Genomic DNA, 144,179 nt, shown 5'->3' with positions numbered 1-144,179 from the left:
GATGATATGATAGTGTACATAAGCGACCCCAAAAACTCCACCAAAGAACTCCTACAGCTGATAAACTCCTTTAGTATTGTGGCCGGATACAAGATCAACTCCAAGAAATCAGTTGCCCTCCTATATACAAAGGATAAGGAAGCAGAGAAAGAAATCAGAGAAGCGTCGCCTTTCACGATAGCCACAAATAGCATAAAATATCTTGGGGTAACTCTAACCAAGGAAGTGAAAGATCTATTTGACAAGAACTTTAAGTCTTTGAAGAAAGAAATTGAAGAGGATACCAGAAAATGGAAAGATCTCTCTTGCTCTTGGATTGGGAGGATCAACATAGTAAAAATGGCAATTCTACCAAATGCAATCTATAGATTCAATGCAATCCCAATCAAGGTCCCATCAAAATATTTCAAAGATCTTGAGAGGACAATAATCAACTTTCTATGGAAGAATAAGAAACTCAGGATAGCCAAAACAATCTTATACAATAAAGGAACTTCTGGAGGCATTACCATCCCTGACTTCAAACTCTATTACAGAGTTACAGTATTGAAAACAGCTTGGTATTGGCATAAAAACAGAGAAGTCGACCAATGGAATCGTATAGAAGACCCAGATCTTAACCCACAAACCTATGAACACCTGATTTTCGATAAAGGAGACAAAAGTACACAATGGAAGAAAGAAAGCATCTTCAACAAATGGTGCTGGCATAACTGGATGTCAACCTGTAGAAGAATGAAAGTAGATCCATATCTATCACCATGCACAAAACTCAAGTCCAAATGGATTAAAGACCTCAATATCAATCTGAACACACTGAACCTGTTAGAGGAGAAAGTGGGAAGTACTCTACAACATTTGGGCACAGGAGACCGCTTCCTACGTATAACCCCAGCTGCACAGACATTAAGGGCAACATTGAATAAATGGGACCTCCTGAAGCTGAGCAGCTTCTGTAAAGCAAAGGACATTGTCACTAAGACACAAAGGCAGCCTACTGACTGGGAAAAGATCTTCACCAACCCCGCAACAGACAAAGGTCTGATCTCCAAAATATAGAAGAAACTCAAGAGGCTAGACTTTAAAATGCTAATTAACCCATTTAAAAAATGGGGCGCTGAACTGAACAGAGAATTCTCAACAGAAGAAGTTCGAATGGCCAAAAGACACTTAAGGGCATGCTCAACCTTCTTAGCAATCAGGGAAATGCAAATCAAAACAACGTTGAGATATCATCTTACACCTGTCAGATTGGCTAAAATCAAACACACCAATGATAGCCTTTGCTGGAGAAGTTGTGGAGTAAGGGGTACACTCATCCATTGCTGGTGGGAATGCAAACTTGTGCAACTGCTTTGGAAAGCAGTGTGGAAGTTTCTCAGGAAATTGGGGATCAACCTACCCCAGGACCCAGTAATTCCACTCTTGGGAATTTACCCAAGAGATGCCCAATCATACTACAAAAACATTTGTTCAACTTTGTTTATAGCAGCATTATTTGTAACAGCCAGAACCTGGTAAACAACCTAGATGCCCTTCAGTGGAAGAATGGATGAAGAAAGTGTGGAATATATACATATTAGAGTACTACTCAGCGGTAAAAAAACAATGACATCTTGAATTTTGTATGCAAATGGATGGAAATAGAAAACACCATCCTGAGTGAGGTAATCCCGGCCCAAAAAGATGAACATGGGATGTACTCATTCATAATTGGTTTCTAGCCATAAATAAAGGACATCAAGCCTATAATTCGTGATCCTAGAGAAGATAATAAGAAGGTGAACCCAAAGAAACAACATATAGTTATCCTCCTGGATATTGGAAGTAGACAAGACTGCCGGGAAAAAATTGCGAACTTGGGGGTGGGGTGGGATAGGGAGATGGGGGGGATGAGGAGAGAAAAGTGTGAAGTGGAGGATTGGGAGAGCTTGGGGAATAGGATGGTTAGGATATAGGAAGGGTGGATGTGGGAACAGGGAATTATATATCTTAATTAAGGGAGCCATTCTAGGGTTGGCAGAGACTTGACTCTAGAGGGGTTCCCAGGTGTCCAGGAAGATGCCCCCAGCTAGTTCCTTGGGCAGCTGAAAGAGAGGGAGCCAGAAATGTCCAGATCCTATTGCCATATTCATGAATGCCTTGCATATCACCATAGAACCTTCACCTGGCAATGGATGGAGAAAATGACAGAGCCCCACATTGGAGCACCAGACTGAGCCCCCAAGGCCCTGATGAGGAGCAAAAGGAGGGAGATCATGAGCAAGGAAGTCAGGACCATGAGGGGTGCGTTCACACATTGAGATGGTGGGACAGAGCTAACGGGAGACCACCAAGTTCAGTTGGAATGGGACTGATGGAACAGGCGACCAAACCGGATTCTCTGAATGTGGCTGACGGTGGAGGAGGACTGAGAAACCAAGGACAACGGCGATGGGCTTGGACTCTACAGCATGGACGGGCTCACTGTGAGCCTTGTCAGTTTGGTTGCTCACCTTCCTGGACTTAAGGGGAGTTGGGAGGACCTTGGACTTAACATAGTGAAAGGAACCCTGATGGCTCTTTGGCCTGGAGAGGGAGGGAGTGGGGGTATGGGTGGAAGGGAAGGGAGGGAAGGGGGAGGAGGAGGGGTGGAGATGGAAATATTTAATAAAAAAGTGAGGAAAAAAATATAATTCACTAAACCTATTAAAACTGAAATATAACAGGAAAAAAAGAAAGGCACATGAAACCTTATTATGTAGAGTGTGGCAAAGGGAATAGAAGAGTTACAGAAATATGGGGGCTCACCAAAAGGAAAATCCTACTTGCTCAGAGTCAGCAAGAAGGGCTTCAAGGCAGTCTACATCTGAGAAGGCTTTGTAGGATAGATATATATTGGGCACCTGGAAAGAATAGAGGCCAAGTAGGTAGAGGATGGGGGGGGGGGTAATAAAACATCTGATGATCGTAAATCCCTGATACCTGTGCAAGCAGACTGTAGAACCTGTTTGCTATGAGACTGTAGTGCGAGACAGCTCCCCACACTGGGCACGGGACAGGCACTCCATTCTGGTGAAAAGTAAAGTTTCAAGATCTGAGGGTGTGACTCTGTAGTGGAGCACTTGGCCAGAAGACTGTGGGTTCCACTGCCAGTGTGGTGTCAATTTTGAAACCCACTGGCTTTTGTTGGGTTGCTTACATGCGCATGAGTGGAGGGCTATCTACAGGAGCATGAGCAATTAAACAGTGCCCATTACTGTGGCATGCCCATTACTGCTGGGTTTTCTACCCCGCACCACGATTCAGTAGCATTTCATGTGCAACCTAGACTTACATGTCTTGACAGATACAGAAGCCATAAGTACCTTTTCCAAGTGTGCTCCTCGTTTCTCATCATGTCTGAGGCAACCTTTTTCTGAGTAGAAACCCAAGTTTGCTCGTATGGATGATGCTGTGCGTCTGACTTAAACATTCATTTATCATAATTATGCCCTAACATTCCTCTCCATCTTCCTTGATACACTGTGCAGACTTACCTTTTATATCTAGGATTTTCATATACCTGGATCTCGCTTGGAATCCAAATAAAATCTTCACACAAAACACTCTGGTATATGAACTACAATCCAGGTCCAGAGCTGGCCTCATGACCAGCAGTAGTTGGTAAACATGAAGCAAAATCCATTTGTGTGTGTGTGTATGTATGTGTTTGTGTGCACTTTTTTAAGCATTTTTAATCTTATTTGTTTTTATTCGTTTGTATATTTTTATTTCTGTTTTGGGGTTTTGATGTTTTTCCTGGGTTGTTGTTGTTTGAGAAGGAATGAGAGCATGAGGTTGTTGGGTAGGGAGATGGAAAAGATCTGGTGGGAAAGACTATGATAAAAATATTTTGTATAAAAAGTGCGTGGGCGCGTGTGGGCACGTGCGCGTGCACACAAACACACAAGCGCGCGCTCGTACATACGACCCTTTCATAAAGATTACTGAGTAGGGCTTGCTCTGATTCTCTCTCTTTTATTTTCTATTCCGATACTAATTCCAAACTCTTTATAACATTGTTTCAAAATTTGAGAGGGCACGTTCCTCACATTCACACTTCAACTTCAAAATGATAGATTTGGTGTCTGCCATGCTCTGGGATTATAAACTCAGTCTCTCACCTTCCGGCCAGACCTGCATTCTCTTTGTCCGGTAGGGCTGGGACTCTGCAAAGCTAACGTTTCTTTTTAGAATGCGAGTTAGACTCTGGCACTAGGGGGCGCTAAAGAATGGGTGAAAGGACGAGAAGAAGGGTCATGCTCCAGACTGCTTACTGTCCCTGTTAGCAGTGGCCACAAACTTCCCCACCTAAGAACCACAGCTGGACTCGGTGGCACAGATGATGCCAGTTTGCACTGTTGCCCGCTCACTAAAATCAGCGGCATTACACTCCTTCACACATGCCTGGACCAACAGGGAGATCCACCATCAGAGCCCTGGGACACCTTTCACAACAGGGGTGACCCAGCACCACACTTCCCCCAAACTTCAAGTTCCTCTTTTTTCCCCAGAATCGTATGGTTTTCAGTTTGCTTGTAGCAGGCTAGGAAATATATGTTCTTTATAATTCTGTATTAAAATGCTGGTATGCTTCTTAAAATTTCTGACTAAATCCCCATTAATAGTGATCAGAATCTATGTAAAGTCAAAAAGAGAAATTCTGTGGTATTTGTAGTGCAAGCACTTTAAAGGTACAGGTTAATTTGAAAATAACTCATTTTAGAGCAATACTAAGTTGACCGTTTATTAGAACTGGGTAGCTGTAGCTGTACGGTCTCATTGCAGAGTCCTTTATTCCAGGGCTCCTTAAACTTTTGCCACTCGTGGCCCCTTTTCACCTGAGAAATTTTGTACAGTCCTGGGAATACAGATAAAATAGGTATGCAAATCAATCATATTTGGGGAACTCTGGGCTGGTGAGCTGATTGACAAGTAGGGAACCTCACTAAATTCACCGGGTTAATTTTCAAGTTTGGATGAACCTGGAAAGCTGTCTATTATTTTTTTTAGACTTTCCAAATTTAAAAGGAGCTTGGATATTTTAAGTATTTCATTAAAAGAGTCTGAATTTTTTTTGGTATGGGCTATGAGATTTCCCCATTCACTTGTGACTGCCTTAGTTTGAGCTGTCCCTTTCTTTTGGTTAGTTGAGCCAAGGGTCTGTCAATTTTATCTCGTCAGAGAACCAGCTCTTTGGTTCATTGATTTTTGTGTTGTTTCCTTTGGTTCCATTTCATTAACTTCTGCTTTGATTTTTTTTTATTAATACTTCTTGCCTTCTACTGGGTTTGAGTTTGGTTTGTTTGTCTTCCCCAAACTCTCAAGTTGCATCAGTATGTCATTTATTTGTCATTTTCTGATCTTTTTCAATGTCGTCACTTGAGACTATAAACATCCTTCTTAGCACTGCTTTTAATGTGTCTCAGGAGGTTTGTTGTGTTGTTTTCATTTTCATTTATTTCCAGGAAATTTTTTTATTTCTTATTTGACCCATTTCATAATTTAATAATGAATTACTTAATAGCCATGAAGTCTTGTACTTACTAGAGATTTGTTTGCTGTTGCTTTGTTTTATTGTGTTATAGTCAGAAAGAAAACACAGAACTATTTCAATTTTTCTGTATTTTTTGAGATTTGCTTTGTGTTCCAGGATATAGTCCTTCCAAGGGCTGCTGAACAGAACATATATTAACTGGTGTTCGGGTAGAATATTCTGTAGGAATCTCTTTGTTGCATTAAACATATGACATCATTTGATTCTATTGTTCTTTGTCCGTATAAGCTGTATATTGGAGAAAGTGGAGTACTGAACCCTCAAATTACTGTGGTCCTACCACAGTCAGGGTGTGTATTAATGTCTGTGGCCCAGGGTGACAGCAAAGGCCACAATGAATGCCCAGGGTCTAGGCCACAACCTGTGGCCATGTTGGTACCTGAGGCACCATGCCACCACTGTGGCCATACTGTCCTGGCTAGCCACCTGTCCACACAGGGCCATGGTGTTGTTGAAGCCAAGGCTGCTGCCTAGGGCCGTATCTGGGTCTCCAAGGCCATGCAACAGCCAGGGTCTGGGTTGGTGTCTGTGGCTCCTGTTGCCATCAAGGACTGTGCAGATGCTGAGATCTCAACAGCCACCTGAGACCATGTTGGTGTCTGTGGTGGTTTGACAGAAAATGACCCCCAAAGGGAGTGGCACTACTAGGAGGTGTGGCCTTGTTGGAGGAAGTGTGTCACCGTGGGGGCCGGCTTTGAGGTCTCTTTTGCTCAAGTTTCTTTCAATGCGACAGTCAAGACCCTGTTACCGTTCCAGCACCATGTCCGCCTGAATACTGCCATGTTCCCTGCCATGATGATAATGGACTAAACCTCTGAAACTATAAGTGAGCCAACCCAATTAAGTGCTTTTTATAATAATTGCCTTGGTCATGGTGTCTCTTCACAATAAAACCCTAACTAAGACAGTGTCCAAGGCAGTATTACTGCCATCCAGCCATACTGCTCTGGATGGCATTTGCTGCCAGTTGGGCTATGGTGACATTGGAGCCCAAGCTGCTGCTAAGGGCCATGTCTGGGCCTGTGGTCCTGCTGCAGCTGGGGCCTGTGATTATATCCATGGCCCGTGTTACCACAGGGGGCCATAGAAACCATGCATGTTGGAATCCGTGAGCCGTACTGACCAGCCCTGCCCCTTACTGTCTGCGATGGCTGGCTCTGCCCATCTTTGGACACTGCAGCAGGAGAGCTGGCACCCATGAGGGAACTGGACCCACATTCAGGAGAGATGGTGCCACCCCATCCCACAGGCACGGGAGAGCTGGCCACTATGACATGACCTAGGAAAGCTGGCACCACACCTTGCCTGAGGGTGGTGGTTCCAGTGTCCCAGACCAACCAGCTCAGCTACCACCCAGAACCACATCCTGGTCTTCAGTTGGTCCATGCTAACATCTACCACATCTATAACCTGTTGGGGGTGTGTGACGGGACTGGTCCTGCTGAAAGATAATGACAGGATCTCCATGACTCGTGGCAACAGCAAGATATCCGAGAGGCATTTCAGTGAGGGTCCAGTGATGATGGTGTGCCAGAGGCCTTGAACCAGAATAATGACTCATGGGTGGAACTGGTTGGACAAAGGTTACACAGCATGACACACTGCAGTAAGCAATGCCACTGGATGAATGAAAAGGTTCTGGAAATATGTAGGAGCAAGGTGGATTGGTGTGTGTGTGTATGTGTGTGTGTGTGTGTGTCTGTGTGTGTGTGTGTGTGTGTGTGTGTGTGTGTGTCTGTGTGTGTGTGTGATTTGAGGAATTCTTTGGAGGATCCTGCAGGGGTAAGAGGAGGATATGGAGGGACTAAGAGGTGAGTGGGATTGGGGTGCATGATGTGAAATTCCCAAACAATAAAGAATTATGTCTTTAATAAAAGAAATAAAAAGAAGAAATCACAAAATACTATCAGGTTGTTATTAATCTGTGTCTTTAATTCCAGTGGCACACTTTTAAAGAACTTGGTGCACCAGAGTTTAATGTATATATGTTGAGAATTGTAATGTCTTCTCTTTTTTCCTTCATTGAAAATAGTTTTTTTATACAATATATTCTGATCATTGTGCCCTCTGCAGCTCCTCCTCCCCGTTCCTCCCCATGTACCCGCCATATGGATTCAAACCCATTCTGTCTCTCCTTAGAAAACAAAAAATGTAAAATGAATAATAACAAAGCAAAATCAGGTAGAACAAAAACAAACAAGTTAGAGTGAGATGAAACACCAGCAGAAGAAAAAGAGCCAAAGAAAATGCCCAAGAAATGCATATGGATGAGGAGACACCCATGTGCACACACGGGAATCCCTTAAAACACAAGTCCAGAAACCATAATATGTATGCAGACAGCCTGCAAGGCTTTAAAAAACAACAATACCCTGCCTTAATATTATCATTTTGAGACAACGAAACCCCCAAAGATGCCATACAGCTCATTTCCCATTGGCCATTCTGTTAAGCATGGGGCCTAAACTTAATAGTGCTTTGCTTCCCCAGTGAGACTTCCTCTGAGGAAACTAATTTTTCAATTCCAAGGAGCGATCAATTGGAGATAACTTCTGGGTTAGCGATGGGGGCATGTGTCCACTTCTCCTTTCTGCTCTGGGACCCTAAATGGTACAGACCTGTACAGGCCGTATGCGTACTGCCACAGTCTGTTAGTTTATACAAGCATCCATCATGCTGAGTCTACAAGGCCTTGTTTCCCAGGTGTCTTACACCCCTGTGGCTCTTATAATCTTTCTGTTTACCCTGTTACAGAATTTCCTAAATCCTGAGGGGAGAAATTTGATGGAAAAATTGCATTTAGGGCTGGGTGGTCCAAGGTCTTTCTCTCTACTGTCAGTTTGCTGAAGAGTAGCCTAAAGCCTCGGCAGTAGTCAGGCTTGTTCGGGGTTTCCCATGGTACCCTATTGGTCAACAACTTGATCAGGTGAATACTGATACTGGAAGATTCACTTGGTGACAAGAGATGTCCAGTTGGGCTTCTCTCCCATGTTATTTGGCAATTTCATTTAGACACACTTCATATATGTAAATATTTTAAGAAACTTCTATTGTATTGGGTTTCCCCACTCTCCCTCAAATGGCCCTTAATTTTAGCTGTCTTTCCCCATATTCCCTCCCTCATCCCCCATCCACTCCTCTTCCCCACTTGATTCTCCTTTTCCAGGCTCTCACCATCCATAGCTCTCTGTTCTATTTCCCTCTCCTACACATTCTATCTCTTCTCCCTAGTCCCTGACTCTGTTCCAGAAATCTGTAGTTCTAAGATTATAGCTTGATGATCATTGATTTAACAGCTAATATCCACATGTAAGCAAATGCATTCAATGCTTCTCTGGGTCTGGGATACTTCACTCAGAATTATCGTTTGCTAATTCCATCCATTTATCTGAAAATTTCAAGATTTCAATTTTTTAATGGTTGAGCAATAATTATACAACATTTTCTTTAGCCATTATGATTTACATAGTGGCTGTACAAGTTTGCACACCTAGCAGCAATGGATGAGCTTTCCCTTTAGTCCACATCCTTGCCAATATGAAGGGTCACTTGTTTTGTTGGTTTTAGCCATTTTGACAGGAGTAAGATAATATCTCAAATAGTTTTGCAGTGGTATAATTTTTACTCTTTTTGCTCTTTGATTTTTTTGGTGGGCCCACCACCCAGCTCCCAAATAAATCACATGGAGGCTTATTCTTTCTTATGAAAGCCCCACCTCAGCTTGGCTCAATTCTTGCCAGCTTTTCCTAATTTCGATTACTCCCATCTATGAAAATAGTTGAAAAAGTGTCCTAGGTATGATTGCACATCCTTTGGGTATATGCCTAAGAATGGTATGGGGGTCTTGAAATGAATTGATTCCCAATATTCTGAGAAACTGCCTTACTGGGTTCCAAAGTGGCTGCACACGTTTGCTCTCCCATCAGTAGAGCAGTGTTCTCCTTACTCCGCATCCTCTCCAGCATAAGCTGTCATCAGTGTTTTTGATCTTAACCATTCTAACAGGTGTATGATGGTATCTCAGAGTCATTTTGATTCGCATTTCCCTGATGGCTAAAGATGTTGAACAATTCCTTAATTGCCCTTTGGCCATCTGAAATTCTTCTGTTTGAGAATTCTCTATTTGGATCTGTACCCATCTTTTAATTGGATTATTTGGTATTTTTGGTGTCTAGTTTCTTGAGTTCTTTGTATATTTTGGAAATCAGTCCTCTGTCAGATGTGGAACTGGTGAAGATCTTTTCCCATTCGGTCATTTTACCTTATTTACCATGACCTTTGCCTTGCAGAAGCTTTTCAGTTTTGGGGATCCTATTCATTGATTGTTGCTCTCAGTGTCTCTGCTATTGGTGTTATAGTTAGGAAGTGGCCTCCTGTGCTAATGTGTTCAAGGCTACTTCTCACATTCTCTTCTTTCAGGCTCAGTGTAACTGGATTTATGTTAGCATCTCTTATTCACTTGTACTTGAGATTTGTGCATGGTGATAGATATGGATCCATTTTCATTCTTCTACATGTTGATATCAAGTTATGCCAGCACCATTTGTTGAAGATGCTTTCTTTTTTCCATTGTACAGTTTAGGCTTCTTTGTCAAAAATCAAGTGTGCATATGTGTGTGGATTAATGTCACAGTCTTCAATTTGATTTTATCAGTCCACCTGTTTGTTTTTATGCCAATACCAAGCTATTTTAATTACTATAGCTCTATAGTACAGCTTGAAGTCGGGGGTGGTAATACCTCCAGAAGTTTCTTTATTGTACAGAATTGTTTTAGCTATCATGGGGTTTTGGTTTTTCCAGATGAAGTTGAGTATTGTTCTTTTGAGGTCCGTAAAGAATTGTATTGGCATTTTTGATGATGATTGGATTGAATCTGTAGATTGCTTTTAGTAAGATTGTTATTTTTATTATGTTGATCCTCCCTAACCAAGAGCATGGGAGATCTTTCTATTTTCTGATAATTTTTTCTTCAAAGACTTAAAGTTCTCCACAGCAGCACTATTCGCAATATCCATAACCTGAAAACAACCTAGATGCCTTTCAACCAAAGAACAGATAAAGAAAATGTGGTGCATTTACACAATAGAGTATTACTCAACTGTAAAAATCAATGGCATCGTGAAATTTGCAGGCAAGTGGATGAAACTAAAAAAAAAAAAAAAATCATCCTGAGTGAAGTGATCCAGACTCAGAAAGACAAACACAGTGTGCACTCACTCATAAGTGGATATTAGATGTAAAGTAAAGGATAACCAGGCTACAATCCACTGTTCCAGACAAGCTAGGTTGCAAGGAGGACCCTAAGAGGGACACAGGGATTGCCCTGGGAAGGGGGGAAAGATGACACTATGTTTTAGCATCCAATTTTGTTTGTTCTTTTTTTAAGCCCCCTTTCCCACTGATCCCATCTCAAATCATTGTTACCACCATTCCAACAGGTGGAGAACAGTCCTCTGCCTTCTTTCTTTATTTTTAACTTTTATGCATCAGTATTAATGTTTTGCATATGTTGCATTCTTATTTTTAAAAATGCAAACTTTCTTTGTCCAAACTATGGACATGCCCATACATGAAGGAGGTAGATGGCTCAAAAAGAAATATCAAGTGAAGTGACGGGGGCCAATATAAGAAACTGAAGCAGTGCACAACATTGCCCAGAAATATACCACTTGGAATATATAAAGCTTAGGGTTTTTGTTTGCTTTGTTGTGTTTTTTTTTAAAAGAAAAGCATTGCAATGTATTTTGTGAGGCAAGTTTATAACACTACAAGTTTTGAATAAGAAGAAAATAGAAAATAAATAAATAAAAACACCAATACCCAAATTTTAAAAAAAGATCATAGTCTCAGGAGTTCATCTAAGCCATAGGAACCTCTCACTTATCTCATGTTAGCTGTGCCAGTCAGTGATTACAGAGAATTACAAGTTGTAGAGGCTTTATTGTTTATTGCTGGTTATGATTTTAATAAACTATAATTATATATTACCAACAGGGTGTTTTTAACTGTGACTATTGTATAAAAACTAATTTTAGTATCCTTCAGAAGCACATGAAGTTTTTAACTCTCTGCTCTGCCTATTTTTGTAAAACTTCAGTCATATTGGACCTTTTAAACACAAATTGTAAACTCAGCCAAGCTGTGATAAGTGGAATGGTTACTGTTTATACTGTGGTGAGCTTTTCGATACAGCAGTGGAATGGTTACTGTTTATACTGTGGTGAGCTTCTCTTTACAGCAGACAATGCTTTCTTTTCCAGAGAATGAAAGAAAACAGATCTTCAGACTCAGTGGTCTTCTGTAGCATCTCATATATGTGTTTTGTAAATACTGGAGATGCTTTGACTAATTTGTCTTAGAGCTGGGATGTAACTTTGCTTACAAACATTGCTAATTCAACTCCTGCTTAAGGTGTTCTAATTTTCTGTGAGAACACTAAAAGCAAAAAAATAAATGTTAATAAAATGTTTAAAAGATTATTCCATCTATCTTTTTGCCTCTGGGCTTTTACCTTTCTCTATTTCTACACATCTTTCTTTACTTCTTACTCTGTAGCTTGCTGTATAGCAGGGTGCCTGGCTCCTGATGTTCTCCTCTCCTTGTTCTTTCTCCCTTGCTCCTTACCCCTCTTTTCTCCTTCTATTTATTCTCTCTTCCTGCCAGCCCCACCTATCATTTTTCCTGCCTTGCTTTTGGCCATTCAGCTCTTCATTAGACCAATCAGGTGTTTTAGACAGGCAAAGTAACACAGCTTCACAGAGTTAAACAAATGCAACATTAAAGAATGCAACACATCTTTGCATCATTAAACAAATGTTCCACATCATAAACAAATGCAATGTATATTTTGTTGCTTCTGTATATGTGTTGCTTTTATTGGTTAATGAATAAAGCTGCTTTCAGCCAATGGCTTAATGGAGTAAAGCCAGAGGAAATCCAAACAGAGATGGAGACAGAGAGACAGAGACAGACAGACAGAGAGAGAGAGAGAGAGAGAGAGAGAGAGTAGGCAGAATCAGGGGGATGCCATGTAGCCGGCACCAACGCTGGACACTTGACAGAATCTTGCCAGTAGGCCACAATCACATGGCGATACACAGATTAATAGAAATTGGTTAATTTAAGATGTAAGAGCTAGCTAGAAATATGTACAAGCTAATAGGCCAAGCAGTGATTTAACTAATACAGTTTCTATGTGAATATTTTGGGTCTGAGCAGCCAGGAAACGAAAGAGCAGTCTCCCTCTACAGTACATCTTTTTTTTTTAAATCTACAATTATTTATTTGAAAACAGAGAAGGTAGGACTTTCCTTTAAAAAAAGAAAGGCAGCACATCAGGGGTAGAATAGAGTCTCTTCAGGCGCTGGCCAGCACCGGGCACTGCCGGGCAGGCTGGGGGCCTTCAGGTGGCAGATCTCTTTAGCCCAGACCACACTGAGCGCTTCATTCCCTGCATGGCCTTTACTTCTTGCCAGTACAGTTTGGTGTCAGGGACCTCAGGCTCGAGCTCGGGCTCCTTACTCAAGGCCCTCTGTGGGGAGGCCACCAACAATAGGCAGAGGGCCACATTCCTCCCGGAACTCCACCAAGTGGAGACCCTTCTTATCAGCCAGATGTTGGGTTTCCCGGCGAGCAAGTCCATGGAAGAGGCCCCGGGTGAGGTTGAGCATGTTATTAGACCCCGTAACCCTCGCATACATGTCCTTGATGCCAATGAGACAGCAGATGGTGATAACGGCTCTGTGGCAGCGGAGGCCATAACCTCTGGGTTGTTTCTTCATCCTGATCTGCGTCCTTTTAAATCTTAGTGAAATATCATGGAATATAGTATGGCCTTCATACAGTTCTATGTAATGCAAATAATGAATTGCTCTGTTCTTTGCCTTTCTGAAAGCATCTGCCCGGTCAGCGGCCCCATTTCCATTCCCCACAGCAACCAGCACACGACTGACTTCTTTCTTCTCTCTTTTGCTGTCATATTGAAAACATTTCTTACCTCTAGAACCCTGGTGTCAAAGTCTTCGTATGTTTCTCCATTGGGTCCCGGGTCTGGAGGGCCAATACTGACACCTCCCCATGTGTTTCCATTACATCAGCGCTCCCGTTTAACTTTGACCTTCCTCCTCCGTTCCCACTCTTCTCTCTGCTGGATCATGTCGGCTTCCACCTTTTCCTGCTCTTCTCTGCTTCTTTGGCCAATGGTCTGAACTACTCCACTCTTCATAAGAGGGACATTCAGAACAGGCCACAGGAAACCAGAGTGTCCTTCCCCGATGATCTGGCCCCTGTTCAAATCCTTTCTCTTCTTCCTCTTGGTTCTTTTGCCTCTGCCTTTTCTTGCTCCGGCGCCAGTCTCTGCTAAGGCACCCTTCCAGAGTTCATCTGCGGTCAGTTTGGTGAAGAAGCTGTAGGGCCTGCTCTGCTGGCCCGTCCAGGTGATGGGAGAGGAAACACAGCACTGTGTCTGCAGCGCATGGCTCAAGCTGGCCAGACAGTGGTTGGTTTCTGTTCCCCTGGGTGACAAGGTGCCGTGACTGAGAGCTGTCTTCACTGTCAGAACGGAAGCTGCTGCTGGGAAGGTGTTTAGAGACAGCTGCCTAGACAGGAAGTGACCGTGATCTGCCGGTATGCTACACAGTGCAGGGAAACAGCCAGCAATTCGTACGGCCGCCGCCATGCTGGAGCCGGAGCAGCGACCTACAGTACATCTTAAAATAAAATTCTGCAACAGTTTTGATTTGCATTTCCCTGATGCCTAAAAACATGAACATTCTTTTAAGTGTTTCTTAGCCATTTGAGTATCTTCTTTCGAGAATTCTCTATTTAGCTCTGTATCCCATTTCTCTTTCACTAAGAATTCTAGATCTGATTAAATTGTTTATCTGATCTTGGTTTAACTTTGGTATGTGGTATATATTGATAAAATTATCCATTTCTTTTAGTTTTTACAATTTGATGGACTGCAGGTTTTTACAGTATGTCCTTATGATTCTCTGGATTTCCTTGGTGCCTATTCTTATGTCCCCTTTTCATTTCTGATTTTGTTCATTTGAATCTTCTCTCTCTGCCTTTTAGTTGATTTGGATAAATGTGTGTCCTTATCAACTCTTATTGATAGTTGCTGTGGGAGCACATTCCACTCCTTGAGCCAATAGCCTTTGAGATACCAGCCCACTTGGGCGTGGTCTCTGATACTCTAAAAGCAGTTGTAAAGCATGCACCTGCTCTCTTGCTTCCTGCTCCTGCTTCCGGCTGCTAGACTTTGTTCTTCTTTGTGAAGAGTACTGTTATCAAGGACAGTGATCTGTAAATTTCTTTTAAATAAATAACCCTTTTATTATTCATAATTCTGAACTGGTATGGGATTATTTTGTGACTTCCATCATTAGATAGTCATAATGAATCAGCTCTTCTTAGTTTCATTGATTCTTTGCATTATTTTGTCCTATTTTTTTTCATCCCTGAGTAAGTATTTCCTGGTTTTGGGTGTGATTTCTTCTGTTTTCTCTAGAGCCTCTTAAAACCATTTTCAATGTGTCTTGTAAGTTTGGGTATGTTGTGCATTTGTTTTCATTTAATTTAAGAAAGTTCCTTCTCTATTTCGTTCTTGACCCATTTTTCATTCAGTAGTGAGTTGTACAGTTTCCATGAGTTTCTATGCTTTCTGTTTTTGTTGTTTCAATCCATCTTTAATCCATAATCTGATAGCATGCAGGTGACTTGCTTTGTGTCTAAGTATGTGGTTAGTTCTGGAGATAGTTCCATGAGGTACTAAGAAGATGGGAAGATGGTACATTGTTTTGTGTTTGGGTGAAATATTCTGTAAATATGTTATGTCCATTTGTTTTATGACATCAGATAGCTCCAGGATTTCTGCTTAGTTTTTGTCTGGACAATCTGCCTACTGGTGAGAGTAGGGTATTAAAGTCATTCACTATCACTGTGTGAGGGTCAATGTCTGATTTCAGCTTTAATACTGTTTCCTTTATGAACTAGTTTGGTGCATGTATTTTAACAACTGCAATATCCTCTTGGTGGATTCTCCCTTTGATGAATATGTAGTGTCATTCCCTATCTCTTTTGGTTAGTTCTGTTTTGAACTCTACTTTGTCGGGCCTTAAAATGGCTACATTAGCTTGCTTCTTAGGTCCATTTGCTTCAAATATCTTTTTCTGACCTTTTCCCCTGGATATCACTAATGGTAAAGTCTGCTTCTTGGATTTGACAGGAGATTTTGCATCCATTCCGTTAGTCTGTATCTTTTTATTCAGGAGTTGACACCACTGATGTTGGGAGATATCAATGAACTGTGTTTGTTAATTCCTGTTATTTTATTCTTGTGGTGGGGTTTCTCCCCTCTTTTGGTTTGCTGGCCTGGAATTATCTATTCCTTGTGATTGGGGGTGTTCTTGACCTCTTCAGTTACAGTTTTCCTCCTAGAAACTTCTATAGGGCTGGATTTGTAGACAGATACTATTTGAAAATGGTTTTTTTAAATCATGAATTGTCTTTCTCCATCTATTGTGAAGGAGAGTTTATATGAGTATTGTGGTCTGTGCTGGCATCTGTGGTCTCTTAGAGTTTGTAGAACATCCTTCAAGTCCTTCTGGATTTTAAAGTCTCTATTGAGAAGTCACATATAATTCTAATAGATCTACCTTTATATGTTATTTGGTCTTTTTCCCTTGAAACTTTTAGTATTCTTTCTTTATTACTGTTTTTACTTTTATGTGCTGAGGGAATTTGTTTTTGGTGTTCTGCATGCTTCTCCTACCTTGGTAGGCACCTTTCTTTTTAGGTTAGAGAATTTTTCTTCTGATTTTGTTGAAAATGTTTTCTGTGCCTTTGACATAAGTTTCTTCTCTTTCCTTTATTCCTATTATTCTTATATTTGGTCATTTCATAGTGTCCCAGATTTCCTGGATGTTTTATGCCAGGATTTTTTAGACTTAAAATTTCTTTGACCAATAAATACCCATGTCTTCTCTTATACCTCAGTGCCTTAGATTCTCACTTTCATTTTTTTGTATTTGGTTGGTGAGGTTCCTATTTGAGGTCCTAAATTTTTCATTTCCACCTTTCCCTCAGCTTCGGTTTTCTTTATTGATTCTATTTCAACATTCTTGTCTTGAACTGTTTTCTTCCTTTCATTCTGTCGTTTATGTTTTCTTTATAGATTTCATTAATGGATTCATTATACTCTCTTTAAGGATCACTAATATATTTTTAAAAGACTGCTTTGAAATCCTTGTCTTGTGCTTCAGCTGTATTGGCGTTCTCAAGGCCTACGGTAGTAAGGTTGCTGGACTCTTGTATAGACACATTATCTTGGATGTTTTGGTTCTTTTTAAGCTGGCTCCTAGGCAACTGGGTTTGGGGAAATTACAATTCTAGGAGCTGATATCTGGTCTTGTCTTCATTGGGCAGGTTTCTATTCATTGATTTCTGTTGCTTTCTCACTCTTAGAAGAGTATGGTAGCTGTGGGTTGCCTGGTAGGGATTACTTGTGAGATCCTGCCAGGTGTGGTACTGGAGGGTTCTGTGTAGAAAATGTTTCTAGGTACTGGGGGCTGAAGCTGAGAAATGAGGCTGTTGTACAAGGGAGCGTGTCTGAAGGGGTCCACGGGAAAAAGGAAAACAGGCTGTGACACCAGCATCTGCAGAATCTCCTGGAAATGAGGATAGAGAAGGACAGATATCCACAGCTGGGAGTCTGCTACAGAACTGAAGATGAGGCTGGGGAATTGGATTTGGAGGGGAGGAGGAAGCGTGAAGATTGCCTAGCTACTTCCCAGGTCAGCATGGCATGTGGGTTTCCAGGGAATTGTAATGTCATCTTGGCTGACGCTTTCCTTGATCAGAATTCCATGCCCTTCTTTATTACTTCTTATTAGTTTTAGTTTGATATCAGTTTTGCCACATATTAGAATGGCAATTCCTGCTTGCTTCCTGATCCCATTTACTCAGAATATTTTCCATGCTTTCACTTTAATTCCTACCTTTAAAGCTAATATGAGATTATATAACAGCAAGGTGGTGTTTTCTTCCTTAATCCATTCATTCAGCTTGTGTTCTTTGATTGAAAAGTTGCGGCCATTGCTACTCAAGTACTGTTTAAGTTATTATTGAAAGGTCTGTGTAAAGAAAGACATTTGGTGATTTTGGTTTATTTGGGATTTAGTTTTCTCTTTTGGTTGTTTTGTTATTACTGCTGCTGTTTTTGCTTCTTCTATTCATATCTTCAGTCATAATTTGTGTTCAGTAATAATAATTTCATTTGTTTTTCTTCCACATTATCATAAGTACATTTATTGCTCTGACTGACTTGGTGAACATAAATTCTTTTCTTCCTAATGTTTTTAATTTAAATACAATTATAAAACTTTCCTTCTTCCTTTCCTCACTGTAGTTTCTCCCAATTACCCATTCTCAGTGCCCTCCCATGCCCCTTCAAGTTGATATCTCTTTATTTTTTATTATATGTGTCTATAGATAAATTTATAAAAAATAGAACATACTGAGTCTATTTTTGTTTGTGGTGTGTATATGGTTTCAAGGCTGACCACTTTGCTTTGGACAACTAGTAAGGAGGCTCAGTCTTGCAGAGGCTAATTGTCCTTTTTCCAGCATCCATTGGTTGCCTGTAGTTCAGTCTGGGGGTGAGTCCCTGTCACAATACCCCTGCCATGTAAACATGCCCACTGATATTTCTATGGTCTTGTTTATGCTGCCGTTTCTAGCAGAGACTGTTTTTATAACAGACTTCCTGGCATTCTGGCTCTTACAATCTTTCCGTCTCCTTTTCAGGAATGTTGCCTGGGCCATAGACACAGATTAGAATGAAACCAACTTGTCCATGGTAGGTGACCTTAGTGTTTTTTAATTCAGTTTAAAAGCATTTTGTTGAGAACTGTATTGGGGTTCATCAGGGATGCTGGCCTATGTTTTCTGTCGCTGTTGTGTTCTTACCCAGCTTTGTAATTAGAATAATGCTGGCTTCATAAAGTCAGCTTCAGAGGACCCTCTCTTTTCTTCAGTATAATAAGTTGGGAAGAATTGGTTGTTAGTTTATCTTGCCATATCTGATAGAATTCAGCAGTATGTCCACCTGGTCCTAGCTTTTTATCTAGACCTGCTTGTGAGGCTAGAGTAGGTCAGGAGATGGAGCCAGGTGTCAGCAGGGCGGATAGATTATTATTACTTCAATCTCATTGCTTATTGTCAGTCTATTTAAATTGTTTAAATCTTCTTAGCTTTTATTTTTGGTATGTCATACATATCTAAACATTTACCATTTCTTCTAAATTTGCCAATTTATTGAATCACGGGTTTTTAAAGTATTCCTTAAAGCTTCTCCAAATGTCATTATTATCTGTTATTATATCCCACTTTTCATCTCTAATTTTCTTATCTTCTCTTTCATTTAGAAGGTTTGTGTTGGGGTTTGTCAGTCTTGTCTTTTCAAATAGCCAACTCTTAGCTTCATTGATTCTTGTGTTGTTGTTCAGTTTGCATTTCATTAATTCCTGCCCTGATTTTTATTATTTATCCATCTACTAATCTGGAGTTTGTTTGTTTATTCTTAGACTTTAAGAACACTATTAGGTTGCTCATTTGAGGTTTCCATGATTTTTTTAAGAAGGCACTATGAATTTCCCTCTTAAAATTGCTGTATCCCAAATGTTATATTAAATTGTGACTTTATTTTCATTTGTTTCTAAGGTTTTTTTTAACTTCTTTGCTGGTTTCTTCAATGACCCATTGGTCATTGAAGACTGTGTTGTTTGGTCTCCATGTGTTTAGATAGTTCCTGTTCTTTATTTTATTATTGGTTTCTAGTTTGTGATTTGTCTGGGAAATTGTTTTGATTTTTTGTGTTTATTAAGACTTGACTTAAAGATCAGAATGTAGTCTACTGTGTAGAAAGGTCTATGGGCTGAAGTGAATTTGTAGTTAGCAGCTTGTTGGGTGGAATGCTTTCTCAATATCAACTCCATATTACCTACTGTGCAAATTAAGGCTGAGGTTGCTTTATTGACTGTTTTGCTGGGTGATCTATAGTTATTTTGTTTAGATCCATATCTGTTAGTTTATGTCTAAAATTAACTTTTTGTTTGCTTTGTGAAATCAACTTTCATATATATAACAGTGTGTGTGTGTGTGTGTGTGTGTGTGTTATATCTTCTTGTTGGACCTACTCTTTATTGCTGTGCAGTGATCTTGAGCATATGTATTCTTTAACTTCGGTTGGAAGTCAACTTCATCACACATGTGAAGGGCTGGGCACATCTACTTGTTTCCTGCTTCTATCAGCTTGGTATACAGTATTCCACCCTTTGATATTCAGACAACCAATTCTGAGTTTTGATCAAATCAGTTGATGTGCATTCTAACTGAATAGTTAAACCCATTAACAACTGGAATTATTATTGAGAGACACTTGCTGATTCCTACCATTTTAAAATTTGTTTTCCTGGCTGGCTAACATAAATTGTTTATCCTTTATTAATATGAAAGGCTTGCGTGTTTCCAGAATTGTGCTCGTTATTCTTCCCTAGTTTTCCCCGTCAGTCTATTACTCTCAGAAGATTCCGTTTTGACTCTGCCTGTGTCATGACTGTCTTTCTCTCTCCTGTCTATAGAATTCTTTAAGTGTCCTGTGATCAATCCTACATTAGTGGTTATGAATTGCTGTGGGTTATACTTATCCTGGAAGGTTATCTTTCTTCATTTATTTAAAAAGATATCTTAGATGAATATAGTCATCTTGTTGGGCAGTTATTTACTTTCAGGGTATGAAATCTGTCTCTCCGTGTTGTCTTGGCTTTCAGAGTTTCTCCTGAGAGCTTTGGTGTGATTCTGAAGACATCCCTTTGGAAGAATTGGGCTTCCTTCTTCTCTTGGTGCCCCTTTATAGTGCCTTTGTTCTGTGTTTCGTTAGCTGTTGAACCATGTGGCTGGGGAAATTCTCTTCTGGACTTGTCTCTCTAGGGTTCTAAAAGCTTCTGGCATGTCCAGATCTTTCCTTGTAGTTTGAGAAACTCAATGCTATAATTGCAATGAGTACTTTTTCTATACCTTTAGGCTTTTTTCTTCTTAGATACTTAATGTTTTCCATCTATTGTTTGAAAGTGTATGCATGTATGTAATGTGTTTTGACTTTGTTCTCCCCATACCACCTCCCTCCAACGCTACCAAAAATGCAAGAAAAAGGAATTAAGTACTTCAGTTATATCCTAAATAACTCAGAAACAATGGAATTAGGATACAATTAAATATACTTTAAGATTATTAAAGGAAAAATTATTTGTTTTTAAAGGTATATTATCTTCTTCCTCGCATGTGCATTCGTGTGTGTGTGTGTGTGTGTGTGTGTGTGTGTGTGTGTGTAATGTGCATAAAGGCGTCCCTGAATGCCAGGGCATCAGATCTCCTGGAGCTAGAGTTACAGAAATTGTGGGCTGCCTTACATGGGTGCTGGGACGTGAACTCAGGTCCTCTGGAAAAGCAGCCAGTGCTCTTAACTGCTAAGCTATTTCTCCACCCCCCCCCAAAAAAAAATTATTCTAAGGAAATAAAGCAGAAGAGGGAATCAAGAAAGAGGAAGGGGAAAAGTGCCACAGAAATAAGAGGGAAGTGAGTTGAAGACAGGAGGAAAAATGAAATCAAAATAGGAGTAGAAAATGCAGAGCAATCATAAAAACCTAGCAGCAAAAAATACAAACCAAAACAAAACAACTAGGAAGTAACAATGTAAAAGAGAAAACATGTAACAAGATTTTTGGAAATATGAAATCGGCCTGTATTTCTCTCTTGTGGGATGCGTTTGGAGTCTCTTAGTCCCTGGATTGTTCTTAGGAGTTGCCCCTGCCGGTGGAAGTTCTGGCTTGTTAGACGGCAAGTCTGCCTGTGTACAACCTGCAGTCTGTCTGTCTCCCCTCACAGGCTGGATTCCTGCACAAGTGTCCACCCTCCCACGGGAGTGTCCCCATGCCCTTCATAAATTGCCAGTACAGGACAACAGCTACACTGCTAGTTACTGTCTTCCGCGTGTGCTGAGGGGTCATACTGTCTACACATGGCTTTCCGGGTCTGAGGCTCTGACAGGGCGGCACGTGTATTCGTGCTTACCTTGGGAGCTGGATGCTCCTTCAAGGCTCAGGCACTTTGTAGCTGTGCCGGAGTGCGCTTGTATCCATTGAGTTTATTTTTAGGCCAGCTCTACTGGAGTGTTCAAGCGGTTCACAGGGTACTTGCCCTCTTCGTCCAAGTAATGGGGTGCCTTGGGGAATTGAATACAGAGTAGCGCCAAGCTTCCTACACTCTTCCGGACAAAGCGGTTGAATTGCAGCTTCTCTTAGGACCAACTCCGCGCTTGTCCTGGTGTAACAGGCAGAATGCCATGGCTGGTACCAAATCCCTTCTCTTCTGCCTGCTTTACACAGCTTGGGATTATATCTAAAACAGTTTTTGTTTTTACTTTTTTATTGAAAAAATTTTTATGCAATCTATTCTGATCATGGTTTCACCTCTCCCATCTCCTTCCAGACCCTCCCCACTTCCTCACCCACCCATCTCCGTGCCTTTCTTTTATCTCTCAACAGAAAGCAGACAGGAAAAGAAACTCGGTTTTTGTTGTGTTTTCTTCTGGAAACTCCTTTTCTCTTTCATCTGTGGAACAGGGTCGGGAGATAAGGGGTCTTTTCTTCTCAAACCCTATGTTCAGTGCTCCTAGGCGGGATCTGAGGTTCCCACACAGATCTAATGTTCCCTGCTCTGAGGCAGGATGTGTGGTTCCTACACAGATCTAACGTTCCGTGCTCCGAGGCAGGGTCTGAGGTCCCCACACAGATCTAATATTCTGTGCTCCAAGGTGGGATCTGTGGTTCCCACACAGATTTAGTGTTCAGGGTTTCTTATCTGATATTTGGCTGGCTGTTGCTTACCAGGGGCCTAGCTTTCCTTTCACGCCTCTCACCGGTTTCTGACATCACAGGTCAAAGGTGACCTTGCAGCTTTCTGGGAAAAGAAGAGTGCCCTTAGTCCTGTAGTCTTGGCCTTGGAGGCAGCAGTGTCCTGGCCTCATAAATCCTTTTGTCGTGTGAGTTACTTTTGCCTTGAGAGTGTATAGTTAGCACAGGAGTACTCAGCTCTTTTTATGGGGAACATATATTTCTATTTTTAGTTACTATACATTCTTTTGGTTCAGATATTGTTTTATAAACTAATAATTTTATTTAAACTTCAGAGAATCTGTCTTCTCATTGATGTTTTAAACATTTTCCCATGTCCGTTATATTATTGTCTTATTAACTTTAATTTCTGTCTCCTTACTTCTACTTACCATTCCTGTGTTTTGTTACATTTTATTTTCTTTTCCCTGCCATCTACTGAGTGGAAAAACTTTTCTTCTATTTGAAACTAAAGGATCAGCTTAAGTTTCTCGATAGTTTGTTTTTCTTGGACTTTCTTCGTAAGAAGAAACTCTTGGTTATTTACCCCATGTCCTCTGTGTTCTGAGAGGAAAGGGGACAGTTCCAAGAAGAAATTTCAGGAAAAGAGTAGGTGTGGCATCCATTAAAATCCTAGTGTGGGAAGGGAGCTGAGGGCGAGGTGAAGCCAAGGCAGGGACCAAAAGCTCAAGGCTATTTCATCACAAGGAAATGACAATCTGGCCCAGGCCTGGGGATGAAGATATGATGTAGATAAACTGACAGTTGTCAATAGATTTTCCTGCTGAAATGGACTTCACATGAGAAACTCATGGTTAGACAGATTTTCCTTTTGGTATTTGAAAACTTTTGATAGGTCAAATATGAAGTAGCAACTGTCTTGTTAGAATGGAATTAAATCCTGAGAGAAAGGATTTAACAAGGATATTACCTGTACTGAGCTGGCACTGTTGCCACTGGACTTCCGGGAAACCAAGTTATTGAGGTACAGTGTGCTGGGGTGAAATACAAATACCAGCAAGAGACATTGACATTCAGTGTTATGGAAACCAATGCCTCAAGCCTGAGGAAATATATTTATAATAAATTCTATCCACATTCAGTCTCATTTCATAGATGCTACACCAGTGATTAAATTTTGCCTGTTTTCCTTGCTGGTGGTGCAGGGCCAGCAGCTAGAATGAAGAAAAAGTAAAATCACAGAAACCAAAGGAATGGAAAAATGAATCATAAATCAAATATCATTTACCCCCAGGAAAACAATGTAATAAAATAAATCCCATTTCTGTAGTTTACAGAGTAACTGTTCTAACCACCTAGAAAGTTTTGGAGACTACCTCAGGATACGAAATATTAGGTAATAAATGTTTAACTCATTATTCCTGTGTTACCATTGTTATGGACTTTTCCTTCCTTCCACATTAATTCAATATGATATGCTGACAGAAGTTAGGAGTTTAGGAAAGAGCATAAAAGCATGTTCCATAGTGACAGTGTCAAGTCCAAACTGAAGCCCCACCGCTTCCTCTTCTCGGACTGCATAGAAGTCCATTGAGATTCACAGGCTTCGGGTCTGGTTAATTTCAGTGTGTGATACTCTTCTCTTGCAAGTTATTTATAATAAACTTTTAATGTTTAAAAAACTTAAATGATTTTAAGTTTGCTGTGGCTCCATAATTGCTGTCTTCAAAGTCAGTATTGAAGTTTTTAATTCAGCTGGCATTGCTGATCTCCACCATGGCCAGCATTACACTGGCTGATGGATTTAAAAGAATATGTCTGGGTTCCTACCCTCAAGGTTGTTGTGAGCTGACTATAGGAAATACGTTGGGATAGAAATATATGTGTACATTTTTCAAGGAAGTACGGAGTACTCAAATTGTAGAGGGATGAACTCTACTGCACATCTACCCAATGGCAGATGGAACCCTTGCTCTCTGTAGCATTGCCCTATGGAAAATGTCGGGACTTTTGACAAACATCACAGAGCTAATGTCAGAAACAGAACAACAATTCAAATTGGATCCACCTGTGAGCAAAGCAAAACCCAGTTCATTAACTCTCCAACTCCAAACCTCAGATTTCCCTGGCTCTCTCCTAGGAGGGAGAAGGGAGTGAGGGAAGGAGAGAGAACTTAAGTCAGACACACCTACCCAGCTCCTCATTCTTCTATATTAATAAGCAACCAGAAATCACCAGGAATACAGGAAAAGGCAGCCGTGTGAGAGACGTCTAAGGTACTTATCTTGCACATCAGGTGAGGACAAAAACAAGGAAATAAAGTAGTCAGCCCCTAAAGAAGCCAGAGAAATGTCACAAGACTTCTCATCCATAAAGTAAGAGCAAGATGTTAAGAAAGGGAACTAGTTAAGAGGGTGGAAAAAATATAAAAAGTTTAAGGAATTGTTCCAATAGAAAAATCAAGTACAAATGATTGAGGATGGGGAAGAAGTGAAAATAACTGGGTTCTGACAGCTGTTGGTATGATGGTAATAACCCTCCTGAAGCAGACTTCAGTGAGACAGCTCAACTTTGTTCCAGAATATAGGAAATATATAGGGTTGGGAAGCCAGGGGACAAACGCTAATTTGTATTAAGTGGCATGCTCCTATCCTGTTGCTGGATTTGTAGAAGCACAGCCCTATCAAAATGACTAGAGCATTAACCTAATTATCATATAGATAACAGAGCAAGATCATTTACAGGGAACTTTGTCAAGGGTTTATCTTGAGATAAAACAGTCATCCAGGCCTAAAGACATCCTCCAGATAAGGGTAGGTAGGGAGCAGGAAGCTCCTCTGGGTGGGGAAGGAGTTCACCATGTTGCCAAGCTTGGAGAGAGCTGCCATGTCTGAGATTAAATACGCAACACACTAGACCAAACTTTAGGCCCTTGTTATACTACTGTATGGTTTGTTTTTCTTCTCATATTTTTTATTAAATAGTGGGCTATGAATGAGAGCTCCTGAAAAGAATTTGGGTCTTCCGAGGCAGATTGACTGATTAGAACTGCCCTACTGTCTCATGTGCCCTGGTCCAAGATGCCACATGAGGCCCCTGGAAGGTCGGCTTCTATCTGATGCCAGTGCTGAAGACTACTGTTGAATCCCAAGATCGGGAATTGTGGGCAGGGCAACTAAAGGAGAAAAGTCAGTCCCTTATCCGGTCGGATGTGGAGAACAAGAATTTGGGCAATAGTTGGTTCCAACTGGAGTCCAACAAGGAAGGACCCAGTGGTTTGGAAAATGTTGGTACATCTGTGACTTCCTCAAATTAGTTGAACTTTTGAGTTTGAAATTACTATCACATATCCCACTACCACTCCAGACATTGCAGCCCCTGGACTAGACGGGAAGACAGCAAAGATGTACAGGGGTGGCAAAATAGGTCTGACCAATCATTTGAAAACTGTGTGGGCCAGGAATGCGGCCGAGTTCAGATTTAACTCATCCCCTGGCCCTGGGGCTGGGTATGTGCCTGGCTGTGGAAGGCCCTGATATGATTGCGAAGAGTGTGAGCACAAAGAGGAAATCGAACAATGAAGGTTCAAGCCAACAAGGAGGACAGAGGGACTTTGGATAAGCTGTGTTCCTGCTTTCTTGTGACTCATGATTCCTTCAGAGGTCACATCTGATTGGTACAAAGTAGCTATAGCTGGAAGCTGAACACTCAACAATAGAGTAAGGTCACAAAGTTTCTAAATTAGTCTGTACAGGGAGGTGAAAAACCTGGGTCTTGAAATAGGCAGTTTGTATCCCTTAAAGCCCTGGCGCATCTCCCAAGGCACAGGGCATAACTGACATCACATTGCTTTTCTGATTTCTGAAGACAACCTGTCAATAAAAGCTGCTTCCAATGAGGGGGGAGGACAGGGAGGGAGGGAGGGAGGGAGGGAGGGAGGGAGGGAAGTTAACTCATTTTTTTTTATTTCAAGTTTGGGCACTTTTGTTGGTTTTCAATCCAGAGGCCTCCTCAGGTCAAGTGGGTATCCATTTGGAATGATACTCCATCCCATAACAAAGAGCCTTACAGTCAGGAGATGATCTCATCCTTATACTAAAGTCATCCTGAAACACAAGTGACTGGCTCTCCTAAAATACACTTTCAACTTTTCTTCTTGGATGTACTCTTTGATTAGTCTGAGAGCCTCAAAATAGTCTTTGCTCATTTCAAAAATTCACACCTCTACACTCCGGTCTTGAAAGTCAACTGTGTCTCAGATGTTTCTGGACTGTCAGCCTGCAAATAATGACATGAAGACTTATTATTAATTATGAAATCTTTGTCACTCTTATAACTTAATTAACTTATACTTTTTAATCTACATTCTGCCACATGGCTTGATTACCTCTCCTCTGTACCATATGTCCAAGTTGGTCCATGTCTCCCTGGCATCTTTCTGTTACCCTTCTTCCCAGAGTTCTCTCTTTCCCTGGAAATCCTGCTATTCTCTCTAGGCAGCCTATTATTGGTTATTCAGCTCTTTATTAAGCTAATCACAATAACACATCTTCATAGAGTATAAAAAAATCTGCAAAATTTCCTCCCTTTTGTCTAAATCAAAAGGAAAGGGTTTAACTCTAACACAGTAAAACTATTTATAATAAGAACAATTATCATGTAAGAATTATGTCCAGTCCATTTGTATTTGGCAATCCTATCTTAATGAGTCCAAAGTTTTATACCTAAACTATTCTCTATCAGAACATGTCTTACCAACCCAAAACTATCCTTTTAGACCTCAAAACAATTTCTTAGATTAACAACTTAAGCTTTTATGACTCTCAATCTTATTTATTCTACATCTTTTTTGTGAAGTTTTTAACAAGGAAAACTGTACTATCTAATCTTCAGCTACCATCAAAGACCCAAGAAGGATATAATATTACCTGAGTAAACAGGAAGTGCAGCACAAGCAACTGCCAAACTATAGAAATGACAAAGACAGTTGGCTGCCTGGGCAGTCATCCAAGGTTCTCTGCAATGTTGGGTCATCCATTTTTAACTTAAAGACCTAGAATATCTGAGAGACTTTTCTGTGAAGCAGGAATTTTGAAGGACTGTCCAACCTTATTTTGGCAAAGTTCAAGAGTCACCTTCTTTGGTGTCCTTTTTGTCCAATTTGGACAGCATACTGTCAACAGTTGAGGCAAGGATAGTTTCTTGCCCAAATGACGAGTTTTGCCACGTCAAAAGCAAACTTCATATGGATGTTCTTTGCTGCCACCCAACTGCCTTTTTTGAAGTAGATTGGTGATACCAGTAGTAGATGTATCTCGCGTCATGAAAAGCCTTATGTTATTAAAACATCTTAAATACCACATTCTGTAGGTCTCTGAAGTCTTTGAAGACTACCTACCTACTTAAAATATATGTTTAATCTTGAAAACATATCTAACATAACTGTAAATTTTATTTTTATAGATGACTATAACCTGCATTTCTTTTTTATATTATTAGTTTATTAATACTAGGAATCAAAATTTCCATTTCCTCCCCTCTTCCCACTTCCCTCCCACTCCCCCACTCACCCTCTCCCCTCCCCTCCAGTCCTAAGAGAGGGCAGGGTACCTTGCCTTGTGGGAAGTCCAAGGCCCTCCCTCCTCCATCTAGGCTTAGGAAGGTATGCATCCAAATAGACTAGGATCACACAAAGCCAGTACACACAGTAGAGACAAAGCCCAGTGCCATTATCATTGACTTCTCAGTCTGCCCCAATTGTCAGCCACATTCAGAGGGTCCAGTTTGATCTCATGTTCATTCATTCTTATTCCAGCTGGCTTTGGTGAGCTCCCATTAGTTCAGGCACACTGTCTCAGTGGGTGGATCAAACCCTCGTGCTCCTGAATTCCTTGGTCATATTCTCCCTCCTTCTGCTCTTCAACTGGACCTTGGGAGCTCAGTCTAGTACTCCCATTTGGGTCTCTGCCTCTACCTCCATCTATCACCAGATAAAAGTTCTATGGTGATATTCAAGATCAGTCTGACTACAGGACAAGGCCAGTTCAGGCACCCTCTCTTCCACTGCCCAGAGTACTAGCTGGGGACATCCCTGTGGACATCAGGGACTCCCTCTAGAGTCAGGCCTCTTGCCAACCCCACAATGGCTCCCTTAATTAAGATATCTTCTTCCCTGCTCCCATATCTGTCCTTCCTCCATCTCAACCATCCCACTTCCCCAAGCTCTCCCCAACCCTCCCATTCTTCCTTCTCTCTCCCCCTCTCCCCTTCCCCTACCACACTCCACCCTACCCCCATGCTTCCAACTTTTGCCTGGTGATCTTGTCTGCTTCCAATTTCCAGGAGGAGCTATATATGTTTTTGTTTGGTTCAATTTATTACTTAGCTTCTCTACGATCATGAACTATAGACTCAATGCCCTTTATGTATTCACTAATGAGTGAGTAGATACCATCTTCATATTTTGGGGTCTGGGTTTTCTCACTCAGGACAGTGTTTTCTATTTCCATCCATTTGCATGCAAAATTCAAGATGTCATTGTTTTTTACCACTGAGTAGTACTCTAATGTGTAGATGTGCCACACTTTCTTTATCCATTCTTCCATTGAGGGGCATCTAAGTTGTTTCCAGGTTCTGGCTATTACAAATAATGCTGCTATGAACATAGTTGAACAAATGCTTTTGTAATATGATTGGGCATCTCTTGTGTAAAATTATGCAATGAAAGAAAGAAAGCATGTAATGATGAGGTGAGCAGGCCTGCTTCTTGTCCCACCCGGCTCCTGCATCGCGAGCCTTACACCCAAAATAACAACACATAAACTGTATTCATTTAAACACTGCCTGGCCCATTAGTTTCAGCCTCATATTATCTAATTCTCACATCTTGCTTAACCCATTTCTAATAATCTGTGTAGGACCACAAGTGGTGTCTTACCGGGAAAGATTCAGCATGTCTGACTTGGCGGCTGGCTCCATCATGTCTGACCCAGAGAGGAGAGGCATGGCAATTGCCTGAGGCATCTGCCTTACTGCCAGCATTCTGTTCTGTCTACTCCACCCACCTAAGGGTTGGCCTATCAAATGTGCCAAGGCAGTTTCTTTATTAACCAATGAAATCAACACAAATAGAAGACTCTCCCACATCAAAAGCATCTTTAACAAATGGTGCTGGCATAACTGGATGTCAACCTGTAGAAGAATGAAAATAGATCCATATCTATCACTATGCACAAAACTGAATTCCAAATGGATTAAAGACCTCAATATAAATCCAACCACACTGAACCTGATAGAAGAGAAATTGGGAAGTAGCCTGCAATACATGGGCATAGGAGACCGCTTCCTACGCATAACCCCAGTAGCACAGACAGTAAGAGCAACAATGAATAAATTCCTGAAACTGAGAAGCTTTTGTAAAGCAAAGGACACAGTCATTAAGACAAAAAGGCATCCTACTGAGGGGAGAAGATCTTCACCAACCCCACATCAGACAAAGGCCTGATCTCCAAAATATATAAAGAACTCAAAACACTAGACATTAAAATTCTAAATAACCCAATTTAAAAAAAATGGGGTACCGAACTGAACAGAGAATTCTCAACAGAAGAATTTCAAATGGCCAAAAGATACTTAAGGACATGTTCAACTTCCTTAGCTATCAGGGAAACGCAAATCAAAGCAAGTTTGAGATACCATCTTACACCTGTCAGAATGGCTAAAATCAAAACACCAATGATAACCTATGCTAGAGAGGATGTGGCATAAGGGGAACACTCATCTATTACTGGTGGGAATGCAAACTTGTACAACCACTTTGGAAATCAGTGTGGCAGTTTCTCAGAAAACTGGGAATCAACCTACCTCAGGATCCAGCAATACCTCTCTTGGTAATATAACCTGCATTTCTTAATTATCCTAAACAGTTTGTAATAATAGCTTTCAAAGACTAGAACTTTACATTATGTTTTTAAGTGAACTGCATAGGTACAACACTTTAAATAAGAGTAGAAACATATATACTGTATGTATGACAAAAATGAGTTTAATTTTCTATCAATATACAAAAATCCATATCAATGTAAAATATTTGAGGCTAGTAATTGTTTTTTTAGTTTAAAAGTAGATTTAATAATCTACCCATTTATCCTATAATTTCTATATCCCTTTTTTCTTTTTTTTCAGAAAGAGATTCCTGAATCTAACCTTCCTTAGTTTTTTTATGACCATGACTAGTAACAACTTGCAATCAACACCCCCTAAACAATGACAAACATTTGTAATCTACTGAATAATCAAAAAAACCCACCCACTCCATCTCTTGGGAATGTGGGTGTCATATTCTCTAGAATGCTTCCTGTTGTCTGTGGGTGAGGCATTTTGGGGGGACCCTGAGAAAATTGAGATAATGGTCAAGTCCTGAGAGAGCTAGTTGTATTATTATTTAACTCTTTGTGTGATGGGAAAGTGTAGAGATTATCTGACGTCCTGACTGGAGTAGTCTATGAGGCTGGACAATTTTACCTGGCAGCATTGAAGTTGTTCTGAATCCAGAATTTTGAGGAAAGTGCAACAGAGGCATTTTAGAGGTTGGATCACCTGGGAAACTTTTCTTCATTTGTGTCTGATTTTTTTTTCCTGAAAACACACAAACTTTTAAAGGTAGCATATATATCTGCATTAACACAAATATGGGATATGTGGTATACACAAGTCAGATGAAGATAATTTTCTGTTGTCTCTTTGACCAAGTAAAAGCCATATGTTAACTTTATTAGTTTGTTTGGACTGTATAACAAAACCTTTATCCGTGAAATATAAAAGGAAGGCATGTAATAATAAATCATGCCAACAAAATTTATCATGTCTCATTCAGTCTCAGAACTATTCCCATGTAGAGAGATCATTATATACATCACCTGCCTTGTAGTTTTTGTTTTTGGGTTATTTTTACATCTGTAGCCAAGATTTTTTAGGAGGTTCCCCCTATCAAATCTTATTTTTCTTAATTTTGAAGAAATACACAGCTTTCTTTCCCTGTGGAAACAAAAGCATAACCTCTCCCCCAATACAACACATTATAAAGTTAAAACATTCTTAAAATACACAGGTTAATTTAATTTAGCAGTTTTTCTACAATCCAATGCCTCTTATCAGTGTTTGTCCTTTGCCCATCAGCATTCAAAAAATAAAGTCAACAAAGCAACATACAGGGTCCAGGTGCACTGTGTTATGGTATTTCCCATCCTTTTGTAACTTATTCCTTTTATATTACTTTATTCTATTTTTTAAATCTCCATGTTATTATTTTTAAACTATTTTTTCTATGACTGTCTATCCCCATTTTCTTTCCTTTTTTCAGCACCTAAGCACCTTTTTAAACATTTTATATCTGTTCAGAGGTTTTCTCAATCTGTACCTGACTTCCTGCATCCCTGCAGCATTCTGTGACTGTGTGAGTCAAAATTTAAACTGCTGAGTGGAGGCTAGGCATCATGCTGGTGGGTACTGTGGGAGCTATGTTTGCAGCCCCAGCTCTGGGAAGTTTCTGAGTCCACTTTCTGGAGTCGCTGTGAGCAGCTGCCTACTGCTGTGAGTGCCACAGGGGAGGCGCAGGCAGTGACTGCTACAGCACCAGCTGGTGTGACCTCTTTAGTGTGGTTGTGCCACTCACTGAAGTAGCATAACTGCTCTGTGCCATTCAACTCCTTTGACGTCTGGGGAAAGACTACCTGCCTTTTGAAACCTTCTCATGCTACCCTCTCCAACCTTTTTTTGTAACTTCCTGCTTTACTTCTCTGATTACAACCACTGCTTCCCCTTGGTGACATACAATACTCTAATCTTCATTATACTTACTGGTTTGCAAGCTCCACAAACTACCCTACTAAACACTTAACTGTTTAAATGAAACTATCCTGCTTATAGCTACTATGTCTGCCGCTCAAATTAAGACTGCCTTACAATTAAAAAAATGATACCAAGGCAACAGGAAGATCATGAATTCATTTCATTTAATTGCAGCCTCAGAATCAATTTTTTAGTGACATAAGTTGTTTGAAACCCTATAGTAGGCCATCACCTTTGATCTAATTCAAACTGCTCCTTCCTGGGTGGTTCTTTGCAGTACAGCCCATATGGTCTTCATTTCAGTAAACTCTAAAGCAAGGTAGCCAACAGCTTCAGACCATGAAAACAACCTAGCAGTCAAGGCCAGACCCTTGTTGAGAGATTCTGTGCAGCACGTGGGACCTTTAAAGTAGCCACTCTGCTGTCAGAGGCCTGATACCATGACCCCTGGCCACTGTTCTTCTCCATGCCTCAGTCTTTCCTCCCAAGCCAATTGAGCTCCCAGCCACATCAGCACCTATCAGCACCCCCAGCCTCTCACAGACTTGTAAGTACTTCTGTTGGTGCATTTTGGTTCCATATCCTTATTGTGAGTACGAAAGCCCTAGTTTCCCACACCAGGTCTCTCTTTGCAAGAGACTAACATCTTGAAAGAAACTAACATCTAGTCTTCTGAACTTTTCAGCTAGTAGTATTTTCCTGGCTAAATTATTATGACAGCTCTCTGAAGCCATGGTACAAAGTATTACAAGAGAACAAAATGACTATGTACCAATTAGATAGACGTGAATAAGGACATTTAGAAAGCAGTAAGAACTCAGAAGGGCAGCCTTTCCTGAAGTCATTTAGGAACACAACTGAGGAAGAAATTATAGTTCCCCTAAAGTCTAACAATTCCAACCAAATACAACCCGGCAGGGGGCATGAATCCTGGACAGGGGTAGAAAGTGGTATCAAAGGTTCCCCAGGAGAGACATTTGGAAAGGGAGGGTGTAGTAATGAGGGGTGGTGGGCTGCGTTCCCACCCGGCTCCCGGCCGCCTGGCTAGCTTATGCCCAAAAATAACAACACACAAATTGTATTCTTTTAAACACTGCTTGGCCCATTAGCTCTAGCCTCTTACTGATTATATTTCACTTCTTGATTAACCCATTTCTAATAATCTGTGTAAAACCACAAGGGGTGGCTTACCGGGAAGATTCTAGCCTGCATCCATCTCGGAGAGGAGAGTCATGGCAACTGCTTGAGGCAGTTGCCTCACTTCCCTTCTTCCCAGCATTCTGTTCTGTCTACTCCACCCACCTATGTTCTACCTATCAGGCCAAGCAGTTTCTTTATTAATTAACCAATAAAATCATCAGATAGATAGAAGACACACCTACATCAGGAGGGACCATAGGCAACTGATGAAATGTGTGAGAAGCAAGCCCATGTATTTAATTGGTACCCAAACTATAGTTTATCAATTATAAGGCACATTAAATGTCTTAGTCTACTTTTGAGCATCATGTAGTAGCCAGTAATCCACAGTTCCTCTCCTAATACATATGTATATATTTATATAGCCACTTATTTATATATTTACTTCCCAAAGAATGCTGGGTAACATTGTAGTTTCTAATAGATACAGTGGCATCTGGTCCTTGTAGTAATCCAGCTACATGCAGTTGTGACATAAAAATAAGTCTTCCCTTAACCTTGGCTCACCTATGCTCATTTATACTGTGTTTTTGGCTGCCAACTTGACTATATCTGGAATTGACTCAAACCCACCAATCTGGGCATAGCTGCAAGGGATTTTTTTCTTAATTAAATCATCTGAAGTGAAAAGACCCACATCTGGTCTAGATCTTTTAAAGGAAGGAGATCCACCTTAATCTGGACCAACCTTCTACTGACAGCCTATATAAAGGCCATGGAAGAAAAAAGATTGCTCTCTTTGCCTGCTTATTCTCACTTGCAAGTCCACTCATTTATGGCATCAGAGACTACTTCTTCAGGATTCTGGTGTATATTGAAGACCAGCTGAGCTATCCAGCCTCATGGACTGGACAACTACTGATTCTTGGGCTTTCCATTGGTAGACAGCCATTATTGGACTAGCTGGACCACAACCTGTAAGCCAGTCTATATAGTCTAATATATAAGTTCTGTTCCTTTAGAGAACTCTAATACATATGCATGTAAGTTTTTATATCTCTGTTCTAATTAAAAATAGACCACACGTGTTCCACAATTTTTTTGCATGTAATGCATATGGACCAGTGTTCTAAGTCCCTTGATCACATATCTAAATCATGTATACCAAATGCTACGGTTTGACTATGGTGTGTCTCCCTGAAAGTGTATATGCTGGGCTTGGGTTCTAATGCAGCAGGAGTTTGAAGTGGAGTCTGGTGGGGGTTGTTTGGGTCATAGAAACAAAGCCCTCAGGAATGGATGGATGCCTCTGTTAGAGGAACCAAGTTTTCCTACCAGAGGACCAGATTCATTTCCCCAAGAAGTCCAAGGAAGCTGTGGTGGTTTGAATAGAAAGGCCCCCAGAGGACCATAGGGGGTGGCACTATTAGGAAATGTGACCTTGATGGAGCAGGTGTGGCCTGGCTGGAGGAAGTGAGTCACTAGGGGTGGGCCTTGAGGTCTCAGATGCTCAAGCCACACCCAGTGTGGCAGTCTCTTCCTGCTGCCTGTGGATCATAATGTAGAAATTGTAGCTCCTTGTCCACACCATGTCTGCCTGCACACTGCCATACTTCCCACCATGATGATAATGGACTAAACCTAAGACAGCCCTGATTAAATGTTTTCATTTTTAAGAGTTATCATGGCCATGGTATCTCTCCACAGCAATAGAAACCTTAACTAAGACAGAAGCCTTCTGAGACTGCTAACTATCTTACCTCTTCTTGCTGCCCGGCAACATGGTTGTTCCCAGAAAATATTAATATAATTACATAAGAAGTAAGAACATGGTTTGGTTTTTTTTTTGAGATTTTCAATTTATAATCGTAGAATAATTGGTCTCTCTTACAGTTCTATCATTGGCTCTTGATTCTTGCTAAGACAGTACATGATAGTTAAGGTGAAAAGCTTAGCTATAGATTTCTTTGACACAACTCCTGGTTGCAGCAGTTAGCAACTGTGTACCTTTGGTCAAGCTATTTAATCTTCATAAACTGTAATCCTCAATTTAGAGACCATATATATAATTACCCCTGTCTGGCTCATCTGAGGAATAAATGGTCTAATGCATTTGTGTTTAACACAACCTGCCACCTAGAAACCTCCTAATCAGTAGTAGCTGTTGTTGTTGCTATTATTAATTTTGCCCCTAACATCAGGCTCAGTTTTCTCATCTTAACATGTTAGTGGGTGGGAATGACTTAATTGCTGTCTCCTTGAAAATGTGTACAGGTAGATGCTCTCAGTCAGCCTTCCCGGCTCAGGCTTATCAACAGCTATTTTAAATATTAAGAACACGCAGTTCTTGTTTCCTGACTTGGCTTTAGCTTCACCCCAGTATCCGCCACCAGCAGTGGCCAAGGCTTCAATTCACTAATTGCTATAACGCACAGGACAGAACACTCTCCTTAACTCTGCCTGTGGCAGGTCTCTGCTGCACCTTTCAGGGAAGGGCCTGCATGGTTCTACTTTAAAACAAAATGGGGCCAGACCTAGCTCTGATCATTTGAGTCCTGTATTGTGGTAACTTTGGCAGTAGACACCACCCTCAACGCCTGAGAGGCAATCCAGGCCTATACTGATAGTCTATATTGTTTGGACTATCCTAAACAACCATTCAAAAGGAGGGTTTCTTGTGCCTGATACTGGGGGTTTTGTTATTCTATGGTTCTAATAGGTAAAATTGTCAGTCCAAATGGCTTAACTTCCTTTAAGATATAGACAGACGGACAGATAGATAGATAGATAGATAGATAGATAGATAGATAGATAGATAGATAGATAGGTAGGTAGGTAGATAGATAGATAGATAGATAGATAGATAGATAGATAGATAGATAGTATATGTTTATAATTCTACACAAATATAAAGTAGCATTATTCCTTGAGGTTTTATCAAACAAACTTGCTGTTATTTGTTCTTTATCCCCCTTCTTCTTCTGTATTAGCCTTCTCTGCAAATGGAGGTCCATGCATCCATTCCCCTCTTCAAATCACTTGTATCTTTCTAGTCTTCTCCTAAACTCCCCATCACCACTCATGTTCCCTTTATACTTTCCTAGCTTCTGTGGTTACTCCATGCTATAGATTCACATCTGAAGATTTGGAGCTAGGAACTGTTGATAATAGAGAACATGCAATGCTTTGTTTTTCCAGGTCTGGATTACCTCACTCAATATAATCATTTATAGATTCATCTATTTACCTGCAAATTTCATGATTTCATTTTTCTTTACACTGAGTAGTACCACATTGTGTATATGTTCCACATTTTTATTACCCATTATCTGTAGAAGAATGCTTAAGTTCTTTCTGCTTCCTACCAATTGCAAATAGGGAGGTTTTGAACATTGCTGAGCTAGTCTATGTGGAGTAGGATGCCAAGTCCTTAATAAGAATTAAAACTGAGCTCAGGTGGGGTGGAGGAGTGCATACCTTTAAATAATCCAGCACTCATGAGGCAGAGGCTCCTGATATCTATGAGTTCAAGTCCAGTCTGGTCAAGTTATGAGTTCCAAGACAGCCAGGGTTAAAAGAAATAAAATAAAACAAAAATGTCTTCTAAAAGTGAAAATAAAACTGAGTTCTGAATTTATATAAATGCCAAATCAGAATAGAAAAAAGTTGATGGTTTTTCATGAGATGAGTGAAAATTGTATTTAATTATTAACAAGATATGAATAAGAAACATTTTTAATGCTAAGAGAAAACAGAAGGCACATAAGTCTAAATATGTTCTGCAACAATTAGAAAGGTAGAACTATGAAGTATGTCAATGCAATTTGTATTAACATTACATTTCTTTTAAAACAATGTTCAGGGATAGAAATATGGCTCAGTGGTAGAGTGTTGGCAAGTTTACCTTAGATGCATGAGGATGCCCAGGATTTCCCTAGCATGGCTTTAGGGAAAAAAATGGCATATGAGTATGGCTAATCCAGAAGCTCAGACACTATAAGAAGTCATGTCTAATGAACCTATTTACTGCAAAGAATCCATATAAATGTTTCCACAACAAAGAAGGAGCACATTCCTTATAGGCCCCAAGGAGTAAAAGGCAGAAGGATGGGCCATAGTGTCAGGGCAGCTCTGAAATCTGACTTTGTAACTTGGGGCATTTTTATTTCTCCTATGACACCAGCTTCTGTAAAATATCAATTTCTGTAAAAATTTTAAGGACAGCCACCTTAAAATATTGTTACCGCAACTGGAGCTAATGCCCATGAAGTCTGACTTCAGTAGTTATTATTGCCACTGAGGAATTTCTTCATTGAAAAGGCTTCATTTAGACTTTTATTGGGATGTCTATAAAGAACCAACCCTTGCTTTCTCAGCTCCTAAGAGGTAGTCTTCAATTTAGAAATGTCTGACCTTTTTCTGTTGTTTTATTTTTTGAACTTGGGGCATGCTACCATAACAGATAATCTAAGAATGTGATTAAATACAGGCTGTAAATCACACCACATCAGCCTTTCCCTTCTGAGCCACTGGAGAGAGATGGCCAACTGTTTCCATGTGACTGAGCCCTGATGTAAATTTTAGATCCTGGACTTAGGTAAGCATCTGTCCAATCAGGTCTGAAGCATGTCAGAATTCACCACAGTACCTGACTCCACTGGAGACACAGGTGAAGTCCTGTGCTGGGATTCCCTGTCCTTACCCATGCCCTTTCCTCCCTTGGCTGATTTCCATTTGCGTTGTTTTGCTTTGATGACAGTTTTGAGAAAAACAGACCACAGTGCATTCTACAATCGTCTTCAGTGAACTACAAATCTTAGGATGGTCTTGGTAAACTCTGAACTTGCTATTGAGGTTAGAACCCTGGAACCCTGCAGTGGATGATAGAGATAAGGGATTTTGTGAACTGTCCCCCAACCTTCCAGTCTGCATTGAAACTTTTCTATAACATAAAGTTAACCCAATAAAAATTTTACTTGAAAATAAAACATAAGTCAAACCAATCCACTACTCTCCATCAGGGTAAAAGTTGAAAGAGGCTCAATATATTAATAAGGAAAAGATTGTCCAAACAACATATACCAGAGAAAAATCCAGGTATAGTGTGTCAAATAAACCGCTCCCTCCTCAAATTGATTGTATCATGTATTTGACCACAGCAATGAGGAAAGAAACTAATAGTAGCCTAATTACTTCCTCCAGTTTATCAATCCCCCATCAAAATGGCTTGAAGACCTGGTAAGATGCCCACATGAGTAGAGCTACTTGCCACCAAGCTATATTACCTGAGTTAGATCCCAAGAAACTTTCTTTAGCTTCACATGTCCACATATCCCCCACACACACTCATAAGTGTACACACATATGAATACAGTTAAGATTTTTAAAATTACTGTTTGAGAAAATCAGTACAGGCTCCAGGCTGTATAGAATGGGTGAGCTAGAGAACTCTGCTTTCAACTATTGGAAGAAAGAGAGACATGCATAGTTTTCAGTCAAAAAGCAATCAGAGGAAATGCTGTTGACCAAGTAACTACCACATTGTACTTTGTATATTGGAAATAGCCCCCACTTTGGGTTAGGACCACAGCTGAGTGTAGGCACACAGCCTACATTCTTGACCCACAGTGCACAGGGTCAGTCAGCACCCTAAGTGCTGTCCCTTCCACAGCATCTGCCTCTGGTCTATTAACATTTGTGTCATTGTGCCCACAATCAATCTGTCACCTCCTTAGTCTTCCCTAGCATCTTATCATATATCCAGCTGCGCAGACCCTCAACTCTTACCCCACTCCCCAGCCAGCTTAGATCTGTGTTTGCCATTCCCTTCTTTACAAGGTTTATCAGTCTCTTTCCTACCTGCTCTCTTTAACATGCTTCTTAAATTAGAAGGTTGTAACACATCTCCCCAACTTTGCACTTTTTAAGACAAATCCCAGCATTTAGAGCATCCTGCTGGGTACCAGGCAGTTCTGATATCCATGAGAATTTCATTGCTGTCGTCACTCCACAACCTTTACTTTCTATTTCTGTCTTGACCCTGCAGTGATATTTTGTTTGTACTTTAACAAATAAAGGTTGCCTGAAGATCAGAGTGCAGAGCTAGGAGGCCAGGAAGTGGTGGTACACATCTTTAATCACAGCACTCAGGAGACAGAGACAAACAGATCTCTGTGAGTTCAAGGCCACCCTGGGCAACACCAAACAAGACTCATTTGGATCAGTCTAAAAAGAAACAGAGCCAAGCAGTGGTGGCTCACACTTTTAATTCCAGCACTAGGGAGGTAGAGACAGGAAATGAAATGGCTGGGCAGAGAGAGGAATATAAGGTGAGAAGAGAGAGAAACAGAGGATTCAGTCGAGAATTCATAGAGATAGCATTTAGTCTGAGGATTAATAGGGACAGGATTGCCCCATTGGTCTGAGGGATCTGAGGATTCAGTAGAGCTAAGAACTAGTGGCTGGCTGCTCTGCTTCTCTGATCTTTTAGCATTAACCCCTGTGTCTGACTCCAGATTTTTATTATTAAAGCCAATTAGAATTCACACTACAGACCCTGTTGGTTTGGTTACTTTTTTAGCTCTCACCAGCCAAAAATATAGAATGTCTATCTTTGTAACTTGCTTTCTTTCTAGAATCATGAAAGATGGGGTGATTTCTTTTTACAAAACATTGATGTATTGAGTGGAATTGTTTTGTTCTTAAAAAATAAGATCATCATTCAATTTAATTTCCCCTATCATGTTTTCATATTTGCAAAGGAAAAACATTTCTTTTTAACAAAATAAAAGAACATCATGTGGATGGTGTACTTCATGATTGCAAGTTTTACCTGTTTTAGGTTGACCATTTGTCACAACAAGCTTTACCTGTTATAGACCAACCAGGTGACATAACATGATGCTGCACATTTTTTTCTTTCTTTCTTTTTTATTTATTTTAAAATTAAAAATTTCCATCTCCTCCCCTCCTCCCATTTCCCTCCCTTCCCCTCCACCCACACCCCCACACCTCCCTCTCCAGGCCAAAGAGAAGTCAGGGTTCCCTACACTATGGGAAGTCCAAGGTCCTCCCAATTCCCCGCAAGTCCAGGAAGGTGAGCATCCAAACTGACAAGGCTCCCACAGAGCCTGTCCATGCAGTAGAATCAAAGCCCAGCTCCATTACCCTTGGCTTCTCAGTCAGCCTTTACCGTCAGCCACATACAAAGAGTCCGGTTTGATCACATGTTCCATCAGTCCCATTCCAGCTGGTCTTGGCGATCTCCCATTAGATCTGTCCCACCGTCTCAGTGGGTGAACACACCCCTCGTGGTCCTGACTTCCTTGCTCATGTTCTCCCTCCTTCTGCTCCTCATTAGGACCTGGGGAGCTCAGTCCAGTGCTCCAATGTGGGTCTCTGTCTCTATCTCCATCGATCACCAGATGAAGGTTCGATGGTGATATGCAAGATAATCATCATTGTGGCTATAGGACAAGGCCAGTTCAGGCACCCTTTCCTCTGCTGCCCAAGGAACAAGCTGGGGACATCTCCTTGGACACTTGGGAACCCCTCTAGAGTCAAGTCTCTTGCCAACCCTAAAATGGCTCCCATAATTAAGATATACACTTCCCTGCTCCCATATCCCCCCTCCTCCATCCTAACCATCCCATTCCCTCAAGCTCTCCCCATCCTCTCTTTCTCCCTTGTCTCCCCCCTTCTCCCCTTATCTCCACCTCACCCCCACCCCCGTGCTCCTAACCCCTGCCCGGCAATTTTGTCAATTTCCAATATCCAGGAAGATAACAATATGTTTTTCTTTGGGATCACCTTCTTATTTAGTTTCTCTAGGATCACAAATTATAGGCTTGATGTCCTTTATTTATGTGAGTACATACCATATTCCTCTTTTTGGGTCTGGGTTACCTCACTCAGGATGGTGTTTTCTATTTCCATCCATTTGCATGCAAAATTCAAGATGTCATTGTTTTTTTACCGCTGAGTAGTACTCTAAAGTGTATATGTGCCACACCTTCTTTATCCATTCTTCTATTGAGGCGCACCTAGATTGTTTCCAGGTTCTGGCTATTACAAATAGTGCTGCTATAAACATAGTTGAACAAATAATTTTGTAGTATGATTGGGCATCTCTTGGGTATATTCCCAAGAGTGGAATTGCTGGGTCCTGTGGTAGGTTGACTCCCAGTTTCCTGAGAAACTACCACACTGATTTCCAAAGTGGTTGCATAAGTTTGCATTCCCACCAACAATGAATGAGTATTCCCCTTACTCCACATCCTCTCCAGCATAGGCTATCATTGCTTAGCAATTAGAGAAATGCAAATCAAAACAACTCTAAGATACCATCTTACACCTGTCAGAATGGCTAAAATCAAAAGTGACCTTTCTTTACTGAGTCCAAGAAATCAGTATTTCTCTAGAAACATATCTACAAGAAAACATTTGGAGACTTTAAAACATTTTCAAAAATATGGCTACATTGTTCAATATTAAACATACTCCTTATCAAGGATCCTATTTAAGGGAAAACAAAAAATTCTCAGCTTGAAATCACCTATGTTCCAGTTGCTAGTGGTGTCCTCAGTGTTTGCCCAAAGACACAGCTACAACCCCCTGGAAGTTCACAAGTGCTTGGCCTGGTAGATGGTTCTAGAAGAGGTGGGCAGTGGTTAAGAGCACTTGCTGCTTTTGGCGAAGATCTGTGTTTGGTTCCCAGCACTCACAGGGCAGCTCACAACTGTCTGTAACTCCAGTTCTAAATGATCACAGCTCCAGATCACACACTGTGCAAGACACAAATACCTACGGGAAAAACACTGAGGCCGAAACACAGAAAATGAAAATAAATGAGTCTTTAGAAGAATAAGGACGAGCATATCCAGGATTTAGTTCACCTTTCAATCCCAAAGAGAATCCCAAAGAGCTTCCCACATGAACATGGGGCCTTAGGGGAAATATTCTTTTGATGAAGAAAACATAAAGACTCCATCTGAGTCCTGTTTCTAGAGGACATTTGTTCACAGCCAACAGTTGGGCTCCACCCTAGAAAACTGTCTTGTTTTCAGAGGTCTAGGAAAATGCCATACTCTACTGCTTAAGATGTGAAATCTCCAGACTCCATTCATTTCTCTGTGTATTCTCTTTAAGCAGAATTTCATCAAAAAAATATTTCCCTTTCCTCCTCCAAATGAAAAATTAGTATTCATTCCACCAATATTTTGGTTTTGGGTTTTATTGTTTTTTAGGTTTTTGAAACAGGGTTTCTTTGTGTAGCCCTGGCTTCCCTGGAACTCACTCTGTAGACCAGGCTGGCCGCAAACTCAGATATCCGCCTGCCTCTGCCTCCTGAGTGCTGGAATTAAAGGCATGCACCACCACTGCCTGGTCAGTATTTTGTGTTTAAGGAAGACAGTTCACTATTTCTTAGCAGTGTGCCTTAACCACACAGTGTTCTGAGAAAGTCCACACGGCTAAGGTCATCTAATTCCTCCTTCATGCTCTAAGACTGCAGAAGACATTGGGGCTATGATGGCAATTCCTCTTTACCCAACATTGGCACCTACCACTGTTTCATCTGTTACTACCATTGTTGGGCCCATCAGGTGTGTTGACACGGTGTATAGGACCCTCATAGCTTCTACCCTGAGCCAGGCTGTCTAGGGCATGTCTTCTGCAGTGAAGCCAACACACACCCTTCTCTCATCTTAGGCCTTTCAATATCCCATTGTCTCTTTCAGCACAACCCCTTGCTGTCCTCACAAATTCATTAATTAACCTGCTTTCACCCTTGGTACTGACGAAAACTATTAGAAGGCAAGCTGCCAGCTTATATTAAAGAATATATTATTATATATTTATGTAATATATTAAATAAACAATAACGACTGTTTCTAAACCTAACATCTGAATCAGACATTGATAAAGACTACATGATAGTTCCTTTCACTGGCAAGTTTAAAGCCTTATGTTCAATGAATTTTGTTTCATTTAAATATTGGAAAGAATCCTCTAGATGAGAGGGGTCTTTACACTGCTTGATGGATGTACTTCTTCCTTTATCCATCCCTTTTCCTTAATAGTTCACTTCTGGCTGCTATTCATTAAATCCACCTCGGAGTTTCTACTTCCAAATCAGAATTCACCTGTATGATAGAGACAGTGAGTGCCCACTGTGCGGTTTTACCTCCAGTCAATATGTCAAAGTTTTAACTCCCAGTATGTTACAATGAGAACTTATTGAGAGGAGGATCACTGCAGATGGGATGGATGACAATGAGGTCCAAAGTAGGGTAAGACTTAACCAAATATGAACAGAATCTTTATATGAAGGAGAAGGTTTATACAGGGGTGTTGGGTGAAGACTGAAATAGATGCGGAATTTTATTTCCACAAGACAAAGAGCACTTGGTTCTTGTTGAAGCTGAAATAAACACGGATGGGTTTTCTCCTTGAGCAGCATTTCTCAACCTTCCTAATACTGTGACCCTTTAATACAGTTACTTACATTGCAGTGATCCTCAATCTTAAAATTATTTTATTGATACTTCATAGCTGTAATTTTGTTACTGTTATGAATTGCAATGTAAATATTTTTGGAAATAGAGGCCTGGCCAAGGGGTCTTGACCTACAGATTGAGAACCACTGCCCTAGGAGATTTTGAAGGATTGTGGTCTGTTAACACCTTAATTTCAGACATCTTGCTTCAGAACTATTTTAGAAGAAAGAAGAAGAAGAAGAAGAAGAAGAAGAAGAAGAAGAAGAAGAAGAAGAAGAAGAAGAAGAAGAAGAAGAAGAAGAAGAAGAAGAAGAAGAATCTGTTTCTTGAGCCACTCTCTTTGCGGCACTCAGTTACAGCTGCCCTAGAAAATAGCACATCAACCAAGTGATAGCTTTGCCAGCGACCCTCTAATCTCTTTATTCAACAACGACTGACTAGGTGTCCACTGCTGACTCTCAAAGTTTATCTGCACAGAGATGAGTGACATGGTCCATTGTTCCCATTAAACTCTAATCACAGGAAAGGGCTGGGCACTAGGCATGCACACCAACAGCCAGTCTGAACTGGAGAGATAAAAGCTCCAAACAAACACATGCATGGTGCATAAAGGAACTGCGGAAAGTATCATAGAGGTGACATTTGACCTGGGTATAGGGACAAGTTAGAACTGGGTAGAAATATAAGGAAGGGGATAATTTGAGACAAAAGGAATAGCATTCAGGCAAAAAAAAAAAAATCACCTTAACATTTTGCTAGCATAGCCAAAGGGATCACTGGCCACGTCTAGATCCATGTGCATGGCATCCTAGAGAAGCACTGAGAAACAAAGAGTGTAACCTCTGCCTTCTGATATGACAGGCCCTTCAAGTAGCCTGTCGCTTGCTCAGGAAAGATATGCCAAGCTGCAGCGACCGAGTCCTTCAAAGACTTCATCATGAAGTCTGGGTCAAAGAAGGTTCAATTCTACTCCCTCAGCTTCTCACCTTAAAGAACTATTTTAGCATTAAATGTCTTCTATAAATACCAGGACCCAGAAGAGACAGCCATGTCAGGAATCGGGCTCTGCCGCTGAGGCACAGGGGCACTGCTGCTAAGAGGACGAGAAGAGGACCCCTCTGTTTCTTCTGTCAGGCGAAGCGGCTCTCTCACTGGCAACAGCTTTTGGGCTGAGAGTTAAATGAGTTCATTCATGCAGTGTCGATCTGTACAAGATTGGCTCGTTTGCTTTTTATGCAGAGCTCAGAGAGAACAATGCCAATTACTTCCACAAATAGCAAGGAGCAATCCTGTTGAGGAGTGCCTTTAATATAGCTATTCCTTCCAGAATAAAGCCTTTCTACCTTCCCTTCTCCCTCCTCCTTCCTTCCTCTCTGCCATCCTGTCCTTCCTTCTGCCCTCTCTCTTAGGAAAAACTATTCTAGGAATTAAGAAGTTACAACTCAAATAGGGAAGTTCCACTCTCCCTAGGCTTTTGCCTCCACCACCAGCATGGTTAACAAGAATAATTTTTAACATTTGCTGACAGCTTTTTTTTAAATGACAAGTCATACTTTATGAGACAGATATTCTCTTCTGTTGTGCAGCAAATGGGGAAACTGAGACCAGATGATGTTAGGTAATTTACAGCAGCGCAGGCCCATCTCACTTCATCACCACATTTTCCATAGTGCTCCTTGGATTGGTCTTAGCCTGGTTAAGATCCAACTACAGAGGTCTGTTTCTCACAGGCACCAGGAGGTGCCGTCTGTGGCCTTCTTCAGAGCTGAAATGCCATGCTATTCCCTGGCACACTGTCTGCTCTTTCAAAGGGATGGGTATCCCAGTTCTCTAGAAGATGAAAATCTAAATACATGGTCAGCTCACCTGCCTGATTTCTTTGATTCTGAATCAATCAAGAAAAACTAATTTTCCTCTAGAATTTTAACATACTGTTTTTATTGTACAAGAAAGGAACTGAGCACTGTTCTCCAGATGAGTGTTTGCTGTTGCTTTGGTATGCTAATAAAATGCTTTGTTGATATTTTTATTATCTGATGTTTAATAGGAAAACCTGAGACATATATTTAGTACATCTACATATCTGCTTATTTACTCAAAAGCACTATAAATACTTCTATAGGGGCATGGTCGATCGGCAATTATTAACCAGACTAGCTTTAAAATATAATATTCAGCTTTAATAAAGGAAAGAAAAGAGAACTTACAAAAGCAAAGGTTCCAGAGAGGAGCCCAGGAAAACAAAGAGGGCAAAACAAACAAACACGGATCTTTTAAAGGTATTTTGTGCCCCAGAGGGGTCACGCCCCTCAGACAAGGGATTGGTCAGCTTCCCCATCATACTTCATCTGAAATTAAAATTTAAGCAAGTGTCTTCTTTTTCTGCTTTGTTGTGTTTTGCAGTTTTCCTGAATCTGTCAAGTCTCCCCACACTATTCTCCTTGTGTTCAAACACCACCCCAGAGTCTGTTTTTCACCCCAGCTGCAGGTCCTATCACTTCCTGACATGCTGGTACGGGCTGGTCTCCATTCCCTTCTGTGTCCCTGCCCAAACAGCAGACATCAGGATGCTCTGCCCTCAGGAAGGAAGTAGCAAAAGAGTGTTCTTTTCAAGACTCTTGCCTTGCTAGGTGTGGTGGCACACGCCTTTAATCCAAGCACACGGGGTGCAAAAGCAGGCTAATTTCTGTTAGTTCAAGTCCAGCCTGGTCTACAAAGAGAGTTCCAGGATACCCAGTGCTGTGCTGTTATGCAGAGAACCTAAACACAACAACCTTGCCTGGAAAAAAAAAAAAAAGAATCTTTACTTGACACTCCGCCCTTCCAGGTATGAGTTCAAGATTTGAGTTTGAATATTAAAGTCTTTTCTCATTGATATGTATTTTGCTACTGAGTGTTCAGTTTGCCCATCCTGAAACCCCCCTTCAGATTGTCTTTGCTTCAGGAGTAGCAGGATCATTTTTGTGATGAAACAATTTTTGAGCCAAGATCATAAAATACAAAATATTTGCTTCATGAAGTCATCACAGTTGGGTCTTTGAATTTTCTTTTCAAAGAAGAAAATGACTAGACATGTGGCTCTCAGGAAGGCTTGGGTTGTTTTCATGTCACTCTGGTCACCAAGTGAAGGGACTTATTTTGTCATCATTTTCCCGGAAGTTGGTAAGGTTTCACATGGCTTCTCTGAGCCCTGGCTTTTCTGGCTTCCCCACATCTTCCCCATCCCACAACAGCAGAGGTTCTCAGATGCTTTCAGGTAGAAGTATTGATTGATTTCTTGTACGGTAGCCTTGCCACAGAAGGAAGTCAAAGAGCAAAACCCTGCATGCCACTTTAAGATCTTTACCAGGTAATTGAGTTCAGAACTGAGGTCAGAGGGCACAGAGAACAGAGAAGATGGGAACTTACACACAAAACTTTACGCTCACCCTTAGCAACGGCATTGCTTCAGCAGAGTCGGGTTTCAGCTGCACAGGAAGTCAGCCCCCTTACCGCTGGCATTTCCTATAAGATGCTCTGTGCTCTCTCACATTAATCCTCTGCTTTACTTGTCAGACTTGACTGTTTTCCTAAATTAAACCTACCTCACCCACAAGTAGAAGGCTCGGAGGTGCAGACTAAACCGTGTCTGATAAATATTCAAAAGAATTGGTTGAGTGTGTTCATTCCTATCTCCTCTGAATTATCAGTGTTCTCTGAACTACATGCCTCGACACAATTAGCTTCCAATCCACGGAAGTTGTTAAACTATGCTTTGGGTGGATGGATTTTTAGTAACAATTACAGTGAAGTGAGTCTTATTTGTCAGAGAGAGGCAAAAGAGTTTCCCCAATTTAACTAACACATCTTTCTCTGTTATATAACAATTATGTCCCTTCCTATGCCTTTCTGAAGTTTGTCATTCTGAAGACATAATCAAACAAGCACCTGGCCTTTCCTATAGCAAAACCTAAAGAACCTGTGAGGAAAGCAAAGCCAGATGAAAGATCGAACAGTAGAAAATAAAGAGCACATGTGTTCACCTCAATGTTAGTTTGTGTGCGGCATTTTGTGTGTACCAGAGGTCCTGCAGGGGTTTTCAGCTACAAGTAATAACGCGGCCGTTCTTTGCAGTGTGTCTTCAGAGCACACTGGCTTAATGCTCTGGAGTGAATCCTCTTGACATCTTCAATCACTCCTCTACTTGGGACTTTCTACATTATTACATTTTCTCTGATTCCTTACCAAGTTACTATTTTTATACATTACTTTATTAAACATATTTACGGATGGGGTCAGAGCAGAAAACAACATCCTCCCCCGTACGGAATGTGCAGTGTCTATGGGAATCAGACTGAGCAGCAGCTGAATGATGCAGGGATATCTTTGGCTCTAAAAGACACCGGCTAAGGTTGGAGGTCGAACACCCACCTTTCCTGCTCTAAAGAAGGTTGTTTTCGTTTGCTTAGTTGTGGTTGTTTTTTGTTGTTTTGCATGTGTTTTGTGTATGTATTCTGGGAGAAAGAATGAAGTTGGGGAGGTGGGTAAGAGCTGAGAGGAGTGGGAGGAAGGAGAAAACATGATCAAAATGAACTGAATGAAATTTTTAATTAATAAAATAAATATTATTAATAAAAATAAATAAATAAATAATGTTATAAAGTATCAACCAATCTAAATGAAATTCATTTAGATGTTTTTTAAGACATGTTTAAATCAAATGGCTTTCGAGTGAGCTCGTCTTACATGTTCATTATGACATACATTTTACATGTAAAATCATAAGTTCTTACAGCTCCAGTTTTGATTTTCCAATGTGAGTGTCTGTCTGAACTGACTATGCATTACTATGCCCTTCATTATTTTCTTCTAGTTGCTTGGCAACAATTATTCAACATTCGCCACCTTTCAGTTTTTAGGCTAAGACAATTTGCAACCCTTAAAGGGTATGCAATTTGAAGTGTCTGATATTCGACACTATTTTATTCTTTCTAAACCAATACATTAATCTTATAATTTGTTCAACAATGGCATATTTTTTTACAGGCTCTTAATTGTTTCTAACAGGCTTCAGAGATTTCCAAATCAGAAAGGAGGCTGGATAAGTGGATTTTGTTTTGAATTCACCAAGGCTGAGAGTCACGATGCATTATTTGAACAAATGGCACTCTGTAAATGAAGGAATGGGAAGCATGGTGAAAGATTCCACTTTATCTTTCTCACATAGACAACTCCGGAACTAACTGAAGCCAATTCCTCTAGAAAGCCTGTCACGGTTTCTTCTATCAAGTCTCCCAACGAGAATAAATAGTGACTAGGAGTCATAACATATCTTGTTTATGGTTTCCCTACCTCTGCTACTCCAAGATCCTCTCTACCTCCCCTCCCATCCAGATTCACCTTCTTTCTGTCTCTCATTAGAAAACAAGTTTCTAAGGGATAATAATATAATATAATAATATAAAGAAAAAAGCTAACACATTAGAATTAGACAAGACAAACAGAAGGGAAAGAGCCTAAGGCACAAAAGAGACACACAGGATCATGCATTCAGGAACCACATAAAAACACTAAACTGGAAGCTATGGTATATGTGCAACCAGGTACAGACCCCATTGCAGGCCTTGCGCATACTGTCACAGTCTCTGTGAGTTCATACGTGTTTGATGAAGTTATTTAGGGCCTTGTTTCTTAGTGCATCCCCTCTGGCTCTTACACTCTTTCTGCCTCCTCTTCCATGAGGTTCCCTGAGGCCTGAGCAGAGGGTTTGAAGGAGCCATCCCACTTTGGGCTGTGTGTTTCAAGGTCTCTCACTTTCTGTATAATGTCTGGCTGTGGGTCTCTGTGCTTGTTCTCATTTGCTGCAGGAGGGAGCATCTCTTGTGATGGCTGAGCAAGGAACTGATCTATGAGTAGAGCAGAAAGTCTGTAAGAGTATTTTATTGCTAGTTTTTGTTCGTTTGTTTTTGGTTTTAGAACAGTATTATTTGGTTTTACCCTAAGTCCCTGGGCTATCTAGTCTCAAGTTCTTGGTCACCAGAGCAGAGTCAAATTTAATTTGGCCTTAAGTCAAATTAAATATGGATTGCTTACTCCCACAAGTTTGTGCCACCATTGCCCTGGCATCTCTCACAGGCAGGGCCCCCCTGTAGATCAAAGGCTTTGTGACTGTGTGCCTGTTAATGGTTCTCTTTTGGTAGCATGCAGAGTACCTTTCTGTACCAAAGAGGGAAGCATGTAGGGGTGAAGACTCTATACAGGTACCAGTCTGTATAGGCACATAGACTCTATGTTGACTTCTCCACGCTTAATGGATGCTGTAGGTGTTGTCTTCAGCAATGTGGCCTTGTCTTCAGCTTGTGGAAATCAACTTATGATCTGGGCAACAGACTGAGTTGTTTGGGAATGCCCATGGGACTCCTTTGGACAACAAGAAAATTGAAATAGCACTCTGCATGATATGTGCGTAGCACAGATTAAAGCTGTATATCAACAGCTTATAAACTCATGGAAACAGAACAACTCAGGAGAGAAATTAAAAATAAATTTAAAACTTTTTAGAATTGAATGGCAATGAAAACACAATACAATCAGACCTAGGGAACACAGTGAAGGTAGTACTGAGGCAAGATTATAGCTCTATGTGCCTATGTAAAAAAAATTGGAGAGATAGCATACTAATAACAACATCACACCTGAAAGCTCTAGAATAAAAAGAAAAGAAGTCAGACCCCAAAGGAGTAGATGGCAAGAAATAATCAAACTCAGGGCTAAAGAAACAGACAATAGCAACATGAAAAATCAATGAAACAAAATGTTGGTTCCTTAGGAAAATCAAAAAGATTGTCAAACCTTTCACAAATTACAACATCAAAGACTAAGAGAGCATGCACAGGGCCTGCATGTGTCTGCCCCAGATAAGGGCCTAGAGCTAAAAAGAGAATTGGATACATGCCTCATGGCTAACCTGGAAGTCATCTCAAATTGATCTCATTGGGAACAAACCACTCTCAAGGATATGTCCTTTGCCAACAAAAAACTAACTCAAAGGCATATTTGGAGGCTCTTTGTCTCATAATGGCATCTCGGGGCATCTTTTTAACCTTCCTTTCATATTACAGTCTCCAGTTTTGTTTTTTTGTGGGATTCTTATGTGTCTCTGCATCTGTATGTGTTTCTTATGATTTCTCTTTGGCACCTTTTCTTCTGTTATTTATTTGGTCCTATTCTAGTTTGTTTGGTTTCATTTTATCTGATTTTATTATTATTCCTTAAGATGCCTGTTTGTTTTCTAAGGGGAGGAGGCTATGGATTCAGATGGAAGGGGAGTTGAAGAGAAACTGGGAGGAGTTAGGGAAGAGGAAGCCATAATTAGAATACATTTTACAAAAAAATATCTATTTTCAATAAAAAATCTTATTTTAAAAAAAATGACTTTGATATTCCTTGTACTTTACAGTTCTATACAATATTTAAAGAGAACAACAGTTAAAAATGAAAAATTGCAATTTTTAATTAATGTTTTGAAAGTATACAACATTTGCAGATAAATTAATATGCTTGTAATTTTCAGTCTTTTAATCTTGAAAACAAAGTACCTCAAAGTCTTCAGGTCTTTAAAGAAACTTATACAATTTCCTCCACAAAGATTTATATATCTTTTAGTAAATTGGTTTCTAAGTATTTACTATTTGTTGACAAAAATTCTTTTCCATATTTGCTGGATTTAGAGCGATGCAGTTGATTTTTGTACAGAAATTTTTGCATCTAGCAAACATTAGAACCTTATTCATTCTAATAATTTGTAACTTGAATTTTCTACATTAAATCTCATGTTATCAGACATTGCCAATTTTGACTTGAAAGGAAGTAATGACTGACCTTTCCCCGAATCTCAAAATGGTGACTGACAATGATTCCTATTTGCTAGACATCCTCTAATTGGACTGAAGTGCCCTTCAGACCCAATTTAAGCGCATTTTTTTACATTTAGCAAATGCTTTTTCTGTATCTCTCAGCTGATCATAATTAATTCACCTTTATTTTGATTATGTAGAAATGTGATTGCAATTTATTTTCTAATGTGGAAACAGCTTTGGATTCTTGGCACAAACCTGACCAGGTTGTGAGTTGTCATTTGCTGGGTTTGTCTTGATAATACTTAATTAGGATTTTTGCATCCATATTCCTAAGTGAAATTGGCTGCTAGTTTTCCCTCCTCATTCTTCACTGGATGTGTGATGAAGTCGATCAGGGAGTCCTCTTTTCTTTCTGCTCAGTGAAGAAATTTCAGTGTAGAACTGTTTCTTGATACTTGGCAACACTCTTCCCAAAATTACTTAATTGTTCGTTTTTCTCTCTGGAATCACTGTAAACTTGTGACTAAATAGTTCTGATTGCTGTAAGAACTTTTGTGTTTTTGTCTTTGTGTGTGCTTATCTATTTTGGTAAGCTTAATTTTTAGAAAGTTTGTCAATTTTTTTCTGGGTGCAATAAATGTATTACTTTTAAGTTGTTTGTAATATCTTATCAGCAGAAATAGTTGGATCCTTCTTTGCTCCTGTATAGTTACTTTTTCCTTCTATTAACATTTCTAGGATTTTTCATAGGATATGATCCATTATAAATTGTTTTTAATTTTTTAAATTTAAACTTTTTGGTTTAATCTTTATTACCTTTGATTTTGTTTTTCTAAATTACTAAGCTAGGTATTTCCTTTTAGTTTTTTGAGATAGGGTCTCTCAGGTAGTGAAGGCTGGCCTCAAGCTTACCTTTTATCTAAGGATGACCTGGAACACTTGGTCTTCTTGCCTCCACCTCTTCCCAAGCACTGGAATTATAGGTGTCTGCCACCCTGCCTGGCTAAGATACATACTTCTCGTATACGACCTTTCTTTGTGCCTGGTAGGCACATTGAAGTGGATCAATTTACTCCAAGTGCTGTTTTAGTTGCAGTCCATATGTTTTATTGGACATTTTCACTGTTGGAGAGTTTCAGTTACACTCCTGGTTTCTTCTTTGACATATGAGTTATTTGGAATTGTTAGCTTTCTGAAGTATGGGGCTGCTTAATCATTCTCTTACCATGTAAATGAAACTTTGAATTATCTTCCTAGTAAACTTCTAGCAATGTTCTTGCCATAACTTTTGCCACGCACACACACACACACATATATTTATCCAGATGAGTATGCATGTTTGTATTTGTACATATAATTTCATCTTTCTTTTGGTTTGTATGATGTTCAATCCTTATATTATGCTTCAAATACAATTTCTCATAACAGCATAAGTCGCTTCATTTTTTAACCACTTAAAAACTGCCTTTAGTCAGATAACGTTTCTTTACCTTTAGCAAACACAATGACATCTTGAGTTGTCTCAGTCACTGCAGTCCTCTGTTATCAATGTGGTTACTTTTAGAGATTTACTTCAGTTCACAGTCCTGGTTGCAGGTGCAGGGGCCATAGCTGGTAATGATTGGCCTTACTAACAGAATCCTGAGGCAGCTGAGTTATCTCGTGGAGAAGGAGAATGCCTTGTATGCTGCCTCTGTCTCTTCTTATAAAGTCACTAATACTCAGTCATGGGAGCTCCATCCTGCTGCTTCTGTATAACCCTTGAAGCCCTCCCTAAGGCACACTTCTGGTTCTTTCTTCCTCCCAGCAACTCCTGAGGATCAGCCTCCAGCACGAGTTTTAATGGAGACACCATTATCAAATCAGAGCATCTATATACTCTTATTTTTCTATTGATCCTGGCCCTTCACTGTTTTCCTCATTTCATTTTCTCTTTTACTAGCTACAGACTTATATACTAGTTTCCGAATGGCCGTTTAAATGGTTGTGCCACAAATCACACTCATATTAAAGCTAACCAGCATTACTGCTTTTCCTTCAGAGTACCCAATTTTACATGGGCTGCACTGTTGCCCTTGTACTAGTCTCCGTCTCTGTTTAAAACCCTGAAGTGCGCCAGGCTTCAGGGTCTAAAACATGCTTTGTTCTTTTGAGCAAATCAAGTTTCAAGGCCAGCTCAGGTGAATGCAGAAGGAGCCACAAAGTTTCTTACAGATAGAAATGGTTAAAAAGGATGGAAGAGACTTAGAGCTACCTGGCAATCTACCACATGGCGCTTCAGAATTCCTAATAAGCAAGCCTCAAGGGAAATGTAAAATCTAAGGTGAATAAGATTAGCTGGTACATTAGGTTTATGTTAATATCATTCAGATATCGAGAAGGGAAGAAAAATAAAATTTTAATATGATTGGAAATATCACATACAATTTGAAAAACAGACTTGAATTTTAGAAATAAGGTTTAGTTCTGTGTAGGAGGCACAGTGGTCCTTGTGCTCACAGATAAGCTAGGAGAACCTGGAAGGTTAAACACACTGGGTTGTTCCCTCAAAGGAAGAGATGCACAACCTGTTGTCAGCCTGGAAGGCTGGGATCAGATATGGTTAACAGCCTGGTGACCTAGACCACACCGCAGCTCCCCCAGACCCTTTGTCTATAGAACCTTTCTTACAGGTGTCACGTAGTCAATCTATAGAACCTACCTTACTGAAGGTGTCACGTAGTCAGTCTATAGAACCTACCTTACAGAAGGTGTCACATGTAGTCAATCTATAAAACCTGTCTTACGGAAGGTGTGACATGTAGACAATCTACAGAAGGCTCTTCCTCTATTGATCTCCACTTTTTGGAAGTAGGTCTCACTGATCCCGGAACCCACCGGCTGGCTAGTGAGCCACAGGGATGTGCATGTCTCTGCATCCTCATCCCTAGGTTCACAGCATGCAGCCCCATGCCTGCTCTTCATGTAGGTACTACAGATCTGCACTTGAGTCTGTGCTTTCCCAGAAAACTTTTTACCAATGGAAACAGCTACCTGATCCAACTTCTATTGCTCCAGTATCCAATCAGTTGCCCAGCTTATATTCAGGTCTTGATAGGTATTTTATTTTTAAATGTATAAGTCAACATTTAAATATATATAAATTTTCATCACCCCAACCTTTAGGCAATAACTGAAATTCTCAAAAAATGAATCTTAAAGCTCTTCTTAAAACTTGCATTCTAAGTGACTCAAAGAGGGCATTCTGAGTGGTAGCCAGCAGTGCTCTATTAAAGGAGACATGGTGGGACTTTCAGAATGACAATGCATCTAATGATAAACTTACTGAAATTCACATCTACCAGTATCATGATATATTTATTTAACTGATGAAACCAGAAACAAGCCACGAGCTAATGCTTGATGGGAATAGAATTTAAAACATTCCTATACAAAAAAGAAATTTTCAGTACAATTCCAAAGTGTGTTCTTCTTTATACTTTTTAGTCCAAAAAATTAAATTCCACAAAATTACATTCCATACAGCAAATACATTATTCCACTGACAGCACAATGTAGCCTTTGTGATCTTGATCAATGAATCATTCAGAATGTCCAAAAATAAGATACTATTCCACTAAAGCTGCAGGGATATGTCTTAAAGAGCCAATGAGAGACGAGGTATAAGGTTATAAATTTAACATGCTTCGTTAAGATTATGTATCAAAATTTAGGTTTCGTTGACTCAGTGATACTAAACTGCCGATTGGGTTTAGTAGCCTCCTGCATCAGCTCTTGCAACTGTCCAATTTGCTCATCACGAAAGTCATTGAGTTTTTCTTCCGGGAGAGAGGTGCCAAAACAAGCTATTCCTGTTGAACTTTGTCTGCTGTCCTTAGCTTGTTGCTGTAACACTGCTGCATAGGCCTAGTAAAGAGACAGAAAAAGAAGCAGTTAGAGACAGGAAACACTATGGCTCACAGGGTCGTGGAGTACTGAAATTTCCAGTTCCCAAGTGACCAGTTGGGCTCCAGCACTACATTTACTGCAATTGATTAAAAAAAATACAAAGCCATGGTTTTAGTCTTCAGACATAATTTCAAATATATCTTATTTTCAGCATTCTAAAGGTTTTTGCACACATTTAGAGAGTCCTTAATCTGCAAACTAATAGCAGAAGTCTGCTGTAGAAACATTCAGTGCCACCTGGTGGTGCACACCTTTAATCCCAGCACTTGGGTGGCAGAGGCAGGTGGATCTCTATGAGTTTGAGGCCAGCCTGGTCTACAGAGCAAGTTCCAGGACATCCAGAACTACAAGCACAGTCCATGCAAGATTCTAGGGCCAATTCTAGATCTAAGATGAATCCCAGTGCTGACAGGAGAAATAGACATAGCTCCTATCCCTCACCCAGAAGCTGTCTCCACCTGACGATCACTCACAAAGGGAAAATTAGTTTCTTCAACAGAGTTTCACTGGGTATACACATCATCGTTAGGGGAAGGCCTCGTGTCCAGAAGTAGGTGGGCACCACAAAAGGAACTCAATGGTATTTTTAGTCTCATGATGCTTGTTTAGGCATAAATTTTTTAACCTTACTGGCCTTTGCTTATATACTATGGTTTGTGTTTTTTATGGGTTTAGTGTATGTGTTCCTCATGCTTTTTGTTTGTTTTGTTTTAATCCGATTTGTTTTGTTATTGCCTGTTTTCTAAAGAGAGAAAAAGAAGCCACGGAGTAGAAAGAATGGAGAGGTTGGAAGGATCTGGGAGGAAATGAGAGAGGAAAAACGGTGATCAGAATATATTATATGAAAAAAATGTTCAACAAAAAGTAAATTGAAAAATGGGCTAGGGGTCTAAACAAGTTCCCAATAGAAAACGTAAAACTGGCCAAGAAATACCTCAAAAAGAGTTTGTGATCTTTACCAATTAGGCAAAAGCACCTAAAAGAACCTTGCGATTCCATCTCACGCGCTATCAGAATCTAACATCAACAAACCAACTGAGAATAAACGCTGGTGAGGTTGTGGGTAAAGGGAACCCTCATTCACTGTTGCTGGGAATGAACCCTGTACGGTCCCTCTGGAAATGAGTATGGAGAAGAGAGGAAACTTACAGATGACCCAGCTATACCACTCCTGGCAAATGCCCGGAGAACTTGACGCCCTACTCTACAGCCATGTGCTCGGCAATGTCTACTGTCACCCTTTGACAACAGCTAGGAAACTTAAGGATAATGAAAATGCGCTTCATGTACACTAAAGAATAATATTTACCTGTAAAAATTGAATCATGAACTTTGCAGGTAAACAGATGGAACTAGAAAGGATCACATTGGGTGAGGTAATGGAGATCCAGAATGACAAATGACTCTCTCTGTTCCCCCTAGGCTCAATCCCCCAGTCTCACCCCAGTTCTGCAGCAGAGCACCTGTGGCAGCCTTCACTGCACCCCATCTCATCTCCTGTGGATCCCACAGATCTTCCCTTCTACTCTCATACCCCTACTTCTTGTTTTGGCCCAGTCCCCAACTGCAGTAGGCACCACCTGCTAACACAACCAAGGTCTGCTCTTGCCAGGAAAAAAGTAGGTCCAGGGTGGATACACACCTCTCCTCCTGCTTCTCTGGATCCAATACCCCAGGCTCACCCCAACTCTGTAGCAGAAAACCTGCTCCAGTCGTCCTTTCCTCCCTGATCCCAGCCCCACCAGAATCAATTAAGAAAACACAAACAGGGAATAATGGAAATGAAAGGTTTGAGAATTTAAACAAGAACTACAGAAGTAGGCTTTACCAACAGAATACAAGAGATGGAAGAAAAAAATCTCAGACACAGAAGATACAATAGAAGAAATAAATACATTGGTCAAAAATTGTTAAGTCTAAAAAGTTCCTGAAACAAAACATCCAGAAAATCTGGGACACTATGAAAAGACCAAACCTTAAAATAATGAAACTAGAAGAAGAATCCCAGTCAAAGACCCAGAAAATATTTTTAATAAAATCATAAAAGATTGCTACATTCCACAGAACTATACAGTGAAAGTACAGCTGGCGAAATCTCTAGGCTCACCTACAGGAATCATGAGGATTCCAGTGGAGGAAACCCGACTTCCAGAGCTTTGGAGACACCTTCCTTTTAAAAAGTCGCTGTCATTTCTGTAAAACCCTTGTGAAGCCAAGGTTGTCCAGTCTCTTCGTACCTATTCAATATAGTACTTGAAGTCTTAGCTGAAGCAATAAGGGAATTGAAGGACATCAAGGGGATACAAATGGGAAAGGAAGAAGTCACAGTATCTTTACTTGCAGATGATATGATAGTAAACGTAAGTGATAAAAAAAACTACTGGGAAACCCTACAGCTGATAAACACCTTCAGCAAAGTAGATGGATACAAAATTAACACACAAAAATTAGTATTCCTCCTATATTCAAATGACAAATGGGCTGAGAAAGAAATCAGGGAAACAACACCTTTCATGACAGCCTCAAATAATATAAAATATCTTGTGATAACTCTAATCAAGCAAGTGAAAGATTTGTATCATAAAAAACTATTGAAGAAAGAAATTGAAGATATCAGGAAATGGAAAACTCTCCCATACACATGCATCAGTAACATTAATATAGTAAAAATGGCCATTCTGCCAAAAGCAATCTACAGATTCAGTGCAATCCCCAACAAACTTCCAACACAATTCTTTAAGATCTTAAAAAGGTAATTTTCAGCTTCAGATGAAAACACAAATGACCCAAGATAGCTAAAACAATCCTGAATAACAAAAGAAGAGTGGGAAGTAACACTATCCTCGATTTCAATTTGTACTACAGAGCTATAGAAATAAAAACAGCATGACATCAGCACAAAAACAGACATATTGATCAATGGTCAATATGAATATCTAGACAGAAACTCACACACCAATGGACACTGGTTTTTTATAAAGATGACAGAAATATGCACTGGAAAAAATAAAGCATCTTCAACAAATGGTACTGGTCAAATTGGCTATCAGTAGTTAGAAGAATGCAAAAAGATCCATATCTATCAGCATGCACAAAACTCAACTCCAAATGGATCAAAGCCCTCAACATAAAACCAGATATACTGAACCTAACAGAAGACAAAGTGGGGGAATAGCCTTGAATGCAGTGAAACAAGAAAAGACACTATTAATGCAGGCAACAAGACCAACAATTAATAAAAAGGAACTCATAAAACTAAAAAGTTTCTGTAAGGCTAAGGAAACGATTACTCAAAGTGGCACCCTATAGAATGGGAAAAAATTTTTGCCAACTCCACATCCAATAGAGGACGAATATCCAAATTATATAAAAAAAAGTTTAGGAGACTAGGTATCAAAAAATATAATCAAAAAATGGGATAGAGTTCTAAACAGAGAATTCTCAATAGACGAAACTCAAATGGCTAACACTTAAATGTTCATCATCTGATGATGGAAGTTACAAAATAATCCCACACTAATTCAGAATTATGTAAAGTGCTATTTATTTAGGGGCGACTCAGAGATCACTGTCCTAGATCACAGTTCTCTTCAAGAATGGGGAACAGGAACTGAATCTAACAGCTGGAAGCAAGAACCAGAAGCAAGACAGTGAGTGCGTGCTTTACAGCTGCACTTATAGCATAAAAGACTATGCCCAAGTGGGCTTGTATCTTAAAGGCTATTGGCTGAAGGAGCTCCCACAGCACCTCCCCCTTTTATTTAAATAAGAAAGTTGCAAACCCAATACAAAATTATGTACACTAGGAACAGATATCAAGTATAAAGTTAGAATTACAACCAGTATAAACAATATTAAGCAAGGAACATATCCTTTCTTTTTTGTTGTTGTTGTCTTTTGGGTGTTTTTTTTTTTTTTTTTTGTTCTTGCTTTTGTGTGTGTGTGTGTGTGTGTGTGTGTGTGTGTGTGTGTGTGTGTTTGAGACAGGGTTTTTCTGTAGCTTTGGAGCCTGTCCTGGAACTAGTTCTTGTAGACCAGGCTGACGTCAAACTAATAGAGATCTGCCTGCCTCTGCCTCCTGAGTGCTGGGATTAAAGGTGTGCGCCACCACCACCTGGCTATATCCTAATGTTTTAATAAATATTCTATCCTAAGGAGTCTAAGTCTTATATTGGAAATGGCTTGGCTAGATCTAAGAAGACAGTAACTAATTAGATTAGTCTTCAACCCCATCAAAGGCCTGAGAAGGGATATGATATTACTTGACTAGGCAGGAGGTGCAATCAAGCAGCTTTCCAAAATGTGCAGTAGATGACAGAGACAACTGACTGCCTGAGCAATCACCCAAAGTCTCATTTGTAATGTTGAAGCAATCACCTTTGGCTAAGGCCCAGTATAATTGACAGACCATTTTCAGAGGCAGGAAAATTTTCAGAACCATCTTACCCTAACTTGGCAAGATCTGGCAGTCTTTTTTCTTGTATCCTGCTTGTCCAGTCCTGACATCGTGCACTTTGTCAGTGATCAAGGCATGGGCAGTTCCTTGCCCAAAAGCCAGTTGTACCAAGAAAAAAAGAAAACCCCAAGTGGAGTGTCTTTGATGCTCAACATTCTCTCAGGAATAGATGAGTACTGCCAGAATCAATAGTGTTTTGCATCAACAGAACCCTAAGTTATTTAAATGCCATATTCTACAGATCTTTGAAGTGGCTGAAGGTTACCTATCTATGCAGAATACAATTTCTATATATCTAAAGAGTCTAATTAGTCTGACTAAAAGTATTACAAACATGAATTGACTTTTAATACTTAATACCTAAATAACTTATAGATTAAAACTTCATATCAGAATATTAAACAATGTTTAAACAACTGTGCAGTAAAGGAGGACAATGACTTCAAAATGTAAACAATGTATAAATATCTTGATCAGAGGTAGAAATATATAATGCAATATGATAATACCCTAAAATTGCATCAATATACAAAATGTCTTAACTAGAGGTAGAAGCATGCATGCATACAATATGATAAAATACATAGGTGTGCAAATATTGTAAACAGAAATAGGAACATATTCAATATAACAAATATAATTTGAACTTGTATCAATATACAAAGATCTATACCAATGTAAATTATCCATAAATAATAGCTCTCCACAAACTAACAGCAAGGCCCCAATTGAGGACAGCACCCACACAACTGACTGGAGAAGTTGAACTAATGCCTACATAGTGCCTTCAGCCCCATGTTCTACTGTCTTTGACAAGGAAAGGTACTCTGCAGGCTACCTAAAGAGAAACTTAAACACAAATTCAGCCACGAAATTTTGATCTATAATCTGTCCTGCCTGTAAAATATATTAAGACAATGGTGGTACAAACCTTTTGGAAGGGGCCAAGCAATGTCTGATTTGATTTAAGGCCCACTCCATGAGATGGAACCCATAACTGACACTCCTTGGGTGACCAAGAACCAGACACTAGATAGCTCAGAGATCCGGGGTAAGTGCAAATACTACTAGTCCAAAACAAAACAAAAGAATAAAATGACTGCTACTGATATTCTGCTACCCTCAGGACAGTGACTTACTCAGCCATTTAGCCATTGTCGGAGAGGACTCCTCCTCCCACAGATACAAAGACCTCCAGCCAGACAGCACACAAAGATTCCCTCAGAATGCACACCTCAAACGGAAATGTCTCTACCAAATCCTTCCTCTCAGAGCTCAGGGTGCCTGTGGAAGAGGAGGCAGGAGAGGGGACAGAGGACACCAGGTGAACAAGGCCCTCTAAAACAACTGAGCGAAGCTCACATGAACTCACAGAGACTGAAACAGCAATCATACAGTCTACACAGGTCCACACCAGGTCCTCTGTAGACATACTGTAGCTTTCAGCTTAGTGCTTTCATGGGACTCCTGAACATGTAAACGGTGGACCTCTGATCCATGTGCCTTCTCTTGGAGCTCTTTTATTGTTCTCATTGCTTGGTTTGTCTAACATCAAAATGATGGTTTTTGTTTTATCTTATTATACTTTATTTTATTTTGCTATCTCTTAGAAGCTTTTTCATGAGAGACAGAAAAGAGTGGTGTAGGAGGTCCTTTGGGCCTGGTGATAGAGCAGAACTTAGGTAGGTGGGGAGACAGAACTAAATTCTGGGAGAAAGAAAGCAAAGTGAGAGAACCGCCATGGAGCCGCCAGAATCAGACATGCTGAATCTTTCCCAGTAAGCCACGACCTCATGGTAATATATAGATTAATAAAAATGGGTTAAATTAAGATGTAAGAATTAGCCAATAAGAAACTAGAGCTAATGGGTCAAGCAGTGTTTTAATGAATACAATTTCTGTGTGGTTATTTTGGGTGTAAGCTAGCCAGTCAGCACAGACGAAAAGGAGGCCCTCTCCATCAACAGATCTGGACGGGCGAGGAGGTGTGGAGGAACTGGGAGGAGTGGAGAGGGGAAACTGTATTCAGATTATGTTATATGAGAAAAGAATCTATGTTCAATAAAATTGGGAGGGAGATAAAGACCAATGTCATATGTGATGTCAGGGTGATGGGTTGAGGAGCAATACAAAGGAAAACAGCAGAGTAACAGTGATCTAATTGGGGAAATGGGAAAAGTGCATGTTGTGTTAGGGTCACTACATCCATGATGAAACACCAGGACCAAAGAAACTTGGGGAGGAAAGGGTTTATAGGGTTTATGCTTCCATATCACTGTTCATCAGTGAAGGAAGTCAGGCCAGAAATACCAGCAAAGCTGGATCACGGAAGGCTGCTGCTTACTAGCCATGCTCCCCATGGCTTGCTCAGCCTGTTTTCTTACAGAACCCAGGACCACAAGCCCAGGGATGACACCACCCACAATGGGCTAAGACCTCCCCCATCAATCACTAATTGAAAAGACTCCCTACAGGCTTGCCTGCAGCTCTATCTTGTGGAGGCATTTTTTAAACTGAGGTTCTTGCCTCTCAGATGACTTGAGCCTGTGTCGAGTTGACATAAAACTATCCTGCACAGGGGAAATATAGAAAAGGAGGGAAGAGGGTAAAATAACAGTGAGGATGTCTGAAAAAGTCATAAGGACTTTTTCAAGAAGTCCTACTGATTTACTTTTTTAAAAATCCTATAATATACATAGGCTGTGTATAAATAACACATATATGAAATTCTTTCATCTGGGCTAAGATTCCATCCAAGAGTAAAAACCCATCCAATAAAAACCTCAACACCAGGCATGAGAAGTACTCTTTTGAGTTGTCAGAATTATCCAAAAGATTCCCAATACACTATAGGCTATTGCTACTGCCCTTGGTTGTCCCCCTATTTGCTGAAGGCATCATGAACTGCAGATGTAGGGGTGCAGAGGCCTTTGAGCCGGACAGTTCCTGAAAGGCTCCTAAGTACTTACAGTTCCCAATAGGGAAACAGCTAACAGTCCTACTGAGCTATGATGCCTATGAAGTACAACAAGCATTATCTGACACAATAACCCTATGGGGGCAGTGGTGGCATGCTTATGTTGGTGGTAACCAGCAGCTCTCTCATTGGACTTCAGACCCACTCAACAAGAAGGATATTGTGCCTGGTACTAGAGACCTAGGCAACTATCCAGGGTTAGTAAGGTCATGGACCTTGGAAGAGAACCTACAATCACCACTTTACTAAGCCAACATAATCCCTAACTACAGTCTAAGTAATTGTCATTATACCCACAGATAAGTGTAGTTCTCACCCCTCTGCAAAAGATGGAGACCGCTACAGAAAACCACAGCTAATCAAGATGCAAGGCTGTGGTGCCACTACTATGAAATAACTCCTACAACTAAGGCTCAAGGAATGTTCCAGGGTGGAATGATGGTAAAAGCCAGAGAAGATTAGAGAGCTTGCTGTGGGATTGTATCTCCTAGCAATGTCAGAAGTCTCATCAACACAGCTGCTTAGCATGAGCTCAAGGACAAAACAGCCATGCTAAACTGGATCGGGGAAAACCCAAGAGGCCTCAACCCTACATAAAGAACCAGGGACAACTTAGAAATGCTGAGAGCAGGAGAAATAGTTTTTCTCAGGAAGAGCATACTAATTGGTTATCCAATACCAAATGGTCATCCCTGAATACATACACACAAATAATATTATACAGACTTAGCAGATTGTATTTATATATTTAGGAACATATGTTTATACGCATATGTAATTAATGAAAAAAGTTATGAATTTGAAAGTGAGTAAAGAGGGGCATGGAGGAGGTTTTGAAGGTAGGAAAGAGAAGGTGGGATGATGTAATTATAATCTCAATAATTTTTTAAATCTAATTTTGTTCTAAAGCAAAAACTGCTTATTGTTTATGAAAGTATAAAATTAAAAGTACATAAGAAAATTGTAATCTTTAGAAGAAGATTCATAGAATATAAATATAAATTTTAAGTATGCACAAGATACTACAAATGTGGTGAAGAGTTGAAGGGAATTATTTCCAAGTTTTTAAACACTGAGCATTGATATAAAAACATTGGTGAAAAACTGAAGTCTGGCTTATGTTCAACGTTTCTCAGGGGCATCCATGAGTTAATGTTACTTTGTGTACTCATCTTTCAAGTCCTTCAATTATGCCTCCTCTTAAATGAGTGATAGTAAATGATTTCACACTAACGTGTGATCATATTTACTCAAGTGTCTTAAACCTTTTGATATTTGATAACTTCTAACAACAGCTACGGCCAGTCCTTTTTGGCCTCAAACTTTAAGAGTTTCTAGATTGGCCCTGGAATATTTCAAAAGAATCAATTTCTTCTTATAAACAGCAGTTATATGAAATTCCTAGACATCTGATAGTACCAGGATAAGGCTATCAATAAGGTTATCAATAATAGTTCTGGGTATAACCTTAAAATACTGTGTCACAGAAAATACATTCAAGTTCAAACAAATACAGCTAATCAAAATATGGGAGATATATGTGTGTGTGTGTGTGTGTGTGTGTGTGTGTGCGCGCGCGTGCGCACACACACACACACACACAGTTTCCTGATGAGTCCATGTAGTGTTGCTTGTATGTATGTGATTTCAGGATTGTAGTAGTTTGAATATTATCAAACCCAGGTTGCTGGTTAGTTTTAGTTTTGCTTTGTTTGGGGTAATATATTTAGGTGATATAAAGTGCTTAAAGGGAGGTAGGACTCCTCACAACAGAACCTGAAGCTAGACGAGTGGCACAAACCTGTATTCCTAGCATTTGGAAAGTAGGGGCAGGAAGAACAAGGATTCAGTGTCAACCTTTGATACAAACAAGTTTAAGAACATTCAGGACTATGGGAAATCAAAAACCAAAGAATCCAATTCCTTGGCTGAGTGTGTGGTAGCACATGCCTGTAGTACCTGCACTTGGGAGATGGAGGCAGGATGAAAGTTTGAGGTTAATCTGCACTACATCAGACGCAGTTCCAAAAAACAAAAGGATGGTTAGAGAGACGGCTGAGCAGGCTGAGCAGTTACGGTCCTGGCTGCTGTTTAAAACACGCACTACTCTGTTGAACTGGGCCTTTGGATTTGGCTACAAAAGTACTCTTACGTGCTAGGCTACAGGACGTAGGTTTTTTTTTTTTTATTGTGTGTGTGCAGTACATGAGACCCAAACACTTATTGTAACCTATAGTTTTAACTATAGGCACAATGAGCCACAGATCTCCAGCACGTAGCCACATTGTTTCGCCTTACCCCCATCCCAACAACTGCCACTCTAGGCTCCAGTTTTAGGAATCTGACTATTTTAGACACCTGTGTAAAGGCTCGGGCAGTGCACCACCCGTGCCTAGTCTTTCTCATGTAGCACACTTCCTCCAGGGTCATCTATGTTGCTACTGATAGCAATCCTTCTTTGGGAGGCTAAATACTGTGAGTCTAAGCATCTTCTTACCTCTTCATCGGAAGAATTCTACCACACCTCAGGCATTCTGAATAGTCTGCAGTGGACACAGAAGTGCCAATATCTTCAAGACTTTACTAGCAACTCTGAACAAATGTCCATAACTGAGATTTCTGGATAGTACAGTATTTTGCTATTAGTTTGGGGCACCACTACACGGTTTGTCACAGTGGCTATACTTTGCCTTCGGAATATTTCATGTGCAAATAAATATTCTAATTGCTTCACATCCTCACCACTATTTTCTGTGTCTTGCTAATAAATCCCATCCTTACAGGTGTGCCATGAGATTTCACTGTGCTGGGCTCACATGTCCTTAGGGTCCTGATGTTGAGCCTCTTTTCTCTCCCTGGTTCTGTACATCTTCCCTACAGAAATGTCTACTCAAGAGTCTGCTCTATTTTTTAAATTGGGTTATTTGGCTTTCAGTTACTGATTTGTAGGGCTTCCTTACACACTTTGAACATAAATCCTTCATGAGAGGAATGGTTTCCTTGTTTTCTTCAATTCCTTAGGCAGTCTTACCATTTTATGACTATTTTCTTTGCTGTTCAGAAGGAAGCTTTTGGTTTTATATTGTCCCACTTGCCCAGTTTCAGATTTATAGTCTGTATTTTTAGTGTTGTAGCTAAACGTTCTCACTACCTCTACTTCCAGAAGTCTTACACTAACTACCCGGTCTACTGCAGTGCCTGGTCTAGCTGACAAGCCTTTAACCAATTCTGAGTTGATAATTTTTGGATGGTGTAAGATTCCCAGTTTCATTCTTTCCTCTGTAGATCTCCGGCTTGTCAACACCCGCTGCTGAAGACTGCCCTCTCTCCACTGGGCATTCTTACTGCCTCTGACAGACACACGGGGGTTTCCTTCTGGACTCTGCTCTGTTCTGCTGCTCTGTCTTTATGCAGTATCAACAATTTTGATTATTGTATCTTTATAATGTAATTTGAAATCTGAAACTGTTTTGTGTCTGGCTTTGCTCACTCTCAGAATTGGTTTTGACTACTCAGGACATATGAGTTTTATGATTATGTTTCTTTGTCTTTAAAAAAAGTCATTTATACTTCTCACACCTTTTAGATTTATTTATATAGAAATACTTTGCCTGTATGTGTACTTCATGTATGCCTAGCACTGTCAGAGGTCAGAAGAAAGTATATCAGACCCCTTAAAACTAGAGTTACAAATGGTTGTGAGCCACTATTCAGCACTTGGAACTGAGCCTGGGTCCTCTACAAGAGCACACAGTGCTCCTAACCACTTAGCCACATCTCCAGCCCCATCACTGGAGTTTTTAGAGGAATTAGTGTGTAGCTTTGGGTATTAAGATATTTTTAACTATATTAATTTTTCTAGTCTATGAACCTTTCTATTTATTTTTGCTTTTAATTTTTTCAGCTTGCTTTTTTCATATTCTTAGTTTATAAAGTATTTTCACTGTTTGCTGCTGCTGTAAATGGGTTCAATTTCAAATACCTATTAGTGCACAGAAATGTCTGATTTTTATATGTTCATTCTGTATTCTATGACTTTGCTAAATTTGTTGATTAGCTCTAATAGTTATCTGGTAGGTGTTGAAGGTTTTTTTTACAGTCAAAGAACTTTATAGTTAGAACCGCACAATATATACTTTCATTTGTAAAGTTTATTTTACTAAGCAAAATAATTTTATTTCATCCATATTGTTGTATGCATCAATAGTTATTTTTATTATCAAGTAGTGTATGAAGGTATGTTATTATACTCACAAATTGGCAGCTTAATGTTTAACTTGTCTCAAGCTATTACCAATAGTCACTGTAAATTTTTTTTAAAAAAATCATGTAATCCATAAATCAAAATAATGTTCCTTCTTCCATTCTGATTTGATTGTACTTTTCTCTCTCAATTGTTCTGTCCAGGTCTCTCAGTTTTTAAATAAAGCAGTGAGAATGTGATCCTGTTCTGAGGGGAAGTGCTCGGTTTTGGCATTGAGATGTACTCCTTGTCTAACACATGGCCTAACTGATTAAAGCAGACCGCAGCTTTAAACAACTGAGATGAGAACCACAGTCTCACACTGATTCCTCCAATAACAACGCAAGGACGGGAACAGGCTGGACTGCACACCAGGAACAGCGCCATCAGGACTCACAAGCTCACGCCCTTCCTACTCCTCACTTTCAAGGTCCTGAAGAGACAAGAGCAGGCGAGAAGAGAGTGCTAGAGAACACAGGGTCCATAAGAAGTTCCTCTACTTCACGTAGTCTAATCTGCAGTGTTTATACCATTAGTCATAATAGCATAAGAATAGTTTAAGTACTACAGAATATACTTCATTAGTAGTCATACAAATTATTAACATTCTCTAAAGCAACATGCTAGGAAACATGCTTCCCACATCTTCCCTCGCGATGAGTAGTCTACACTGTCCTCCTTTACAATTAGAAAGAAAGTTCTTTCTGTAAAATATAAAATTCTCTTAGGGAGCAATTAAACTACTTTGATCATATGTTTCTTTTCAAATCAATTATGGACAGATATTTAAAAGAATAATAATTTACACATCACAAGATAAAATATTTTCAAATTGCCAAGAGGTTTACATCTTAAAATACATTTTTGAAAATGTATTTTAAAATACAGTGGGATTTTTCAGGCTTCCAAACACTGAAAGCCTCTCTCTAGTATGGGAATTAGCATCATACTTGGAAGTTTAGATAGATTCCACCTTACTGCCTGTCCTTCGAATGTCTGCAGACCTGAACACAGTGTCACATAGGAAAGATGTGGTGGTCAAAGGGGAAAGAGAAGAGAGGAAAAGTGTCAGAGAGGGGATAAGATCAGCTTATTCTAAGGCTTAAGATTTAGCAAATCTCTCCGCCTTCAATAAGGGAAAATAAAAGCCATATTGAACATAAGCCCTACCCTTAGTGACGGTTCACTTAGGTGATTTCAATGTTGTGCAAAGACCACAGATATATTCACACACACTAAGGGATCAACATCACTAAGTAACATAATCTTATTGGGCCACTGTCACGTGTATAGTTCTCAATTAAAATGTCATCATGCAGTACATAATTATACTCAATTTTTTTCATTTTATTACACATATACATATCCATTTGCATCCTATATTATATATGAAAATATTTGTTCAAATCCTTTTTTTTTAGACAGGGTCTCACTATGTATCTCACTATATAGACAAGGGTAGCCTAGAACTCACAGAGATCTCCTTGCCTCTGCCTCCTGAGTGCTTGAATTAAAGGCCACAATGCCTGGCCTCTCATATACTTAGCACAATTAATAGTTCCCTAATAAAACCTAAGCAAAAGAAATTTACTGTTTTAAATATTCCTTCTTCTGAGTTAGACCAAATGTGAGGTGAAGTCTCACATACTAAACATTTGGATCTTTTCCTCAGGAAACAAATTCTGGTGAGGGTACAGATCACCTAGAATGTACCAGGCCCAGGGAGAGAGCAAAGAAAGGAGAAAAGGATAAAAAAGAAGGGAGGAGGGAGAAAGAAAGGGAAAGATGGGAGGGAGGGAGGGAGGGAGGGAGGGAGGGAGGGAGGGAGGGAGGGAGGGAGGGAACATGAACTAAAATCCCAGAAAGCAGCAGCACAGTGCTTTGTCAAAGGCAGGTTGAAGAGCACACTGGTGACAGGAGGCAAGCTGGAAGGCAGCAGATCCAAAGCCATGTGATCTTGGCCCACTAACAGTCACTGAGTGTCTGCCCCAACGCCATTACAACCGGAGTATATTAAGATGATGTCAGCAGCTGACCACAGCAGAAAATTCTCCACTGTGCTGCAGCCCCGCTGTCTGACCTGTCAATGTTTTTCCAGTCTTTTGACGTCTTATTTTCTTTTTTCTGTGTTCTAGGTTGCTTTTCTGTGTGATAAAACACTGACCAGACTCAGAATGTCCATATCTAAAAGGAACAAAGACAACACCCCCCTTCCTCTAAAGTAGTGGTTCTCAACCATCCTAAAGCAGTGACTCTTTAATACAGTTCCTCATGTTGTGGTGACCCCACCCACAAAATTATTTTCATTGCTATTTCCTAACTATAACTTTGCTACTGTGATGAATTGTAATGTAAATATCTGTGATTTCCCACGGTGTTCAGCACCCCTATGAAAGGGTCATTTGGCCCCCGGTTGAGAACTTCTCTAAAGGCTCAGAACCCACTGCAGAATAGGAGGTAGATAGAGTGTAAGAGCCAATGAGGTGACTGACTACATGGAAATGTTGTCTTCAGGGCACAGCTGGGCAGCTGCACCTACTAACTCAGAGCGGCTGTGAGGCTGACACAGATGTGTGCAAGCCTAACCAGATGAAAGCCCAGCACGGAGAGGGGAGTGGAAACCGAGTTCTATGTTAGCGGGGGGGGGGGGGGGGGGAAGTGGGGGGGACTACTGACAATTCTTAACTGCTGCAAGAAACGGGGTCAGCATTCTCTGAAAATTTGCCCAGAAGTGGATCGTGCTCCACACATCCAAGAAGATTTGAGCAGCATAAACTTTACTGGACTTGGAGAGGGAGGACACAAAGTTGGGTAGGAAGGAAAGTGGGGATGAATCCAGGAAGATTTGGGGAGGGAGAGTGAATATGATCAAAACGTACAAAATTTCCAAGAATAAAAAACCAGTCTGAGCAAAAGCAGCTTAGGGAAGGAAAGGGTTTCTTTCATCTTACCGCCCAAGTCATAATGCACCATCAAAGAAGTCAGGGCAGGAACAAAAGTAGAAGCATGGAGTCATGTGGCTCGTGGTTTAATCCCTGGCTCACGATCAGCCAAGGCCCACCTGTATGCTGCTGGCTGAAAGGGACTGGGCCTTCCCACGCCATCACTAAGACCACCAGTTCACAGGCAAGGCCACAGGCCAGTCCCTCAAATGAGCTCTTCTCTTCCCAGGTGACTCTAATTTGTATAAAGCTGACAATAAAGCCAGAACATTCTTTTACTATAAAAACTTCATGAAATTAATATGCTAGAAATTTGGGGTGACCTAAACTTCTGTCCTTGGACCATGGCCAACTCATATTTGACTTCAGAAAAGTCTATCTATCTCTTAGTCTCTTTGAGGCAAGAGCTGTGGGGTTTTTGTTTTAGTCTATCATTTGTTTGAGGGTTTTTTGCTTTGGGGATTTTTGTTTGTTTGTTTTGCTTCTTTTATTTGTTTGTTTGAGACAGGGTCTCTCTGTACAGCCCTGGCTTAAACTCAGATCTGCCTGTCTCTGCTTCCTGAGTGCCACCAAAACTAGCTTTTTGTGTTTTTACAGCATCAAAAGAGGAGGAAAGGAGGGAGGGAGATGAAAGGAAACAAAAAGGAAGGCTTACAGCAGCAGAAACTAATGTGTTAATCTACAGCAAATTACACTTTTCTGCTTTAAAAAAGTCCTATTTAGGCAGGAAAAGAGGGCAGAAAATGAGATAGAGGGTCTGCTATAAACTCTTACAAAATTAGTATATAAGAAAATCCAGTTGGTGAAAAGCAACCATCTCCCCACCTTATAGGTGGCTAGAACAGGCTGGAGGCACTGCACAGAGGCACTCCAGAGTCTAAATATGCCCGTGACTCATTATATAATAACACAAAATACACATCCCTGCATGAGTGAGGATTTAAGATGCTTATTGGTTATAGGAAACATAAAGCTGCACGCAGAACTGCATATAACAGATATATACATGCAAAATAAAGCCCGCACTATACAAATGAGCCCAAAAGCCCGAGCTATGATATATAAGCCTAATCCTGTGTAGAGTGGGGTTGTCTGAGCCGCTATTTCTTCTCTGGCCTGCTGCCTTCTTTAGAAATGTATTTCCTCTTACCCTGTCCCTGCTCAGTTCCTTGTTCTGAGATGCACACACCTGGACAGCCCACTGGAGGTACCCTGACACCGGCAGATGCTGCTACTTCACAAATTTCTTAATATCTTGATTGTTCTTGTTTTCCAACACTCAGCTCACCCCACCCCTTCATTATCTGCTCCAGGATGCCACCTACAAATTCAAAGTCTAGTTTCAGAGCCAGAAGGCTCTCTTTCTCTCTAATATCATATTTACAATTACTTACCATGACTCTCTGCTGGATGCTTTTCCGTTAGCCAATGTTTAGCACATCATCAAGATAGAACTACGTTCATACAAAACCTTGGTACATCAGCAAAAATGGCAGAGTGGAGAATTTCAGTGGGCTCTCTCCATAGAGCAAGAAGCAAATGGCTATAAACTGTGAATACACTTTCCTAAAATTCCAGAAACCAATGGAAAGCTTAGCAATCACGTGTCTAGTCAAGCGGAAACATTAGAATCTTGCTTGAGGTTTGAGATCCTCTAAGTCTCATTCCATCCCATGTTCTCCAGAGAAGCAGAAAACTTCAAAGACCTTGGCCCAAGATCCAGACACAGGTACAAAGTACCAGGAAAAATACAACAGACCTTATTCTCACAAACTGGACTTGTCTGTTCTGACCAATTTGGTGACTGCATGCAGGGCAGCATAAAAAGACTGCCTTTCTCTTCCTCTCCTGGAACTTTCCCAATGCTGAGGGGAGCCAAAGAGCAGTTCTGTGAGAAACATGTCAAGCATGTAGATGTCCCTGCTCCCTGGGGCAAGGGATAAACCGCCAGGAGCCACCACCAGGCTGACGAAAATTAATGACACAAAGGCGCAGCCTAGAAGCCTGAGAGAGCACGGGCTTAGAATGCACCCACACATCTCTGGAGTCTGATGTCCCTGCCGACATTTCTACAGGCGCAGCCTAGAAGGCTTAGAGAGCACGGGCTTAGAATGCACCTCCACATCTCTGGAGTCTGACGTCCCGGCCTACATTTCTACAGGCGCAGCCTAGAAGGCTTAGAGAGCACGGACTTAGAATGCACCTCCACATCTCTGGAGTCTGACGTCCCTGCCTACATTTCTACAGGCGCAGCCTAGAAGCCTTAGAGGGCATGGGCTTAGAATGCACCCACACATCTCTGGGAATCTAACGTCCCGGCCTACATTTCCACAGGTGCAGCCTAGAAGGCTTAGAGAGCATGGGCTTAGAATGCACCCACACATCTCTGGGAATCTAACGTCCCGGCCTACATTTCCACAGGTGCAGCCTAGAAGGCTTAGAGAGCATGGGCTTAGAATGCACCCACACATCACTGGGAATCTGATGTCCCGGCCTACATTTCCACAGGGCTTGGAGGAGTTGATCCAGTGCACTGCATAGAAAGAGTCCTCACAGGAAGACTCCCTAAATAGGAATGTCCACAATGCACTTTTTAAGAGTAGATTCATCTTGTATCATTGTAAAACATCCAGATATTGGGACTGTTACAGAAGCTGGAAAAATTACATAAATAGAGTACAAGAAACTACAGAACCTGGAAGACAGGCATGCTTTTTTGCTAAGAAAGGAACTTATTTAATGGAAAATGGGTGACTACTTTATACTATGTTATGTTGGTATTTCAGCAAGCAGATTTCCTTTATACTGGTGAATTAACAAAAAATGTTAAAGGAAAACCACATATATGGACTTCAATTTTTCCAATAAGTAATTTTTTGCAATACATGTTGGATACTACCTATCATATCTTAATTTTTTAACATAAAGCAATAGGTAATAGAAGTATATATTCAAGTTCTTTTTATCATTCCATTCTCTTTTAATTAGTATACATTCAAGTTTAAGTTTCTTAGAGTCTGTTCATTTCACTAAATCAAAGAGTTTTAGTATTATCATGTGAAAATTTACTGAAAAAAATAATGGATATATTTTTAAGCGAAAAATACACAAACTAGTCAATAGAAATCCATGCAAATTGTATCCAAGTCTATGCAATTGTTCTTATGAATGCTAACACCTCTAATGGGGATTGTAAGTAAGTGAACAGCCTTGGACAACAAAGAGAATCACTTGAAACAATAGGAAGGCAATCAAAAGAAAAGCATACATACTTTAAAGCTGGAAGAACAGGGGTGGAGGCCCCGCACTTGCATTTCATTCTAAATACCCAAGCTCTACCAGCAAAAACAGCAGCCTCACAGATGGCTAAGATATCATATACATATACGACATACCAAAGTCAGTCAGACATAAAATACCAACTTTCTTAGACCACCACAGCACCACAACAAAACCGGAACTGAATCCCTATCACTAGTTATCACACACTTAAGTGTATGGACACATGAAAGCCTACACTATCCAAGTACTACTTTATAGAAAATCCACTCACTAGTACAGTAACATAGGAATCTGTCAAAATGCCTAGATATATGCCCCATTTATAACGATTTTCAGAAAATCCTTTGAATCAAATCCCTACAAGTTCAAATAAAACTGCAGAGTAAAATGATTTATTCCTCAAAACTTCATCAAAGTTAAAAAGCTCTTTGGAAAGGAGCAGAGGGAAAACATTTTTTTGGAAATAAAACAATTAGTCTTAAAGGAGTCCAAATGTACCAGGCTTCAAGTCATGGTCTGTACACTGTTTCCTTATAGAAATCGCCTCATCTTGGTGGCTGGACAAGTGTCTGTCTTCTGTTATCTTTATCCTCTCTCGGCGCTTATATTAATTGTATCCATAGACATGGCAGTGTGAATGTGTTATAAACTGGCACTGAATGACTTACAACTTGTACCATCTAGATTAACTAAACTAACAACAAAATGAAGAGTTTAAAAGAACAAGATCATGAACAATCTGCAGCACGAGGGAAGCAGGGGAAGAACGGTTCAAAGTCTGAGACAATCCTGGGCTACACAGTGAGACACACACACACACACACACACACACACACACACACACACACCCCTTTGGATCAAAGGTAAGGATAAGATGCCAGGCACTTGTCTAGCTACAGTATAAGCTGACCAAGCATTAACAAGGTAAAAACGATGGCACGAATGTTCCCTTGATATCAACAAAGAGAATGGCACTTTACATCCGTGGTCTCCTCAAACACCATACTCCCTATGTTCACGATTTAAAAAAAATCAGAAAATGCCAACAAGAGAACATTCTATAAAATGAATAGAACTCTTAGGTCTTATCAAAGTCATCAAACACAGAAAATCTGAAAAATTCTCACTGTTCAGTGGAGGCTAAATATCATATGATCGTCTAGATGAGAGTATGAGCCAGAAACAGGTCATCAGGCAAAAACCAGGCCAGTGTGAACAATGGACTTTGGTTAAGAGCAATGCATCAACGTTGCGTCAACACTCTTCACATGTGAACCACTTCAAAAATGTCTATATAATCAGATCTTAAAAAAAAAACTCCACCTATTTCCTGGAGAGATAGCCCAGTAAAGTGGTTTTTGCTTGTGTATAAGGAACTAAGTTCTATCCTCCTCAAAATTCATGGAGAGAACAAAAGCCAAGAAGAGCAGCAGGTATCTGTGACACCGGTCCTGGAAAGGGAAACACAGGATGACAGCTGGAACTCAACAGCCAGCCAGTCCAGCTGAAAGGTGAGTCCCAGCTCAGTGAAAGTCCTTTCATGATAAAAGTGGTGGGTGGAGGGCTAGAGAGATGGACCGGTGTTTGAGGGCACTGGCTGCTCTTCCAGAGGACCAGGGAGACGGTGACATAACCATCTGTTTCACAGGATCCGATGTAGTCTTTAGCCTCCAGGGGCACCACACGTGAAAGGGGTGCATAGACGAACTGGGGAAAAAACACACATGTGTAAAATAGTAAAAATTAAAATTAAAAACCTAAGGTGGAGAACTGGGAAAGGCACTGTACGGCTACACTGCCCTCCAGCCAGAGTGCATGTGTGCCTGCATAAACATGTACACACAAACTGCCACCTAGCTGTGCTTACTCAGCAAAATCTCAGCCTGATCGGAAATACCTGGGGTAGAAATTTACATTCACTATTGATAACAATTCTTCCCTTCAGTAGATACTAATCTTTGACATTTCAGAACTTATAAACAATAAATATTCATATAAATGATACATGCTTCAAAAGTATGGAGATAGTAACTCCAGAAAATAATAATAGTCACCATAAAAATGAAGAGATGCGACACTTACTGTCCATATATCAGCAATTCCTTACTAGGTGGACTCTCACAGTCAGGTATGAGGGATACAAAATGACCTTACAATTTCTGGTTCAAAGCAGCTTATAATTTAGTGCTGCAGCAGACAAGAGAGAAAGTAATTACCACTGAGGAATAATGAAAAAGAATGAGTGTGTAATACTTGCCATAAATAGAAATGAACATAGAGTGCAATAAGAATGGTTCAGCTGAGAAATGATACCTGGTACAGAAAAGGTCTCCAGAACAAAGTTTCACCTAACCTAAACCTAAAGGAACAAGAAGGGAGAAATAAAGGAACAAGAAGGGGATCAGCAAGACAGGGATGGGGCATGGACTGGGGAGATGTGGAGTCGGAGGGAACATATGATAACAAGGCATAATGATACATGTGAATTGTCATACTGAAATACATCACTTTGTATGCATGCTAACCTAATTCATATGAGTATGTATGCCAACCTAAAAGTTAATTTAAAATTAAAAGATAAGGAGTGGGCTGATATGGAATTCCCCTCTGTATGCTGTAAATATCGTTGGTTAATAAAGAATCTGTTTCAGACAGTGGCTTAGCAGAGTAGAGCTAGGTGCAAAAACTAAAATGAATACTGGGAGAAAGAAGGCAGTCAGGTAGTAGCCATGTAGCCCTGCCAGAGACACACACCAGATGGAATTTTACCCCGTAAGTCACAGCCATGTAATAAACAGATTAATGGAGATGGGTTAGTTTACGATATAAGAGTTAGTCAGAAATAAGCTTAAGCTATTGGTCAAACAGTATTGCAAATAATACAGTTTCTGTGTGATTATTTCGGGAGTCTGGGCAGCCAGGAATGAACGAGCAGCCTCCAACAAAAGATTGGCACTCCAACGTGGTCAACTATATCCATGTAGAACCTGACAAAGCTTAAAAAGGAATTCTAGACACAAAAGAACAGAGTTAAGCATGGCTTAACACTGTGGCTCCTCTAAGAGAGGTTTTCCTGATTCAGTGGTAGCAGAAAAAAAATGCTGTTTCAAAACTGCGACTTTCTGGGCCGTGTTGCCACTGCAAACTTTGGCTCTTTTAGGAGGTCGAGCATTTAAATGGGGTTTGTGGGCAGTGTGCTGCAAGTTATTTGACGACAGCATGGGCCAACTGGTTACCAGAGTTGAGGTGATGACTGTGGCTCCCATCCAGCAGTCTCAGATGCATTGAACAGACTTCCACCATGTTGGACTGGGCAGAGCAATCAGGCAGGACCATGTTTGCCCTAGCAATGCTGCTGCTTAGGTTTTTGAGAAGCACTTAGCATTTTAAGAAGCCATCCTGGTCAGAAAAGGTTTATAGATACACAAAAAGGACAGGTTCAAACATAAAAGATCTCTAAATGAGACAGTGTGTTTAAAAACTGTACATGGGCTTGAGAGAGAGAAGAAAAAGAGTATAGTTATAAAAAGAAGTAAATGTTTTTTAAAAAAAACAAAACAAAATCTTTAAAGAAACAGAGTACAGACAGTCATAGATTAAAAGGAGTAAAGAAAAATAAGGCATGTAAAGATGGAAAATACACAGAGTCTGGATTATGTATATTATTATGTTCTCTTTGAATTTTTTGACGGTAGAGAGACATTTGATTCTGGGGATGGCAAAGCTAAACCAAGATATATGTTTTAAAGGTTTGTTGACTTCAAAATTTGAGTCTAAGGATATGTTGCTTTGGAAAAGAGGTTCTTCTTTTGTTTCCACAGAGGATGAGAACCTGTGGATTCATTCCAGGCTAATGTGGTTTGGTGGACCAAGAGCCGCTGAAAGGTCACAGTGAAGACCCCCAAAATTACTTTGCCCAACAAAAAGCAGGAAGCAGTTTGGAGAGAACTATACCCAAATTCCCAAATATTGTTTATAAATTTTTTTTACATTTAAAGGGGAAAATGGATACTTTGCATTCGTTTAGATCTTGGTTTATTGGTACAAATTTAAGATCAATTTTGTTATATACATATATATATATACACACATATATGTTTCTACTCTTGATTAAGGTTTTGTGTTTATACAGCTCATTTAAAATATGATGTATAATCAAGAAATAAAGGTTAATATAATAGTCATCTATAATAGTCAAGCTTGTAGTCATGTTAGTTAGGTTTTCAGTTAGATAGGTATTCTTCAAATCTTTCAGAGACCTTCAGAATTTAAAATGTTTTAAAAACTTAGGACTTTTCATGACAATGAGAAACATCTGCTCCTGGCAGCACCAATCTACTTCAAGAGGAAGATGGGAATCTAAGAGGCTCCTCGTGGAGTTTGTTAGCCATTTGGGCAAGAAACTGCTCTTGCCTGGACTGCTTTATGGTATGCTGTGTGAATCAGACATGCAGCACCCACAGAGAAGTAACTGCTGAACTTGCCTAAATGTGAGACAGTCCTTTGAGGCTCCTGCTTCATGAAAGTGTTTGCAAGACATTCTGAAGGACACAGAAGAAAGTGACTGACAATCTGCCAATATAGGTGAAACTGTCTTTGAAATTTCATGCTTCATGGAAAAGTCTGCTGGATACTATGGGCCTGTAGGCTGAAGATGGATGCCCCAATGATACAGAAGAACTTTGGGTGACTGTCCAGGCAGCAATATGTCTTTGTCAATTCTAGAGTTTTAGGAGTTGCTTACAATACACTTCCCGTTTACTTAGGTAATATTATATCCTTCTGGGGTCTTTGATGGAATTGAAGAATAGACAGTTACAATTATAGTTTTCCTTAGTTATGATAAAAAATAAAGTAGATACAAATATTGTAACTGAATTCTTGCTTGATACCTGTCTTGTTATATGTAATTTTTCTGTGTTAAAGTTAAAACCTTCCTTTTTATTTAAATGGAAAAGGGGAGGTGATGTGGGATTCCCCTCTGTATGCTGTGAATACCTTGGTTAATAAAGAAACTGTTTTGGCCTATGATAGGGCAAAAGAGTAGAGCTAGGTGGGGAAAACTGAACTGAATGCTGGGAGAAAAAAGGCAGAGTCAAGAGATGCCATGTAGCCACCAGAAGGGAAAGACATGAGCTGCCAAATGGAACCTTGCCGGCAGGCCACAAGCCTCATGCTAAAATATAAAATAATGTAAATGGGTTAAACTAAGATGTAAGAGCTAGCCAATAAGAAGTTAGAGCTAATAGGCCAAGCAGTGATTTAATTAATACAGTTTCTGTGTGGTTATTTTGGGGCTGAGCAGCCAAGAACAAACAAGCAGGACCTAAAACAGTGGGCTGAAAAACAGAGATCAGTAAATAGAGGTGTTACAAGCCACCTTGTCCAAAGCAGTGCCCACAACTATCAAGACTACTAAGCAGCTAGCACACAATTTTGAGACAAACAGAGGAATTAGATTTATTTTGCTTTGTCTTAATTTTACTTTACCTTTAAAACTGGAACATTTCAATACAGTAAACTTAGAAACACATCATGAATTTGACAGATCTTTCTAGTAAGTCACAAAAACAATTTGGTGCAAGAGAAAGAGCCTTTCAACAAGTGAGGCTAAAGTAACTGGACATTAAAAACAGCAAAGCAAAGAAACCTGAACTAAACCCTCTACGGCACACGCAAATTAATTCAAAATCAACTGCATCAAATGTGAGCTAGAAAACCATCAGGAAAACAGTACAGTAATCTTCAGGGCAGGTGAAAAGTTGATACACTTCACACCAAAAGCCTGATGCATGAAAGAAAAACCTGATAAACTAGACCATCAAAACTAAAAACTTTTGTTCTAAAAAGACTCTTTTAAGAGGATGAAAAGTAAACTGTAGAAAAAAATCAGTGCACACAACATACTTGACAGGACTGGAATCCAAAATGTAAAAACTCTGAACAGTGAACAACAATCTAGCAAAAGGGGCGAAAGATAGTAGACACTTCACCAAAGAAAACAAGCAGACAGCCAATGCATATAAAAACATTCCCATCATTTTTATAGTCTAGCACAGCAAACAATATCCCTAAGGTGATTAATCTTGTATTTCCACTCAATGGGACTCAGAATTATTTACAAGAAAAACTTATATATAACAAAGGTAGAGTCAACATTGTAATGGGGAGAAAAAAAAACAAAGAGAAAACTCAAAACATTTCCAAGGAAACCAGGAACAAGAGCATGTGAGATGCCCTGGGTCCAACACCCAGCAGCACATACCAGTATTTCATTCATAAAACCATAGCACATTTCTTGTTAACAAAAAAATTTACTGTTATCAAGTGTTGAATTATATAACAATCCTTCATCTTCTGGTTTACAGAGAATCATTCACATCACATTCAGTTTAAAATGTCACATGAATTTCTGTTTGAGGCTTTTTATGTTTTTTTCCCATTTTTTTAAACTAGAAATACACCTTCATTTTTATTTTAGATGTATGCTGTTTTGGTTGTATAAGTCTGTGTATCGTGTGCACACCCACTGCAGACGGTCAGAAAAAGGAGTCAGAGAATCTGGAACTGGAGCTACAGATGCTTGTGAGACACCATGTGGGTGCTGGGAATTGAAACTAGACAGTGCTCCTAACAGTTTAGCCTTCCCTCTAGTCCTAAGAGGCTCTTGATTTTTTTTTTGTTTTTTTTTTGTGTTTTTTTTTTTAACCAGTGTTGGGTTCCAATGGGCCTCAAGTATGTGGGATGAGTACTCCACCACTGAGCCAACCCTAAAGTAGTAATAATTTCATAAGACAGTTGAATTAGTGCTGTTGTTACAGTCTAGTCAGTAGTACATGAGACACAGCACACACAAGGTCTTGATTTAATAAGCGGCTAAATTCAGAAGACCACCACTGACAACCCGAGCCTCTCTTCCCCAAGCCTTCCTGACTCAATGTAACTAACACCGTCCTTCCTAAGACAGTATACAAGGTAATGTTGATGCAGCAAGTTTACTCAGACACATGCAGCTCCGGGCATAGAACACATGGTCTAGAATAATTCAAGTATTTGTCTTTACTGCTCTATCAGCTACTTAGTCTTCTAGGCATTTGTGCTGTGATATGTTTGGCCTAAAGAACATACAAAGCAGTCAGTCAGTGCACACATGTAAACATGGGAAAGTACAGATTAGGTGCATGTGAAATATGTAAGGCAAACTGAGAATACAGAAAATAAGTACAGTCATTTGTTCCTGCGACAATAATTTTGCCAATTAGAATATGATGCACTGTAACTATTTATTTATTGTTTGATAATACTTTTAATTTTATAATTCTTTTGGGGCTCAATAAGCTAGCAAAAATGGTATATCTTGAATGAAAAAGTACAAAATCTCCATTACTAAACAATTTCATGGATAAACACGCAATACAGTGCAAATCACTGGCCATATACAAACATATTTCTACCAAGCATCAGTATTTACTATAAAGGTAATTTGAAATTATTTTAAGGATGTACATAGTCAACATGTACAGCTACTGTTGTGTGATAATTTCTTGGGGAGATGCAACATTCATGATTACTCATACCAGATACAGAACCCATGCCAGACCAAAGTGCAGATACTACCGAACTCCAATTTTGTGAACCAATGGGTTTTATTGGGGTTACTTATGGGAATATGGGTAAAGGGCTCTAGCAGGTCCAAACATGGCAAACATGACTCTGGCAGGCCTTGCCATTCCCCCCATTACTTCTGCCTTTCTAAAAACAGTTAAGATTACATTCCTAAAGCTAGCCACCAAGGTCTATTCTGTTGTTGGCCACTTCCTCCCCTAAGGATGACTAAAAACTTCTAGCTATCAAAAGCATCAAAGTATTGAAGTACAGCAATTAAAAATTCCCCCTTGGCTGCCCTAATTAACATGTCCAAGCAAAATTCATCCTAACTCATCCTAACATAGGGTTTCCTCTTTTACCTTTATAAAGTGACATTTGGCTAAGGGTCAGGTAGTCCTTTGTCCCCTTGGGGTAAATATTTCTTCCCACCTTCCTGGTTCCTTTTCCCTTCTCCCTTGTCTTCTATCTCCTGTTTTTGTCTCTTATTCCTTGCCCTTTGCCCCTCTCAGGCAAATAAATCTCCTTTGTGCTGAGAACTTGGTCTTGTGTCTGTTTCGGTTCTTTCAGGAGCAGAAATGACTCAAAGACAGCTGGATCACCAAAGCCCACCCCAGCATAGGTAACAGCTCACAGAGCTGGGAACCTGGAGCACACTGTTCAGCCTGCTCAACAGGTGGAAGAGTGTCCTTTCCAGGAGCCTCAGTTGGTCTAAATGGCTTCCAGGCAGCTTGTCTAGTCTCAGAATCTGCTGCTCAGCTTCACTTAACCTGAGGTGGGCACTCTCAGCTTTTATTGCTTACTCTGGCAGGGAGCAGCCTAGCAAATCTGGTCAGTTTCAAGGACTTCTTGAAGTTCTTTTGAGTTGTTTATCTTTCTGCTTAAGGAGCATCCCTGCAGGAGGGAACATTTCAACCTCAGAGGAAGCTGTCACAGCACAGCTACAAACAGTACACTTGCAGGTTACAGTGGAAAACATACTTTTTAAGAATCAGATCAACTTACAAGCTTGTCATGAAAGTTAATTTTTGTAATTTTTATCTTTGCTTTTGTACACATAAAAAGGTAAGTCAATAATTGCTAAATTGATAGTAGAAGGAGCTGTTTGGTAAATATTTAAATGATATATTCTAACAGCAGTACAATAAATAAAATTGCTTAAATAAAAAGCCAATTAATTAGCTCTAATAACATCTTGATTGATCTTCTCAAACTCATGGAGTGGCAGAAAGGCTGTTGGACACAGTACTGTGGGTGCTGCTGTAAATTAAGTTTTTACAAGCTGAGCAATGAAGACAAAATTATTTGGTTTTAAAGTGATAAAACCAACATACATTTATAGTAGAATGCCAAAAAGAAGTAACAATATTCCTACTAAACTGAGAGCCCTTAGAGAGGAAGGTATTTCATCTGAGTTGCAGTGTATGTATTATTCATACTGAGCCCAAACTGTCACAGACAGTCAAGTCGACACCTTCCTAAAAATCTGTCCTCTATTACAGCACAAATAATTTCGCACCAAGAGTGTGATGGGTGTCAGTTCTTCAGCATGGCCGCAGACCCTACAGCATCTACAGAATTCATCTGCTGGTCAACCTAAATGACCTACAATGAGACTAAGCTTTTTATAACCTAGCAACCTAAATTTTAGCTGCATTTTGTTCAAATCATTGGTCACTACTTAACCAAAATACTGGACAAATAAAGAAACAAAAAGCTGATGATTGCACCAGTCGGTGTTTAAGAGAACACTTGTAACCTGAAGACTGAGTCACCACTAGAGGCCAACCAGCTATGAATGCACAGTTTATGAGACTTAATCTTTAAAAATTCTATAACTGTGCATTCAGCCTCTGGGAACAGTAACAATGGTGGGGGTCTGGCTCTTGTTTAAAATAGGACATGCTCACTATTCTGAGTGAGGTAACCCAGACCCAAAAAGATGAATATGGGATGTACTCACTCATAATTGTTTTCTAGCCATAAATAAAGGACATCGAGTCTATAATTCGTGACCCTAGAGAAGATAAATAAGAAGGTGAGCCCAAAGCAAAACAAATAGTTATCCTCCTGGATATTGGAAGTAGTCAAGATTGCCAGGAAAAAATTGAGAACTTGGCGGCGGGGTGGGATGGGGGTAAGGGGAGATGGGGAGAGAAAAGTGTGAAGGGGAGAGCTTGGGTGAACGGGATGGTTGGGATATAGGAAGGGTGGATATGGGAGCAGGGAAGTATATATCTTAATTAAGGGAGTCATTTTAGGGTTGGCAAGAGACTTGACTCTAGAGGGGTTCCCAGGTATCCAGCGAGATGCCCCCAGCTAGTTCCTTGGGCAGCTGAAGAGAGGAAGCCAGAAAAGGCCAGATCCTATAGTCATACTGATGAATATCTTGCATATCACCATAGAACCTTCATCTGGCGATGGATGGAGATAGAGACAGAGCCACACACTGGTGCACGGGACTGAGCTCCCAATATCCAAAGGAGGAGCAGAAGGAGGGTGAACATGAGCAAGGAAGTCAGGACTGCGAGAGGTGCTCCCACCCACCTAGATGGTGGGGCCGATCTAATCGGAGCTCACCAAGGCCAGCTGGACTGGGACTGATAAAGCACGGGATAAAGCCGGACTCCCTGAACATGGCGGACAATGAGGGCTGCTGAGAAGCCAAGGACAATGGCACTGGATTTGGATCCTGCTACACATACTGGCTTTGGAGGGGCCTAGCCTGTTTGGATGCTCACCTTCCTAGACCTGGATGGAGGGGGAGGAGGAACTTGGACTTCCCACATAGCAGGGAACCCTTATTGCTCTTCGGACAGGAGAGGGAGGGGGTGGAGGGGGAAGGGGGAGGTAAATGGGAGGCGGGGAGGAGGCGGAAATTTTTAATTAAGAAAAAAAGGTCAATCTTGTCTACTTCCAGTATCCAGGAGGATAACTATATGTTTTTATGATGGAGGAGAGTTATCTGTCTATGTTTCTTTCATTGGTTAATTAATAAAGAAAACTGCCTTGGCCCTTTAAGAGACAGAAAATTAGATAGGTGGAGTAGACAGAACAGAATTGTGGGAACAAGGAAGTAGAGTGGGGGAGACGCTTCAGGCAGTCGCCATAGTGAGTCTCCATGCTTCTCCTCTCCGAGATGGACACAGGTTAAGATCTCTCCTGGTAAGCCACACCTCATGGTGCTACCCAGATTACTAAATATGGGTTAAAGAAAGATGTGAGAATTAACCAATTAGAGGCTACAGATAATGGGCCAAACAGTGTTTTAAAAAATACAGTTTCCGTGTAATTATTTTGGACAAAGCTAGCCGGGTGGCGGGACACAGCCCCGCTGTTCTTTCTACAGATTGGCGCCCAACGGGTGATATAGATATGAATTTGCATTGGTATAGATTTTAAGGTCAATTTTGTTATATGTATATGTATTTCTGATCTTGATTAAGCTATTGTGATTGTAGTTCATTTTAAAAACTGTAATGTATAATTAGAAAATATAGGTTGTTAATGGATAATCATTGATAATAGTTAAGCTTGTAGTCATGTTATTAGATTTTCTAGATATGTAGAGATATATTTCAGTTAGATAGACATTCTTCATATCTTTCAAAGACTGCAGAATATGGCATTTAATGTTTTAATAACTTAGGGTTTTTCATGACAATGAGACACGTCTGCTCCTGGCAGCACCAATCTACTTCGAGAGAAAGATGGGCATCAAAGAGGCTACTTGTGGAGTTTGTTAGCCATTTGGGCAAGAAACTGCTCTTGGCTGGACTGTTCCATAAACTGGACACAAAAAACCCACAGAGAGAGGACTGCTGAACTTGCCTAAAGGTGAGATGGTCTTTCGGGGTTCCTGATTCATGAAAGAGTCTGCGAGACGTTCTGCAGGACACAGCAGAAAGTGACTAAACTGTCTTTGAAATTTCCTGCTTCATAAAAAAGTCTGCTAGACACTATGGGCCTAAAGGCTAAAGATGGATGCCCCAACGGTACAGAGGAACTTTGGGTGACTGTCTAGGCAGCGAGTTGTCTCTGTCATTTCTAAAATTTGAAAGTTACAAATGACTTGTTTACTTAGGTAATATTATATCCTTCTGGAGTCTTTGATGGAGTTAAAAATTAAATAGATAGTTATAGATTTCCTTAGTTATGATAAAAGATAAAATAGATTTAAATATTGTAACTGTAATACTTGCTTGATAACTGTTTTGTTATATGTAATTTTGCTATGTTAAAGTTAAAGCCTTTCTTTTTTGTTTAAACAGAAAAAGGGGAAATGATGGAGGAGAGTTATCTGTCTATGTTTCTTTCATTGGTTAATTAATAAAGAAAACTGCCTTGGCCCTTTAAGAGACAGAAAATTAGATAGGTGGAGTAGACAGAACAGAATTGTGGGAACAAGGAAGTAGAGTGGGGGAGACGCTTCAGGCAGTCGCCATAGTGAGTCTCCATGCTTCTCCTCTCCGAGATGGACACAGGTTAAGATCTCTCCTGGTAAGCCACACCTCATGGTGCTACCCAGATTACTAAATATGGGTTAAAGAAAGATGTGAGAATTAACCAATAAGAGGCTACAGATAATGGGCCAGGCAGTGTTTTAAAAAAATACAGTTTCCGTGTAATTATTTCGGGTGTAAAATTAGCCGGTGGCCGAGTGGCAGGACGCAGCCCCGCCGCTTCATTCTACATTTTTCTTTGGGTTCACCTTCTTATATATCTTCTCTAGGATTTTTTACGAATAAAGGATGGTTGGGATATAGGAAGGGTGGATATGGGAACAAGGAATTATATATCTTAGTTAAGGGAGCCATTCTAGGGTTGGCAGAGACTTGACTCTAGAGGGGTTCCCAGGTGTCCAGGAAGATGCCCCCAGCTAGGTCCTTGGGCAGCTGAGGAGAGGGTGCCAGAAATGTACAGATCCTATTGCCATACTCATGAATATCTTGCATATCACCATAGAACCTTCACCTGGCATTGGATGGAGAAAATGACAGAGCCCCACATAGGAGCACCGGACTGAGCTCCCAAGGTCCTGATGAGGAGCAAAAGGAGGGAGATCATGAGCAAGGAAGTCAGGACCGTGAGGAGTGCGTTTACCCATTGAGACGGTGGGACAGATCTAACGGGAAACCACCAAGTTCAGTTGGAATGGGACTGATGGAACAGGGGACCAAACCGGACTCTCTGAATGTGGCTGACGGTGGAGGAGGACTGAGAAACCAAGGACAATGGCAATAAACATGAACTCTACAGCATGGACGGGCTCACTGTGAGCCTTGTCAGTTTGGTTGCTCACCTTCCTGTACTTAGGGGGAGCTGGGAGGACCTTGGACTTAACATAGTGAAGGGAACCCTGATGGCTTGGAGAGGGGTGGTGTGGGGGTATGGGTGGAAGGGAGGGGAGGGAAGGGGGAGGAGGAGGGGAGGAGATGGAAATCTTTAATAAAAAAAATGAGAAAAAAAAAGAAAAAAGAAAAAAAGGTCAAAAAAAAGAAACAAAAAAAAAAAAATAGGACATGCTCACATGGATGCCAAAGTAGAAAACCGAAAAGCACGTGATTTGGAGACTTCATAATAACCCTAAACAAGGACAATTGATCAGAAATTTGTTTTGCAAAAATTCCAAAGAAAGCTCATCAAATTGGAGACAAAAAATAATGCCTGTAAAAATATTTAAGTTTGGGTTGGAGAGATGGCTCAGTGGTTAAGGGCACTCACTGCTCTTCCAAAGGTCCTGGGTTCAATTCCCAGCACTCACATGGCAGCTCATAACTGTCTGAGGCCCTCTTCTGGTGTGCAGATGTACAAACAGACCTACCCATATACATAAATTACAAAAATAAGTAAATCTTTAAAAAATTAGTTTTAAATGTTTAATACACTTAAATACACCAAAGAAGCTGATACAAAAACATTTTCTATTGAGAATTTACCCTGAGCTTCTCTGCCTGTCTCAATAATCTCATGGAAGTCAATTTTCCATCAATCATAAAATGTACCTTCAAAATGACTACAGGCAATTTTAAACAATTTTTAAAATAAAACCATATTGCAAAATGTATATTCTTCAAGAGAAAAAAAGGAACAGCATTATAGAAATAGCTAAAAGAACAAAGGAGTGGAATAATTATTTTACATTTTTGCAATGGTCATGTAATCATAAATTTTACCATAAATTACCCAGTTATGTTTTCATAACTTAAAATTTTACTTTCAGTAACAATTTTCCTAAACAATTACATTATAGTTCTCGCAACAAAGCCCAGTTTTCTAAGTCAGTTGACACTTATTTCAAATGTAGGTAAACAATATTTTTGTGCTTGTTTCATTCCCTATGTGCAACCTAACTTGACAAAAAATTATGCAGAAATAAATGATGGAAGAGGGAGACAGAAGACAGGTCAAAGGTAGAGTGAAGGGGTGGGAAGGTAGTGGGGAGGGCAGTTATGAGAGCAGTGGGGGGGTCTGAATGAGAATGGCCCCCTAGGCTCACAGACTGAAATGCTTGGTCACAGGGGAGGGGCACTATTTCAAAGGATTAGGAGGTGTGGCTTTGTTGGAGGAATTGTGTCACTGGGAGTGGGCTTTGAGGTTTTAAAAGCCCAAACCAGCCTGGAGTCTCTCTGCCTGAAGATCGGGATATAGCTCCCAGCTATCTCTCCAGCACCATGCCCGCCTGCATACCGCCTGTTCCTGCCATGAAGATAACGGACTAAACCTCTAGAACCATAAGCAAGGCCCCAATTAAATGCTTCTTTTCTAAGAGTTGCCTTGGTTATAGTGTCTCTTCACAGCAACAGAACACTTGCTAAGACAGGAGGTGAATATGTTCAAAACACATTGTATGAAATCCTCAAAGAATAAAAATACTGCTAAAAAAAAGAAAAGACACCCATCCCCTTGACCCTGCCAGCTGTGGTGGGCAAGGGAGCTGACTCCCTGCCACTTACCAGCTACAGCATCTGGAAAGAGGACCCTGTGACTCACCTTGGCAGCACAGTAGAGCTGACCCTATTGGTGGAAGTGTGGGGGAGTCAGCCTCATGGCTGAGCATGGGAAAGCTGTCCCCATTCCTTATCTGCCATGTGGCAGCATAGGTGGGGGAGAGATGCGCCCCCATCAATGCCTAAGGCAGGTGGAAGAGCTGGCCCTGATGTCAGAAGAGCAGGAAACATGTCCCTGCCCTATGTCAGCAGCAGCGCTCAGGAGACTGAGCCCTACACCTCACCTGGGCACCACAGGAGAGCTGGCCCTGAAGGTGTAGGTGTGGGAGAATCAACCCTGAGGACAGGAAAGTGGGAAAACTGGCTCCCAATGTGCTCACCGGTGCAAGGGTGAATTAGCCAGGCAGTGCAGGAGAGCTCACCCTACGTCATCGTATCTGTCAGAAGGCCACACCCAACAATCTGCCGTGCCCAGGAATAAGCTGCATGTGTACTCTTCACATTTTCATGTTGTTCTAAAAACATGACAAACATCAACTCAAACACAATTTACACTTGTGGTCAGGACAGACAGATTGGTCGGTCTACAGAGCAGCTCTGCCAGCCTTTTTAGTGTTGTTGTTGTTGTTGTTTTTACTTCATTCAGTCATTAGTGTCTAGGTGGGTGCCTCAGACACAGTGCGCATTATATAAAAATACACTGAATGAATTAACTTCTTCAATTAAGATCAGGAAAATATAAGGAAGATTTTTGACAGCAGTGCAAGAGAAAGAAGGGAAAAATCAAAGTAGTAATGAAACCATAAAATGACTAAGCAAAATTCTAGGTAACTTAACACTACAGATCACAATGAACCAATTACTAATTTTTAAAATAAAATCATTTCACACATTAGTTTTTTACACATTTATCTAAGAGATAGCAAGTAACTCTCCTCAGTTTCTCTAAGAAAACAAAAATTTACCGAAACAGTTGCATAAGATGCTATTCAGGGATACTGATCCCTTCCAAATGGATTAAAACTAAAGAGAAGACATAGAGAAAAGCAACTTCATTTCAAAGTCAGTAAATATATGTAAGCTATGTAAATAGAAACAGCATATCTTAAATAGTTCATGAATATTAGTACTTGAAATAGGGCAGATAAATATTACAAATTAAAACCGAAAGTTTTCTGACTGCCTGTCTGTTTTTCTATACATAAGGATTTTCTGCCACCGTGTGGAAGGTTGTGAAATTACACATAATTTAAAAACTAGTTTATTCCCAGGTTCAAATATAGCTAAATCCAGTTATAAACTACTTCAAAGCAAATGTAAAAGCCTATGTAAACCTGTGTACAGGATCCATCTCTCTTCTATCTGAATAAAACTGTTTTATTTATAATAAGGATTTTATTTCTAATAAGGATAGATATTATATGACTGACACTCAATTTCAGGTTTTACCCATATTACATTTTTGGGAGGGTGGCATGGTTGATACAGGGTATCTGTGTAACACCTCTGGCTGTCATGGAACTTGCTTTGTAGACGGCTGACCTCGAACTCAGGTTAAAGGCGTGCACCACCACCACCACCTGGTTTCCATATTATTCTTTAAATACTGTTATTTCTCCCTACATCAGGCACTTAAAATACTAAATTAGATAAAAGTAATACTATACTACTCAAACTTACCCTGACAAATTAGGAATCTCATATCTCTGGTACCATTTTTTTAAATTTGGTTTATTTATTTTATTTTATGTGTATGAGTGTTCTGCCTATATGTATGTGTATATACATGTGCACCATTCGTGTTTCTGGTGCCCTCAAATATCAGAAGCATCATATTGGCTAGAACTAGAGTTACAGATAGTTGGGAGCCTCCATGTGGGTGAGAACTGAAACTGGTTCCCCTGGAAGATCAACCAACCTGGAAGATGGCTCTTAACCATGAAACCAATCTCCACCCCTCCCCACACGAATTTTTTAAAGATCAAATATGTATTAATTTCCACACAGCAAGAGACTAAACCCTGACCAATCCAGGAGCTGAAGAATTTGGGGAAAGCTCAGTATTGTGTAAAACATAACTCGTGTTCTCAAGTCTTGATATAAATTCTCAATTCTCAATCTTTATAAATGCTATAGTAAAGACAACTGATTAGTTAGCTTTTGTGTAACTGGGGATATTCGCATAGTCACTGGTTTTTTTCCTAAGGGAAGAAAGTTTTTTTTGCTGAAGGAAGGCGCTGTTCTTGTCCTCATGGAGCTACCTTATACTAATGACAAAGTGCGCACAGCTACAAGACCATGCCGGAAGCAGTAAAGACCAGATGAAAGCAGGGTTTTAGGAAATCGGAAGAAGATACTTGACTGTCAGTGCAAGATGTAAAAAGGACAGCATAAAATCATGGGACTAGGGCTCTTTTGAAACTATTTTGTACTCAAACTATAGAGAAAAAACTAACCATTTAGGCTGAGTGAATTGTGAGAAACAAAACTACTGGGTCAATTACAGAGCAAGAATCTCAACCAAATAAGTAACCACAGAATCTATGACAGCAAGTACTCATCAACAGGAGGGAAAGGCACTCCAGGCTCAAGAGAGGTCAGGAGGAAACAGAAACCCATTTTTAAAAAGGCAGTAACATGATCAAAGTCACACTTTTTGACAAGCAAAAGAGAGTATTGCAAGATTACTTCCAAACTTACCACAGACATTTGGAGGTACAGCAATTGGGGTGAGAACGACAGGTCAGAATTCTGAGATCATAAAAAGGGGGGGGGGCGGGTAACAGGATTTCACAACTTGTTGGATATGGAAGAGAAAGAAACACAAATAACAAAATTACATAATCCGCTCTCCTTTCAGGGGCTGGAGTCTCTTATGTGTCAACCCCACCATCTTACTAACCCCTTCCTACTCCACATGAGAGCCAAAGTCACTAATACTCACTAGACACCACCTGCAGAGCCCGACCAAGTAGCATCAAGATAGCAAATACTATCTTATTTGATTCTTAACCTTAGATGCCGTATTGACAGAACACTGTGGCTTGGAACAGTCTAATTGTCCAACAACAAACACTCAGTTAACACCTGTTAACCAAGGTCAAATAATCACTGATCTTGAGATTCTCCTGCTCAGCCTCCCAAGTGTCTAGAAAAACAGGCTACATAAAACACAAAGCATGCATTAATGGACTACTCATATTGTTTTAAGACTTCCGGTCAATAGAAAATCATTATTAATTCAATTTGGGAGAATCCCGAAGTTCCATGTGGATCTTTTGACCAGAAGAGGGTAGAGTCCCTATAAGACTACCTAGTTCAAGAATTAATTATTTATAATTCTAAAAGGAAGTAAGAGATAGAGGAGAAAGTGGGAAGTACTCTACAACATATGGGCACAGGAGACCGCTTCCTACGTATAACCCCAGCAGCACAGACATTAAGGGCAACATTGAATAAATGGGACCTCCTGAAGCTGAGCAGCTTCTGTAAAGCAAAGGACACTGTCACTAAGACACAAAGGCAGCCTACTGACTGGGAAAAGATCTTCACCAACCCTGCAACTGACAAAGGTCTGATCTCTAAAATATATAAGGAACTCAAGAGACTAGACCTTAAAATGCCAATTAACCCATTTAAAAAATGGGGCTCTGAACTGAACAGAGAATTCTCAACAGAAGAAGTTCAAATGGCCAAAAGACACTTAAGGTCATGCTCAACCTCCTTAGCTATTAGGGAAATGCAAATCAAAACAACTTTAAGATACCATCTTACACCTGTCAGATTGGCTAAAATCAAAAACACCAATGATAACCTTTGCTGGAGAGGTTGTGGGGTAAGGGGTACACTCATCCATTGCTGGTGGGAATGCACACTTGTGCAACCACTTTGGAAAGCAGTGTGGCAGTTTCTCAGGAAATTCGGGATCAACCTACCCCAGGACCCAGTAATCCCACTGTTGGGAATTTACCCAAGAGATGCCCAATCATACTACAAAAACATTTGTTCAACTATGTTCATAGCAGCATTATTTGTAATAGCCAGAACCTGCAAACAACCTAGATGCCCTTCAGTGGAAGAATGGATGAAGAAACTGTGGAATATATACATATTAGAATACTACTCAGCGATAAAAAACAATGACATCTTGAATTTTGCATGCAAATGGACAGAAATAGAAAACACTATTCTGAGTGAGGTAATCCAGACCCAAAAAGATGAATATGGGATGCACTCACTCATAATCGGTTTCTAGCCATAAATAAAGGACATCAAGCCTATAATTCGTGATCCTAGAGAAGATAATAAGAAGGTGAACCCAAAGAAAAACATATAGTTATCCTCCTGGATACTGGAAGTAGTCAAGATTGCCGGGAAAAAATTGGGAACTTGGGGGTGGGGTGGGATGGGGGCAAGGGGAGATGGGGAGAGAAAAGTGTGAAGGGGAGAATGGGGAGAGCTTGGGGAAATGAAATGCTTGGGATATAGGAAGGGTGGATATGGGAGCAGGGAAGCATATATCTTAATTAAGGGAGCTATATTAGGGTTGGCAAGAGACTTGACTCTAGAGGGGTTCTCAGGTATCCAGGGAGATGCCCCCAGCTAGTTCCTTGGGCAGCTGAGGAGAGGGATCCGGAAAAGGCCAGATCCTATAGCCATACTGATGAATATCTTGCATATCACCATAGAACCTTCATCTGGCGATGGATGGAGATAGAGACAGAGCCCCACATTGGAGCACTGGACTGAGCTCCCAAGGTCCTCATGAGAAGCAGAAGGAGGGAGAACATAAGCAAGAAAGTCAGGACAGCAAGGGGTACGTTCACCCACTGAGATGGAGGGACAGAACTAACAGGAGATCACCAAGACCAGTTGCAATGGGACTGATGGAACATGCGATCAAACCGGACTCTCTGAATGAGGCTGACGGTGGAGGAGGACTGAGAAGCCAAGGACAATGGCAATAGGCTTTGATTCTACGGCATGGACGGGCTCTGTGTGAGCCTTGTCAGTTTGGTTGCTCACCCTCCTGGACCTGGGGGGAGTTGGGAGGACCTTGGACTTAACATAGAGTAGGGAACCCTGATGGCTCTCTGGCCTGGAGAGGGAGGAAGTGGGGGTATGGGTGGAGGGGAGGGGAGGGAAGGGGGAGGAGATGGAAATTTTTAATAAAAAAAAAAAACCTTCAAAAAAAGGAAGTGATAGTAGAGTCCAAAATCCAAGACATAAGAAACAGTAGGTACCTAAACAAACCTACAAAAATAAATAAATAAGGAAAAAACTCCCATTTAACCCACAGCGCAGTTAAATTTAATATGGCAATCATGTTGACACAGGCAAGCATAGCTCCGTAAGATTGAGGTCAACCTGTTCTCTCCATAGTAAGACCCTATCTTTAAATAAAGCTGAGCAGTACTGGTTCACACATTTAGGTAGGCAATGTAGTGATTGTTTGTATTTTCATAAATAATACTTGCCTGAAGATGAACATACAAGCTAAGCCAATAAGGGAAGGGAATGGTGGCACACACCTTTAAATCCAGGACTTGGGAGACAGAGGATCTCTGTGAGTTCAATGCTACCCTAGGCTACACAAGATCAATCCAGAAACAGATCCAGGTGGTGGCGGATCACACCTTTAATCCCAGCTCTAGGGAACTGGAGACAGGAGCAATATGACTGAGCAGAGAGAGGAATATAAAGAGGAAGAGACAAGAACTCAGTGGAGTGTGGAGTCTGAGGTTTGGTGGAGACACAGTGCAGTCTAGGCAATCTGAGGATCGCCCCTTTGGTCTGAGCGATCTAGTGGTCTCTCTAGTGGCTTACTGTTTCGCTTCTCTGATCTTCAGCTTTAACCCCTATATCTGTCTCTGGGTTTTATTCCTGCTACAAGGCATAGAGGTAGGGGCAGGCAGATCTAGGAGTTTGAGGCCAGTAGGTTCTACAGAGCAAGTTCAAAGACAGCCAGAGAAACCCTGTCTCAAAAAAACTAATAAAAGAAGAAGAAGGAGAAGAAGGAGGAGGAGGAGGAGGAGGAGGAGGAGAAGGAGGAGAAGGAGGAGGAGGAGGAGGAGGAAGAGGAGGAGGAGGAAGAGGAGGAAGAGGAGGAGAAGGAGGAAGAGGAGGAGGAGGAGGAGGAGGAGGAGGAGGAAGAGGAGGAAGAAGAGGAGGAGGAGGAGGAGGAGGAAGAAGAAAGAAAATAGTTATTTATGACTAGTTGTATTTCAGTATTCAAACTAAGAGGAGGGTAAATTATCATTAACATCTTCTAAGTCTTAAAAAATTAATAAGCTCCTTATTGATATAATCAGATTACTCTTAGTAAACTAATAAACATATTCAAAAGTACCATATATAGTGCTGGAGAGATGGCTCAGTGGTTAACAGCATTGCCTGCTCTTCCAAAGGTCCTGAGTTCAATTCCCAGCAACCACATGTTGGCTTACAACCATCTGTAATGAGGTCTGGTGCCCTCTTCTGACCTGCAGGCATACACACAGATAGAATACTGTATACATAATGAATAAATAATATTTTTTAAAAGTACCATATATATCCAATTCTATAACTACAGATTATATACAAAATTTTAAAGAAAAAGAAATTATTGAGATACAGGAATCCTGTTGTGTTTTCTAAAGACAAAACATAACCCCAGTTGGGCTGGAGAGATGGCTCAACCGTTAAGAGCATTGGCTGCTCTTCTAGAGGACCAGGGTTCAATTCCCAGCACCCACATGGCAGCTTACAACTGTCTGTAGCTTCAGCTCCCTGGGAGCTGACACCTTTACACCAAAATGTACATAAAATAAAGTTAAAATAAATTATTAAAAATAACCCCAATTAACACTTCGCACTCTGTACAATTTCACCCTCACCCCTACTACTATTAAAATACAGAGTTTTAAAATATACTTGAATTCAATCTTAATAAACAGAGTCCTCAGATGCTCCTTTAATTTGGGCTCATGAGAATATTTTCATAACATTCAGGTATAAGGGAATGGAGTTAAAATAATGTGGTGTGTCTCAATTACCAAATGTCAAATCTTCACTTGTTCTTATCATCAAATAGAAATTAAGTTTCCTTCTTTCTAGTCACATCCATCAGCATTTGTGGACACACCCTCTTTAAAACACAATTGATATATGCAAATGACTTTACACAAATAAACAAAGTATGGGTTGATTATTCATTTAAAAAATGATTTACAAAAGAACTTGCTTAAATAATAAGTATGCCAGTATATCTAAAACAGTTCTATTTTCCATAAAAATGTATAATCAACTTTTCAGAAATATACTTCAGTATAGATTATTTACACGAATATCAAGCTTCAAAAAATCCTACTAGTCTGTGACAAAGGTAGCAGGGGAAACAAATAGATTAAATACAATGTCTGAAAAGGATATAGAAATATATATTTAGGATAGTCTGAGCTATACTCACTCACATGACTATACTTATAATCATCAACCTACAAAATTCATCTTTAAAAATACAGTCAAGGAGTACCAAAGAGTGGAGTCAATGTCGAAAGGTGACCCTGTGCAAGGAAATACAGAAAGAAGAAACCCAGAGATCCCCATTTATCTTTGTTTCTCAGAAAAACTCTTAAGAGGCTTCTAGAAGGCTGTCTTAGTCAATGTTCTATTGCTATGAAGAGACAGGATGACTACTGCAACTCTTATATGAGAAAACATTTAATTGGTGCTGGGTTACAGTGTCAGAGATTTAGTCCATCATGGTGGGAAAATGGCAGCATGCAGGCAGGCATGGTGCTGGAGAAGGAGCTGAAAGGTCTATATCTTCATCCACAGGCAGCAAGGAGGCTTGAGCATACATGAGAGCAAGAAGCCCTCCTCCACAGTGACACATTACCTCCAACAAGGCTACACCTACTCCAACAAGGCCACACCTCCTAAAAGTGCCACTCCCATGGGCCAAACATTCAAACCTATGAGTATATTAAGGCCATACCTATCAAACCGCTACATTCTCTGGCCCCCATAGGTTTGTAACCATACCATAATGCAAAATGCATTTAGTTCAATTCCAAAAATCACAGTCTCAACAACATTTAAAAGTCCAAAGTTCAGAGTCTCTTTTGAGATTCACACAATATCTCAACTGCAATCCCCTATAAAATCAAATCAGATACTTCCAACATATGATGGCATAGGATATACATTACCATTCCAAAATGGAGAAAAGGGAGGAAAGTAAGGAAATACTGGATCAAAGCAAGATCTCAAACCAGATGGGAAAACTCCAAGCTCTGTATCTCCATGTCTAATGTCAAAACGTTCTCCAGATCTCCAACTCTTTAAGCTTTGTTGACTGCAACACACTTCTTTCTCTTGGGTGGTTTCACTCTCTATTAGCAGCTTTCCTTGGCAGGTATCCCATGAACCTGGCATCTCCAATACGTCATCATCTCCAAGGCAATCCAGGCTTCAACTGTACAGCTTCACACAATAGACTCTCTACACTTCCATACAGGGACATCCCTGACACATAACTGGCCTCAGCGGCTTTTCTTAGTCACAGACGGAGATTCCATAATCCCTTTCTTCTATGCTTGACTCTAAAACCAGAACCACTTGGCCAAAGCTGCCAAGTTCTGCTGCTTGCTGGGGCTGAAACATGGTCCCCTTGCTCAATTACATCCTCACAAAATTTCTGTTTTCCATAGTTTTCTTTACTGCCTAAGCTTGACCGGCTTGGAACTTACTCTGTAGAACAGGCTCACCCTGAACTCATAGACCTGCATGTCTTTGTCTCCTGAGTATAGGGATTAAAAGTGTGAACCACTACACCTGGACCTCAGTTGTTCATTAATTTATTTTCATAAGCTTAGATGGATGGGGGTCTTGCCCTGCGGTGATCACTCCCTTTATTCTATTTCTTAATCTGCTTATCTCCTTGAACACAGGACTTAGCTCCACTCCACATCCTGGTGCCCCTTTCTTTCTCAAGTTGTATATTTTGTACTTTTCCTTGCTCAGCATGTGCCTTTTCATAGATCTTCTTAAGAGTGATTACAAATGATCACATGACAAAGTTTATACTAGGCTATTTGAGATTTCCTCTGCCAATACAATTAATCCAAAAACTCTTCACTTTAGCCTCAGGCAGACTGTTAGAACAAGGGCAAAAAGCAGCCACATTCTTCACCAAAATATCACATATTAAATTCTTCCCCTCTAAAACTTCTTCAGCCAGGCTCCAACAGTTCAAATCACTCTCAGCACACCACTGTCTTCCATGCTCCTACTACTATGGCCCACTAAGCAGTGCTTAAAGCATTCCACTGCTTTCCTAACCCAAAGTCCCCAAAACAGGGACTACCACAGAAATACCCTAGTCCCTGGTAACAACATCTATCATAGCTGGGGGTTTCTAATGCTGTTTAAAGATATCATAACCATGACAACTCTTATATAGGAAAATATTTCATTGGCACTGGCTTACAATTTTAGATACTTAGTTCATTATCATCGTGGTCAGAAACATGGCAGCATGCAGACATGCTGGAGAAGGAGCTAAAAGATCTACATGAATTGCAACACTGCACATGGCTTGAGCACATATGGTCCGCAGTGACAAACTTCCTCCAACAAGGTAACACCTAGTCCAACAAGGCCATAGCTCCTCATAGGGCCACTTCTCATGGGCCAAACACTCAAACACATTGAGTCTATGGGGCCCTAAATATTCAAACCACCACAAAAGCTATGCCTAGCTAAACAATCCAAATTTGATGATCTAGAAATGATGTATTTTGGACCAACCAACTCATGTGAGACAAAGAGAAGAATTATGAGGACCCCAAATCATCACTCTTGGCTTCTTCCTGTTCTTTTCAGGGTTCTATCCTAAGAACAAGTTCCCAGTCCTTGGCATTTCCAACATAGGCCAGAAAGCTAGCAATACGAATGACGGGGAAAGCAGGCTTACAATAATGAAGAGGCGAGGTTTTAAAGAATCAGGACCAAACACAGCTGCTGCAAGAATGAGTGACGATGAGGAGGAGGGTTCTGCAAAAAGGATGCTACAGTAGCCGGAAAACTATAGCAATAATGAAGAGAAGACAGAAGAAAGGGCTAAGGAAGTAGTTATAAAGAAATAAAACTGAATCACCTGTTTCCACGGAAGTCTACAGAGTAAACCCTTTGATAACGTTTCTGCTGACCTTAACTACGTAATTAAAGTATGATCACACTGCAGTTCTAGAAGTGCTCTAGAAACCAGCAATTTGAATAAAATGTACCAGATGTTATGAGCACCCTGAACTACACTCAAAGATGCATATCTTTCCAAACATTTCAGAGTAAGCAGTTCTGGCACTGGGTAGCTTTCTCTCAGCCTCCCAGAGGCACTGGGAGACTAGCACAAGGCCCATTCAAAATAGCACTGATCACTGTCACTGCCTCCACGTTCCTAAGTTCCCGCTGCAGTGTTTGGGTTTTTTTTTTTTTTTTTTGAGTAACAAGTTTATTTTTTCAAAAGGCATATATAGACAATAAACAAAGTAAACATTTAAAAGGTTGTAACTGCCCTAGACGCTGCTCTGTAAGTCTAAACATTTCCTCTTAGTAATCTTCTTCTTCATCGGAGTCCATTACTTTTCTTCTGTTGAATTTAACCGTTGTTTTCTTTTCTGTCTGTTGGCTGACTTTCTCAAGTATTTCTATTAAACCTTGTTCTGACACCTTCCCGCTTAGCTGTCCATACCGAGCCATCTGTATAAGGTAGTTCTCTACTGCTTTAGTTTTTTCAGGCTTTACAAGTGCTAAGTTACTTAACCTGGCCCGGGCTGACTGATCCAGAACTTGGGCTAAGATACTGTTTCTCATTTCTGCTTCCCTTTGCTTTGCTTCCTGTTGGGCTGCATCACCAGGATCCCCATGCTTGGCCTGCAGCTCCTGCTAGCCTCTGCTTCCTCAGCGCCTCCAGCTCTTTGTCCACCATGGCGCGGCCGTCCCACGTAGCGCAGCCGCAGCCGCCGTCCGGGCCCCGCTGCAGTGTTTGTATCCTCAGCTAAAGAAGGGTTAACTGTTGCTGCTGGCTACAAGCTCTGACGTACCAACTGCATCTGTGTATCTGCAGCTTGTCAGATGAGTAAGAGACACAACAAACTCTCTAGGCTGTGCTTGACCAGGGTCACTAAACAAGATGGCTCTTAGAGAGTTCACAGCTCAAGCTAAACTAGAGAAGTATTCTTGTCGCTCATGTAGCCACGGTAGCTGTTTGTGGAATTATGTGTCAGCTATGCGTCTACCACCATATGAGTTCTGTATACAAGGGCAGCATACAAAGTATATGCACATTTCATTATGGGGAGAGTTTTTAAGCAAACTATAAACTGCTCACGGGTATCAAAATGAAGTATCACTGAAGCAAAGTTCTGAAACGTCTAGCACTTTAAAAATCAAACCAGATGGGCATAAACACTTCGGTGTTTTAGAGCGCAGAAAACCATCCCTTTTTCTTTAGACATGACTCAATTACAGTGATTCGGGAGCAAACAAGAGCAAAAACCTGTAAACAAGGCAAATACGATCCCCCCTTGGGAAATAAGCTAATTAAATCTGCACACAAGGAGAATAAGCTGACGTCTCTGAGGCCCAGAAGGTGAGTTCATCAGTTTAATCTATTAACAGATATAGTAATAATGTCAAGCCAAAGTGGGTGACATTAAACAGGACAGAGAGAAAACGTTGTTATGAGTCCACCACTGTCTAGGAAAAAGCGAGCAATGAAGCGGCAGGAGCCTTTTCTGCTGCAGATGCAGTGAGGCCTGACGGAAACATTCCTCTGCCCACTCCACTTCTCCTTACTTTAACGTCATGTTCAGTAGGGAAAAGAAAGTCAAAGAAATAAAAAAAAAAATGCTTTTGGATTTGGCGGTCAATTCTGACATAATTGAATGAACATGAAGTCTTCACTTACTGCACTTAATGTGAATGGTCAAGTGTTTTTTCAGCAAACATAATGTATCTGATTACAGGTAACATGTACCATCTCAAATTCAAATCCCAACAGGATAGTTTGTAATGTTCACTGTAGACTCCTTATTAGTCTTTAGAAAATCTAGAATAATTCTTTGTTCTGAGATACAACTGAGAAATGGTCCCCTGAAAGTGAAGGCAAATATTCTGACTTCTAGAGAAAGACATGCTCTTCAATAGTCCCCAGCAGAAAGAGCCAACTGACAATAAGGTTTATTGGCAGGAGCCTGAAACTAACAATCTAAAGTCTCTGAATATCTTGGTAAAGTCCAATCCAGAACACAAGATCATTACTGGGCCTGATAACCAGATCTCAGGGGCAGCATATGCCCACCTCAAGTCTCTTCCTTAAGCCTACTACCAGCTTCCGAGCCACAAAGGGGGCACGTTAACACGTCTTTACAAGACAAAACAAATATTAACGAACCTCCCATTTGGCCTCATTCGTAGCCTACACAAAATGTTTTAAAAGTAAAAAGCTAAACACAACACAGTACAATTATTAAGTAGCAACTTAGTTTTTACCAAATTAAGTTATTGAAAGATCATAGAATATTAAAATACTATCAATACATTCTAAATACTTATTCTGATTAGGTAAAGAGTAAAATGCTTTAATTTGAAGCTACATGTATCAAGAATTACATTTCACTTTAAAAATTCAGCAGGAAAATACAGAACTATGAAGGTGACATCAATATTTATACAAAAATATGAAAACTCCAAGATTGGCATACAAAATCAAGAAGACAAAGACAAGAAATCTTTATAAAGTACTGGTATTTAATTCTTTGAATGTGCCTGACTCAAGGCCTTAGAGAAACAGAGAACTGGTTACAAAATTATTGAGTATATTTGATTGCATTTTAAAGTAATGTTTTCTTAAATGTTGCTGTAAAGTAACATGTTTACTAAAGAAACCTGTAATATGGAGATAATCTGGAAAATCTAAAGTTCCGAGAAAGAACTTCACTGTATCAGCCAGATAACAATTGCTCACATCTAATTACACCGTGGGCAGTTGTCATTCATTCTAAAGCCCTTTCCAACAGCTGCCTTCTAGCCCACCCATCACACTGCTATATAAGAATTATTTTCTACTGTTGGGCAGCTACACTGCTTTCAATGTCTCACTAGTACTATATCTAAGCAATATAACAAATTATATTATTCATATGTAAATTTAAAAAGGCCTGTTAGACTCACTTTTGCCCATCCTTGTTTTGTTTGTTTGTTTGTTTGTTTGTTTTGCAAGACAGGCTTTCACTGTGTAGCCCTGACTGTTCTGGAAAAGCTCTGTAGGCCAGCTGACCTGGAGCTCACAGATCAGCCTGCCCCTGCCTTTGCGTTCCTCACGGTGTGAGCCACCACTGCTTTATATAAAGATAGGGTCTCACAAAGTCACAGAAATCCTGAGGGCTGGGATTAAAGGTATTTACAGCTACTACCCAGCCCATCTTTTACATTTAAACTATTAGTGCTTTTCTACTAAAATAAATAAGCTTTTTTAAATATTAAAGCCATCAACCACTTATTTTTCTCTTTTCTGTGATTCCCATCAACCATATATTAACTTTAACTATTTTCCATTTGCCTTTTAAACATTTTTAAACTCAAGAGTTATGAAATTTTATGTTAAATTTGATTGTATTTAAAAATATATTTTATTATCAATTCTTTTCTAAAAAAATGTCCTCAAAGTTAACAGAGATGAAAGAAAAAACAAAACATGAGACTGCCTGTGTAGAGTACAGACTAGATTACACCATTTGATTAAACAATTAACATATTTCATGATATAATTGTATAAGAAAAAAAGCACTTCCTGGTTTGCCACTAATTTCAATAGCAAAAATATATGTTATTTTCTATTGAGACAACAGAGGTCTAAAAATTTTTTTTAAATTTTTTTGGGGGGGTTGGTTTTTCGAGACAGGGTTTCCCTGTGTATCTATCTGTTGCTATTCTGGAACTCACTCTGCAGACCAGGCTGGCCTCGAACTCACAGAGATCCACCTGCCACGGCCTCCCTGAGTGCTAAGATTAAAGGCATGTGCTACCACCACATGCCTTAAAAAATATAACTTATGACATCACTATCCTATAAATCATTACCATTCAGTAAACCACCACATATAAAGAGGCTGCCATGAGTAGCGTGCAGAATAAACTGAGACATACCCAAGCAACCCACTGAAACTTAGTAGAAGCTGTCCCACACATGTACAATCTATGTAGGCAGAACAGTAATTCATTCCTTTTCTCCAGCAAGCTAAAAACAAACTACAAGACTGATATTCAAAAGCAACCAAATAAAATCTTCGTGGGATAGTCCTTTACACTGTGAGAATATATTCACTGTGATTGGTTAAATTAAGAAGACACTGGTCAACAACTGGGCATGATAAGGTTAGGGGAGAGCCAAACAGAATGCTGGGAAGAAGGGCAGAGGCAGAGGAGTTATAAGCAAATGCAGAGAGAAGTAAGAGGGACATGCTGCACTGAGAAAAGATATCAAGTCACGTAGCAAAGCATAGATAAACATAAATGGGTTAATTAAAGTTGTAAGAGCTAGTAATAGGTCTGAGCTATTGGTCAAGCATTTATAGTTAATATTAAGTCTCTGTGTGGTTACTTGGCAGTAGCTTGTGGGACAGAAAGTTCTCAGGTCTTCAAATTAGGTGAGGCAGGAAATTACAAAAATAGCAAAATGCTATCAATTCTAATTATACTAAGTTAAACAAAGTTTAAATATACATGACATGTAATTTAGCCATTTCTTTTTACCTTATGATCCACTTAAAAGTCACACAGAAATGATACCTCAGATGAGTTACAAAGGTTACATGTACTCTTGATAGTAAAATACTGGTTTAAATTTCTGCTGATTCATCAACTACGTGACCCCCCCCCCCACACACACACACAGACACAAACACACAGGCACACACCCCATAGAACACTTCTTCTTCATTCCAAAAAATATGTAAAACTAGTAGACCAGTGGAGAAGATGAGCCATTTCGACCCTACAAAAGCATTTCAACTAATGCATTCAGGAATATTGGGAACAGAAAATTAGCAACGGAACACAACCACAGCATATAGCCCTGAATGCTGAATTAGGCAAAGTTTAAGAAGAAACAGGACACTTGTGTAGCCTCAGATTCTTCTTCCAAAATATTTAGTAATTTTAACTCACAGGTTGGAATTCCAAGACCATGGCACTAGCAACTACCTGGCACTGGTGGAAGTCTTTTGACTGTTGTGGTGCGGGTGTATGTAAGAGGGAATGATCATACAGCATGTGGCTAGGCAGGAAGTAAGAAAGATTCAGGGATGAGGGAGAGAGAGAGAGAAAGAGGAAGAGGGAGAGGGAGGGGGAGAGAGAGAGAGAGAGAGAGAGAGAGAGAGAGAGAGAGAGAGAGAGTAACTAGAGAATGAACTCAGGACTTGGCTTGTTGACGGAAGTTTCTGTCCCACCTGGTCACATACTAGGTAAGTACTCTACCGCTGAACTACACCCCAGCCTCTTGTGGTCTTATTTTGAAATGAGGTCTTGCTAAACTACATGGGCTAGCCTTAACCTTTCAACTCTTTTGCCCTTCACCCTGGGGTAGACAGGATTACAAGCACTCAGTCACCACACTGAGCTCAGGCTGCTGTTTTTGTTTTTGTTTTGTTTTGTTTTTTAATATAACAACTGGCTCCAACAGGAATTTCCAGTATTTCTGAGCCTACATCAGTTTCTCCCATTAGTGATGCCCAATGAGCTTATGGCCTCACCCTGGCTTGCACCTCTTAAAGTTTCTACTCACTCTCAACATGCCACACTGGGGATCAAACTGTCAGCACTCTATGAACTTCTCAGATCCATAAGCTTTCCCTAAACCACAGCACCACTTCAATCAAAGGATCACCACAGTACCGCGATGTATATCCTTTGCATAATGTGCTGAGGATAGTGCACCTCATTATAATCTTTAAAAACTGCACAACATTAATCTAATCATGAGGAACAAACAGACCCAAATCGATACATTCCTCTAAGTAAAGTACTTTTCAAAAACGTGTCAAAATGAGGAAACACAGAACAGTTGGCAACAAGCTACAGCAGATTAAAGAGGGGAAAAATGCCGAAATGCAGAGTGGAATCCAGTCCTGACCCTGAAACAGAGTAGGGGTATTTTTGAAAGCCGTGGTACAGTGTGAGTAAGCCCTGCAGTTAAGCCCCCAGCAATGTTAATTTCTATATTTTGATTAATGTCTTGGTTATATGTTGTCACAAGGCAAAGCAGGATGGTGGATTTTGTGAACTCTACATTGTCTTTTTGTCTCTTCTGCAAATCTAAATTACTTTAAAATGTTTTTGATTATTTAAATAAAACAGTGAAATTGCTGTCATCAAGCCTCCTATGATGATGAACACATTTTCCCAGTTATCTTGTACGCTTTTCTTCAGCTTTTTGTCAACTTTTTCTAAGATCTACTGTTTCCAAAATTTTCCTTAAACATTCCAAGTTCTTAAACTTTTGGACTTCTCCATGGAGACTCCTTTCTTCTCAGCACAGACAGTCTTCTTGTCTGGCCTCAAAGTAACTCAAAGACACGACTTTACAAACACCTTAATATATTATAGCTTTAATATAATAGCACAGCATAGTGGTGAATGTGTTTAATCCCACCATTCAGGAGGTAGAGGCAGGGCAATCTCTGAGTTCCAGGCCAGCCTGCTCAACAAAGCAAGTTTCAGGCCAACCCGACTACAAAGAGAAACCTGTGAATAATTAAATAATCAATAAACTAGCTCTGAGATGCTTATTGTAATGCTGTTATTTTACACATAAGACTCGAATAGAAAAATTAATTCGTGTAACATTTAGTAAATGTTGAGGTCTGAATTTAAAACTAGGTTTTCTGACTCCAAGACCAAATACGTATTTAAAGAAAGAGCTTTGCATTTAAAAAGATTAAACCTCCCCAGGTCCAGACAACCAAATTATACCTAATAAGCCAAGACTTTTAAGAAAGTTCTAAATTTTTCTCCCGCCAGCATTTTCCCCTTCCCCAAGTATAACCTTTAAGTCTTCCTATGTTTATCTAATTGACCTGTCAAGTAGAAAACTTACTAAGGCCCTAAAATTACAAATTAACAAATGGTCGAAACAAGCTTCTTTAGTCTGAATGCTAAGTAACGGCATGAAGTTAATTACACGGGCTGTCACGTACAAACCAAAAGGACAGCAGCCGGCGACCTTGGAGTGCTTGACAGTGGGTGCTGTAGTAAATTCTGAGACACCCCACCCTCATCAAGATCTGGTAACCTCAGACTCTCACAGAGTTGATCTGAACACGGGGGTAACTGCACGTGCCCAAGCAGAGAGCCTGTGGGGGACGCTGCGGGTTCGCGACGGACGTGGGGAAGCGCTGCTTGACCAGTGTTAGGCTGTTTAATTCAAACGCCCTGTTTGGCCGTGCACGGCCCACCGGGAGCAGTGAGGAAGCCGGTCTCTAAACTGAATACCACTGAGGAACCCCAGGAGTCTGGGTTAAGGGGGCGGGGAGGGGGCATCACTTGCCTCCCATTCCTGCAAGAAGCGCTGGGCCTCGCCAGAACCAACAGTCTTATGTCTCCTAAACTCGTCCTTCACGTACTGATCGCCCAAGGCTTTGAGGTCCGGGGGCAGAGCCCGGTGGAGCTGCAAGATTCGCTTATACAAAGCTCGGACTCGCGAAACGTGCCTGCCCGGCATCGCGCCGCGCCCGCTCGACCTGCCGCGCCTGCGCAGAACGGCCCCGCGGCTCTGCCCCTTTGGGAAGTAGCCTGCTGCGGCGGAAAGAGGAGCGCGACCTTCATCCGGTTTGGTCCCTCATCGAATCATGTCCTTCCGGAAGCCCGAATTTTGGTGCCCATAGAAAAGCGTCCTGTTCCTCTCTGCTAGAGGCGTGGCTTTTGAGTAGTCACTGCAATTTCTCGGATTCCCTAGAGTGACGCTATCTTAAGTTCAAAGTCTTGAGTGAGTACGTTGTTTTACCTTTCAGAGCTAACTCATCGTCGTTTCCATTCCTCTTCGTCAGGTCGTTCTTATTAAAGCTTTGAAAAACACTTCATCAAAATTTGTCTCCTCCAAAACGCTTTCCTTGGTTAATCCAAACCGTTTGAGGCTTCTGGGCGTTTTCCTGGGAGCGAGGTAAGGATCAATGTGCTTTCATCGCCCCCTCCAACAGCCCACCCTCTTGGCACAGTGCAAACTACAAACATAGCTTCTCCCGGGTAACTAACACAACTGAGCTCTAGTTAGTGAAGTCAGGTCAAGCAGGCTGTGGAAGAATCGCGGGAGGTGTTTTAAGTGTATCCTACGGCCACGACAATCCTAGATTGTCTAGATATAAGAAAATTTTAACTTTTCTGGAGCCAATAACTCCTTATCCTTATTTTTTCATTTTCATTATATTTTTAATCCTCCAGCAAATCCTAATGGCTCAACCACAAAAAGTAATGTAGAACTCAAACATTATTATTATTATTATTATTATTATTATTATTATTATTTTTTCCACCGCATCCTGTACCATAATCATCTTCACTGGATAGCTTCCTTATCTGTGTTCCTGCCTCTGACCACGTTGAACTTCAGTTATGATCTACCTAGGTGTAAGTTAGATAGTGTCGTTCCTCTCCTTGGCAAATCCTGAATGGCATTACATTCGTGTAAAACCCAAAAAAAGTCTCTCTACCTCTGAGAATTTAAATTTTCTGTTTATTCTTTCACAAGTTAGTCAGTTCCAGTCATGCTGGCCTTGGGATTCTTTATCTTGAAAAGGCCAGGCACACTCCCAACCGAAGACTTTGGCTCTTGACGAACATTTACTTGTAGCTTTCTCTTATATGCATCCTCTTAGCTTAGTTACTTTGCTCAGCCCTACAAATCAGACCTCTCCTAACAGCCTTACTTGAGACTATAACCAAGCCAGATTTCTCACGCTACTCCTGCCTTTTTCTTCTCCATAATATTTGGTACACAGTATTTACATAGTGACTTGTTCTTGTTTCTCACTAGAATACTCAAGGAAGGCATTTTTCAGGAGGGATGTTGCCCACTGGTGTATCTCTGCTCTATACCTGAAATAAGCATACAGTAAATATTCGTCACATTGATGCCTGAGTCTGATCAATGCTGTTGAGCACCTCAGGGATTGAATGCAGGTAAAACATGAGTGTAAGAACTTGGTGGTTATTTCACTGACACTGGATTTTCATCTGTGTAACAACCATGAAATCCAAAAGACAATAGTCTCAGAGATTTTCTCATTTTCAGGCCTCACTATGGTGTCTGACAAATAGGAAGCACTCCAATATTTATTATTTTGAACAGAATTTTTCCTTTTACTTAACTTTAAGGAAAACATTTAACTGAACTAATATAGAATACTTTAATGGATTTAATTTGGTATTTTGACAAACCATATTAATGGCAAGGATTGAAGAGCAATGTGATTATTTCATTTTAGGAAATTTTTCTAGCCATATTCCATCTGTTAATATTCCTGTAAATTGAAAATTTGGTTTCTTATTCTAGTTTACTTTTTTCTGGTTTTCCTTCAGGTTAAACTGCAGCTATAATAAGTACTTCTTTCAGAGCCAAAGCTCTTTATAAAAATGTGGGAAAATATTCTCTCAATGAACATATATATATATATATATATATATATATATATATATATATTAAAGGTATCTTGACTTTAAAATTTGAGTCTAAGGATATGTTGCTTTGGAGAAGAGGTTCTACTTTTGTTTCCACAGAGGATGAGAACCTGTGGATTCCTTCCAGGCTGATGTGTTTGATGGACCAAGACCACCTGAAAGGTCTCTGTGAATCCCCCAAAAGAAAATACTTTGCCCAACAAAAAGCAGAAAGCAGTTTGGAGAGAATTACACCCAAATTTCCAAATATTGTTTGCAAATGTTCATTTACATTTAGAGGGTGATATGCTATAGAGATGAATACTTTGCACTGGTATGGATCTTGGTTTATTGATATAAATTTAAGATCAATTTTGTTTTATATATGTATATATATATATATATATTTCAGCTCTTGATTAAGGTAGTGTGTACAGCTCATTTAAAATGTAATGTATAATTAAGAAATGTAGGTAAATAGATAGTCATCTATAACAATCAAGCTTGTAGTCATGTTAGTTAGGTTTTCTAGATATATAGAGATATATTTCAGTTAGATAATCTTCAAGCCTTTCAAAGACCTACGGAATATGCCATTTAAAATGTTTTAAGAACTTAAGACTTTTCATGATAATGAGATACATCTGCTCCTGGCAGCACCAATCTACTTCAAGAGGATGATGGGCATCGAACAGGCTCCTTAAGGAATTTAATAGCCACTTGGGCAAGAAACTGTTCTTGCCTGGACTGCTTGATGTTATGCTGTATGAACTGGACATGCAGAATCCACAGAAAAATGACTGCTGAAGTTGTCCTAAAGAAAGTGAGACAGTCCTTTAGGGTTTCTGCTTCATGAAAGAGTCTGCCAGACATTCTGCAGGACACAGGAGAAAGTGATTGACAAACTGCCAATATAGATGGAACTGTCTTTGAAATTTCCTGCTTCATGGAAATGTCTGCCAGATACAGTGGGCCTGTAGATGAAGACTGGATGCCCCAACATTACAGAAGAACATTAGGTGACTGACCAGGCAGCAAGATGTCTCTGTCAATTCTAAAGTTTTGGAAGTTGCTTAGAATGCACTTCCTGTTTACTTAGGTAATATTATATCCTTCTGGAGTCTTTAATGGAGTTGAAGAATAGATAGTTATAATCATAGTTTTCCTTAGTTATGATAAAAATAGATATAAATTAAAAGTAGATATAAATATTTTAACTGCAATTCTTGCTTGATAGCTGTTTTATTATATGCAATTTTACTATGTTAAAGTTAAAACCTTCCTTTTTATTTAGACAGAAAAGGGGGTGATATGGGATTCCCCTCGGTATACCATTGGTTAATAAAAAAGCTACTTTGGCATATGATAGGGCAGAGGAGAGCTCGGCAGGGGAAACTAAACTGAATTTTGAGAGAAATAAGGTGGAATCAGTGAGATGCCATGGAGCCGCTGCAGAAGACAGACACAGGAGACAGATCCTGGATGGAACTTTAACAGTCAACCACATGGCGAATCACAGATTAATATAAATTGGTTAACTTAAGATATCAGAGCCAGCTATAAATATGCATAAGCTAATAGGCTGAGCAGTGTTTTAAATAATACTGTTTCTGTGTTGTTATTTCGGGTCTGAGAAGCTGGGAACAAACCAGTAGTCTCCACCTACAGTGATGTAAATATATGGTATGCAGGATATCTGACATGCACTACCTATGGGTGTCTGGGCCCACAGGTTGAGAACTAAGACAAGGTGGTATAGTTAGACCTTAACAAAAGGAATCAAGTGGTAAGAATGAGTGTAATGAACTTTTTTTTATCACAATGAGTGAGACAGTGCAATATTTTAAAAATGAAACTTTCTGTTTCTCTGACCATTCAACTGAGCTTTCCTCTTGTGGTCAAAGAACCCACAAATGGAAAATAAGATTTGAGTTGAATTCCTGGCTATTAATCCAGATTACTACACTTCATTTTTACCACAAGAGGAAAATTATAATTGAAGGGTCATGGAAAGAGTAAGGTTTATATAGATCACCTCCCACAAAGTAGAGCTGAAAGAGGCAGGTAGAAATGGTGTTTGACAAGCAGAGAGAAGTATTGACCGAAAAAAAGAGAAATGGTGAACAAGAGAAAAACAAGTGGAAAAAAACAGAAAGAGAACATCTGCCTGGGGCAAGCTGAATTGATCCACTGTGGCATACTCCGGTCTTTATATTAAAATGTAGAAAATAAGCCTTATTAACAAATAATATTAAAAACCTTTCCAGGGCTGGAGAGATGGCTCAGCAGTTAGGAGCACTTGCTGCTCTTGCAGAGGGCCTGCTTTTAGTTCCCTGCTCTCATAGCAGTTCACAACCCTGTAACTGCCATTCCAGGGCATCTGACTCTCCTAGCATCCCTGAGCACCTGTCATACACACAGGGCACAGATTTGCATGCAGGCCAACACTCAAGCACATAAAATAGAAGTGGAGCAGTACTTTATCCTGTACTAGGGACTGAATTCAGGGCTCCCTACTAAGCAAGCACTCTTCGACAGAGCTACATTTCTTCTCCATTTTAAAAATATTATATTCTGAAACAAGGTTTCACTAAATTACCCTAGCCAGGTCTTCCATCCTCTACAGATTGCAGTCTGACCCTGAACATCTGCCTCTGCCTCATAAATAGTTGGGGTTACAGGTGTGTGGCTAGTGGCAGCTAAATCTTTCACCCAGTGGTTTTCATGAACTTAAAGGCAGAGAGATGATGAAGGCTGGTCTAACCACAGTGATTACTAATAATCATCTCATTCAACACCAGAAGTATTCCTCCCTTCCTACCTTGAACGCTGTAGGGTTTTTACTTGGTATCTAAATATTTCTAGATATTTAAGGACAATAATAAGGAAGTAAATAAAATTTCAAGTTAAATCATGAAGCTCAAAGAATGAAAAAAAAAACAAATTCATGAAAAATCTGTTCTATGGACTGGGTGGTGGCAGTACATGCCTTTACTCCCACCAATAGGGAAGCAGAGGCAGGTGGATCTCCAGGTTTGAGGACAGCCTGGTCTACATAACAAGTTCTAGGATGGCCAGGACTACACAGAGAAACCCTGCCTCAGGAAAAAATCTGTTCTATGAAAATAAATTTAGACAGTAGTCTGTTCAATATATTCCTGAATTTCTAAACATGTTACATAAAAAATAGCAAAGAGAACTGCATGCAATTGTATCTGGATGGAAAGACTCTAAATCTGTAAGAGATGTTTTAGAAATATTTGAAATTTTGTGAGGACATAAGCCAAAAGCTCTGGATAAATTTTATTTTTAGTAATTGGATATCATGTGATAAGCTCTACTGATGAAATGGTCTTTGCACAGATGTTTATTAAAAATTGACAAGTTTAACACACATCCCTGATAATAATAATTTTTAATGGAAACTAGTGGATTCTGTAGCACAAATATTAGTGTCTTAATTTATAGGATAGCACCTGACAGGCAAGATTATATACAAAGAGGAATGAAAAATAAGGTCTTTGCTTTCTTAATTGTGCAAAAAGGGATAAACTAAAAGATTTGTTTAAATTTCCAATGAAGATAAAAGGGGTAAGAGAGAAATCAATGAAAATGAGATGTTTCTGAGTTTGTACTTTGATTTTTACTTTTTAAGAGTAAAAAATGTTTTTATTAAAATAAAAAAAATTGTTTATTTGTCTTTGGCTTTTCAAAACAGGGTTTCTCTTTGTAGCCCTAGATGTACTAGAACTCACTCTAGAACTCACTATGTAGACCAGGCTGGCCTTGAACTCAGAGATCCGCCTACCTCTGCCTCTCAAATGCTGGAATCAAAGGCACACACCACCACAGCTGGCTTAAATTTATTTTTAAAGCTTACATTAATATTGAAAATAAACCTCTAGAATTATTTGTGCCAGTTATTTTGGCTATATAATACAAATTTTGTTCTGAAGTTTGTCATTTACACTTGTTTTCTTCTCTCCCAAAATTGATTTGGGAAGATGAAAATAGATTTTTTGCTTTGATAATTTCTAATTTTATGAAATGATAAGTGTGGTGTTCTGAATAGTTATGCCCCCCTATGGACTCATGTGTTTGAATGCTTGGCCCATAGGGAGTGGCGCTACTAAGAGGTGTGGCCTTATTCACGTAGGTATGGTCTTATTGGATGAAGTGTCACTGTGGGGGCAGGCTGTGAGGTCTCATGTATGCTCAAGTACACAATTTCCTTCCTGTTGCCTGCGGACTGATATGTAGATCCTTCTCCAGCACCATGTCTAGCTGCATGCTGCCATGTTCTGCCATGATGGTAATGGACTAAACCTCTGAAACTGTAAACCAGGCCTAATTAAATGTTTTTTATAAGTTGCTGTAGTCATGGTGTCTCTTCACAGCAATAGAAACCCTAAGATAGTGAGTGAACATGTCTTGTAATATTTGAACTTGTAGGATAAAAGGAATTTCCTTACATTCTTGCTAAAGTCTATTTCACAAACTCATGGGTTTCTGAAGACGTTTTAAATATGCTGTCTCTATTTTGTGTGTACAAAGTGCTTTATATCAGTACAATATGCTATAGAGCAAGCTTAATATATTACTTCAATTGTCTCTCTGCCTTTTTGACCTACTTTTTCATTTTAGAAAGCAGAGTTCTGTGTGGCTGTGGATTTATCCATCACATCTGTTTTTGTTTTGTGTGTTTTAAAACCAAGATTTGAGTCCATACTTGTACTTTGTGGCAATTGTGACAGTCCTAACCCTTATCATTGTCTTCAGCTGCACTTTGTCACATATTAACACAGTCCAATTGCTTTTGTTTGGTCGGGAGCCCTTCTATGTTCAATCATCATAGGTCATCTTATTTTCTCCTCTTCATTATCTGTGTCTGGATTTTCTCCAGTCTTTCAGTAGAAGAATTTAACCTATTCATAGCTATCATTTAATGCTCTCTTGAAGCTCCCATTGATCTTGTGCATTCTGTTTTCTCCTTATCAACCTCTTGGTGATATTTTCTAAATTATTGGCTTTATATTAGTTGGAAAGTTTTACATTTACTTCTTTTGGGGGGCATCATCCTTACATTTTAATATATACCAATATGATATTGCTCCAAAACATCTAAAAATAATCAGTTGTTTGACCTTCTTCCAAATAAGTTAGAAGCATTAGCAAAATTTTCTCTCTTGCTAACCTCTACGATAATCAATGTTGACGGCACTTAGAATTCCATGGAGAGATTACTGGATTAAAAAATACTTTCTAAGCAATCAACACTTCTGAATACTTAATATTATTTCCCACTCTCCATGCTCTTGAATTTCATTTCATTATCCTGGGTCATAGCAGGGTCTGGGTGGGTTTAGCTTGTTTTATTTGGTTCAAATCTATTTCAAACAGAGGGTACCAGGCTTTTAAGTCTAGAAAATTTTCCTCTTTATTTCTGTCTTCATTTCCTTGTTTTGTTTGCTTTCTTGGTTTGTTGTTGCTGTTGTTTTAAACTTCACTTTTATCTTGTTGTGTCTATGTGATTGTATGCCACATGTGTGCGGGTGCCAAAGGGGTTGGGAGATACTACTGAATCCCTTGGAACTGGAGTTACAGGAAGTTGTGTCCTGTAGTTAAATGTTTTTTTCTGTCCCACTGGCCTCCCTGGACCAGTGTCTTTCCTGCTCACGGGTCCCTGCAGCCACTTATGAAATAACACTCTGAGGCTTAATATCCAGTCTAATTGTTTGGCCAATGGCTCAAGCATATTACTTACTGTTTAGCTCTCACAATTAAGTTAACCCCTTTCTATTAATCTATATATTGCCACAAGACTGGGGCTTACTGTTGATGCTCCAGTATGTTTCTCCTTCAACAGCTATGTGGCATCTCCTTGACTCCGCCTTCCTTCTCTCTGTATCTTTGTTACGATTTCCTGCCTAGCCATATTTTTCCTGGCCATTGGCTGAAACAGCTTTATTTATCAACCAATAAAAGCAATGCATATTCACATCATACAGAAGGACGTTTCACATTTGTTCCCTAAAAATGGAGTTACAGGTGACTATGAGCCATCCATTGTGGTTTCTGGGGACCAAACTTGTCCTCTGGAAGATCAGGAAGCACCCTTAAGTGCTTAGCTTTCTCTACAATCCCAGCTTGACTTTTGCAATAGTACATTGCTAAATAACTCAGAGACATATTTTGTTTGTGTCTAAAATGGATATGCATGACTAGACAAAAAATCAAAAAAGAACCTATTATCTCAGAAGAATAGAACATATGCATGCATACTTTAAATAAATGATAAACAGACAGATCATGTATGATTTCAGAGATGGTGAAACTAGGGCAAGAGATGTGAACTGATCTCTCAATTGAGTGAGTTTAGACAATAGGGAGTTCTAAAGAACACACATGCAAGATTGAGCCCAGGGGACATGGTTAGGGTAACCTCTGAAAAGAATAGTTGGATAGCTGTAGTGATGGTTGCAACAGTGTTAAACAACAATCAAAAGCTCTATACTCAGGACCGCCTGCTTTACGTTCTGCCTGGATCCCACATGGTTAGCGTTTGCCCTAAAAGAACAACACACAAACTGTATTCTTTTAAGCACTGCCTGGCCCATTATTTTCAGCCTCTTACTCACATCTTGATTAACCCATATCTAATAATGTATGTAACACCACGAATGGTGTCTTACCGCGAAAGATTCAGCATGTCTGACCTGATGGCTGGCTTCATCACATCTCTCTTCCTAGGAGAGGCACGGCAGTCTGCCTAACTTAGGAGAGGTGTGGCATCTGACTGAGCCATCTACCTCACTTCCTTCTTCCTGTTCTGTCTACTCCACCCACCTATGTTCTAACCTATTAGGCCAAGCAGTTTTCTTTATTAATTAACCAATGAAATCAACAGATTGATAGAAGACCCGCCTCCATCATTTCCCCTTTTTCTGTTTAAACAAAACATATAACAAAACAGTTATCAAGTAAGAATTATAGTTACAATATTTATATCTACTTTCTTTTATCATAACTAAGGAAAACTATAACTATCTATCTATTCTTCAACTCCATCAAAGACTCCAGAAGGATATAATATTACCTAGGTGAACAAGAAGTAAGCTACTTCCAAAACTGTAGAAATCACAGAGACATCTTGCTGCCTGGACAGTCACCCAAAGTTCCTCTGTACTGTTGGGGCATCCATCTTCGGCCTTCAGGCCCATAGTTTCCAGCAGACATTTCCATGATGCAGGAAATTCCAAAGGCAGTTCAGTCAGTATCTGCTGTGTCCTGCAGAATGTCTCACAGACTCTTTCATGTATGAGGAACCCTGAAAGATCATCTCACCTTTAGGCAAGTTCAGCAGTTCTCTCTCTGCTGGTTCTTTGTGTTCAGTTTATGCAACAGTCCAGGCAAGAGAAGTTTCTTGCCCAAATGGCTATCAAACTCCATTAGGATCCTCTTCGATGGCCATCATCTTCTTGAAGTAGATTGGTGCTGCCAGGAGCAAATGTGTCTCATTGTCATGAAAAGCCCTAAGTTATTAAAACATTTAAAATGCGATATTCTGTAGTCTTTGAAAGGTATGAGTAATGCCTATTTAACTTAAATATATCTCTATATATCTAGAAAATCTAACATGACTACAAGTTTTACTATTGATGATTATCCATTAGCAACCTATATTTCCTAATTACACATTACATTTTTAAAATGAACTACACAATCACAATACCTTAATCAGTATCAGAAATACATATACATATAGGAAAATTGACCTTAAATTTAAATCACTAAAGCAAAATCCATATCAATGCAAATTATTCATCTCCATATCATATCCCCCTTTAAATGTAAAAGAACATTTATAAACAATATTTGGGAATATGGTGCAGTTATCTCTCTCACTGCTTCCTGCTGAATGGGGACGCTGTTAATCAGATCTTTCATGGTGTAACCTGTGTGCCAGGTTCATCTCAGTCATCAGATAGCTATGAGCAGAAGAGTCTATTAAAAGGATGAATAAATACATACTTTCATAAAGGTTTTTCATGAGCCCACGATGACAACACGCTATGCACTGAAGAGCATTGTTCACTCAACTGTCTGAGGTTAAACTAACAAAGAGAAAGAGATTTCCAAAGGTTGATGACCTCCTGAGATAGATGGTACTCTGAGAGGACAGACATGAGGTATTGAAGGACACTGTTTTTAAGAATTAACCAGATATGGGAGAATGGAGGAGGAAAGTAAATCAAAATCATTTCCATTTGTGGAAATATTACCAGCATACAGAATTGTTAGGAAGAAACCAGTTTATGGAAATGTGTTCCGTGTGGTGATAAAGAGTGGGAAGGAGCACCCTACACAGCATGATGTGTTGATGAGTTGACTGACTCTGTCGATATATTCCATAATGGTCTCAATAAGTAGTTCTCAGTTTTCACTGAGAATTATAATTACTTGGGACATTGATTTTTAAAAATGGGGTTTACTCTTGAATTAGGCTTCTCTCTGAACCTTCAGGAGTGAGGCTGAGACATTGATGTTCCTTAAAAGCTCCACCAACGTGATTCTAATATGCACGCAAAGTTAAGAACCAGTGGTTAAATCTCCATCTTGGAAATACTTGGGTGTTAGGAAAGATTCCCATTATGGGCTGAATCTGATATATCCCTCATAGCTTCATTGGTTGAATGTTTGTTTTTCTTCCAGTACACTATTAGGGGAAGCTGTGGAACCTGTGGGAAATGGGGCCTGCCTGACAGAAGCAGATCATCTTCAGAGTTTTGCCTGTCTCATGAGTTCTGGACTGCACTCTGTCCCCAGGTTTTCTACCCTGTGTAGAGACACCTCCTATAAACATCATTAATGTTGTGGACTCTCTTTCCCTGCCAAAATGAACCAGCTTCTCCCCCCCCCACCTCTCTCTCTCTCTCTCTCTCTGAAATGTGAGACAAAATAAATCTTTTCTCTCTGAAGTATTTTTCATCATTGCAATTTTCTTAATTACTTTTCTGTTGTTGTAGCAAAACATCGTGACCAAGGTGGCTTCTAGAAGAAAGGTTTGTTTGAGGCTTGTAGATCTGCAGGAGTGTAGTCCTTCTCCATCATGTCTGGGACTATGACAACATGCAGGTTTGCAGGCATGGCACTGAGCAGCAGCTGAGAACTGATGCTTTAATCCACAAACAGAATCAGGGAGAGAATACTGTAAATAGAAGAGTCCTTTGAAGCCTCTCTGCCTGCCCCGCCCCGTGACACACCTTCTCCAGCAGGGCCATAAGTCCTATTCCTTCACAAACTTTGACAGTTCCATCAACTTGGGGACCAAGTACTCAAACACATGAGCCTGCAGTGGTGAGGGAGTCCTCATTCAGCAATGAAACAGCATCTAAAACAAAAACCAAAAAACTAACTGCTGAAAACTAGTTATTAGGTGTTCAGTCTTCTCAATTCTAAGGAATTCTTAAAACAAAGGAAATAAGTGTTTGTATAAGTAACAATATTTTACGTGAGAAAGGGAACATGTATAATGACACAAAACTGTAATTCTAGCTGCTTGGAAGACTGAGGCAGAAGGATCAGAGTTCAAAGCTAGCCTAAGAAACTTTCATAACCCCTTTTTCAGAATCAAAAGATTTTTAAAAACTGTTTTGGGAGATAACTCGATGGTAGAACATTTGAAAACATGCACAAGGCTCAGGCTCAATCCTCAGCACCTAAGATTTAATACACAAGCAAGCTATAAAACAGCACATGTCTGAGGAAGGGAATTCAAAGTGAAAATAACTGAGACTGTAACTCTGAGATATGCTCGTTTATGAGGTGGAAGTGATTAGAACTTCAGGGGGTTCTTATAGAGTGTATCTTTGTACATACCACATACACAATACCACCTTGTTTTGGGAAATGATTTAAGCTTTCCAAATAGCTAATTACTGTTAAAGTATAGTTTAATCTATCCAAGATTGGTACTCATTTTTTAGAACAGAATAAATTTATTGATTATAGTCCAAGGAGTAGAAGACTGCAAACATTGATAGTGTGGGCCTGTGAGCTAAACTTGGTACTCTTTTTCTTGTATTTTTAAATTTATTTATTGTGTGTCTTTCATATCACGTACTTTGATCCCATCCAGACCCCATCCCTGCACATCAGCCCTCCACCCCTGCACCTCCACAAACAAAACAAAATTCAGGAGGAAAAATAGAAAAAAAAATGGAAAAAAATAAAAATAGGATAAAGTTTTAAAATCTTGTCATAGAAGCTACAGAGCAGCCCAACAAGTCACACCGTATAATCCTTTGTCCATACATCTCTACTTGCAAGTGTTCGTTACAAAGAGTCTGGTTCTAGGCCCCTGGTTTCCACTACATGATCAATGCTCGGCACCCACTGGGACTCTTCCTGGACAATCGCACTCCAGCCCTATCTTGGTACTTGTACTCAAGACCTACAAAATCTCTATCATCTGTATCTTTCCTCATCCTACATACTTCCCACCGGCACCCTTGATCATATCCTGCCTGACTCGTCCAAGAAATACCCGTCCCTTTCTCTCGCCTTTCTGTATTCTCCTCGTGGTATTATGCAGTTGAACTCATGAGACTGCTTAAAGATAAAAACAAATCTCAATCCACGCCGTTAATCCCAGCACTCAGGAGGCAGAGGCAGATGAATCTTTGAACGTGAGGCTAGCCTGATCTACAGAGTGAGTTTCAGGATACCCAGGGCTACACAGAGAAACTCCGCCATGGGCAGGGGGTCGGAGGTGAAGGGAGGTCTCAACCTATTCTACCCTCCTATCATTGACTTCTTTTCATTGTCATACCTGAAATTATGTATCCCTACTTTTTTGACCTCCGTGCCAGTTCCCCCATTTAACCACACACAGTTCTCTGCATCACTTTCTCCAAAAGCCTAGTCTCTAAATTCTATTCACTCACCTGCTTCCACACATCTGTGCAGCCGAGTGACCCCACTCCCAAGGCCCCGCTACTTAAGACTCCTTTGTCAGCTACAATTCTTCCGCCTCTCCAATGGGAACACCCAAAAATTCAACACAACCGCCTATCAGAGCTTTCGCCAAGTCTCCTGCAATTGATGATTCTCTGCCGCCCCCACCTGGCCAAGGTTGCACTAAATCCCTGCAGGGCCTCCTTGGACCCTTACCTGGAAAACAGCCAAGGTTTTCCCAATCCCTCCCCCGACCCCTTCGTATCACCGCAGTTTCAGCTTCCCCTCCGGACACAGGATTAGTACAAAGAGAATGACCTGTCACCCCATCAGAGCGTCTATCCCATGACACTCATTTTCCTCCTGTGACCTTTTCCTCTCTCCTATCCTTCAGTTTACCTCAATTCAAAACTTGGGCAGCTTCTGTGACATCTTTTTCTTATTATTTTGTTGTTGAGGAATCCTTGTTGGGACTTTTTTTTGTAAACCAGTAAACTTTTAAACTTATGTCTTTACTCCACCTGTCTGAATTCTATCCATCCTTTAAAAGATTGTCAGGTTGGATCTGTCTTTGATTATTTTTCCTGTTTCTAAATAATGAGGTCTATAAAAGTTAATTCCATCGGTTTGAAAAATGGTCTCTCTTGGCACTGCAATGTGCCACCTTTGTGGAGACATGACATGGGTAAACAAAACTAATTTTCTTAGCTTGCCTTTACATCTGTTTCTTTTTCCATTCACTAATAAGATGTAATGTCTCCGCTAGACACCCAGACCATTCCCAGACAGTTGTGGGAATTGTCAAAGTTTGATACCTCTCCAGAGAAATGACTATGGAAAACCCCTATTCTGCCATCTTGTTAGTGTACTTGGCTTCCTGATTTCTTAAACAAGAATTATACCCAATCTCCTTCCTACAAAAGAACACAATGGTTCTTCTTCCTGTGTCTGTTAGAGTTGGTTTTGAGATGACAATCACATGCTATCTTGCTAAGCCTCCTGAATCAAGATAAATCCTGTTGATTGACTTGAAGCATTAAGAAGGAAATGGAACTCTTGAGTCAGACTGATTGTTTGAAAACATGTTCATTGTCATTCCCTCATATTGGCTGAGAAAAAATTATTGAAAAATTAAGTAAAATAGTTTTTAGTTTGGCCATGATATAGGCATGATAACAATGATCAAAGATTATTTATGAAATGAAAAGAAGACCCAAATAGTCCTGAAAACCACATTATTTTGTGCCATTTCCTCCAAAGCTTGACTCCTGGAACCACGGCTGGAGGACAGTGGAGGGAAACAGAGACACGGAGGAAATGACAGGCATGTAGAGAAAGCCTGGGTCAGGTAGGTCACCTGATGGCGTGGCACCAAGGATCATGTCAACCAAGAGCGCCACTGTATTAGGTATAGCACAGGGCACGGTTGGCTGGTCTCTGTAGGAGAGCAGTCTCCAGCTGAAAACATCCTGCAGGAGGAAGTTACCATGGATAGCTTTTGCACACACTGAGCAATCATTTATAAACGTTGGAGGGCTGGAGAGATGGCTCAGAGGTTAAGAGCATTGCCTGCTCTTCCAAAGGTCCTGAGTTCAATTCCCAGCAACCACATGGTGGGTCACAACCATCTGTAATGATGTCCGGTGCCCTCTTCTGGCCTGCAGGCAGACACACAAATAGAATATTGTATACATAATAAATAAATAAATATTTAAAAAAAAAAAAAAAAGCTCTTCGCCTTTCCTCCGCCGTCGTGCACCTTCTGCCCGCCTCGGCTTCTCGCTATGTCTTCTCACAAGACTTTCAGAATCAAACGATTCCTGGCTAAGAAACAAAAGCAAAATCGTCCTATTCCTCAATGGATTCGGATGAAAACTGGCAACAAAATCAGGTACAACTCCAAGAGAAGACACTGGAGGAGAACGAAGCTGGGTCTGTAAGGAGTCAACAATGGCAAGACAGTTTATGCTGAATCATGATCTTCAATGAGTGTTACAAGATGGAGATCGACATTTTCAACTTGGAGACTTGATCATGTTTAAGTTGGGAGTGCTTTCTCCGGTAATAAAATGTAGAACCTAAAAAAAAAAAAAAAAAAAAAACGTTGGAACCTGGACCAGAGGAGGGCTTTGCCTTTCAGATCCTGCCCTGGTGGAAAGGTTTGCCAATTTCCCATGGGTCTCGGGCCTTGGTCCTCGATACGACTGGCTCATGCTAAACACATTCACTTAGAACTTCATCCTCTTTACACATCCTCTCAAGTCTTCTTCTGCTCCCTAAAATTTAGAAACAGTGAAACATTAAACAAACAGGGTTACAGAGATAGCTCACTGGTTGAGAGAGGACCAGGGTTCAATGAGCAGGACCCCCAATCCATCTGTCACTCCAAAGGACTCAGGATCCTTTCCTGGCCTCCACTGGCACTGCATGCAGTTGGTGGACAGACGTTTGGGCAAAACATCTGCACACAAAATAAAATTTAAATCAAACCTCTCTGGGAACCTGGAGGCCTCTCCAGCTGGGGAAGCAGGTGGTCTAACATCACATTTTCACCTTCCTCTCCTCCAAATCCAATCCCCCAGTCTCATCCCCAGCTCTGTAACAGACCACATGGCACCACCTCCTTCCTTCCCCACTCCCATCTCCAATGGGTCATTCAGATTTACTCCTCCAAATAACCTTGCCCTACTCACTGCTTTATCCAAACCCCAATTTCCATGACATTCTCTGGAAACCTACAGGCCGCTACGGTCAGCGAGACAGGAAGGCTAACTGCAGATCTTCACCTCTCCCTCTATTTCTCCAAAGCCAGCACCCCAGTCTCACCCCCAGCTCCATAGCAGAACACCCCTTGTGGCCTCTCCTGACTCTCTGCCCCCACTCTCAGGGACTAAGCAGATCCTAATGGAACACCCTGCTTCCCTCCTTCCTGTGCATGCCCTCAGCCCCAGCCCTCCTAGTCCATCTCCATTCCTAAGTGTCAGTTCCCAATACCTAGAAACAGGTTTTACCTGGACGCCACAGAGACCACACCTATAAGGAGCCTAGAAGAATTTACTACCAGGCAACACACAGATACCAAGTGTCATAAGAACCATAGAGAGCAACAGAAACAGAATAAAACACCCACCCAGCAAAGACAAGACCAGATATCTATCAGCACCTGGAATTATAGGCTTCCCAAACACAAGTGCCTAGATGCCAACATAAAAACAAAATCAGTAATAGTCAGAACAATATGTCTCCCCTATATCCCAGCAACCCTACCAGAGCACCCTGAATATTACAACATAGCTGAAGCACAAGAAAAAGATCTTAAAATGAATATTGTATGCATGTAATATATGATATGGGTCATTAAAGAGAAAATCAATAAATCCCTTAAAGAAATCTATGCAAACACAAAGAAAGGAAAAGAATAAAACAGTTAGAGACCTGAAAGTGGAAATAGAATTTTTAAAAATAACCCAAACTGAGGAAAATATGGTAATGAAATAGTACATCAGGGACTTCAGAGACAAACCTCACAAACAGAACTCAAGAGATGGAAAAGAGAATCTCAGGCATTAGAGATGTGATAGAAGAAATGGATACTTCAGTCAAAACAAAATGTTAAATTAAAACATTCCTTTCACAATAGATCTAGAAAATCTGGGACACTATGAAAAGACCAAATCTAAGAGTAATAGGAATAGAGGAAGGAGAAGAAGCCAAGATCAAAGGCAGAAAATTCCCCTCAACTCAAGAAGGAGATGCCTATCAAAGAACAAGAAGCTTACAGAACCAAATTGGCACATAAAAACCAAAAGCTATATACATATATAATTAAAGAAGGGGGTTAAAATTTATACCGCGACTCCTTTTATTCCCTTAGCAAATTCCTGGTAAATCCACCAGATTACAAAGGGCTGCTCAAGAAACCTAAGTGAAAACCGTCTCTCCTGAGCACATATCACATTTCTCATGGTGCTCTCATCACAGAACCAATGTGTAACTTAAGAAGGTAGCCTGGAAGGAAGGGTAGCCTCTCTAGAAGAACTTGTTGTAAACCAATGGCTCTCAACTTTAATGAACTCATGAGCTATCTGAATTCCTTGATAAATGCAGCTGGAGATTCAGTTAAGCCAGGAAGGGGCCCGCGACTGCCTTCTTACCTCTCTGATACGGCTGCTGTAGACCATATGCTGCAGGATCCATAGTGCTAAAGCATTACTCATATCATGTGCTAACAGAAAGTGGATTTTTTTAACTTTCAAAGTCAATGTTCTTCATAATATTCTATGTGAAGCTGGGCGGTGGTGGCTCATGCCTTTAATCCCAGCACTCGGGAGGCAGAGGCAGGTGAATCTTTGTGAGTTCGGGGCCAGCCTGGTCTACAAGAGCTAGCTCCAGGACAGGATCAAAAGCTACAGAGAAACTCTGTCTCAAAAAACCATATATATATATATATATATATATATATATATATATATATTCTATGTGTAACATGGGTATCTTATATTCTTTGTAACCAAAGTTTCTTCAAGTTGAATAAAATTTAAAATCATTAAGGAAAAGAACAAGAGTAAACCTCCTGATTATTACTTGAAACAAAGCTAGGAAAGGAAAGAGTCTACAAAAGCACCGGGCACAATCAGTTCTGTTTGGGAAGATTGGTCTTCAGTATGGGGGCTTGTCAGACCTAGGAAGATAGCTTTTATACTGGGTAACACAAGATGATTGCTAAGTTCTTAAGGCTAAAAGTATTTCTGAAGGTCTACAATTGCCTAGTTGAATTGCCTTTAATGCCTTTGGATTATTATTATATTACCCCACAGGGAATTTAAGCAAAACATAAACATGTATCTAAATGGGCTTAGAAGAAAGCTTGTCCCGTCTCCTGTTTTAATTAGATATGTCTTACATAAGAAACATATAAATGCAGACTCTGGTTTCTAGCAAGGCCACAGCGCTAAATAAACCCACTGGTGTATTATTTTGTTTGCTTTTTCTCCCTTAATTAAGTTTTTAAAGTTTCCTTAGCTCGCTGTGTGGCTCCCTCAGCATTGGCAGCTGGGTTTGCGGTGAAGGGCTGAGAGAACACACACCAGTTTCCCCTCTCCTCTGCTAACTATACCTCCTGTGCAGATAAATGGGAATGCAGAATAAACAGGAAGGGAACCAGCTATCTTCACACTAGATGCCTTCATAGACGTCTCCTCATATCATGCATAAGAAAACTCATTATTGATGGTAACGGTTAAGGAGTATTCAAAACTTCGCCAACTGTGCAAAAAGCTTTCCAAGGCTTATGGAAAACAGGGATAGTGTCCAATTCTACGATGCCAATGTCTTCAAGTATTTAGCTGGCCTGGGCGCTATCTTCACCAAGATCTCTGGATTGGGGGCTCCTTCAGAGGCCAATTTCAATCACTGCAGGGCTTGGCAAGCAGAGTAACCCAAAAGGGGCAGCACTGGCTTCTCTCTTCCTCTTTATATGGGCCTCAGAGAAGAAATCCAAAGTTGACAAATGGCATACATGGCCAATGGCTGCAAATAAGAAAGCCGAATAATTTCAAGATTTTGTTTAATCTCACTTTTATTTTGCTTTAGTTTAATATTAATTAATAAATTAATTGATTATGTGATTTAAAACTGAGAACGAACAGGAGCACATGTGAAGTATGTTTGCTGGTATAGCCAGTTCCTGATATGTACACCTACGCTAATAGGACTCACTCTACACAAACTGTAGACATGTATTTATATTTATATTTATATATGCTTTAAGAATGTAACAAGTAAGAAAAATTAGCAAATTCATATAGCATCCTTTAATTTATAATTCTGTTCTCCAGGTTATGTACTTGGGTTATATGCTTTAAAAGTCACATGTGAACTAAGATATACATAGAAAAAAAGAGACAGGAAGAAATATTTCTACATGTTTAAAGTAATTATTTTTTAAGTATTTATTTATTATGCATACAGTGTACTGCCTGCATGTATCCCTGCAGGCCTGAAGAGGGTGTTAGATCTCATTATAGATGGACGTAAGCCACCATATGGTTGCTGGGAATTAAACTCAGGACCTCTGGACAAGCAGCCAGTATTCTTAAGCTCTGAACCATGTCTCCAGCCCATAAAATAATTATTTTTAAGAATAAAATAAGAGTTAATTTTTAATTATTTTCTTTATAATTTTTCCAAAATCCCTGATCATTTTAAAACCAAAAAAGGGGCCACGGAGAAGAATGGGGGGGTGGCACTTGCCACATTAGCTTGAGGTCCTAAGGTTTAGTTTTAGCTCCCCAGTGTAAAGGCAGGCTATGTATTAGCCTGGCTCTTGGGAACCTATTCTTCATACTGGTTTGCCTTCCCCAGTCTTGATATATGGGAGGTACTTACTCTTAGCTCAACTTGATATGCCATGCTCTGTTGATATCCATAGGAGACCAGCCCCTTCCTGGATAGAAGCAGAGGGTGGGCTGAGGGGGTGGGGATGGAGGGGAGGTGGGATGAGGGAATTGGAGGAGAGAAGGGAGGTGGTCAGGATGTAAAATTAAGTAAATAAATAAATAAACAATAACAAAAGAGTAAAGAAACAGACCAAATGCTACAGCCTACAGCCATCAGGAAAAAAACCCAAAAATAAATAAATAAATAAATAAATAAATAAATAAATAAATAAATAAAATTAATTAAAAAGAGCAGGACGTCCAACTCCACCCCCAAACCATCCTATCCCCTGTAACCTCAGAGGAACTCTGAAACTCAAAGTGTGATTGCACAGAGACGACCAAGAGAGGAACTCTGAAGCACAGTGTGACAGCACAGAGTGGACAAAGAGAGCGGGCTAAGAGAGATGTCAGTGGCTCCCAAAGACACAGACAGCAACTGCAAGGATTGGACCAAGAGGCAAAGACACTGCTGGCACCAACTGGAGGATGAGATGGGTAGGCCACAATGCAAGAATTCATTCAACAACCTAAAAAGCAACATGGTAACACCAGAACCCAGTGGTCATACAACAGGAAGACTTGAACATCCTAACCCAGAAGAAGCAGAAGAAATCTATTTTAAATGTAACTTTATGAGGAAGATAGAGACCTTTAAAGAGAAAATGAAAAATTTTCTTAAAGAAATGGAGGAAAAGACAAACAAAAAAATTAGAAGAAATCAATAAATCTCTTAAATAAATCCAAGAAAATTAAGATAGAAAACAATCAAACAGGTGAAGCAAATAGTTCAAACAGTTCAAGACTTGAAAACTGAAATAGAGGCAATAAAAAAACATAAACTGAGGAAATTCTGGAAATGGAAAATGCATAAATAAACAGGAACTACAGATGCAAGCATAACCAACAGAATACAAGTGGTGGAAGAGACAATCTCAGGTGTTGAAGATACTATAGAGGAAATAAATTAATCTGTAAATGAAAATGCTAAATCCAACAAATTCTTAACACAAAACCTCCAAGAAATCTGGGAAACCATGAAAAGACCAAACCTAAAAATAATAAGAATAGAAACAGGAGAAGAACTCCAGCTCTAAGGCACAGAAAATATATTCAACAAAATCATAGAAGAAAACTTTCCCAACCTAAAGAAAAAAAATATCTATGAAGGTATAAGAAGCTTACAGAACAGCAAATAGAATGGACCAAAAAAAAGTCCCCTTGCCATATAATAATCAAAATGCAAAACATACAGAGTAAAGAAAAAATATTAAAAGCTGCAAAAAAAGGGACAAATAACATATAAAGGCAGACATTCAGAATTACACCCGACTTCTTAATGGTAACCATGAAAACCAAAAGGTCCTGGACAGGTGTGCTACAGACACTACGAGACCACAGATGCAAGGCCAGAATACTATACCCAGCAAAGCTTTCAATCACGTTCAGTGGAGAAAACAAGATATTCTATGACAAAACCAAATTTTAAAAATACCTATCTACAAATCCAGCCCTACAGAAAGTACTAGAAGGTAAACTCCAACCCAAGAAAGCCAACTGCATCCACAAAAACACGAGCAGCAGATAACCTCACACCAGCAAACCCCAAAGAAGGGAAACATACCAAAACTACCACCAAAAAATAACAGGAATTAACAATCACTGGTTATTAATATCTCTTAATATCAATGGACTCAATTCACCTATAAAAAGACACAGGCTAAGAAAATGAATACTAAAGCAAGAACCATCCTTCTACTGTATAGAAGAAACACACCTCCACCTCAAAGACAGACATTATCTCAGAGTAAAAGGTTGGGAAAAGATTTTCCAATCAAATAGACCTAAGAAACAAGTGGATGCAGCTATCCTAATATCTAACAAAATAGACTTCAAACTAAAATCAATCAGAAGGAGATGGAGAACAACACTTGATACTCATCACAGGAAAAAATCTATGTCTCAATCCTAAACATCTATGCCCCAAATACAAGAGCAACTACATATGTAAAAGAAACACTACTAAAGTTTAAATTGCACTCCAAACCACACACACACTATAGTAGGAGACCTCAGCACCCCACTCTCTCCAATAGACAGATCAGACAGAAACCTAACAGAGAAATAAGAGAACTAACAGATGTCATGACTCAAATGGACTTAACAGACATCTCTAGAATATTTCACCCAAACACAAAATTATATACCTTCTTCTCAGTACCTCATGGAACTTTCTCTAAAATTGATCACATATTCAGTAACAAAGCAAACCTCCTCAGATACAAAAAATTGGAGTAACCTCCTGTATCTTATTGGAGCACCATGGTTTAAAGTTGTAATTTAACAACAACACTACTCTCAAAAAGCCTTAAAAACTCAAGGAAGTAGAACAGTGAACTATTAAACCACCCCTGGGTCAAGGAAAAAATAAAAAAAAATTAAAGACTTCCTAGAAATCAACAAAAACGAAGGCACAACATACTCAAAGCCATGGGACTTTATGAAAGCAGTGCTAAGAGGAAAGTTCATAGCAATAATTGCCTACATAAAGAAAGTAGAGAAAGCTCATACTAGTGACTTAACAGCACACCTGAAAGCTCTAGAACAAAAAGAAGCAGACACACCCAGGAGGAGTAGAAGACAGGAAATAATCAAATTGAGGACTGAAATCAATAAAATAAAACAAAGAAACAATACAAATAACCAACAGAACAAGGAGCTGGTTCTTTGAGAAAATCACAAGATAGAAAAACCCTTATCCAAACTAATCCAAAGACAGAGAGAGAACATCCAAATTAACAAGATCAGATATGAAAAGAGGGCCATAACAACAAACACTGAGGAAATCCAGAGAATCATTAGGTTATAATACAAAAACCTATACTCCACAAAATTGGAAAATGTAAAAGAAATGGGCAATTTTCTGGATAGGTATCACATAACAAAATTAAATCAAGACCAGGTGAACAATTTAAATAAACCTACAAGGAAATAGAAGCAGTCATCAAAAGCCTCTCAACCAAAACAGCCCAAAGCCAGATGATTTCAGTGTAGAATTCTACCAGAACTTCAAAGAAGAGCTAATACCTATAGTCCTCAAATTGTTCCACATAACAGAAAAAGAAGAAACATTTACAAACTCTTTATATGAGGCTACAGTTACCCTGGTACCAAAACCACATAGACTCAACCAAGAAAGAGAATTACAATCTCCCTCATGAATAATGATGCAAAAATAATAAAATACTGGCAAATTGAATCCAAGAACACATCAAAAAAAATCTTCCACCATGATCAAGTAGGCTTCATCCCAGAGAATCAGGGATGATTCAACATATGAAAATCTATCAGTGTAATGCACCAAATAAATAAACTGAAAGAAAAAACATATGATCATTTCATTAGATGCTGAAAAAGCACTTGACAAAATCCAACACCCCTTCATGATAAAGGTCTTGGAGAGATGAGGGATACAAGGAACATATCTAAACATAATAAAAGCAATATACAGTAAGCCAACAGTCAACATCAAATTAAATGCAGAGAAACTCAAAGTGGTTCCATGAAAGTCAGGAACAAGACAAGGCTGTCCACTCTCTCCATATCTATTCAACATAGTTCTTGAAGTTCTAGCTGGATCAATAAAACATCAAAAGAAGATCAAGGGGATGCAAATCAGAAAAGAAGAATCCAAACTCTCACTATTTGCTAATGATATGATAGTTTTCATAAGTCACCCCCAAAACTCTACCGGGGAACTCCTACAGCTGACAAATACCTCCAGTAACGTGACAGGATACAAGATCAACTCAAAAAAATCAGTAGCCCTCCAATATACAAATAATAAAGAAGTTGAGAAGAAAATCAGAAAAGCATCACCCTTCACAAATGCCACAAATAACATAAAATATCTTGGAGAAACACTAACCAAAGAAGTGAAGGACCTGTACAACAAGAACTTTAAGTCTTTGAAGAAAGAATTTGAAGAAGATACCAGAAAATAGAAATATATTCCATGTTCTTAGAAAGGCAGGATCAAAATAATAAAAATGGTCATTCTACCAAAAGCAGTCTATAGATTCAATGCAATCCCTATCAAAATACCAACACAATTCTTCACAGACCTTGAAAGAAGAATACTCAACTTTATATAGAAAAAAAAAACAGAATAACCAAAACAATCCTGTACAATAAAGGAACTTCTTGAGACATCACCAACCCTGACATCAAGCTCTATTATAGAGCTACAGTAAAGAAAACAGCCTGATATCAACATAAAAACAGACAGGTTGGCCAATGGAATCAAATTGAAGACCTGGAAATTAATCCACATACTTATGAACACCTGATTTTTGACAAAGAAGCTAATATTATACAATGTAAAAAAGAAAGCATCTTCAACAAATGGGGCTGGCATAACCAGATGGCAACCTGTAGAAGAATGAAAATAGATCTATATTTATCACCATGCACAAAACTCAAGTCAAAATGGATTAAAGACCTCAGTAAAAATCTGACCACATTGAACCTGATAAAAGAGAAAGTGGGAAGTAGCCTTCAATCCATGAGAACAGGAAACCTGTTTCTAAATATAACGCCAGTAGCACAGACACTGAGAACAACAATAAATAAGGGGGACCTCCTGAAACTGAGAAGCTTCTGTAAGGAAAAGGCTGCAGTCAATAAGACAAAAAGGCAGCCTACAGAATGGGAAAAGATCTTCACTAACCCCACATCAGGCAGAGGACTGTTCTCCAAAATATATAAAGAACTCAAGAAATTAGACATCAAAATACCAAATAATTCAATTAAAAAATGGGGTTACAGATCTAATCAGAATTCTCACCAGAAGAACCTCAAATGACCAAAAGACACTTAAGAAAATGTTCAACATTATTAGCCATCAGAGAAATGCAAATCAAAACAACTCTGAGATACCATCTTACACCTGTCAGAATGGCTACGATCAAAAACATGAATGATAGTTTATGCTGTAGAGGATGTGGAGTAAGGGGAACACTCCTCCGTTGCTGGTGAGAATGCAAACTTGTACAACCACTTTGGAAATCAGTATGGCGGTTTCTCAGAAAATAAAGAATCAACCTACCTCAGGATCCTGAAATACCACCCAAAAGTATATGCCCAATTATACTCCACGGACATTTGTTCAACTATGTTCATAGCAGCATTATTTGTAATAGCCAGAAACTGGAAACAATCTAGATGCCCCTCAACCGAAGAATAGATAAAGAAAATGTGGTACATTTACATAATGGAATATTACTCAACGGTAAATAATAATAATAATAATGATGATGATGATGATGATGATGATGAATCTTGAAATTTGCATGAAAATGGATGGAAAAAACCTTCTAGGAAAAACCATTCTGAGTGAGTTAACACAGACCCAGAAAGATGAGCATGGAATGTACTCACTCATAAGTGGATACTACCTGTGAAGCAAAGCTAAGGAGCCTATAGTCCATGACCCCAGAGAAGAGAACCCTAAGAGTAACACATATATCTATTTCCCCTGGGAAGGGGAAATAGACAAGAACTCCTGACAAAATTGGGAGTATTGGTTGAGGGAGAAGGGAGGGCAGAAGAGATTCAGGAGGGGTGAAGGGGAGAGGGGAGACCTTCAGGGAATGGGATAGTCAAGATGGGGGAAGGACATAGATGGAGAGTAAGTAAAGAGATACCTTGATTGAGGAAGCCATTATGGGGCTAGCAAGAAATCTGGCACTAGAGAAATTCCCAGGAATACACAAGGATGACCCTAGCTAAGACCCTAAGCAATAGCAGAGAGGGTGCCAAAATTGTCCTTGCCCTGTAGTCAGATTGATGAATGTCTTAAATGTCACCATGAACTCTTCGTCCAGCAACTGATGGAAGCAGAGAGACACACAGGAGCACTGGACTGAGCTCAAAGTCCAGTTGAAGAGTGGGAGGAGTGAGAATATGAGCAAAGAGGTCAAGACCATGATGGGAACACCCACTGAAACAGCTTACCTGGGAGCTCACCAACTCCAGTCAAACAGGAAGAAACCAGCATAAGACTAAACTAGGCTGTCTGAATGTGGGTGACAGTTGTATGGTGACAGTTGTATGGCTGGGCTGTCTGCGAGGCCACTGGCGGTGGGACCAGAATTTATCCCTATTGCTTGTACTGGCTTTTTGAAACCTATTCTCTTTGGAGGATCTTGTTCAGCCTAGATATAGGAGGGAGGGCCTTGGTCCTTTCTCAAAGCAATGTGCCTTACCCTCTCTGAAGAGTGGATGGGGGGGAAGGAAGGTGGAGGGAACGAGAGAAGGGGAAGGAAGGAGTGGGAACTGGGATTAGTATATAAAATGAAAAAAGATAGTTTTGTGGTTTTTTTAAAGAAATAGAATTATGACTGCAAAGACAGGGGGAGAGGGAGAGAGAGAGAGAGAGAGAGAGAGAGAGAGAGAGAGAGAGAGAGAGAGAGAGAGAGAGAGAGAGAGAAAGCAGGATGTGGTAGCACACATCTGTGATCCCAACACTCTGCTGCAAGCCAAGAGGCTGAGACGGGAGAATTGGTTGAAAGCTCCTAGGCCAGCAAGCCTGGAATACACAGTCCAGTAGCAGAGACAAAAGACCTTGACATAGTGGAAAGCAAGAACTGACCCCCAAAAATAACATCTAACATGCACACCTGAGTGTGCATGTGCACACATACACACAAACACAGAAACACACATATACATGCACACTAATAAATAAGTAAAGATAGATGATAGATAGATAGATAGATAGATAGATAGATAGATAGATAGATAGATAGATAGATGATAGATAATAGGTAGATAGATAATAGGTAGATAGATAATAGGTAGGTAGATGATAGATAGATAGATAGATAGATAGATAGATAGATAGATAGATAGATAGATAGATGATAGATAATAGGTAGATAGATAATAGGTAGATAGATAATAGGTAGGTAGATGATAGATAGATAGATAGATAGATAGATAGATAGATAGATAGATAGATAGACAGACAGATTGTAGAGATTAACCAGAGCTTAAAAGCACTGGCTGCTCTTCCAGAGGTCTTGGGTTTAATTCCCAGCACCAACATCGTGGTTCACAATGACCTATAGACCAGTTCCAGGGCATCTGACTCACTCTTCTGAGGGTACAAGGCACACATGTGGTGCACAGACATGAATATAGGCAACACATCCACACACATGAAAGTTAAATCTAAAAAAAAGTTTAACATATAAAAAATTAAAATAAATTGAACATAAAGACATTATAATTAAAAGCATATGTTTTTCATTGATTCAAACCTCATAATTACTTTGCACTGTTTATTTAATTCAGTCATTCAGTACAGTTTATTGCCATCCTCTGTGTACCAGGTCCCAGGCTTGGCATTGGGAATTCACTGTTAGACATTACATGGGTTTTGTGTGACTTCTCGCTTGCTCATTTGGATCTGAGGACTGAACCTAGCACTCCCTGTTCTCTAGCCAAGTGCACCCCAATCCATTGACTTTACGTCTTATCTAGCAAATATCTCACTAAATGTTTTCCGTTGGCTGACGGAACAGCACTAGAAAAACAGGCTCCAAGAAATCCTTGCTTCCTCTAGTAGATCATCTTCCTTGCTCTCCTATCAAGGAATTACTCTGGCAAAGTGATTGCTTTTGCTTGTTTTGACCTTGATTGAAAAAGAATCATCACTTAATGACACAGGGGTAACTCCCTAGCAAGGAAAACAAACAGGTACCTACATGTTGTACTTATTTTTCAGAGCTTTGTGGCTGGGATTGTTTACAGAAGCGAAGCCTCTGTACTCCTCTGGGGCATGGGTAGCACCGAGGAGCGAGACATGAGCCATTGCTCCATCTCTGTTAAGATCCTTGTGTCTAGTAAGTTCCAGAGAATGCTCTGAGAGGCCAGGCACATCAAACAGAATAAGCAAAAATTGATTAAACACTCAGAAACAACAGTCTAACAAAGATACTTAGGTATTTAAATATTATTGATCTTCAAAACAGAACTGTGAATGGCCTGGGTTTCAGAAGAAGTCACTATGATCAACAACTTCCTTCTAACATTTAAATTCTAAGGTTGTTATGTGGTGTTCCTGAACCATCTCGGTGTGGGGTATAATTGAAGAATGGTCAGGAGGAGAATGTATTAATCAGAGCTGTGTAGCTGAGTCATTATTTAACTGATGTCCACAAAACTGTCAAAGCTTAAAACATTATTTTTCACTGGTTTAAGGCACACAATTGGGGCAATTTCTCTAAATGAACAGATTACTAGGATAGACACCAAAAGTACAGAACCCACTACCCAGTGTTGCCCATGACCATGAGCCTATTGCCTAATAAACAGGACCTACATACCACAGAATTTGGAATCAAGAATCTTAGTCTTTTTCCTTTCATCCATCCTGACTATAAGGGACAACTTTACAAAACTCACTTGAGGGACTAATGAGATGGTTCATTGGTTAAGAGCACTTTCTGGTCTTGTAGAGTACCCAGATTCAGTTACCAGCACTCCCAATGGCAGATTTTAACCAGTCCTTAACTCCAGTTCCAAGGGATCTGATGCCCTCTTCTGAACTCCAAGGGTACCATGTGTACATACAGTGAACGTACATATATATATACATACATACATACATACATGCAAAACACTCATACACATAAAATGAAAATAATAAATCTTTTAAAAATAATAATAAAATAATATATTATACATTACTATATTATTAATTATATTATATAAATTATATGTTGTATGTTATAATATATTAATAATAAAATAATTAAAAGAAGTAATTCACTTCTCTTTCAAATCCCACATATGCACACTAAAAAAAAAAAATCGATCCTTGTGTCCCACTTGACTTTTAGAAAGGCTGTCAAGTCAGCAGGACACAATAGGATCAATCATCTCAAGGGACGTGGTTAGCAAATGCAGCTGTGACCCAATGTTCTCGTGTCTGCCCATCTTCACGAAAGCCTTGTAAGATGTTGATGCAGCGTGGAGTGGGTGGTCACCCACAAACTGACTCACCCCAACAGACTTGAGAAAGTCTCTGATGATCCTCAGTTGCCTCTGGCTTTTTATGTTTCTTGTGAAGGGAACTGGCCTCACTCCAATGAAGAGAAGCATGCTTCCACCCTAGATCACTAGTCTGTGTCTTCACAGGGCCAGGCCCCTTGCTTTCCAGTTGGAAAAACTGTAGAAAAGTCTCCCCAAAGGCCTCTTTGTGGTGGTAGATCTCTGCGAGACTCGGGGAGACTTATGGAGTCAGAATCAGTTCCTCCAGTACAGCGGCCCTTGTCGAAACACTTCCTTTGACAGTTAATAAATCTCTTATAATCCCTTCAGAAATATATTTTCCCTGAGAATAATCACCCTGGCAATAAGGCAGGGAAGAATACAAAACCATGTTCCCCAGAAAGCCCTGCTGGAGGTTCTCATTCAAGACCAACTCTAGTATGTTACGGTGACTCCTGAGGGAAATTTAACATTTGCTATAGACACCAGTGTTTGCCACTGTTCTGCATGGGTGGCCCCATAACCAGGTGGGAAACAACTACAGGGCAGTTCTGAAAGTGAGTCACTACCAATGCGCAAGAGTATGAAGAAAATATTGAAAATTAATTATCTCGCTGCCTGTTCAGGTTTTTGTCCTGTCAATCTCCAAAAGCAGAATCAGAAATATCCTCTCTCCTGAAGACTAAAGTTGAGACTGCTTTCTAACATATGTATAAACTCTTAGACATGTGTGGCATGAATTGTTAAGCCGTGAAATTTGAGTCAAAGCCTTGAGTAGTTTCTTTATTGGTTAAAAAGTGCCAACATAGCTCAATATTTTTAAAATAAAAAAAAATAGACAAAGCTCACTGACCCTGAACTAAGTAGGATTCTGGAAATGCAATTCAATAGCTTTATTGAGTTTGGTGCACTAAATTTTTATTGCATCAAGATAGCTAATAACATAGAAAGATGTTAACTAATCCTTATTAACTATGCTTTAGGTGATTATTTCCTCCCACTTTTGATAGAATAAAAACACAAGAACATTTTGCTTTGGTCTTGCATAAGCTCCCTTCAGTCTTTAAAAATCTGTTATGGAGGTAGCTGATGCTTAAGTGGGAGAGAGTGCTTATCACACAACTCTCTTGACCTGCCTTTGACCCCTGAGACAAACGTAAAAGGCCAAATGTGTTAGCACATCCTCAGTCTCGGGACCAGCACTCTTAAAGCCAGAAGGGAGGCAGGGACAGGAGAATAGCCAAAAGCTAGTACATGCAGTGCAATGGTGACAGAAACCACGGGAGACCCTGCCCCCAAAGCACGGCGAAAAGAGAGAATGGACTCCCCCAAAGTAAAGTTGCTCTCTGATTTCCACAGGACTTCCACATGTACACATGCCCCTCACCTACCTTGCCCCACCACACCTAAACACATACTAAATAAAAAGATAAAACTTTTAAAATCTAATGTAGACCAAAGCTTAATTTTAAAAGTTACCTGATTTCACACAGTAAAAGTACTAAAAATGCTAATTTGAGGGCCCAAGAGATGCTTGTTTTGATAGATTAACCATTTAAACTGCTAGTAAATTTTAAACCCATATTTTTCTACTATTATAATTTGGAAGTCTTCCAAGCCCCTTAGTGGGAATACTCAGGGATCTATCCTGAGCCATTGAATGTCTGGTAGCAGACCTGCTCTGGCCTCTTACTGGCATGCATTCCTGTGCCACCCACAGAGACCTTCAAATGCATATCCAAGGTCTGCTGAGCCATGAACGCTGTTTTGTGTAATTCTGCCAGTGACCACCTTTAAACCTCAAAAGAATGAAAAGAGAGCAATGATATGCAGAAATATATGTATTTTTAAAACCCTGAGGCTCCTTACATGAACCTGAGCGCTTCCGTACTTTCCCTTCCCTCCCTGGGTCCTAAAGATCCATGCCCACTCTGTTCAGTTTTATGCTGTGTGGTCTGGGTTCTGGGCAGGATCTTGGGTTGAGCTGTGTGTGCGTGTGTACCAGCCTGTGATGGACTCACCCACTCCCCAAATCAGAATTCACGGCATCATGAAAAGGGAAATTTTTATTTGGTGAAAAGAGTATATGAGTTGTGAGCTCTAGGTCAAAACACACTCCTGCACTGCCTCTCTACCCTCAGATGAGATCTGTACATGCACAGTTTTGAGCCTGTGCTTGGGGAAGGCACAGGACCACCCCCAAAACCGCAACAGTGGATTAGAATACAGCAAACAAGGAGATTACATAGTAGACGTTTGAACCTTGACTCCTGACTTCGCTGCTGAATGCCCCAACACTGAAAGCTTTGTTCCAATTTGTGCTTTCAATTTCGTTCAGTGTTCTGAATTAAAGTGAGAGGAACTCTGGGTAATTATAAGTTCATTTTGTCATAATCTGGAATAAATTAGATGATTGCTTAGTTCGCAGAAATGTATTGTAATCACATATTAGGATTTGAGACTTCGAAGGGCACTTTCAAATTACTTCCCATCCCCAACCTCTTATTTTAGAAATGAAAGAATGGAGGACCTAGTGTGATTAAGTGGCCCGGCTGAGTTCACACAGGCAATTAAAAGCTAAGCAAGGACTAGATTCCATGTCTGCTGCTCCTCCGTCAGAGGATTTAGATTTGTTTCTCTTAGAGTTCAGGTTTGCATTAGTTATAGTAAGCGGTAGCAGTGATGTGAACTAAACAAAATGGTACATAGACCTCCTGTCTTTTTATTTGGTTCTTTGGCTCTTTAAAAAAAAAATAGGGATCTATTTTGTTTGATTTCTTTCATTATTTTTATATATTCAGCAATATCTAACAATGAGACTTCTTAGTAAAAATGTTTTTGAGTAAATTACACTGAACTCTTAGGAAAATTAAGTGATCTTTTTGGGGTTTTTTTTGTTTTGTTTTGTTTTGGTTTTGAGAAATAGCCAATAATTGTTAACAATACCACCATGGCCAGAGAAGGCAGACAGGCAACTAGGCACAGAGTAAGAGGATAGTTTAGTTCTCCATTTTTATAGCAGAGAAAAAAAAACACACAGAGGCAAAAGTGACTTGACAAAACAGTGTTAAGCACAAACAGTGATGGTGGTCACACCATGGAATAGGCCAGTGCTTCTTCCTATTGTTCTTCTCAGTCTCATAAAGAAACACGTCCTGACATGCACTGTTGGCCGAGGCTGCTCGTTCCTTCCCGGCTGCCCAGACCTGAAGTAATCACCCAGAAACTATAATATTTGCAATACCATTTGGCCAAAATCTTAAACATATTTCTAGCTAGCTCTTAAAACTTAAATTATCCAGTTTCTGTTATTTTATATTTTATCACAAGGTTTGTGACCTACCAGCAAGGTTCTGGCTAGTGGGCCCGTCTTTCTCCTCCGGCCGCTACCTGGTGTCTCCTTGACTCTGCCTACTCTTTCTATTCATATCTCTTCCAGCCTGGCTGTCTTCTGTTAAGCCATTGATCAAAAGTATTTTATGCATTAATTAATAAAAGCAGCACTTATACAGAAGGACTTCCCATAGCAATGCACAAATCCCACAACTTATTCTTCTGTCTTAGATGTGCCATCAATCATCTCCCCATATATCTGGTACACCTAGACCTGACACCATGAGGTTTCTGACTAGGCTGATAATTAAATCTCAGCACAAGAGCATCATCAGAAGGAACTTTAGAACTGAGAACCATGGCACCGTTGTTTCTTGTCTTGGACTGGACTGTTAGCATATTTGATCTTAAAGCAGTTGTATGAACCCTTGGATGATTCTTTGTCTCTTTCAGCTTTACAATCATGTGCTTCAATGTGTTCTCTCTTTGTGTAATTTGGAGTTTTTCATTGCTGTTTTTGAGACAGAGGCTGACTACATAGCCTAATCTGGACTGTAAATCCTAATCCTCTAGCCTCAGTTCTCCAAATACTAGGGTTACAGGCACAAACACCACTCCCAGATTTATTGTTATTTCTCAATAGAGTAAAGAATATTTATTAAATACATACCCAGGTGTCTGTAACTCTAAAGAAAGTAATTGTCTCATTTATCTAAACTTAACACACCATGTATCTTGGTCCTTTTTCCATTGCTAAAATGGAATACTTCAGGTGGGTAAAAGGAGGAGGAGAGGAGGAGAAGGAAGTGGAGGAGGAGGAAGAGAAGATTTCCACATTATTAGAGACTGGAAATCCCAGGAGCACATCCTCAGAGTGTCCCCAGGAGGGTCTTTGCACTGCATCCCAACATGGCAGAAGGGCGAGCAAGTGTTGGGAGACAGGGGAAGCATCAATGATGCCTGGAATAACAAACATCACTGTCCAGTAAAATTCCTGAGTGATACAGGAAAACAGAAGGAAGGCACATGGTTCTGTGCCTTACTGGGCATAAAAATTGCAGGTAGCCATTAATATGTGGCACTAAAAGTGTAAACAAATGGGTATGCTATATAAGATTACATCTCAACGATTTGGTTTTCTTAGTTGTCCTTTTCCCAGTTACCTCTGGATCCCAGAGATAGAGCACCGTGAAGCATCAGTTGAATTACTTACGTTGGTCCTGAGACAGACCAACATGTTATATTCTTCCCCTCTCTTTTCAGCTACTCCTTCCAATGCGGAGGAAAAAAATCACTGGGGGCAGAGAGAGAGAGAGATGCAAAGAAACTAAGTGGTTTTCTGAAATCAAATGCACACTATCACAAGCAGAATCAGAAAACTTCTCATTTCCTCCCCAACAAGGATCACAGCTTCAACAGATGATTCTCCTGAGGTGCGTCCTAGTGACAAGGAACCAGGCAAAAGGGAAAAGGGAATGAGTGCTAGTGTGAGCTGGGAGTGCCCAGAACTGAGCCCAAATCCCAGCTTGAAACTCTGTAGTCCTTTCCTCATACGCTTCCCTGAGCATTCCTGGAAATTATTACAGCTCTAGAGGCTTGGTTGGAAAAATTGGCACCAATTGTGCAAATAAAATGAGTACGTTTTCCTTTTCAAAGAATTTAGCTCTACAAAACATCAAAAACTGTGGACACAGCGGTGCTTAATTATGACAATGCTAAATTAATGCTTAATTAAACAAATGCAAAGAAGTCTCATGTTTTGAGTGGAGTGGGCAAGGTTTCTACCATCTGTCGTTTTGCAATTGTAGAACTTTGCAAAGTAGTGTGCTAAGAAGAAACTGCAACTGGTTTATTCTCTAACAAACACTTTTTATGAAATCTGTCATCATCCTAACTACTGTCAAAATGAGCAAAATATGACAAAATAGGTATAAAAGGAGTAGAATTTCCAAGTAGGTTTTGAAAAGGTCCTGATTTCATTGCTGTCCATTTCCTCTATCAAAACACATTAGAGCTGTCATGCATTCCAAGACAAATATCATAAAGCAGTGTAGGCTGATAGATGAACACATGCTCCCTGGTTCTTAAGATGCCTTGGTACCTGGAAGTCTAGAAGACAAGTCAAAAACCAGCACATGACAGGATTTGTTTCCATCTCAGATGAATTACAAATGTGTGCAGGTCTCCCTTTTCTGCTTGCAGATTGGGATAATAATGTTACTTAGATTAAGATTCTTGTGGTAACAAAGGACAATGAGTTTTAAAGTGAACAATGCTCCTTTCTATAGGCATTTCGGATTCCAATCTTGAAATTTACTGGTAGTGTAGAATCATATAACTCTGACTTGTGAAATACCTATTTCATCTACATATTTACTTTCAATGCCATGGTTACGAGCCTAACCTAAAATGACAAGCTGTTGTAAGGAGACTGCAGCCAAGTGTATATCAGCCCCAATTTCTGCTTCTCTCTTGCTAACACTAGGTCCTCCACATTATGAGAGGGCATATTTCTTACACCCAACTCATTATCTTAATGAATAAAATTGTTATTTTTTTACATTTTTTTCAGCGCAGAATTTCTCTGCAGCTTTAGAGCCTATACTGGAACTAGTTCTTTAAGAAGAAAAAAGATTTATTTATTTATTAAGCATTCAATGTAATGCTGGCAAGGAAGGCACCAGGTCTCATTACAGATGGTTGTGAGCCACCATGTGGTTGCTGGGGATTGAACTCAGAAGTTCTGGAAGGGCAGCCAGTGCTCTTACCCTCTGTAGAGCAAGATGACCTCGAACTCTCAGAGATCTGCCTGCCTCTCTCTGCCTCCCGAGTGCTGGGATTAAAGGCATATGCCACCATTGCCTGGCTGAATATAATTATGTTTATCATTTTAAAAGATTTTCCCCTTTCTTCTGGTTATCAAGGTAAGTCTTGTTTCATGCATATTATTTTTCCCCTTATTGTAATCAAATATGTAGCAAAAACACTTAACAAAGAATCTATGTTAGCACATGGCTTCAGAAGGTTTAGTTTACAGTCACTTGGTTCCATGCACTTGAATAGAATGTGATGATGACGTCAGCGTGTGGCAAATCAGCTTCTTCATTTCCACATGGACAGGAAGGCAACAGGGAAGAAGAGGCAGGGTACCAAGTATAACCTTCACAGTCACACCCACCCACCCACCCACCCACCCACCCACTCACACACACAGTGAACACCAGCCAAAAGCAAGCATTCAACACACAAACCTGTAGGGAACATTTCATACCCAAACCATAACAAATACTGCTATCTGAGGTGAAAGTGTTCCTTTGGTTGCTTCACGATTCTAGATGATTTTAATGGCAATCAAGAATCAATCTGTGGTAGATAAACAAAAGCCATGAAGGTCACATTACTGTGTTCACAAATCTTAATCAAAACATCAAGTTCAAGAATTTGCTTATGTGCCATTTTGTCTCTTTGCAGTAGAAAATTCTCTGGAGAGCATACATTTGAGTCTTGCCTTTACGTATCCAGTCAGCTCCTTTGTACAGCTATGCCTCACCCACCAGCAATGCCCTTGGTAGAGTCTAAGCCGATAAAATGAGAGCATGATTGGAACTGGGCCAATCGGAGGCTCTTCTTTCTGGAATAACAATCTGGACAAAGTAATAACCACAAAGAAAGGAAGAGCAAGGGCATTCGTTCCTGTGACAGTCACTTTACAAACTCTCTACATGTCTCTGCTGCTTCTGTTTCTCAAATAGCTCTCTTTAAAAATTAAGATCAATTAAACTTTTCCTTTCAGCAATGTAGACTAAATCAAATTCATCATCAAATTAATTTTAATCTAACAAAGTCTGCTCATTCCTAGAGAGCCATTACTTAGGGATTTGTCAAACCAATCTTTGTTTTTGTCCACTCAAGACTCAACTATGTGAATACATCTGCTGAAGAATTCAATTTTTGTTTTTTCACTGGCACATAATAATTGCATATATATTGCATAATTTACAGGATACACACAATTGTTGAAATATCATGATATATTCATTACATTAAATATTTACCATTTTTCAATTTATTTATTTTCAATATATGTATTATATGTATGTATGTATATATATATATATATATATATATGTATATATATATATATTGGCTGAATGTATGTCTATGTGTGTGCCCACAGAGACCAGAAGAGGCTATCAAATCCTCTGGACCTGGAGTTACAGGTAGCCATCAGCCACCATGTGGTGCTGGAAACTGAACTCAGATCCTCAGCAACAGCAGCAAGTGCTCTTAAAGCACCGAGTCATCTCTCCAGGCTCCAAATATTCATAATATTTAATAAAATATTGTTGTTAATTTTTGAGAATTGCATGCATTTCTCATTTCCTGTTTCGTGTGTTTTTCCCTTAGAATAAATAAAACATAATTGTTTTATCCTCAGCTAGCCTGGTTATGTCAACGCAGGCATACCATGCATTTTGATCCAATTCACTCCCCATTCATTTCCCTCACTACCACCAGGTCCATCTCCCTTCCCCCTCATCTTCATGTCCTTTGTTGTTGCTGTTTCATAACCACTGAGTCCAACTCGTGCCGCCCATACACTCAGGACTGCAGACCATCCACTGGAGTCTGGTTAATATTCCGAGAGCCACATCCTTAAAAAAAAAAAAAAAAAAAAAAAAAAAAAAAAAAAAAAAAAAAAAAAAAAACTGACTCTTGGTGGGTTGTGGTGGGGCACGCCTTTAGTCCCAGCACTTGGGAGGCAGAGGCAGGCAGATCTCTGTGAGTTCAAGACCAGCCTGGTCTACAGAGTGAGTTCTAGGACAGGCTCTAAAGCTACAGAGAAACCCTGTCTCAAAATAAAATAAAATAAAAAATAAGAAAATAAAAGTAGAAAAGAAAACTGACTCTCTGTCAGCAGCCATCACCTGTCAATCACGCCTAGCCTTGAGTGGGGCTTACGAGGCCCTCCCGTACCCATGCTATAATGTTGACTGGGGTTGATGTGATACAGGTTTTATGCAGACAACAGCTCTGTAAGTTCACAATGCCACAGTCTTGTCAAGTCAAGAATTTATTTGCGTCTACATCTGGCACATAAGGAAAACATGTAAGATTTTTCTCCCTGGCCCACTCGCCAACAAAAAAGAAGGAGAAAGAGAAGAAGGAGGAGGAGGAGGAGGAGGAGGAGGAGGAGGAGAAGGAGAAGGAGGAAAAAGGAAAAGAAGAAGGAGAAGGAGGAGGAAGAGGAGGAGGAGGAAGGAGGAAGAAGGAAGAAGAGGAAGAGGAAGAGGAAGAAGAATTTCGTAACTAATTTTCCCTACCCTGGACTCCACTTTGCATCATATTCTGGTGCGGGGAGAGGGAGGATCTATTTCCTCTTAATATTCATCACTACCATGACTCCTTCAATTTCTTCTTCTTCGGAGCTTAAAAGCATACCAGAGAACCTTCTCTCCAGTTAGCAAGGGAAACAGAGTATTCCTAATATTCATTATACAAGCTAATTAGCTGAGAAATAGTCTTGTAAAAGGTCATGTCATCCCAGAATCCCAAAGCCATTTACTGTTTACTTTAAAGCAGCTAGAATAAGGGAGTGGTGGGTGAGGGGCATAAATGAACAGACTGGGCACAGATAACCATTCTGATGTTATAATAGCACAGGGAATCTGTGCTATTAAAGCATCTTCTAAAAAGACAAGATTATAGCATTTGTAAAGGCAATGTAAAGTGAGTTACTGTTTATTTCCTGTGGGGGTAGATGTATCCTTCAAAAAGCTATTACATATTTTTTTGCAAGTGACAAGAAGATAAATACAAGTATTTACTGCCAAACACATCTTCAGAAAAGCCTAGTGAGATAGCACCACAAAACATCTAAATTCTTAATAACTCATAATTTCAAATTCTCACATGCTGTTCCCTGTACTGGGATACTTGTCCTATATTTCCGCCCCTTCCATATTTACCTGCTAAATTTTAACTAGTGTTGCACATCCCACTTACTTTACAACGCAGAATTCTCTAGACTAACTTAAGTCGACCTACTATGCGCCCTCACAACATCCTTCTCAAGAATTATCACATATTATGTGCAGTATTTATGTCAAATTGTAGACTCCATGGAAACCAGGACAAAATAGACCTTGCTCTTGACCGAAGCCGGAGTGTTGAATCACGGTGCTCAGGATAGGAAAGGAATTCAACAGACTTTATTGCCTGGATGATTGAATGACTGGATGAAACCAGGTGATATCACCCACTTAATTCCTGGTCAGAAAGCAGGTTGTCAATCAACGAGTGCCGAGTGAAAGAAGGAATGGAGAAACAGAGCTCACCGTGGGGCTACCCTAAGGCAGCAAGGAAAGATCAAGCATTCCAGCTGGATAGCTCCCCCTCCCGCCCCTGACCCACCCCGTCTCAGGTCTCAGTGGATGGTGGGGGATGGTGAGTAAACAGGAGTCTCTGAAAACAAAACTC

At 40.0% G+C, this 144,179-nt stretch overlaps 3 protein-coding genes and 1 pseudogene across 3 annotated transcripts; 1 reads left to right on the top strand and 3 right to left on the bottom strand.

Annotated features, from left to right (window-relative positions):
• Positions 1–12,981: 12,981 nt before the first annotated feature.
• On the bottom strand, positions 12,982–14,256 carry LOC119808308 (annotated as a pseudogene).
• Positions 14,257–55,153: 40,897 nt separating this feature from the next.
• Positions 55,154–106,038, bottom strand: Sdhaf3 (succinate dehydrogenase complex assembly factor 3). The gene is made up of 2 exons (XM_038319090.2): positions 105,812–106,038; positions 55,154–55,721 (listed from the first exon to the last, which is right to left on the bottom strand). The coding sequence occupies exons 1-2, from the start codon at positions 105,983–105,985 to the stop codon at positions 55,518–55,520; spliced, it is 378 nt and encodes a 125-aa protein (XP_038175018.1). The 5' UTR covers positions 105,986–106,038; the 3' UTR covers positions 55,154–55,517.
• On the bottom strand, positions 98,704–99,193 carry LOC119806970 (programmed cell death protein 5-like). The gene is given in 2 exon segments (XM_038319091.1): positions 98,704–99,147; positions 99,149–99,193. Coding segments are annotated over 2 exon segments (378 nt in total). The 3' UTR covers positions 98,704–98,814.
• A 14,583-nt stretch (positions 106,039–120,621) lies between the features above and the next one.
• LOC119808183 (60S ribosomal protein L39) lies at positions 120,622–120,960 on the top strand. The gene has a single exon (XM_038320579.1). The coding sequence runs from the start codon at positions 120,657–120,659 to the stop codon at positions 120,810–120,812; it is 156 nt and encodes a 51-aa protein (XP_038176507.1). The 5' UTR covers positions 120,622–120,656; the 3' UTR covers positions 120,813–120,960.
• The last annotated feature ends 23,219 nt before the right edge of the window (positions 120,961–144,179 follow it).

This window comes from Arvicola amphibius, chromosome 2 (genome assembly GCF_903992535.2).
Source record: "Arvicola amphibius chromosome 2, mArvAmp1.2, whole genome shotgun sequence".
Taxonomy (NCBI): Eukaryota; Metazoa; Chordata; class Mammalia; order Rodentia; family Cricetidae; genus Arvicola; species Arvicola amphibius.
Note: the sequence above shows the minus strand (reverse complement) of the source record. Positions and strands in the feature narration are given on the sequence as shown.

What these genes read in the sequence shown, in the direction of transcription:
- Sdhaf3 (XM_038319090.2), bottom strand. Translation starts at nt 105,985, where the DNA reads ATGCCGGGCAGGCACGTTTCGCGAGTCCGAGCTTTGTATAAGCGAATC. An exon ending in GCTTCTTGCAGGAATGGGAG is followed by an intron (nt 55,722 to 105,811) that starts GCAAGTGATGCC and finishes TCTCTTTACTAG; the next exon opens with GCCTATGCAGCAGTGTTACA.
- LOC119808183 (XM_038320579.1), top strand. Translation starts at nt 120,657, where the DNA reads ATGTCTTCTCACAAGACTTTCAGAATCAAACGATTCCTGGCTAAGAAA.